This window comes from Neovison vison, chromosome 10 (genome assembly GCF_020171115.1).
Source record: "Neovison vison isolate M4711 chromosome 10, ASM_NN_V1, whole genome shotgun sequence".
Taxonomy (NCBI): Eukaryota; Metazoa; Chordata; class Mammalia; order Carnivora; family Mustelidae; genus Neogale; species Neogale vison.
The window spans coordinates 53,601,485-53,745,663 of record NC_058100.1 but is presented as its reverse complement, the minus strand read 5'-3'; the positions used below and the strand labels follow the sequence as shown (position 1 = coordinate 53,745,663).

At 39.6% G+C, this 144,179-nt stretch overlaps 2 protein-coding genes across 4 annotated transcripts in view; one reads left to right on the top strand and one right to left on the bottom strand.

The window, feature by feature from the left end:
- The window catches only part of NPHS2 (NPHS2 stomatin family member, podocin), a 20,112-nt gene extending 4,379 nt beyond the window's left edge, over window positions 1-15,733 (bottom strand). For both annotated transcript variants that reach the window (XM_044267312.1, XM_044267313.1), the window contains exons 1-5: window positions 15,475-15,733; window positions 11,149-11,252; window positions 6,882-6,954; window positions 5,200-5,282; window positions 1,389-1,592 (exon numbers count right to left, since the gene is read on the bottom strand). In XM_044267312.1, the coding sequence (XP_044123247.1) occupies window positions 1,389-1,592; window positions 5,200-5,282; window positions 6,882-6,954; window positions 11,149-11,252; window positions 15,475-15,733 (723 nt within the window). The remainder of the gene's footprint in view (window positions 1-1,388; window positions 1,593-5,199; window positions 5,283-6,881; window positions 6,955-11,148; window positions 11,253-15,474) is intronic.
- A 10,671-nt stretch (window positions 15,734-26,404) lies between these two features.
- On the top strand, window positions 26,405-118,343 carry TDRD5 (tudor domain containing 5). Of its 2 annotated transcripts, none has more exons than XM_044267311.1 (18): window positions 26,405-26,482; window positions 27,038-27,275; window positions 28,040-28,447; window positions 31,170-31,366; window positions 48,857-48,940; window positions 51,760-51,816; window positions 67,389-67,542; window positions 78,528-78,730; window positions 79,994-80,211; window positions 82,931-83,143; window positions 83,680-83,746; window positions 89,585-89,785; window positions 90,261-90,419; window positions 92,828-92,989; window positions 100,710-100,892; window positions 101,633-101,776; window positions 112,107-112,317; window positions 117,626-118,343. In XM_044267311.1, exons 2-18 carry the CDS (start codon window positions 27,044-27,046, stop codon window positions 117,868-117,870), a joined length of 3,138 nt encoding a protein of 1,045 aa, XP_044123246.1. In that variant the 5' UTR covers window positions 26,405-26,482; window positions 27,038-27,043; the 3' UTR covers window positions 117,871-118,343. The 2 variants fall into 2 exon arrangements, with proteins under 2 accessions (XP_044123246.1, XP_044123245.1); XM_044267310.1 differs by having other exon boundaries at window positions 78,528-78,733.
- The last annotated feature ends 25,836 nt before the right edge of the window (window positions 118,344-144,179 follow it).

Sequence of the window (144,179 nt, the reverse complement as noted above, 5' to 3'; positions counted from 1 at the left end):
ACCTTGAAGATGGGATTAAGTTTAAAGGATCTTAAAATGGGGGCGATTACCTAGGATCTTCCCTGTGGGGTCCAAAAGCAGTCACAAGTGTCCTTTTAAGAGGGAACAGAAGGAGATGTGACTATGGAAGAGGAGAAGGTAATGTGATTCTGGGGGCAGAATTTGTTGGGATAGGAAGGAAGGGGCCAGGAAGCTGGGGAAATGGGCGGCCGCTAGAAACTGGAAAAGGCAAGAAAATGAATTTTCCTCTTGGAACCTCCAGAAGGAAGCAGCCCTGTTGCTATCTTGACTTTGGCCCCAGTGGGACTGCTTTTGGACTCCTGGCCTTCAAAACCTTAAGAGATCAAACTGACATCATTGTAAGTCACCAAATGTGTGGTAATTTGTTACAGAAGCAATGGGAAACCAATACAGACGGTGAACTTGTTAAATCTGTTTGAAGATGCATTATTAGAGAACCAGAGTCTAGGCTCTCCCAAATGGTTTCATTTAGAGGTGCTTCCTTCCTGCTGGTGGCACCAATTTACCGCACTTCCCTGTCCCAGAAGGCAGAAGACAATGAATTGTGGGCTCTGGAAAGGTGGGGCAGGGCATGGCGTACCCAATGGGCACACATACTCTTTTCCGATTCACTAGTTTCTGAGGATTTCTGTGGCTAGACAGCTAGCTAGTGACTAATCTGGGGGGGTAGTGATGAGAGGGCGTGTTGAAAAAACCTCATGTAAGCGGTGGCATCTTAAAAGACAAATAGGATTTTGCCTGTGGGGAAAAGCAAAGCATTCCTTGCAGAGGCACTGGGGAGCAGGAAGTGCTGAAGGCCAGAGAAACACTGGCCTTCAGTGTGGGGTGGGGGAGGAGGGTTGGAGGGTTAGAACATGGTGGGGGGTGAGGGGAGATGGCAAGGGATGGGGCTACAACAGCTGGCTCATTTGTTCACTCATCTGGAGAACATTGTCTGACTGCTGTGTGACAAGCCCTGTGCCGGGTGCTATGAACAAAGAGATGGGTAAAATATGACCCCTGCCATTGTGGAGTCCATAATCTGGGAAGACACATGTGGACATACATAAATTATAATCCAGTGTAACAAAGGCAAGCTTGGGTGTCCAGCCTCCGGACCTTGTCTTGCATCCTTTAGAAGGAGTGATGAACAGGAAGAGAGGCTGAGGGGCCAAGGGGAAGTGCACATAGGTGGGATGAAGGGCAGAACCAGTGGCAATGACTTTCAACTTCTCACTCAGCTGTCAGCTCCTTGAAGGATGGCACCTTCAACAGTGAATGCCTGCCAGATGCTTCCATTGCATGTGCATCAATAAATGACCAGGGAAGAGATGAATAAAAGAGAAGGAGGTATTTCAACATATTCAATGACAAACATATCGAAGTACCTTTATATCTTGGGCAATGCTCTTCCTCTCTAGAAGAATTTCAGTGAGGGATCGATGTGCTAGGAGACGTTTCATGGTGGTCTGCACAAGAAATTGAACTGCTCTGGGCACGTGAGCAAGACTGTTTAGGAGGAGAGAGGCATTTTCCATTCGGTAGTAGCAGATGGCATCTATCTCCATTATAAACATGTCTTTGGTCACAACCTGGGCAGAAAAAAAGAGTTTGGAGAATAGACCTTATTTTAGGTCTCTTTTCCCAGGTGAGGATAATGAAGCTAAATGTGTTCAAGGGAAATTTTCTCAGTATGATTACAGGGGGGGGAAAAAAAGAGTCTTTGGCCCACCCTTTTATTCAAAATAGATGTGTTTTTGGAGATTATGGAGTTTTTTTTTTTTTTAGATTATGGAGTTTTTATGAAATATACTAAACAACTTACTATTTAAAGGATCCTGTTGTAAATAGTTTTAAAATTTTATTTATTTTTATTAATAATTATTTGCTTCAGGGGTATAGGTCTGTGAATCATCAGTCTTACACAATTCACAGCACATACCCTCCCCAATGTCCATCACCCAGCCACCCTCCACTCCAGCAACTCCCGATTTGTTTCCTATGATTAAGAGTCTCTTATGGTTTGTCTCCCTCTCTGGTTTCATCTTGATTTATTTTTCCCATCCTTCCTCTATGCTCCTTTGTTTTTTTCTCAGATTCCACATATGAATGAAATCACATGATGATTGTCTTTCACTGATTAACTTATTTCACTTAGCATAATCCCCTCTAGTTCCATCCATGTCATTGCAAAGGGCAAGATTTCAGTTTTTGATGGCTGCATTGTGTATGTATGTGTGTGTGTGTGTGTGTGTATACTTATCACATCTTCTTTATCCATTTATCTGTCACTGGACACCTGGGCTCTTTCCATAGTTTGGCTATTGTGGACATTCGGGTACAGGTGCCCTTTTGGATCACTACATTTGTATCTTCGGGGTAAATAAGCAATAGTGCAATTGCTGGATTATAGGGTAGCTCTTTTTTCAACTTTTTGAGGAACCTCCATACTGTTTTCCAGAATGGCTGCACCAGCTTGCATTCCCACAAACACTGTAGGAGGGTTCCCCTTTCTCCACAACCTTGCCAACACCTGTTGTTTCCTGACTTGTTCATTTTAGCCATTCTGACCAGTGTGAGGTGGTATCTCACTGTGATTTTGATTAGTATTTCCCTGATGCTGAGTGACGTGGAGCACTTTTTCATGTGTCTGTTGGCCATTTGGATGTCTTCTTTGCAGAAATGTCTGTTCATGTCTTCTGCCCATTTCTTGATTGGATTATTTGTTCTTTGGCTGTTAAGTTTGATAAGATCTTTATAGATTTTGGATACTAGCCCTTTATCTGATATATTATTTGCAAATATCTTCTCCTATCCTGTCAGTTGTCTTTGGTTTTGTTGAGTTTTTTTCTTTGCTGTGCAAAAGCTTTTGATCTTGATGAAGTCCCAGTAGTTCATTTTTGCCCTGGCTTCCTTTGCCTTTGGTGATGTTTCTAGGAAGAAGTTGCTGTGGCTGAGGCTGAAGAGGTTGCTGCCTGTGTTCTCCTTAAGGTTTTTGAAGGATTCCTATCTCACATTAGGTCTTTCACCCATTTTGAGTCTATTTTTGTGTGTGGTATAAGGAATGGTTCAGTTTCATTCTTCTGTATGTGTTTGTCCAATTTTCCCAGCACCATTTGTTGAAGAGACTGTCTTTTTTTCCATCAGACATTCTTTCTCGCTTTGTTGAAGATGAGTTGATCATAGAGTTGAGGGTCCATTTCTGGGTTCTCTATTCTGTTCCATTGATCTGTGTGTCTGTTTTTGTGCCAGTGTCATACCATCTTGATGATTACAGTTTTGTAATAGAGCTTGAAGTCCAGAATTGTGATGCCACAAGCTTTTCTTTTCTTTTTCTTTTTTTCAAGATTTTATTTATTTATTTGACAGAGAGAGAGAGTGAGTGATAGAAGGAAAACAAGCATGGGGAGTGGGAGAGGGAAGAGGAGGCTTCCCGCTGAGCAGGGAACTGGGTGCGGGACTTGATCCCAGGACTCTGGGATCATAACCTGAGCCCAAAGGCAGAAGCTAAACGACTGAGCTGCCCAGGCACCCCTGCTTTTGTTTTTCAACACTCCCCTGGCTATTCAGGGTCTTTTCCGGTTCCATATAAATTTTAGGATTATTTGTTCCAGCTCTGCGAAAAAAGCTGACGGTACTTTGATATGGATTGCATTAAATGTGTAGATTGCTTTAGGTAGCAGACATTTTCACAATATTTGTTCTTCCAACCCATGAGCATGGAACATTTTTCCATTTCTTTTGTCTTCCTCAATATATTTTGTGTATATTCTATAGTATTCTGAGTACAGATTCTTTGCCTCTTTGGTTAGATTTATTCCTAGGTATCTTATGGTTTTGAGTACAATTGAAAATGGGATTGACTCCTTAATTTCTCTTTCTTTTGTCTTAGTGTATAGAAATGCAACTGATTTTTATGCATTGATTTTATATCCTGACACTTTACTGAATTCCTGTATGAGTTCTAGCAGTTTTGGGGTGGCTTTGGGTTTTCCACATAATGTAAATATCAGGAATAATTTTTCTTAGATGAAAGCATTCAGATAATTGTTTTAACCTGATGCCAAAAAAAAAATGTGCTAAAAGGAAAGCATGTTCTAGGAAACAAGTGCTCTGATATGTTGTTTGCTGAGTATATACTAGGCAGCAGACAGGTGCTACATACCCAGAGCCTAAAAAGCTGCTCCTTCTCAGTATTTCCATTTTTAGACACTTATAACAAGGACATAGTTTAAGGATTTAGCTACAAGGATGTCATTCATAGTGTTGTTTATTATAATGAAAAATTAAAAATAAAAAATATGTTAATATTCACAATAGGGAATTGTGAATTGTGGTACATTCATACAGTGAAATGCTATGTGACCATTTAAAACAAAGGGCAGGGGCGCCTGGGTGGCTCAGTGGGTTAAAGCCTCTGCCTTCAGCTCAGGTTATGATCCCAGGGTCCTGGGATTGAGCCCCGCATCAGGCTCTCTGCTTGGCAGGGAGCCTGCTTCCTCCTCTCTCTCTGCCTGCCTCTCTGCCTACTTGTGATCTCTGTCAAATAAATAAATAAAAAATCTTAAAAACAAAGGGCGCCTGGGTAGCTCAGTGGGAAGAGCATGAGACTCTTGATCTTGGGGTTGTGAGTTCAAGCCCCACGTTGGGTCTAGATATTACTTAAAAATAAAATCTTGAAGAAAATAAGACAAAGGGATAGAAACATAGCTTGAAAACATGCTCCAACTCTAGTTGGATCATGGAGTGTTGAGTGGAAAAAGGCATATTATAAAATAGTATATGTAACCTGTCTGTAAATACAGCCACATACATAGAAAGATTTGAAAGGATAGACTCCAATAAAAGGGGAACTTAGTTTAGCCAAGCTGACCCATAAAATTAACCATCACAAAGTCCTTTGCCCATTTTTAAGTGAGTTGTTTGCTTTCTTGTCGATCTGTAAGATTTCTTTATACATTCTGGGTATTAAACCTTATCAGAAGCATTATTTGCAAATATTTTCTTCCACTCCCATAGGTTAACTGTTCATTCATTTGATCGTGTTTTTAATTTTGATATAGGAGTTTTTAATTTTGATATAGCCCATATCTCTACTTTCCTACTTTTGAGCTTAAATAGTCATTTTGCCTTGGACCAGAATTGGTAGCTCAGCCATATGAAATGTAGAGAGAAAGCAAAATCCATCATTTGACTTACCTCATGAAAGGGTATCTCCAAAGTTTGGAGACGAAGGTCAACCTTGTGATAGGTATCCAGGCAGGGCAAAAAGAAGAAAAGGCCTAGAAGAGGGGGGCGGGGAGATTGACAGGTGAATGATTAGTATGGAGATTGTCTGGGCTTTACCTCTTTGAGGTCAGGTTGCATATTGCATTGCTTTCCTTAGCCTCCAACTACAGACCGATTGGGTAATCCCTCTCTACCCCTATCGTGAGTTTGTGGTTGCTAAGTTACCATGTAATTTTTTGTTCAATCTAGGACACTTTTGAGGGTGAAAGGAGAGCATTGTTACAACTTACTCTAGGAGAACAGATATAAACAGGGATTAACCCCAGCAAAATGGGCTGTGTGGTCTCCTTGGTTATGGTGCAGACCCCTCCAGATCTTTTATTTTTTTTTTTTTTTAGATTTTATTTATTTATTTGACAGAGATCACAAGTAGGCAGAAAGGCAGGCAGAAAGAGAGAGGAGGGAAGCAGGCTTCCTGCTGAGCAGAGAGCCCCATGCAGGGCTTGATCCCAGAACCCTGGGATCACGACCTGAGCCGAAGGCAGAGGCCTTAACCCACTGAGCCACCCAGGCGCCCCAACCCCTCCAGATCTTGAGTAACATGTCTGTCTTCTTCACTAAATTTAACTCTCTAACAAGAGTGTCTTATGAACATCTATTAGTCTTAGTGCCTTTAAGGGACTCTGTAAAATTATTTTTGAATCCATGCATGTACCATTATGAACAACTTTAGAGCTGGCAAACTCCGGAGTCCAGGACCTCTCAGAGGAGCAGACTAGCTACTCGCCCTTTCTAGTTGCAGTAAAGGAGGACGCTGAAAACTAGAACCAGAACAAATGCTCCCTGTCCTAGACCACAGGCTCTGGTTCTACTTTTGTGTGGATCCATCTGCTTGTTCTGCATTGTCAAACTCAGATTTGTGTCTTCTAGTCTAGTCTAGTCTCTATTCTCTACTTGTTTCTATAGAGCTGGCTTGACTCTTGGATGCTTTCTAATATATGCACCTGGGACTTCACTCCTTCCCATGCCTTTCTGGCTGGCGGGGATCTGCAAACCCCAACTACTAGACTTTGTGGACTAACTATACTTCTGTCTGTGCTTGGATCTCTGGACATCTCTGCTAGACTTTAAGGTCCTAGAGATCAGAAACCACGTCTCATGTATCCATCTTTGCCTCCTGGGCAGTTAGACATTGTCTAAACCACAGGAAGTGCTCAGTCTATGTTTTCTAAATTCCTTGAACTGAAGGCCAATTTGTCACTCAGATGCTGGACTTTGCCTATCTCTGGTTTGTTCTGACAGCCACCCGCACCCCCCCGCCCCAAAAACAAATTCTGAACTAGCTCACAGCACTCTAACCAAAACATGTTCTGCTCAAAACAGTGCCTAGCCATGGGTCTTAGGCCTACTTGCTACTCCAACCAGCCCAGCCCCGGCACTTGACTCTCTATGCCCATCCTCTCTCTTGGCCATTTTGACAGGATAGTAATGCTCTCTGAAGACTCTTTCATAACCTGTGTTACAAGTAACAGATTAGTCAATGCAGATATCACGAACCAGGTGACTTTATATAATCTGAGGTCCATATTACAAATATGCACGGACTGAAGAAATTGGCAAGTCTATGGCAGGGGTAGAAGGGTGTTTCATACCAGGGCCTTTGGCTCTTCCAGGAAGCAGATGTCCCAGTCGGAATATTAATACTCTCTCATACTCCTGTGCAACCTAAAGGGAAAAATAATACTTTCGAAACACTCCAAGAAAGAAAAAGTCTTCAAAAGGCCTTGGCACATGAGAATGATCCTAGATATCAGAAAACTAGTTTTGAGAACTAAGAAAAAATTTCTATTAACATTTACGTTTCCAGAATGTACACTTAGTAAAGGTAGAACTTCAGAAACCAGTGCAAGTATATTGGCCTTGTTAATTTTTGAGCCCATGAACAGAATTTTGATTAAAGAGTCATGATGATCTAAAAAATAATGCTTCTACGATGTCCAACATACAGAAATCAGGAAAATCACAGTGTGTTTAATCTTGTAGTTTGCTGTAACTTCTCCATTATTAGCTTTTGCTATTTAATGGAAAGAGGGAGTATATTTTAATACCCCTTGTGATAATTGTTTCAAACTGCAATTTCTTCTGAGGTCGATTCACAATGATTCAACTAGATCTCAATTTACCAATTGCCATTGGTGATCGTGTCTAGAAAAATGAAAATTGTGTAGCATTTTTAAATGACACAAAGGAAGATTCTCTTTGTGTAGAAATATCTGTATGTTAGAAGAGAAACAGGGAAATTAACACATACTACTTCAAAAATAAACTTCATTTTTTCTGGCCCAGTATCAAAATCTGGGTTCTACTGTTTGCTTATCGTTAGTTTATTTGGTCTGTTGATTTGTATATGTGCCCCACCTGTGAACTCTTGTTGAATGAACAAATGAATTATTTGTGACTGTAGACATGCTTTCCTTCTTCATCCTTCCTCCACTTTAGAAAGCTCCACTGAATAATAATTAGTCAAATATGAAAAGGCAGTAAAGAGACAAAAAGTAACACATTTTGAAGTGTGATTCCTAAGGGAAGAGCTCCGCGCCCCCCCCACCCCGCCAAAGTCCCTTGGGACATGACTTGTTGATCTTTCTGAGGTTTATAAGTCCTGTACCTGAATCCTGCCTTTCTTTTTTTTTTTTCTTTTTTTTTTTTTCCCGCCCCCTGAATCCTGCCTTTCTTGTTGAAACAATGAATGAGAAGGAATACCTACCTAGATTTGTCTCCTAGAGCAGGGCCCCGGCATCTCTGATTTCCTGGTCCCCTGGCATTACTTATTTATTTTCTGCCTTTACTGGAAGAAACAAATTCTTCCTAGAGATGCAGAGGAGACTTACTTCTTTGAGACCTTGCTCAAATGTTACACAATATTCTGCTTCTGTATCCGCTACCTAATTGACTTTAAGGTTTACCATTCCCCGCCCCCAAAAGGTTTATTTAATTATTTTAGAGAGGGAGAGTGTGTGCACGTGTGCATGTACCGGCAGGGGCCGAGGGAGAGGGAGAGAGAATCCTTAAGCAGGCTCCCTGCTGAGCACACAGCCCAATCTGGGCTTGATCCCAGGACCCTGAGATCGTAACCTAAGCCAAAATCAAGGGTCGTGTGCTTAACCCACTGAGTCACCCTAGGCACCCAAGACAAAATGGAATTGAAAACAAACACACAAAAATGTGCTATTGATAAAGACGGACACTGTATAACAATAAAAGGGTCAGTGTGTTGGGAAAGTATAACAATGATAAACATATATGTACCTAAAAATAGAGATCTAAAATATAAGAATCAAAAATCAAAAGAACTAAAGGGAGAAACAGACAATTCAAGCAACAATAATAATTGGAAAATTTAATATTCCACTTTCAATCATGGAGAGAACAACTAGGCAGAAGATAAACAAGGAAATAAGATTTGAATAACACTATACACAAAATAGACCAAACAGATACCTACACACAACACCCAACAACAGCAAAATACACTTTCTTCTCAAGAGCACATGAAACATTGGGGTGCCTCTGTGCTTGGTCGATTAAGCGTCTACCTTCAGCTCAGGTCATGATACCAGAGTACCAGGATTGAACCCTGTATTGGGCTCCCAACTCAGTGGGGAGTCTGCTTCTCCCTCTGACTCTCACCCCTCTGGTGTCCTCTGTCTCACACTCTCACTCTCTCAAATATATAAGTAAAAATTTCAAAAAAAGGAAAAAAGAACACATGAAACATCTGTAGGATAGATCAAACGTTAGCCATAAAACAAACCTCAATAAATTTAAAGCTATTGAAATTACACAAAGTATGTTATCTGATTACAATGGAATGAAATTGGAAATCACTAACAAGGAAATTTAGGGAATTCAGAAATATATAAAAACTGAATGACACACTCTAAAATAACAAATGGGTCGGGGTGCCTGGGTGGCTCAGTGGATTAAAGCCTTTGCCTTCAGCTCAGGTCATGATCCCAGGGTCCTGGGATCAAGCCCCACATCGGGCTCTCTGCTCAGCAGGGAGCCTGCCTCCTCCTCTCTCTCTCTCTCTCTCTGCCTGCCTCTCTGCCTACTTGTGATCTCTGTCAAATAAATAAATAAAGTCTTTAAAATAAAATAAGTCTTAAAAATAAATCTTATTTAAAATAAATATAATAAATAAATATATAAAATAAATAAATAAAAAGATAAATATAATAATATACAATATATAATATATATAAATAAAATAAAAAATAAATATAATAAAATATATCTTATTTAAAATAAATCTTAAAAATAAAATAACCAATGGATCAAAGAAGCAATCAAAAGAGAAATTAGAAAATAGTTTGAGTTGAATGAAAACAAAAACTTAGATACCAAAACATGAGGAATACAACTAAAGCAGTGCTTAAGAGGAAAATTTATAGTGTAGATGCCTATGATAAAAGATAAAAAATAAAACCCCAGTTGTCTACCGTAAGATGCTGGAAATAGAAGAGCAAACTAACTCTAAAGCAAACAGAAAGAAGAAATTAATGAAGATTAGAGTGGAAATAAATGAAATAGAAAATAGAAAAACAAAAGAAAAATCAACCAGAATTTGGTTCTTTGAAAAGATCAACAAAATTGACAAATATTTAGTTAACTGGACCAGGGAGAAAAAAAGAAGACTCAGATTTCCAAAATCAGGAATGAAAAAAGGAATTACAGGAACATCACTACTGTCCTTACAGGGGGAAAATTTAAAAAAAGATAATAAAAGAAAATACTATGAACATCTATATGCCTCAAATTAGATATAACTTAGGTGAAATGGACAAATCCCAGTATAGATGCAAGTACTAAACTGACCTGAGAAAAAAACAAACTGAAAAGACCCAGAAGTAAAAGACTGATTAGCAGTTTTGAAATTTCGCACAGAGAAAAGTCCAAGACCAGATGGTTTCACTGGTGAATCGTGCCAAACATTTAACAAGCAAGTAATACCAGTTCTTCACAAATTCAGAAAGAGAAGAACAGAGAAATCTGTCCAACCGCTTCTCTGAGACCAGTATTTCCTGATGCCAAAACAAGAGATCTACATCACAAGGAAACTACAGACCAATACGTCTTATGAATAAAGATGTAAAACCCTCCACAAACTACCAGCTGCCTGAACCTGGGAACATAAAAAGAGGATTAGACGCCATAACCAAGTGGGATTTATAACTAGGAACACACAGTTGGTTTAACATCCAAAATTCAATGAATGTGATACACCATCTCAATAGAATAAAGGGCAAATAGCACGTGATTATCTCAATGGATGCAGAAAAGGCACTGGACAAAATCCAATACCCTTCTGTGAAAGAGGATGGCTGGGGGTGGGATGGGCGCTGGGGGCAGAGGAAGAAGAGGAGGAGGGTAGAGGGGGAGGGGCGTGCATGAGAAGTGCCATCAGCAATGGTCCCAGCACCTCCTGTAGCCCCGTAGCCTTCCAGTCAAGGACCTGATCTTCCCCGGCAGCTCCGCCAATGACAGCAATGGCAGGGGTACTCAGGCCTGGCCATTTCTGCCCATCACGGAACTCCTTTTTGAAGCAGACTTTGCTCTGGAGTTTCCCCTCAGGCTGGCCAACACTACACCCCAGTCTGAGGCTCTTTCTGTCCCATCCTTCCTTCACTTCTCATAGCGCAGGTGTCAGACCTGCATCATTGTCTGACGGCTCTCTCTGCCTACCCTTACTCTCTCTTCCTTAATCTTTCACAGACAATGCCTCCCAATGACTCCCAGAGGAGTGGGGGTGAGGCCATTCCATGCAGAGCAGACAGCACTTACCAAGTCACAGAGGACTGGACCTGGGGTCAGTGAGAGGCACCAAGAAATTCCTTTCTGGGTCTCATGGAATCTTACCTTTATGCAGAACCAGATGGAAAAAGGGAAGGTCACGATGATGAAGAGCAGGGATGTGAGGACAAGGAGCCATTCACAGACCCCTAAACCTGAAGACTTGGTACCTAAAACAAAACAAAAAAAAAGGGGGGGGGAGGAATACTTATACTGGAAATGTTACCATATTCACTGACCAGTACTTGTTCATCCAATTCTTGGTAGGAGGGTCAGAGCAATGTGTAGACTTTGCTAGAAATTTAGAGGGAGCTGGATATCAGTGGTCAGTTCACATGATGGGACATTGTCTGGGCAGGGCTCTGTAGGGCTGTGGAAGGTGGAACAGACTTCTGGAAAGGCCATAGTGGGGTACCTGGAAAAAGCACAGAATCTCGGCAGAAGGTCTGGATCCCGTTCTGACTCCACCATTTTCTGTCCAGTGAACTTAAGCAAAGCACATGACCTCTTCAAACCTGTTTCGCTGGGGTACCTGGGTGGCTCAGTTGGTTAAATGTCTGCCTTCGGCTCAAGTCATGATCCCTGGGTCCTGGGATCAAGCTCTACATCAGGCTCCTTGCTCAGGGGGGAGTCTGCTTATCTGTCTCCCTCTGCCCCTGATTGTGTGCTCTCTCTCTCTCTCTCTCTCTCACTTTGTCTCTCAAATAAATAAATAAAATCTTAAACCAAAAAAAACCAAAAACCAAAAACCAAAACCCAAAACCTGTTTCCCCATCTATACGGTGGGGATGTTAACTAGCTCATAATAACTATCTCATAACTCTCTCATGAGATAGTTTTTATAGCATTGATATAAATAGGAAATTTCATATTTACATAAAAATCACTTAAGTGTACTTATTGGGTATCAAGTATTAATTCTTATGTTTCAAACCACATAGGTGCCGAGACTCATCTTCCCGGAAATGACTTCCCCGTCTACTGCCTGCCCCAAATGTCTCAAATTCCTCCATTAGAGTCTCTTCTTTGGATTAGGGTGTGGATCTCCAGACAGTCTTTGAAAAAATCATCCCTATGGGGTAATATCAGCCTTGTAGCATCTATAAATTAAAGTAATGAGGTACTGGACTGCAGAACTCCAGATTGCTTGAATAATAAAGGAAAATGTTTCAGGAAAAGCTAATCTCAAGAATACAAGCCTCCTGGGTTATTTACATTGTATCCCCATGGGCCTAGAATAGTGCCTGACCCAATATAGGTGCTCGATAAATAGTTGTTGACTTGTAAGGATGAAAGAGAAGTAGATAGAGAAAATTATTTAAATGTATTAGTTATGGAAACCTCAAGAATTTTAATCTCCAGGTCCTGGGAAGCTGGCCAAAGGGATGCTGTTTCTGAGTTTAAAAACATCATGGATGACCAGAAGTTGCCTATTTTCAAGGAATGGGGGGGGAAAAAAAGAGGAAAACTAGTTGGTAGCCTTGAATATTTGATTTCTGTGACTAGAAAATAATTGGAAAGGTCATCACCAAATCAATCACTTGCTACACAAGCATCAGCCCAAAATTAACATCAGCACTAAATGCTGAAGTATGGTAGTTCCTAAAGTGTGTCTCATCAAACACTAGTCGCTCAGCGTGCTCCACAAAACAGGAGTTCCCTCTCCAAACAAGTTTAGGAAATCCTGTGTTCCCTGTCCTACTTCTAGAGCTCCCCTGTTCATATGCATATTGAGGCAGGAGAATCCCTGCAGTAAAGAAGCATTCTTAGCTTTGTTTAACCTAAGATTTCCCAAACATTTGACCAGGCTGTGTTTTCTCCAAGGAAATTCATGTCCCATAATATTTATTTCTCACACAATCTATTTTGGGAAATGCTGCTTTATCAAAATCATGTTGGTTTTTTACAATATTCTTCCTTAAGGACAATAAGGGTGGTATTGCCATGTTTAATTAGTTTATAAACGTATTTCAATTGCCAGTGGTGACCTTGGCAAGTAAAAAGAAATAAATACACCTACGGACAAAATAGCATTTTATAAGGGAAGAAAATCCTCAAAATGCCTTCACAGAGGAGTTAGAGATGTGAACAAAAAACCTGATATTTAATACCCCAAATCTAACGTACAGCTTTACTCACAAAGTATTGTTCTCTTGGAATGAGTTCCTTGAATAGTCAGTTTGTTTGGTTTAAGTGAATAGTGAAATATTAAATGTTAAGAGAGAGAGAGTATTAGATAGGCCATAGTCTAAGAAGCTCCAACATTGTGGTAAGGTGAAGCTCTTTTCATCTCTCCCTATTTTTTTTGAAAGATTTTATTTATTTATTTGACAGAGAGAGATCACAAGTAGGCAGAGAGGCAGGCAGAGAGAGAGAGAGAGAGAGGAGGAAGCAGGCTCTCTGCTGAGCAGAGAGCCCGATGTGGGACTCGATCCCAGGACCCTGGGATTATGACCTGAGCTGAAGGCAGCGGCTTAACCCACTGAGCCACCCAGGTGCCCTATTTTTTTTTTTTTTTTAAGATTTTATTTATTTGACAGAGATCACAAGTAGGCAGAAAGGCCGGCAGAGAGAGCGGGGGTGGGGGTGGGTGGGGGAATGGGGGGGGAAGCAGGCTCCCTGCTAAGCAGAGAGCTTGATGCAGGGCTGGATCCCAGGACCCTGGGATCATGACCCGAGCTAAGGCAGAGGCTTCACCCACTGAACCACCCAGGCGCTCCCATTTCTCCCAAGTCTTAAGGAGCCTGGCTGAGGGAGCATGGTGCTAGGTGAGCAGGAGGAGGGGCTGTTGCTCCTCTCCCTCCCAGGACCCTTGGAAGCCACAGAAACTTCCCAGACAAGGACTCAGCAAGGCCACCTCATCCTCAATGGGACTATTGCTTAGGGTCTTGGGCTCCATTCACTTTATAGCTGGAGAGACTGAGGAAGGTCGCAAATTCCTTGCCTGAGGCCACACAGCTGGTAGCGGTGCTAGGACCCTGAGGAGGAAGCAGGGGCAGCACCATGCAAGGAGGGGCGGGGTCTGGAACACCCCCCCACCCCCCCACCCCCCCCCACCCCCCCACCCCCCCCACCCCCGCTTCCAGCTGTAGGTCTTTGGCAAGGCACTTAATTTCCCTGCAAGTTTCCCTATCAGCCATGTGGGAACAATAATAAAACTCAGTAAAACACCGAGTGTGTGCCTGGCAGATATTAAAGGGGGGCTCCGTTCCTTGCTTACCCCAACCGATGTGGTCTGAAGCACGATGCCTACAAGACAGCTCACCTCAGCAATACTGCAGCATTGAACCAAACAAACCTTTAAAGACCTGAAGTCTCTGACGGATGAAAAGGCATCAGTTGGGCCAAACAGCATTAAGATGATCCATATAAACTGCACCAACTGCACGAATCTTTGTCAAATCATACCTTTCAATGCTCCCACATATACTGCATTGCTGGTAACCAGGAAATGATGTTAAAATTTCATAGCCCGCAGAAAGCAAAATAACACACGCTTCCTTACCGACTTTCCGTTAGACCTCTGCCATTCTACACTAAAGGTGTAAGGCATTTTTTTCTTCCATTTACTCTAAAAAGGATTGGGAACAGATAAATTTGTATCTAAGAGTTGCTCCACCCACAGAAGCCAAAAAGACATCTTTTCCCCGTGAGTCCTTCCTTTGGTCTAACCTTCCTCTATTTTAGCTTGCAAGGATTCTGTTCAAATTGGGTCTCTTCTTTGCTCCCAGCTCTGTGCAAAGTGCTTTGAGTGCCACATCTCCTTTTATCCTCACACCTGCCCTCCCAGGTAGTACAGTTGTTATCCCTCTGGCATAGCTGGTCAAGGCCGCGCCTCTGATCCCATGGCTAGCTAGCTGAGGTTTAAATTCAGGTCTAGCTCTTCTCCACTTGGCTCTGCTGCCAAATGATCACCCCGAAGAAAGGTTAAAGTACTTTTAGGTAAGATGGAGGGATGGGGATGCGGGGAAAAGAATAAGCTGCTTATTCGCCCAGAACCACCAGTTCTTGAATGTCTGCACTTAGATTAGGTGCCCATATACTCTTCCTTGGCCACAACAACCCCTGCAAGATTCCTTTGCCAGAAGTGCTCGTTGGTCCCCAACCTGGACTACTCTCCCTCCCACCTGTCATCCAAGGCTAGCCTCTGAGACCAACAGTATTTTGTTGATGTCATCTGTATTTCTTCTGATGTATTTGGGTCCCCATCACTGGGAAGGAGGATGGCGGGTCCTAACTCAGGCCTTTCATTTTCTGGGAATCTGAGCAGGTCCAGCAGGCTGCTCTGGCCTCGGTGGCTCTCAGCGCCGTGACTCGTTCTCCTCGACCTGCCGTCCCTTGGGTACCACGCGGAAAGGCCACCCCATCTCCCGCATCTCGGACCTGCTATACCTTCCTCGGGCCGCTCGCTCTCCAGCAGCGCCACCACCTCGGTGCCCTCCTCACCGGAGCCCCGGACCTCATCCACGTCCACCACGGTGGCTGCGGGCGCGGGGGACTCCCCCCGGCTCCCCGCCTGCTCGCGCCCCGCGTCCCGGCGCCTACGGCTTCCACCGCCCCTCTCGGCCCTCGCCCTCTTGTTCTCCTTGTGGGGGGACCTGCCGCTTCTCCCGTGGGCCTCTCTGGAGGAGCTCCGAGCCCTCCTTTCCATCGCTGGGAGCCAGCCCCGGAGCGCCGTCGGGGCGGAGTGACCCTCAGGCACGACCGGGGAAGGTAATGACCGCGGGCGGGGCGCAGGGCGGGGCGCGGGGCGGGGCGCGGGACGGGGCGGAGGCTCTGCTCGCCGGGAGGCAGGACGGCGGGTCCTACCAGTCCCCAGTCTCCGGGGATCTCCCGCGACGCGTTTGCATGAAGGCCGTGTGCCCCTTCGTGGTGTTTGAACGCGGGTTTCTACAGACGGCGATCTGAGCCATGCAGCAGGTTCAGTGGTCCTGAGCCACCGCCGAGGCCCGCAAACCGCCGAAGGGGCGGGGGGATCCGCGCGGGGTTCGTGGACACTGGAGGGACTAGGGGATGTGGTCCTCGTGCAGCGCCAGGCAGCTGGAGGGGAGAGAATAGGTCGACGAATTAGGTCTTTTTTTTTTTTTTTTAGATTAACCAAAGAATATTTTTTTTTTAAAGATTTTATTTATCTATTTGACAGAGAGAAATCACAAGTAGGCAGAGAGGCAGGCAGAGAGAGAGAGAGAGGAGGAAGCAGGCTCCCTGCTGAGCAGAGAGCCCGATATGGGACTCGATCCCAGGACCCTGAGATCATGACCCGAGCCGTTGGCAGCGGCCTAACCCACCGAGCCACCCAGGCGCCCACGAATTAGGTCTTTAAGGAAACGTTAGAAACTTCTCCCCAAGCGGCCCCCTCGCCCTCCCGGAGGCTTGCCGAGGACGCCTTTCCCCTCCGCCTCACTTTTTTTTTTTTTTCTTTTTATTTATTTATTAAAAAAAATTTTTTCCCAGCATAACAGTATTCATTATTTTTGCACCACACCCAGTGCTCCATGCAATCCGTGCCCTCTCTAATACCCACCACCTGGTTCCCCCAACCTCCCACCCCCTGCTTTATATCCTGGCTCTACTCTTTGCTTTACCAGCGCTGTGGGTTGGGCGACAGTATTTACATTTCAAAGGTTGCTGGGGGGGGGTGGGAAAACTCTTCTAGGCCCTTTTCCTCTCTTTCACATGCACACACTCTTTTACTTGCATTTATATTTATTTTTATTAGCTTACGATTGTGCTTACTAATGTTTAAGCCTGTTGCTGATGTCATCCTTCTTGAAGAATCATAGAAGGGAAGGGATCTGCTTTAACTTTTGTTTTTAGGAAGGGGATGCTTTTGCTCTTGGCTATTCCTTGTTCGCCTGCCTGCTTGATGAAGGCCTGACTTGGACTTTGTCAAGGTTCGTTGGCCACTCCATCCAGCAGCGAACTGGGGGAGCTGCCCCACTTGCTTCTGAGGAGCTTGAAACATGAAATACATTTATTTACCCTTTACCCTCTGTTAACCACTTGTCTCTCACTGAATGGGTAACCCTTCAAATTCAAGATTTATGAGTCTATTCCAAGCTCAGATCAGGATGGCAGAAATAAGGTTCATTTATTTGTATTTTTCAATATTTACTGAGTTCACACAGGTGTTCCTCTCAAAAACCTTATTAAAGAAAGAGGACCGAAGTAACTTATGTGACTCTGGAAAAACCATTGCACTACTTTCTTCCATCTATTCCAAGTTAGGCCACTGGGGATAGAATAATTATAAGATTGGTAATAGAGTAATTTAAATAGATTTGTTTTTACTCTCCAAACCTGATTATTGTGTGCGTGATGTAAGGGAGGCAAATGTTTCCTTAGAGCTCCTGTCTCAATTAATAGTTCCTGCCTAGAGCATGACATTGAGAAAAATTCAGAAGCTGCGTTTGGCCCGCAGAGGGAAAAGTATTGTGATTACTTACTTACTCACCAAATGAGCTGTTGCAATTAAACATAGTTTATCATCCTGTAAAGATTTCCCTGTTCAGAGAAGCATGAAACTGATTGTAGCATTTATTATTTTTTTCTCAGCCTTTGATTCACTTGCGAATTAATTTGATCCAGGGTTGTAGCTGTACATTCCTAAAATAAACTTGCACCTCAATTTTTACTCTGAGAATTGGCCAGATGATAATCTCAAAACTGTACTGTGTCTGCCAATAAGATAGAGGGATTTCTTGCAAGAGAAAAACTGATGAGAAAAAAGTCTAACTTGGCATTAGAGTGCATATTGGGTGCTTCTTCTCAATCTCCTTTGCTGTGGGACCATGGATAAGTGACATAATCTGTACTTCATTTTCTATATCCACGCATAACAGTAATGCAAGCACCTACTTATAACACAAGGCTGTCGGGGTTATGGATGGCAATGATGATATCTGAAAAAAAGTGTGACATTCCATGGAAAAGAGGTCAATCCAGCATCTCTGAAAGGTGGAGGGGTTGGGGAATGCTGAGGTAGCAGAATGAGCCCCTAGCTGGCTGTACTTACAATGATGTTGCTGTTTTCTTTTTAGATTCCTTTTTAATTGAAAGTATTCTCAGCCCTTTGTTGAAAGTGTATGTACACATTTTTGTGCTCTTAATACTTTCCTCCTTGTTTGGATTTGTTATGAGACTGGCATCTGTGAGGAGGTTACTGGGAAGGGAAGACCAATTACAGTTGTTGACTTTTGAGTTTGTTTCCAAGACAAAAGGCCATGGATGGTTTCAATGCCTTCTAAATTATAATTATTTCTGTTCAGTGTTTTGAAATTTTATATCCATATGGGTAAATGGAAGGAGTATTGACATGAATTATTTGACCGAAAATCTGGAATTCATTGTCACTAGATAAAATTGCAAATCTTATCATTTTACAGCTGGAAGAAACTACAGGGACTTAATTTGACTTTCTCAACTTGTAGATGGCAGAGAGGCCAAGGGAGATGGCACAAAAGAGTGGTGCTCACGGGAGCTGGCCATGGGCTTTGGGGATGGCAATGGCCAGGGAGCTATTTCTTAGGTAGAGAATCAAAAGAGAATTTGGTGACCATGTGGGTTAATGAGAGAGGTGGTGAGGCGATAGAAGGCATGAGAAAGGTGGCTATTTTGACCTTTATGGGCCAAGAAGTTGGTCAAAACTGTAGGTATCTCTGCCAGACCCACTTCCCTTTATTATACTGATTTTGCACATATGTGTTCTCACCTTCTTCTCCTGGAGGAAGAAGCTGCTGTTGTCAGCTTGTTAGCCACAGTGATGAGATAAGACTGACTTGACTTTTCTCTCATTAATTCACTTCACAGAAACTTAGTGAGCATCTACTGTGTATTTAGCCCTGCTCATCTCTGAGGATGTAAAGGTAAGATAAGGTATCTGCCCTTGAGGAATTTATAGTGTAACAGAGAGATACAAATGTGCAGTCAGGTGTGACTAAGTGAAACTCTCAGTTTCAATGACCAAAAATGTCTCCAGACATTGCCAAGTATCCAATAGAGACAAAATTGCTTCTGGTAGAGTACTTCTGATCTATATGGTACCATGAGGACACAGAGGAGGGAGTAATTCTGTTTGGGTGGAATCAGAAGGGACCCAGTTTAAGCCATATCCGGAGATGGGCATGTGGATCCTCAGGTGGGTTTCAAGAACTGAACTTTCCACTGGAGAAGGCTGTACAGAAGGTAGAACTTCATATATGTCCAGTTGTTGATGAATTGGCAAAGGAGGAGACCAGAGACATAGGCAGCCCAAGAAATGAAAAGCCTTTAACACCATAGGAGAAAATTTGGATTTTATCTTATAGCAAAAGAAGCTATCAAAGCTTTATAAGCAAAGTGTAATATGGTCATATTGGCAATTTTGAAAAGTGAGTTTGTAGGCAAGATTGAAGGTGAATTGAAATGGGCAAAGGATGGAGGTAAGAGACCCAATAATCCAGGTGAGAGGGGATATGGAGTTATGTTTTGATGAAAATGTGATGACTCTTAATATTGTCTGGTCAAAGTGATTGGGTGAGTGGGGCTGATGTCCAACTGAGGGGACACAAGGGGATCCATTTCAGGACTCTGAGATCATAACCTGAGCCAAAGTCAGGAGTCAGATGGTCAACCAAATGAACCACCCAGGTGTCCCAAGTGCACTTTATTTTTTAAAAAGGTTTATTGATTTTTAGAGAGTGGAGGGGAAGGGGCAGAGGGAGAGGGAAAGAGAGTCTCAAACAGACTCCCTTCAGAGCACAGAGCTGGATGCAGGGTTCGATCTCAAAACGGTGAGATCATGACCTGAGTAGAAACCAAGAGTTCATTGTCTAATCAACTGAACCACCCAGGTGCCCTAAAGTACACTTTATTTAATTATTTAAAATTTTTATTTATTTGAAAGAGAAAGAGAGCCCAAGAGCAGGATGAGGGGCAGAGGGAGAAGCAGACACCCCACCAAGCAGGGAGTTGGACATGGAGCTCAATCCTGGGACTCTGGGACCATGACTGAGCTGAAGGCAGATGCCCAACTGACTGAGCCATCCAGGAGCACCCTGCCCCCAAGTACACATTAAATGAGAAAAAAGAAGCACAAGCTTGCTTCCACAAATATAAAATGTTTGAAATAGTCACATAAAATTTCTTTCTTTTTTTAAAATATTTTTTATTTATTTATTTGACAGAGAGAGATCACAAATAGGCAGAGAGGCAGGCAGAGAGAGAGAGAGAGGAGGAAGCAGGCTCCCCGCTGAGCAGAGAGCCCGATGCGGGACTCGATCCCAGAACCCTGAGATCATGACCCGAGCCGAAGGCAGCGGCTTAACCCACTGAGCCACCCAGGCGCCCCATAAACTTTTAAATTAGCTTTTAAAACTTTTGTTACCATTGGTGAGAAATGTGTTCGTGCAATTTTTAAAAAAAGATTTATTTGAGGGTGTGGAAAGAGCGAGCTTATGCTCCCCATGAGTGGGGGAGGAGCAGAGGGAGAGAATCTTTTGGCGGGCTCCCTGCTGAGCTCGGAGTTTGAGGTGGTAGCCTTCATCCCATGATCCATGAACTCAAGACCTGAGCCAAAACCAAGAATCCGCCGCTTGACTAACAGAGCCACCCAGGCATCCCGTGTTCACACAATTTTAAGTTTTTATTTTCCAACCTTGAGGAGTAATTGACAAATATTATATCTATTTAAGGTGGACAATGCAATAATTCAAAATACATTGTGAAATGCTTAAAAAGTTTTTAAAGCTATTTTTGCAAACACTTGAAAATTTATGCAAGTTAAAGAATCATGTATTTTTTCTTTAATCAACAAATGTAATTCTGACATTCCTCGTGATGATGCAAGTGGATTTCAAATCCAGTCAGACTTTGTCGTATGTAATCTATCAAAAATGAAACTCTGAGGAGCCTCTGAGGAGCGGAAAGCACGACTAGAGTGGAAGCTGCCGGAAGTGCAGGGCGAAGGGGGCGGGCCCAGCAGGAGCCACGCCCCTGCCCGGGCCTTCTTTCCCACAGCGCAGGCTGTTTTGCGTCCCTGTAGGGGGGACCTTTGTCCGCAGCTGCAGAGGCGGCCCTGAAGCAGTAGGTCGTTCTGCGCCCAGCTCCTCGAGCCGAGCAGTGAGTGTTGAATGACCCTTACGTTAATACCTGGGGGCCCTGCTTGGTTGCCTCAGAAAAGGCTGGGTGGAGGCTACTTTGGGGTGGTGGGCCCCGGGCACCTGCTCTTCCCCCGGCCCTGAAGCTGCCCCGGTGGGGCGGGACAATCAGTATGAGGCTTCACATCTGTCATGTGTCCATGGTACGTGAGGTGGGAGACTGCTCTACAGTGGCGGTTCTCGCTTAAGCACGCATCAGAATCACCTGGAGGCCTTTTTTTTAACACGTCGCTGGACTCTCCCCCCCCTGCCCGGCGACCCTTTCTGATTCCGCAGGATCTCCGGGCTGGGGCCCGAGAATCGGCACAGCTCACAAGTTCTCAGGTTCTGCTGCTGCTGCTCTGGAATCACACCTCGAGAACCACTGTCCTAGAGGTTAAACAAAAGTGTTTCCTAAATACAGCAGCCCCTTTTCACTCCCTTACCCTGGTTTATTTTTCTCAAGAGCGATGATCATTACTTAATGTTACATATTTGTCTGCTTTTGCTTGTCTGTGGTAAGATTCAGGAGAACGGGCACTTTGTTTTGCTGTTTTAGTCCCATCTTCTAGAATAGTGCCTGGAACATAGGAGGAGCTGAAAGATAACATGCTTTTTTGGAAGGCAGCCGCCAAAGCTGAGACCGTGAGAGTGAAAAAGGTTACTCAGGAAGAGGGTAAACAGTAAAAAGGAAAAGGGCCAAGGACAGACCCTGTGGTATGTGGGCATTTAATACCAGAAATAGGAAATGAAGCAGAAAACTGGGAGCAAAGCCTGGTGCAGCAGCATAGAAACCCACTGAGGAGAGATTTTCACAAAAGGAGGGACCACCAAGAATAAACATCAGAGATCATCTGAAATGGGAAGACTGAAAAGTCCTTAAAATTTGTGAATTACAAGATTTGTCATTGATGATTTTGGTAAAAGTAACTTAAGAAAGCTGTGTAGAGTGGCAGGCTCTTTGCTTAGTGATGGTGGATGAAGAAGTGGGAAAAAATGAGTGTGGACAGTTTATTCAAGGTTTTAGCCACGCTGAAATGGTTACAGAGGTATACAGGTCAAAAGAGTGTGTTTCTGTCTCCCATTCCCTGTGTCTGTGTTGTTGAAGATAAAAAGGTTTAGAGCATAATTTTACATTACAGGAAAGGGATCTGTAAGGAGATATTGAATATACAAGACTGGGTAATCATAGCCAAAGGTCATGGTCCTAGAGGAGGTGGGGGGATAGACTCAGGAGTGGGATGGACGGGCCCTCACCCGCTGAGCCCAGGAGCAAAGATGTGAGCGGGGCTGGTGTAGATGCCGGGGTTGAAAGTTGAGGAGGTTCATACATGAGAGCCTCCATTTTCCCTGGGAGTCCGAGCAGTCTTTTCTAGTGGTGAGGCAGGAGCAGGTAAAAAGTGTAGGAGGGGTGGCAAAGGTTGGAGTAATTGCTGTGGGAACTAGAATTGAACCGTGACATCAAATGGTCCCGAATCAGAAGTAATGTTAAAAACAAACAAACAAACAAAAAACCAACTTTGGGAGGCAGGAATGCTATATTGGTTCTCTAATGAGCTTCAACTCACCCACTCCCTCTCTGTTTATCTACAGATCCTCTCCTTTCCTGTCATGAGGCACATATTAAAGCTGCAGAAGCTTAGCAAAACACAAAAACTCTTTACTGGCTGTTTTCTAAGGCAGCAGTGCTGTAGGAGCAGCTGCAGTTGAAACACACTCCCAGATGCAGGCCCGGCTGGGAGGAGGCCAGCTGGAGGCAGCTAATTAGCAGAATTAACACTGATCGTCACCATAGACAGCAGGGTGGAAAACACGTTGGTCTAACTACAGAACTCTCTGGTTGTGCTCCATTAATGGCAGGATCCCAAGGAATGAACTCAACGATAACCCACTAAGTCTTTATCGTTTGTGTGACAGTAAAAGCAAACAAAGCAACAAAACACAACTCCAGGGGCGCCAGGGTCCTGGGTGGCTCAGTGGGTTAAGCCGCTACCTGCGGCTCTGGTCATGATCTCAGGGTCCTAGGATCGAGTCCCGCATCGGGCTCTCTGCTCGGCGGGGCGTCTGCTTCCCTCTCTCTCTCTTTCTGCCTGCCTCTCCGTCTGCTTGTGATTTCTCTTTGTCAAATAAATAAATAAAATCTTTGAAAAAAAAAAAAACAAAAAAACAAACCACAACTCCAGGTCTGGGAAACAAAGGTATCTCATGAGTGAGAGATGGGGCTTATCACTCTATTCCCAGAGCTAAATTAATCCCAGACCCAGAGCCTGTTGAATGTAGTCCAAATATTCTTTCTTTTTTTTTTTTTTTAAAAGATTTTATTTACTTATTTGACAGAGATTACAAGTAGGCAGAGAGGCAGGCTGAGAGAGAGGGGGGAAGCAGGCTCCCCGCTGAGCAGAGAGCCTGATACGGGGCTTGATCTCAGAACCTAAGCTGAAGGCAGAGGCTTAACCCACTGAACCACCCAAGTGCCCCCCAGCCCAAATATTCTTAAGGATGGTACTGAAATGCTATTCCCAAGCCCTGCAAACCTTTGTCTCCCAGCTTTCCCCCAAAGGCTTTGTGATCCTTTTAGGATAACTACTCTGAAGAAAAGGAAGTACCTATATTTTTCAGTGACTATAATTTATTAATTCTAAACTAACATTAATTTCTGGGACCCCAAATGTCCCGGTTTGCTATCAACATTCTGAGCTTACAGGGGTTCGGTGATAAATGAATTGACTTCTGGCCCAAGTTTACCTTTTGGATAGGGCTGGTGGGACTGTGAGTCCATCCTGTGGTTATATATGCTACTTGCCCAATGAAGAGCTGGAACGGGAATCCCAGTAACTGCACTGGCACATTCACTCATTGAGCAAGGGCTATTCTGGTAGGAAATGCCAAGCTGAGGGCCAAATAATACATCAAAAGCATTACCACATACCGGGAGAACTGGAGGTGAGTGGCACCATCAAACGTATTCCCACGTCATTCCCTTTCACTTCCCAGGTTAGCTACCACAGAAGACAGTGCATTATTGGAAACCCAAGCAAGTGATGACTCCAACTGTAACTACTCTTCCAAAGGGGTCTCCTTGCCCAAGTAACTCCAACAGCCCTTGACCCTTGGTGTGCAGGTATTGATCTGGGATTTAGCTCCAGAATATCTTTTTAAAGCTCTCCTTTTTCTCATTATGCACCGATACCTTTCTAGATTCAGTTATTATGTTTTATGTTTTTATTGCCAATCTTTCTTTGTTCCATTTTCATTCATGTCTGTGTATCAGTTTCTTCACTTTGAAGTGGGAATCATAATTCTGTCTCAAGTAACTGGGAGGAAATTGGATAAACGTTGAGAAGAGCATTGAGTCAGTGCTCAGGATGTGGTAGTTAGCTGTTGAGATACTCTTTTTTCAATTCATTATTCATTTTGCAGGAGTCATTCCCAAGTTACTTAGTGAGTTGATAAACTTTTTGAATCTTATATGTCTGACAGTGTCTTTTCTTTTCCTGCACATAATGCTGATTTGGCTGGGTAAAGGATTCCAGTTTCAGCTTTGAAGGTACCTCTCCACTGAGAAATCCAATGGCAATCTGATTTTCATTGCTTTATAGGTAACCTCTTTCTGTATAAAATCTCTTTATTTCCTTTCTCCTAGGCTTTGTCTAGGATGGAATCTTTTTCGTAAGTTATTTTAAGGACTCAGTGGGCCCTTTTTAATCTGAAAATGCGTTTTCCTTCACATCTGGGATATTTTCCTTCTTTTTAAACTCCCAAACCTCACCTCCATTCTTTCTTTTGCTTTTATAACATTTGTCATTCAGATGTCTGAATGTCTGGATTCATTTTTCACGTCTAAGCATTTTCCTTTTTGTTGCCTTGTCCATTCTGCTATAAACCCATACATCTTCTTTATGATCTTTCAGGGATTCCTCAATATAACTGGCTCACTGATGGAACATTTTGTTCCCAGAGCTTTTTTGGATTTTACACATCATGGAATTTTAGATGGAAAATAAAGTACAGGTGTGCGCACATGTTTTCTTAATTCAAATTTATGTTTTGGTTTGTCGTGTTCTTTTTTTTTAAAGATTTTATTTATTTATTTGACAGAGAGAGATCACAAGTAGGCAGAGAGGCAGGCAGAGAGAGGGGGAAGGGAAGCAGGCTCCCTGCTGAGCAGAGAGCCCGATGCGGGACTCGATCCCAGGACCCTGAGATCATGACCTGAGCCAAAGGCAGCGGCTTAACCCACTGAGCCACCCAGGCGCCCGGTTTGTCGTGTTCTTTTAATCAGACTGTACATTCTGAGGTCTTTATACTGTGCCTCTCTATTTGGTACCTCTTAAACTGTTTTCTGGTTTTCAAGGACTTTAGAAAACTGGCTCATTCTACCTATCCAGTAAATACATCCCCAGGTTATTTCTTCAAAATACATTCTCTTCTTTAGTTTCCCAGCTCGTTTGTCTCCAGTGGCACTTAGAAGATTCTTAATACTCATTCAAGAAGCTCTCCGCGCCCCCCCTCCCTCCCCGCTCTCTTCTGGAGCCCAAGCTGCGTCCGGCTCTGCCCTGATTCTCCACCAAGCTTCAGGATCGCCTGTAATTTTACTCCAACCGCGTTAAACCTGCTGAATCAGAATCTCTGACGACCAGACCTGGGTATCTATCATTCCCTTCCCCCTCCCGCCCCCGCTCCCGCTCCCAAATTCAGTAAGCTCCACAGGTGATTCTGAGGCACACCCAAGTTCGGAACCTCGAGGTCCCCTCCCCCTCCCGTCTGCGCAGGGTTGGGGCGGGACGGCCCACCTGTTCTCGCCCCTGCCGGGCCGGGGAGGTGATCCGAGACGTTCTGGAACCGCAGTTGTCCCGGCCACGTCGGAGAAGGTAGCGCCGGCGATCCCCCGAGGGAGCCAGCGCTGCCCTAGGGCCCGGCCTGGCGGCCCCCGGCCCCGACTCCCTAGCGGGCGGCCCTGCCCAACCGTCCCACCGGCCGCGCGCCCCCTGCCCTCGGGCACTGGTGCGCAGGCGCGCGGGCGCCTTGGCGCGGCTATTTTGTCGGCCGCTGGGCGGGAAAAGCCCTTTGACTCTCCTGGCCCCGCAACGGCAGCGCCAGCGCTGTGGGCGCCACGGGTGAGAGGCGGTGCTCCACCTGCCTGGGTCCCGCCGGCCTTCCACTGCGGCCTGGGCTGTGTTTGGGGTCGCGGGAAGGGGAGCTACTCACACCGCCTGGGGCGGGGAGAGACGTTGGGGCCGCGGAGGGGACCCCCTCACTCCGGCAGAACAGAGGTCGTTGACTTGGTAAGAGGAAGCGGGTGCCCTCCCGTGGGTCTGGGCCGGCGCAGGTATGCTGGTGCGGGGACTTCACCGGGAGCCCTCTCCCTCGAGCGCTGGGGAAGGCGGCATTGCGTTTGCCTCCCTCCCGGGCCTTTCCCCAGCGTTGGCGAGGGATGTCGGAGGCCAGGTTTTCGGTGTAGACTTAAGGTCCCAAACAAACCTTTGTTAAAGCTTCAAGCAAAACAACAACGACAACAAAACAAAAAACCAAAAACAAAATAAAAACAAGCCTGGAACTGGGGATTTAACGCCCATTAGCCAGGGGCAGTGATTTTCCTCGAGGGGTGTGCAGGTTAATCACAGCATAAGATTTCGAGTTTGAGGTATGTGAGTGATTTGTGAAATGCAGCGTTTCAGAGAACCCTCACGGTTTTGCTCCTGCTTCATCACCTTTAGAACTCGCTTCTTGGTTGTTTATATTCCACGATTGATCCTTTTAAAGCCGTGTCCCCCCTCCGGCCCCCAACTTGGGTTTGTCTGCCTGTCTCATGAGCCACGTTACTATCTTAAATCCCGTAGAGTGCAATGTCTGAACAGGAGCGTGTACAGGAATGCCTGAGGAAAGAAATAAGGTCACTTCTCATTTCCGCCAAAGATGGTTTGACCCCCCAGCAATTGGAAAAGGAATACCTTTTGATGGTTGGCAGCCATTTGCCACTCCGAATCCTTGGCTATCGGTCAACTATGGAGCTGGTGTTGGACATGCCTGATGTTGTCGCTGTCTGCCCCTGTGGGGATGGTACTGTAATACTGAAAGGTAAGCTTAGGTTTTAAGATCTATAAGCTAAGCAGTAATTATTACTTGGTAAGGAATTATTCTAGCAAATAAATAGGTGATGGGGATTATGGAGTGCACTTGTGATCAGCAATGGGTGATGCATGGAGGTGTTGAATCATTGTATTGTACCTCTGAAACTAACACTGTAGCTTTAACTGGAATTAAAATAAAAACTTAAAAGGAATTGTTATAGCAGTTATCCCGCATATAGCAATTACCCTGTATTCCAGGGAGGGGATTTTAACATTTTGAGAGGAAGAGGGTTCATGGTTACCTTTGAGATTGTGGGAAGAGTGAAAGCTTTAACAAAATGAAGAAATCTTTCCCCGGAAAAAGGTGCATTCACAAAAACTACATTTTGCATCTGATTTCAGATTGCACCTTAAATTGGGGGAAGCATAACAATGGGACTTTTAAATTATGAACTCATGTTTTAAATTTCATGAAACATAAACATTACAAGTAAGTTTATTCATCTTGAGAGTTTCAGATGTTTCACCAGTCAGTGGTAATGCTAAATAGTAGGATTTATCTTTCTGTCTTCATCCTCTGGTAGAGGAGTTAACAAGTGGTCATCTGTAATGTACAAGAAATGGAGGAACCAAAGGTTCACTTTTATAATGCCACCTAGATACACAGCTCCTTGGAGAGTTAAAAATTGTCTCTATAACGACAGATGCACAGGATAAAAAAAGGAGTTAAATTTTCATTTAAAGATGATTTCTTTTTCCAAACCTCCCTAGCCATTCCAGATGAATCCACCAAAGGAATAGCAAGTTTGGTTGCAAAACAGAGAAGCAGCCATAAGGTTCGAAACTCCGTGCAGAAGGGAAGGGCCAGTGTTTGCTCTGGGCCAAGCTCATGTCGGCGAGTACCTTACCGAGGAAGGGTGCCCCCCATTCTTCCAGCTTTTGTGAAGAGTGAGTTGAAAGACCTCTTGGCGTTATCTCCCGTTCTCCTTTCTGATTTTGAGAAGGCATTTGTCAGACGATTTGGACGTTCTTTCCAGTACGTGCAGTATGGATTCCTCTCTATGTTTGAAGTGCTTAATGCTGCTTCGGATGTCATTTCTGTAGAGCAGACCAGAGCAGGTTCTTTGTTGATGCTAAAGAAGAGTGTATCAGAGAAAAAGCAGAGAGGATGGCCAGCAGGTAAGCATGTGTGCATTAGTCACTGTATTGTGGGGTAGCAGAATTTGGAGTAGTAGTGGCAGCTATGGAGATGTGCAATGTCTCAGCTCCCAGAGTGTGTTGAAAGTTGTATCCTGGCGCTCCCACTTGCTGGCTGAATGATGTCGAGCAAGTTACTTAAAATGTCCAAGCCATAGTTACCCCTCTCTAGAATAGGAATAATAATAATTGCTTCTTGGAGCTGTGCTGAGGATTAAATGAGATGAGCTCTGAAAAGTGCGTGGCATTTAGTAAGCTTGTAGTAAGTGGTAGCTATTACTATAAAAACACAAGATCTGCTTTCTCTGGGACACTGTAAGTGAACATGAGTCATTTGTGTTCATGTAAAGATATAATGTGGAAAATGAGTTTATTTTTTTTCTAGTTGTTTATTTTTAAAAAAGATTTATCTATTTATTTGACAGAGAGAGACAGCAAGAGAGGGAACACAATCAGGGGAAGTGGGAGAGGGAAAGGCAGGCTTCCCGCTGACCAGGGAGCCCGATGTGGGGCTCGATCCCAGGACCCAGGGATCATGACCCGAGCCAAAGGCAAAAGCTTAATGACTTAGCCCACCCAGATGCCCTGAAAATGAGAGTTTAAAAAACAATAGTAGTCAGTAGCATTTACCATCTGATTTTTTTTTTTAAGATTTTATTTGTCAGAGACAGCACAGGCAGGGGGAGTGGCAGGCAGAGGGAGAACCAGGCTCCCCTGAGGCAGGACTCCATCCCAGAGCCCTGGGATCATGACCTGAGCTGATAGCAGACACTTAATAGGCTGAGCCACCCAGGCATCCCATGCCATTTGATTTTTGCTGGCACAGTTCTTTGATATCCTAGCAGGCACTGCAGTAATTTATGTAGTGTAATGATAACCACCGTATTTAGCATTTTACCTTGGATTCTCATTGCCACATACATAGAAGGGTGAATAATCCAGTTTTAGAGATAAGGAAAAGAAAGCTCAGGAAAGTTAATTGACTTTTCCAAAGTTGCATGACTAGGAAAGTGTTACAGCCAAGGTTTGATGCTGTTCAGTGCTTTTCTTTCCCAATACTTGTCCCTCTTGTTTGTTTGTATTTTTTTTAAGTACATATATATGTGTGTGTGTGTATATATATATATATATACTGTTCAGTGCTTTTCTTTCCCAATACTTGTCCCTCTTGTTTGTATTTTTTTAAGTATATATATATGTGTGTGTATATATATATATTTAAGTATAGTTGACATAAAATCCATTAATTTCATGTGTACAACACAGTGATTTGACAACTTTGAATATATTTTATGTTCACCACAGTGTAGCTACATTATTATAATACAATTGACTGTATTCCATATGCTGTACCTTTCATCCCTGAATCACTGTCTCAAAGTCTCAGAAGACCAATGTGATCATTTGTATGGTGCCTCTCTAGACCCTTGACAGTACAGAATCTAGACATTGAGCCTATCTGGAGAATTTCTATGGCTAGTTCCATGATTTTTCTTTTTCTTTAAAATCTGTAATTAGATTAATGTAGGTGAAACCATGAGAAGGTTCCAGGTGTAGAAACCAATACTTAAACTATGATAGGAAGTATAATTTGATGAAAATTATAGGGTGTTTCCATGCTCTGGTCTGGGAAGACTGCAGGGGCCATTGAGTGTTTTTTGAGTGTAACCCTGAACCATCAATAGTATCAGTATTCTTGAGTTGTTCAGACTTAGGGAGACAAACTGATCATGGTGTTAAACTTACAAGAGGTTGACTTGTATAAAGCAGTTTGCCAACTTATTGAATGAGGGGAGCGATATTCCTTCCCAGTGATTGGATTGTTTATGTTACCCATCTGTGGACCCTTCTTCCACAGGATATATTGGAAACTGTGTGTGTGTGTGTGTGTGTGTGTGTGTGTGTGCGCGCCCGCGCGCCCACATGTGTGCTTGATCTTACGGTAAAGAGTTAGGCTATAATGAAGTCTAGTGATAAGTTTTCATGCTGTACCTCAACATTTATCTTTCCAGTGGTATTTCCCTCCCTTCAAATGCTGAAGAAAAAAAAAATGTGTACTCTAGAATATTCTTTTTTTTTTTTTTTTAAAGATTTTATTTACTTGACGGAGAGAGAGGAATCACAAGTAGGCAGAGAGGCAGGCAGAGAGAGAGAGGGAAGGAAGCAGGCTTCCCGCGGAGCAGAGAGCCCGATGCGGGGCTCGATCCCAGGCCCCTGGGATCATGACCTGAGCCGAAGGCAGCGGCTTTAACCCACTGAGCCACCCAGGCGCCCCTAGAATATTCTTAATTATGTAGCTTTTTATTGCCTTTCCTTGTTCCCATACTACTAGGTGATTGTCGGGTTTGAGAAACATAGTTTTAAGCAGACTCCTTACTTGGAGACTTTGACCTCCTATTGAAATCTGCTTCTATTTATATTCAGGTGGCCTTAAGTGGAGTTTTTAGGTAGCCCCAACCTTCTCAGTATCACACTTAATGATCTCTTGGTTTTCTTCTATAGATGATAGATCTTTTCCATTGTATGTAAATGGAAAATGTAAAAGTGGAAAAATGAAATGTAAAAGTTTTCCATTGTATGTAACTTTTTAAAATTGTTATTTCAAAGTTGAGGGCAGTTAGGTTATATCCTCTATAGATAACCACCAGAAAATAAAGTAGAAATTGTTATTGACAACTTTTCTCTGTTCTTTTATTCACAAAAGGAGGTAAAATGTTTACCCAGCCTTTTAGAATGAAACCACACGGATCGTACTCTGCAGGTTTCCCAGTTGTAAAGTCTCGCTTTTCACAACCTGCTTCAAACATGGAATCGCCGAAGCAAATACTGAACATGGAAAAGACTTTTAAGTCAAATGTAGTAGAGACTTCAAGGCTGAATCACACTGAAAAATTAAATCAGGTAAGATATGTAAGATATCTGATTTTACAGATATAAATACACTAAAAATGCATTTAAATTAACTGTTTATTGCTTAGATCTGATGGAAGAGCTTACTTTTAAAAATTCAAGTCATTTCAGATTTAACTTGAGCATTTTCTATGGTTGTGTGGATTATTAGCTAGTAAGAGGTGGCAGTGAGAAAACAGTACAATTTTATTAGTTCCTCTGGTTTCTCCAACAGGTTTCCCCTGCTGTTTGTAAGTAGAGTGTTCCTATGAAACCTTTCTTGGCTTGAACTGATATAAAGCAAGGAGACAATTACCATTAATTTATATGGAAAATATTTTGAACATTCCCAGACTCTCAAACTAATCTCTAGTGGGCATTTCTGATATTTTACAATATATCTTGCTAATGGTTTTTCTGATACCTTAGGACATATCTTGGTAATTGATACACAAAATAAATAAACGGAGATAAAGTACAGCCTCAAGCCACCATAGCTTGATGCTGAATGAAGTTCTTGGTGAAGGAGGCGGGCAGTGCCCCTCCGACTGCTCAGAGCAGCCCCTGTGACCACTCACTGCAGAACGAATGCTGGATACTGTTTTCACTTCTAGCATTTTTTGGTAAAAGTGAAAAATCCTCTTTCAATTTCTTTGAGTTAGCCAAGTTTTTTTTTTTTTTTTTAAGACTTTATTTATTTATTTGACAGATCACAAGTAGGCAGAGAGGCAGGCAGAGATTGGGGTGGGGGAAGCAGGCTCCCTGCTGAGCAGAGAGCCCGATGCGGGGCTCCATCCCAGGACCCTGAGATCATGACCTGAGCTGAAGGCAGAGGCTTAACCCACTGAGCCACCCAGATGCCCTGCTTTAGTTAGCCAAATAGCCAAAGCAAGAACTAACCCTACCCAGATCCTTTATAAAAGCAAAGTGGCATAATGTGAACTTTTGAAAAGTGAGGCATACATGTGCTTTCTGCAGATGACTCTCAGATCTCTCTCTAGTTCCAGCTTCTCACCAAAGTCGTAGAAATATATTTGCAACTTGCCTCATGGATATCTTCACTCGAATGACTGGCCTGAACACTGTGGTGCTGGTAGTTTTTTGGCTATATATACACTGAAGGATTTTTTTTTAAGAGTTTATTTATTCATTTGATAGAGATCACAAGCAGGCAGAGAGAGAGAAAGGGAAGCAGGCTCCCTGCTGAGCAGAGAGCCTGACACGGGGCTCGATTCTAGGACCCTGAGATCATGACTTGAGCTGAAGGCAGAGGCTTTTAACCCACTGAGCCACCCACGTGCCCCACAAAGTCATGACAACCAAGAAAAGCCTGCTTAAATTAGCAAGATAACAGCCTTTTTTTTTTTTGCATTTTAAAAAATTAAATTTTATTTAAATTCAATTAACATAGTGTATTATTAGTTTGAGGTAGAGATCAGTGATTCATTAGTTGTGAACAGCCAGTGTTTATTATATTCTGTGCCCTCCTTAATGCCCATCACCCAGTTAACCCATCCCCCGAAACTACTACCCTCCAGCAACCCTCAGTTTGTTTCCTATGGTTAAGAGTCTCTTAAAAAAAAAAAAAAAAAAAAAAAAGAGTCTCTTATGGTTTGCCTCCTTCTCTGATTTCTTTTTATTTTTCCTTCCCTTCCCCTATGTTAATCAGTTTTGCTTCTCAGATTCCAGATATCAGTGAGATTATATGATAATTGTCTTTCTCTGACTGATTTTGATTAGCATAATACCCTTCAGTTCCATCCATCTCCTGGCAAATGCAAGATTTCTTTTTTGATGGCTGCATAGTATTCCATTGTTTGTATATGTGTGTGTGTGTGTGTGTGTATATACACCCACCACATCTTTATCCATTCATCTATCGATGGACATCTGGGCTCTTTCCATAGTTTGGCTATTGTGGGCATTGCTGCTATAAACATTCGGGTGCATGTGTTCCTTCAGATCACTACATTTGTATCTTTAGGGTAAATACCTAAAAGATATTTTACCCTAAATTTTACCCTGATGGAAGAGCTTACTTTTAAAAATTCAAGTAGTGCAATTGTTGGGTCATAGGGTAGCTCTATTTTCAACTTTTTGAGGAACCTCCATACTGTTTTCTAGAGTGGCTGCACCAGCTTGCATTCCCACGAGAAGTGTGAGAGGGTTCCCCCTTTTCCACATCTTTGCCAACTTCTGTCGTTTCCTGACTTACTAATTTCAGCCATTTTGACTGGTGTGAGGTGGTATCTCATTGTTGTTTTGATTAGTATTTCCTTGATGCCAAGTGATGTTGAGCAGTTTTTCATGTCTCTGTTGGCCATTTGTGTGTCTTCTTTGGTGAAGTGTCCATTTCTTAACTGGATTATTTTTGGGGTGTTGAGTTTTGTTAAGTTCTTTATAGATTTTGGATACTAGTCTTTCATTTGATAAAACATTTGCAAATATCTTCTCCCATTCTGTCAGTTGTTTTTTGTTTTTGTTGACTCTTTCCTTTGCAGGGCAAAAGTTTATCTTGATGAAGTTCCAATAGTTCATTTTTTTTTTAAAAGATTTTCTTTATTTATTTGTCAGAGAGAGAGGGAGAGAGAGCGAGCACAGGCAGACAGAGAGGCAGGCAGAGGCAGAGGGAGAAGCAGGCTCCCTGCCGAGCAAGGAGCCCGAAGTGGGACTTGATCCCAGGACGCCGGGATCATGATCCGAGCCGAAGGCAGCTGCTTAACCAACTGAGCCACCCAGTTTTGTCCTTTTTTCCCTTGCCTTTGGAGACCTGTCTAGCCAGAAGTTGCTGTTGCTGAGGTCACAGAGATTGTTGCCTGTGTTCTTTTCTAGGATTTTGATATATTCCTGTCTCACATCTAGGTCTTTCATCCATTTTCAGACTATTTTTGTGTTTGGTGTAAGAAGATGGTTCAGTTTCATTCTTCTGCATGTGGCTGTCCAGTTTTCCCAACACCATTTGTTGAAGAGACAGTATTTTTTCCATTGGACATTCTTTCCTACTTTGTTGACTATTAGTTGACCATAGACTTGAGGGTCCATTTCTCGGTTCTCTATTCTGTTGCACTGATCTATGTGTCTGTTGTTGTGCCAGTACCACGCTGTCTTGATGATGACAGCTTTGTAGTAGAGCTTGAAGTCTGGAATTATGATGCTACCAGCTTTGCTTTTCTTTTTCAACATTTCTTTGGCTATTTGGGGTCTTTTCTGGTTTCATACCAATTTTAGGATTATTTGTTCCAGCTCTGTAAAAAAAGTTGATGGTAACTTTGATAGGGATTGTATTGAATGTATAGATTGCTCTAGGTAGCATAGACATTTTCACAATATTTATTCTTCCATTTCATAAGCATAGAATGCTTTCCCATTTCTTTGTGTCTTCCTCAATTTCTTTCATGAGTGTTCTATAGTTTTCCAAGTACAGATCCTTTGCCTCTTTTTTTTTTTTAAAGATTTTTATTTATTTATTTGACAGAGAGAGATCACAAGTAGGCAGAGAGGCAGGTAGAGAGAGAAGGAGGAGGAAGCAGGCTCCCCGCTGAGCAGAGAGCCCGATGCGGGACTCGATCCCAGGACCCCAAGATCATGACCTGAGCCGAAGGCAGCGGCTTAACCCACTGAGCCACCCAGGCGCCCTATATCTTCACTTTAAATCTGGAGGTATCTTTGGATCTAAAATGAGTCCCTTCCACATAGCGAGAGACTTTTTTTAATCTAATCTGATACCTCGTGTCTTTTGATTGGAGCATTTAGCCCATTTACATTCAGAGTGACAATTGAAAGATGTTAATTTAGTGCCATTATATTACCTGTTAAGTCATTATTTCTGTATATTGTCTCTGTTACTTTCTCATATAAGTTATTTTTGGGTTTTCTCTTTTCTTAAAGGATCCCCTTTGATATTTCTTGCAGAGCTGGTTTAGCGACCACAAATTCTTTTAGTTTCTCTTTATCCTTGGGGATTTTTATCTGTCCTTCTATGCTGAATGATAGCCTTGCTGGATGAAGTATTCTTGGCTATGTGTTTTCTCATTTAGCACCCTGAGTGTATCATGCCAATCCTTTCTGGCCTGCCTGGTCTCTGTGGCTAGGTCTGCTTTCAGCCTTATGTTTTTTCCTTTGTAGGTTACGGATGTTTTGTCCTGAGCTGCTGTCAGGACTTTTTCTTTGTCTCTGAGACTTATAAGCTTCACTATTATATGTTGAGGTGTTGACCTATTTTTATTGATTTTGAAAGAGATTCTCTCTGTCTCCAGGACTGAAAGCCCGTTTCCTTCTCCGGATTAGGGAAATTCTCAGTTATAATTTGCTCCAGTATTCCTTTTTTCCCCCCTCCCCTTTCTCCGCTTCCTCTGGTACCCCAATTATTCTAATACTGTTTTGCTTTATGGTATCCCTTATCTTTGAATTGTCCCCTCATGATCCAGTAGCTGTTTATCTCTATTTTTCTCAATTTCTTTACTCTCCTTCGTTTTATCTTCTATATCACCAGTTCTCTCTTCTGCCTCATTTATCCTAGCATTTAGAGCCTCCATTTCTTACTGCATCTCACTAATAGCCTTTTTTATTTCAACTTGATTAGATTTTAGTTCTTTTATTTCTTCAGAAAGGGATTCCCTGTGTCTTCTATGCTTTATTCAAGCCCAGGTAGTATCTTTATAATTGTTATTCTGAATTCTAGGCCCAGCAGCTTATATCCATATTGATTAATTCCTTGGCAGTTAATACTGCCATTTGTTTTCTTTTTTGGGGTGCATTTTTCCATCTTGTCATTCTGTCTAGAGAAGAATAAATAAACAAGAGAATAAATACAAATATAGCGACCATCCCCATCAAAATATATACTAAAAAATCAGAAGAGATCAGAAACCAAAAAAAAAAAAAAAAAGAGAGAGAGAGAGAGAGAGAATATAATCCAACAGGTCAATTGAACAGAGCAGTGTACTCAGTCCTGGGTGTATTTTGGTCTGTTAGAAGAATCTAGATCCCAAAATTATAAGGAAAGAAATATATATATATAAAGAAAGCCAAAAATAAAGAATATATATATAAATGTAAATATAAAAATGAAAATTAAAAAAGATTTAAAGAGCTCATAAAATAAGAAACTAGTTGAAAAGGAAAAAAAAAATTGAAACCGAAGACTAAAGAATCATAAGAGACTCCAAATCTACATACTATTTTATCCTAGTGCAGTTAGGTGTGATCACAGATGTTCCTGCTGGTCTCCTGGGGCGGGGGCTGTTGCACTGATTCTCAGGTGTCTTTGACTTCAGGCACTGCCCTTGCTAGGGGGCCAGGTTCAATGTAGCTGCTTTGCATTGCTCTACGTTACTTTTGTTTCTGAAGGTTTTCTGCCCCACTTTGGGGATGGAAATGAAAATGGAAATGGTGATGTCCTGATCTCCAGTCCCTGGAGCTAAAAGTTTGTGCCCCCAGTCTTTAGTGCACCCTTGGGGAGAAGGGGTCAATCAGTCTTGTCTCCCTGATTTCTGTTCATACTCTGTGTTCACCCAGACTGTGACCAAGTGTTTTTATCTCAGGCACGTGATCCTGCGTTGAGTCTCCAAACTTAACAAGCTCCTGCCATGTATACTACGACTGCTCCTCCCATGGAAGGGATGAGGTTTCCCTGTGGTTCTGCCTCTTGCTGGGCCCCTGCTTGGAGAGCCGTCACCCTGTTATACCCTCATTTACGGTTTATGGCAGCATCGAACTGCAAGCCCACTCCTGGGATCAGTGATAGCAGCTGGCTTCCCTGCTCTGATGCTTGGGAACTCTGTTGCACTCAGGCATGCCTGATCTTTCTGTGACTCGAGGGATCTTGAGACCACACTGCCCCACCTAGGATTCTGCCCATTTGGCCACCTGAGCACCTTTCAGGCAGGGACGTCCCTCATTGGAGCAGATGGCTTGAAGTTCCAATTTCGTGCTCTGCAGCTTTATCACCTTCTGGTAGCTGACTCCCTCCCTCCGGGGTTTATCTTCTGATACATCTCCACACCTCCTACCTTGCAAAAAGTGGTCATTTTTCTATTAATTGTAGCAATTAATTCTTTCCTTAGATCTCCAGTTGAGTTTGCAGGTGTTCAGAATGATTTGATAGCTAGCTAGCTGAATTCCAGGAACCAAATGAAATTAGGGTCCCCTCTTCCCCCACCATCTTCCTTCTCAGTCCACACAAGATGGCAGCTTAAATCGAGTTCAGAGTAAGCACATGGAAATTAAATTCAAGATATAAAAGTGCCTTACCTGTATAAGTTAAAAAAAATTAGCTTTAGTAAAAATTTACGTACAATAAAATTTACCCATTTAAAATGGTACAGTTTGGGGCGCCTGGGTGGCTCAGTGGGTTAAAGCCTCTGCCTTCGGCTCAAGTCATGATCCCAGGGTCCTGGGATCGAGCCCCGCATCGGGCTCTCTGCTCCGCAGAGAGCCTGCATCCCCCTTTCTCTCTCTGCCTGCCTCTCTGCCTGCTTGTGATCTCTGTCAAATAAATAAATAAAATCTTAAAAAAAAAATAGAATGGTACAGTTTGAGTTTTGACAATATAACCAGTCATGTAATCACCATCAAAATTAAGAAACTATTTCCATCATTTTTTAAAAAGTTTCATTATGCTGCTTTGTAATTGACCTCTTTTCCCAGCTATAGCCACAGATATAAAAACCATTGCTTTCTATGAGTTTGACTTTTCAAGAGTTTCACCTACATGGAATTAAATAGTGTCTGGCCTTTGTGTCTAGCTTCTTAGCATGATGCTTTTGTTACTTTTTTTGATTGCATATCATTCCACTCTATTGATATACTTCAACTTGTTATCTACCCCCATTAGATGATATTTGGGTTGTTTCCTTTTTGGGATATTTATATATAAAGCTACTATGAACCTTTGCATATACTTGTATGACTGTGGACTTCAGTTCTCTTGGGTTACCTAGCAGTAGGATTGTTGGGTCATTCAGTTAGTATGTTTCACTTCATAAGAAGTTGCCAAACTGTTTTCTAAAGTGGCTCTATGATTTTACACTCCCCTGAGCTACAAAAGAGAGTTCTAGTTGCATCTTTGTTAACATTTGGTATTGTTAATTTAAAAAATATTAATCATTTGAATGGATATGTGGTGATATTTCATTGTGGTTTTAATTGGAATTTCTCTAACAGTGAATAATTTTGGGCATCTTTTCATATGCACATTTCCTTTTGTACATCTTCTTTACAGGGTATCTTCACATCCTTTGCTCATTCTTAAAAATTGAGATTTGTGTTGAGTTGGAAGAATTATATATGAATGTGCGTGTACAAGTCCTTTACCAGAGACATGTTTTGCAAATGCTTTCTTTTGGTCTGTGCTTACCTCATTTCCTTAGTTCTTCTTAAGTTTATTTTCCATCTCAAGTTAATTTTTTTTTAATATTTTATTCATTTATTTGACACAGAGAGAGAGAGAGAGAGGGATCACCAGTAGGCAGAGAGGCAGGCAGAGAGAGAGGGGGAAGCAGGCTCCCTGCCGAGCAGAGAGCCTCATGTGGGGCTCCATCCCAGGACCTTGAGATGATGACCTGAGCTGAAGGCAGAGGCTTAACCACTGAGCCACCCAGGCACCCCTCAAGTTAATTTTTATATAAGGTACCAATATGGATGAAAGTTTTTTTGCAATGGATAGCTAATTCCTCTAGCACTATTTTTTGTAAAATACTGTTTTCCTCGCTGAACTGCCTTATTACTTTGGCACCTCTATCAAATCTTTTAACCTCTTGTATGTGTAGGTTTTAGGATTCTTTATTCTGTGCATTGATTTACATGTTCTTTTGCCAATACCACACTATCTTGATTATTCTAGTTTTTTAACATCTTGAAATTACATAGTTAAGTCCTACAGCTTTCTTTTTCAAATTGTTTTTGCTACTCTAGGTTCTTTGCATTTTCAGATAAACTTAGTTTGATATAAACCAGCTTGTTAATTTCCACCAAAAATAAATATTGCCTCTTGTGATTTTCATTAGAATTACATTGGGTCTATAGGTAAGTTTGGGGAGAATTCACATCTTAACAGTATTGATTCATGAGCATAGTATGGTTTTCCATTTGGGTCTTTAAGTTTTCAGTACTCTTTTATAGTTTAAGTACCCAAGGCTTGCATATATTTTGTTAAGTTTTACTCTTGCATTTTTCATATTTTTGATACCATAAAGGATATTTTCAATTTATTTTCTAGTTAATTGTTGCTGGTATATAGAAAATTAATTGGACTTTTTTGTATATTGACCTTGAATCTTGTGACCTTGAATCAAGGTACCTGATAAACTCATTTCTGTAGCTCAGATCATTCTAGTAGCTCTTTTATAGAGTTGGGATTTAAAAAAAAGATTTATGTATTAGCGAGAGAGAGAGAGAGAGAGACAGGAAGAGAGAAGGGGAGGAGGAGCGGGGCACAGGAAGAGGGAGAAGGAAAGAAATCCTCAAGCAGACTCCTGACCCTGAGCCTGGAACCTGATGTGATTTGGGGGGGAGGTGGTTGATCCCAGGACCCTGAGCTCATGACCTGAGCCAAATCAAGAGTCAGACGCTTTACCGACTGAGCCACTGTGGTGCCCCAGAATTGAGATTCTCTGCATAGATCATTATATTGTCTGGGAGTAGACATTTTTACTTCCTTTTCAATCTATATGGCTTTTTCTTTCTTCTTAGGCTCTCTGGTATAATAATGCATAGAAGTTGTAAGAGTGGAAATTCTTGGCTTTTTCCTGACTGTAGGGGAAAAACATTAGTTTTTCATCATTAACTATGGTTTTAACTGTACCATTTTTATAAATGCCATAAACCAGGTTGAGGAAATTCCTTTCTGTTACTAGATTCTGAGATTTTTCCCATGGATGTATGTAGAAATGTTCTCCATCCATTAAGATGATTATAGGATGTGATATTGTGATTTATTATATAAAATTACATTTTTTTCCTCTTTTCTGGCACAGAGCTCCTAAAACCTTGCAATTTTTAAAGAGATAAAAGCTACAAAGGTGTCTTTTATTGTTAATGACGTGACTTTTGGAAAGCACCTAAGAATGGGGGCTAGTTGCCAGTTTGAGCCAACAATGTGACTAGAGGGTTAGAACTTTTTAGTTCTACCTCCAATCTCCTGAGAGAGGAAAGGGGCTGGAGATTGAATTCATTCACTAGAGGCCAGTGAATCAATCAGTTATGGTGTTGGAACAAAGCCTCCTAAAAAATCCTAATGTGTTGGATTTGGAGAGTTTCCAGGCTAATGAAGAGTAGAGATCTGGGGGGAGAGTGACATGTCTGGTGACAGTGTGGAGGTCTGTGCCTCTTCCTACATACCTGACTGTATGTATCTCCATCTGTTTCTGAGTTATATCTTTTAAAAGAATTTTTATTGATTTAAAAAAATTGAGATATCACTGATATTAGTTTCAGATATTCAACATGATGCTTTGGTATGTTTATAATATGAAATGATCATAGCAGGTCTACTTAACATCCATCATCACATATATTTACAAATTATTTTTTCTTATGGTGAGAACTTTTAAGATCTAGTCTCTTAGAAATTTTCAATTATACAATATAGTGTTATTAACACTGTGTTAACTATTATATGTTACATAATTATATAATTTATATTATTATGTAATGTCTATTATTCTATATTATTATTACATACAGTATTAAATATAGTTGCCGTGCTGTAGTACATTACATCCCCAGGATTTTTTTTTTAAATTTATTTTTTCTTTATTTTCAGCATAACAATATTCATTATTTTTGCACCACACCCAGTGCTCCATGCAATCTGTGCCCTCTATAATACCCTCCACCTGGTACTCCGACCTCCTACCCCCCCCCCTTCAAAACCCTCAGATTGTTTTCCAGAGTCTATAGTCTCTCAAGGTTCACCTCCCCTTCCAGTTTTCCCCAACTCCCTTCTCCTCTCTAACTCCCCATGTGCTCCATGCTATTTGTTAGGCTCCTCTGCTTGTTTCTTAGGGAAGAGCGTCTCATCGTTTTTCTCTCTCTCTGGTGGCTTCCCATTCAGTTTTTCCCTCCCTTCCCCTGTGATTATCAAATGGCTTCATGCATAGGTGGAACTTAAGACCCAGGGCAGGGGATCCCAGTGGGCTTTCTTTCAGTGAGGTTATTGTGTACCTTTCCATGTTTGACCGCATTTCGCTTTTCCAGGGAAATGACCCATTCCAGTGATGTGTCCATTGTGTCTGGAGGGACGGGGGTTCTTCATTCTTGCTCAGGGAGTTGGGATCCCCAGGATTTTTTTTTTTTAAGATTAAAAAAAACCCTGATTTAACAGAGGTAGGGGTAGTGGCAGAGGGAGAGGGAGAAACAGGCTTCCCGCTGAGCAGAGAGCCTGACTTGATTCCAGGACCCTGGGATCATGACCTGAGCTGAAGGCAGATGTTTAGTCAGCTGAGCCACCCAGAGCACCCATCCCAGGACTTTTTATTACTGGAAATTTGTACCTCTTGACTTTCTCCACTTATTTCACCCATTCCTATACTCTTGCCTCCGAATACCATCAATGTGTTCTATATCTATGAGCTCAAGTTTTTTTGTTTTGTTTTGTTTTTTAGATTCTACATGTAAGTGAGATCATACAGTGGTTGTCTTTCTCTGACTTATTTCCCTTAGCGTAATGCCCTCAGGGTCCATCCATGTTGTCACAAATGGCAGGATTTCTTTGCTGAATAATATTCCTATGTGTGTGTGTGTGTATGTATGTGTGTGTATATTGTACTCACCCTCTGACCTCATCACAAAAAACATCACACTGAGGGTTAGGGCTTCAACATAGGAATTTTAGGAAACACAGTTCAGTCAGTATAGTACTAACAAAGCAAAACTCAAAATGATTGAGTCCAAATAAATTAACTGTGTAAAACTCAACAATGAAGGATTAGTTTGCTTTGTATTTTCCGGTGTTTGAAGTTCTTCTATCTTCCAAATTTATTGTACTGACTAAAAATTCCAGAAAAAATATTAATGATAGTACATATTTCTTTTTCAAAGACTTTAAACTCCATAAAATGGAGTGGGGAGACTCTGCCTGTAACCATCAGAACAAGGCACTATTTAGCGCACTGTTTAGGACCTTTGCTCCTGGCATGGCCCCAATGAGAGGGTGAGAGGGAAGCACAGACACTTTTTCTCTAACTGTTTTCCTTTAAGTTTCATGCAGCTCCAAGAATTCCTCATATATGCAGTCTAGCAACCAACCACATTTCATGGCCAGTTGAAGTTTTTGCCATGGGAGCTGTTTGAATCTTGTTCCAAAGTGTGGGTTCTAATTTCTAAACTATGTACTTTAATTTGCTAGCAGGACAGACTCCATGTAATTACCAGATCCTATGTAATCCTATTTGTAAATGTACAACTTGCCATTTCTTCAGAATTATAGATCTAACAGTTTACTATGTGGTCCTACTCAGAATTCTAAAGTATATATATTAGTGTAGAAAAATAACATGTATAACACACTTAAATTATAAATTTACAGACTTTTTTATACTGTATTTTATGTTTTCCACAGTGAACATATACTGTTTTGTAGTAAGAAAAACATGTTATTAACAAGAAGAAAAATAAATTTCTCCTTGGTAAAATGATTATTAGTATTTGTTCATCTTTTACCTCTAAGAGGAACAGCCAGGCGTGGTCTTTGGTATAACACCCTTTGCCCATTGCCATGCTTTGTTTCACAAAGCAAATGGTTAGAACAATTTAAACTCTGTTTTGCAAGATAGGAATAAACTTTTTACCACATTCTATTACATTTCCTTTATACTGGCTGAGAGGAAGTTTACATGGGGAATGACAGTGTGAGTGGTTGAGCATGGATTAGCCATATTTTCTAGAAATGAAGCCTCAGATGCTCTGTCTGTGTGTAGTCCCAGATCACAGCCAACCATAGTGTTCCTTTGCTCCATTGATAGGTCATTGCCTGTGAGAATGTTTGGTCAAGGAGCAGGGATCTGGCATTTCTGGGTTCTCTAGCCTTCATACCATCTGGAGTGCCCCCATGCTACTCTGCTCCCATCTTCCACATTAGAAAACTTCATTGTAACGTACAGTGTGAGGTTTAAAGTAGGTGAACATGGAGTTATAAAAGAAGCTCTGGTCTTAAATGAATTAAAAATCAGGGCTGGGTGTTAGTTTGCACTGAACTTTTAATTTGCGACCAAGGAGTTGATCATTTTTATGTGAATTAGGTGGTGTGCTTGGTGTTGCATGTAAGAAAAAGATGCTTTTTGCTTTTTTATTTTCCTTGATGACCTGGCCCAGCTGTCTTTTTAAGAGTATCGTGGACAAGCAAGCAACTGGATATATTAAACAGTTACTCTCAGCAGGAGCTGTTTGTTGGGTTCATTAATGCAGTTTTGGAAGTTGTGTTCCCTGGCCAACTAAAAGGAGCTGTTCCCTATCTGTTCTTGTGAGTTTGGATGAAATTTTTAGTATGGCAAGGCACATTCCATAGTGTCTGGTTTCTTGTCAGATGAGGTACCTAACAAGTATTTCAGCAGTTGAAGACTTTGCTTCTATGTGTGTCAGTGCCAGTTTTGTGATCTTGATCACAAGTGTATTTATGTTTTACCATATGGTCGAAGGACTGCAGAATATTCCTCTAAGATGTCATTTCTGTTCCTTTCTGCTTTTAGCTTCATGCCTCTTCTTTCCAAAATGCTCCCACCCTCATGTTTCCAAATATCACCCAGGTGTCTGTTTTTAAAATTGTTTCTTATTACAAAGTAATAAAGATTGATTGGAGAAGATTTGAAATATAGGAAAGCACAGAAGAAAATAAAAATCACCTATAATTTATCACTCAGCAAAGTTAACTTTTTCTTTGAAAATTTTTATTTAAATTCCAGTGAACATGCAGTAGTATATTAGTTTCAGGGGGTACAGTGTAGTGGTTCGGCACTTTGTATGTCACCCGGAGCTTGTCACAAGTGCACGCCTTCATCTCTATCCCCCGTTTTTCCCATCCTACCATTCCTTCCCCTCTGGTGACCATCAGTTTGTTCTCTACAGTTAAGTCTGTTTCTTGGTTTTTCTCTCTCTCTTTTCCCCCCACTTTGCTCATTGGTTTTGTTTCTTACATTGCACAAAGGACTAAAATCATATATTTGTCTTTCTGACGGACTGATTTTGAAAGGCATACATGCACCCTAGTGTTTATAGCAGTATTAGCTACAATAGCCAAACTATGGAAACAGCATCGATCAACTGATAATGGATAAAGAAGATATGGATAAAGAAGATATGGTGTATATATATACACAGTGTAATATTGCTCAACCGTAGAAAAGAAGGAAATCTTGCCATTTGCAATGACATAGATGGAGCTAAAGAGTATTATGCTAAGCGGCGCTCTCTTTCTTTCTTTCTTTTTCTTTTTAAATAAAATTAGAATCATTCTGGCCCAGGTTTGTGACCTGCTTTTTTTTTTAGTCCTAACTGTAAGTTGTGAACATCCCACATTAAGTATTGTAATGCAACATAATTTTTATTGGTAGTAGGATGCACGGTAATTTAACTTGTAACCTTGATTAGGCATTAAGCCTGTTTCTAGTGTTTGTTATTAAAAATAGCCTTGTGATGAAAATCATTACTTCACAGGATAAGTTTCTGGAGCAACAATCACTGCATCAAAAAAAAATTGTATTTTTAGGGGCGCCTGGGTGGCTCAGTGGGTTAAGCCTCTGCCTTCAGCTCAGGTCATGATCTCAGGGTCCTGGGATCGAGTCCCGCATCGAGCTCTCTGCTCGGCGGGGAGCCTGCTTCCTCCTCTCTCTCTCTGCTTGCCTCTCCACCTACTTATGATCTCTGTCTGTCAAATAAATAAATAAAATCTTTTAAAAAATGTATTTTTATGTGGTTAGGTTGTCTTTCATAAAAGTTGTTTTAGTTAACACTTAGATAAGGTGTGTGTATGGAGAGTGCTTCTTTTTTTGTACCTTTGCTAGTACCCAGCATAGATGACCTCTCCCTCCCCACCAACCCAGGCTATTAGATCTCCCGTTGCTTTCCTAATGCTTTTAAGGATATTACCCTTTCATGACACTCTGTGAGTCTTTTCATGATATTTATCATAATTGCAATTATATATTTATGATTATTTCATGTTTGTCTCCCCATACTAGACCACCAGGTTCCAGAACGGCAGTGACCATTTCTAATTTATTTACCCTGTATATCCACTGTGGAGCACATAGTATGTGTTCAGAACATTTTTGTTGAATGAATAAGTGTGCATTATTGTAAAAATAATTTTCCACTTTGATAGGCAAGTAACTATATCTGACTAGTGTCTCTTTCTTAGAGGTTAAGCTTCATGCTTTTATTGCCTAATGTTACTATTTATCAATTGCCTATTTATGTTTTTGTCCATTTTTTTGAGGAGTACCATTTTCTGACTCAAAGTTCTTCTGTCTCTTCTCTAATCCTAGAGACTCCTATTTGAATATGGTATTTTTTTCTCCTGTCACTTTCCATCTTTATTTATGCCCCTGTAATATAATTTTTGTTTGATTGATTTATTATCCATTCTTTGTGTTTGCTAGGTAGGCATCTGAGACTGAATATTATCGAAATCAGTGTTGCCTCAGATTATTTCCTTGTGTCAATCACTGATTACCTTCCTTTCTCACTGCCCTTAGCCCTGTAACTTCTACCCTCCAAGTATAGATATCCCCAAGATTAGCTGCACTTTAAGAAATCTTCCCTATCCCATTCAGCTTAAAGTCATCTTAATTTAGTGATCTAGCTTGAGGCAAAAACCATTTTTTTTCTTCTTGAGAAGCATTCTGTTCCTAGCTAAGAACCTATCATTTTGACATCTTAAGCCCAGGCCTGGTGACTGTTTTCTTTAAAGGGCCACATGGTAAATATGGCCCAGATCCAAATGGTCTCTTTTGTAAACACTCAACTCTGCCCTTGTAGTGTGACACACAGTCATGTAGGTAATGTGTAAATGAGTGAGTGTGGCATGTTCCAGTAAGATTTTATTTATGAATACTGAAATTTGAGTGTCATATAATTTTCATGTGTCACAATATATTCATTTTATGTTTTTCCCCCTACTACTTAAAAATATTGAGACTATTCCAAGCTTATGGGCAGTACAAACATAGATGGCAAAGGCCAGGTTTGGCGCCTGGGCTGTCCTTTCCTGACCCTGTCCCAAGCCATGCTCCAGAGAGAAAAATCACATTTGTAATTTTCATCCTGTCATTACCTCTCAGTTTCCTGAACTTTTGGAATTTGTTAAAAAAACAGCAAAAACCTACATCTGTGTTCCAGGGTCCTTTAGCTTTCCTCCTAAAACTTGCAGTCTTAGAGCCTTTTTCCCTGGGCCTCCTATTATTCATCCCTATTGAATCAGCAGTTCCCTTACCTGCACTGGAATCTTTCCTAATTTCTGCAGATTCCACGTTCCACCTTATAATGTCCCCTCATCTTAGCGACCCGGTGAAGACTCCCTTCCAGAGAGTTGCAGTGGATTTCCTGTTGGTTGTCCACCCCTCTTATATCATTTTCTGCTGACACATTAAAATTCTGATTATGTCTCTCCCTTGCTGAAAATCTCAAGTTTTTTTTTTTTTTAATATAACCAAGTAAAACTCCTTTGTTTGTAGGTATTCTGTAGTCCTTCCTTCTCTGTTCTTCATTATTATCTCCCACTACTTAGTGCCTTCAGGCGAGTTATTTTTTCCCCCTTTTCACCTGTGCTCATTAAGTTCCTTATGGCTTCCTTGCCATCTCTACCACCCTTCAAGGCCCTTCAGAAAGGAGGCTTTCCTTGTATTTATAACCTAATGTGATAATAGATCCTTCTGCATTTCTGTCCCTCTTCAGTGATGCTCTGAGGCGGCCTTAGGTTATAGCAGTTTATGCTTTTATCTCCTTTCCCTACTTAATTTTAAGTGGCTTGAGAGGAATGACACTGATGTGTCCCTTTTTTTTTGGTCCCTTGCAACACCTAGCACAGTAATAATATAAGAAGTCGTTATACTGACTCTTCTCATGGGGGGGAGCGTGTCGGGATGTGAGGAATCCGTTCCCTTTAGATTTTCTTAGCTGTTCCCTGGGAGAGCTTTGGCGAGTTCCCTGATGGCAGATACAGAAGAATCATGAAGAACACAAGCCCAGGGCTGAGGCTTTTTGTGAAAGCTAGTGATACAATCCTAAGAATCTAGTCTCCACCCCCATCCCCTTTTCCTGTTAATCTTACAAGATACTGAAACTGTCTTCATTTTCCAGATGAAGAAACTGACACCTGAGAGGTTATACAGTTTGTAAGTAATGACAGGCCAAGTGACAACAAGAAAGATGAAAAAATAGAAAGTTTAGAAGGAAAAAATAATAATGATTCTATGTGGTAGGATTTTAGGGTAGTGTGTTTTTCATTATACCTTTGTGTCTTTTCTAGCATCTATTTTTCCCGCTTACTTTAAATATGTATATTTAAACATACATGCTTTAAATAAACATGTTTAAACATTACTATCTTTAAACATACATTATGAATCTTCTGCTTTAAATCATCCCATCTCAGATGTTGTGGTTTTACTGGGAGAAATGTGAATCCATGGTCTTTGATTCACTTAGGTCTCCCCTGCCATGGCTGTTTACTGGGTGGGAATATCTTCATAGGTGCCATGCTTCCCTGACTGTGACTGCCTGTGTTTCTGGATTATTTTTCCATATAGTCCTGTATATCATCTTCTATCTTACTGGGACCTCTATACCTTTGGTTTGTCTCAGCAAACATCCTTAGACCCCTGTTGTCTTAGCTCATGCCTCTCCTGTCTTTATTCCCTGCCTATCGCATTTGGATAGTCCTCCATCACTTCCTCACCTTATTTTTCTGCTTTCTCAACTCCCTGAACTGTCTCCCCTTTCCCTCCAACTCTAAGGACTGGGCCTTGCTGCAGAACTCTGAATACTGAAGCCATCAGATAGTTACTCCACCTTCTGACCCACGTTCTGTATCCCGCCTGGTTCTTTCTCTTCTTTCCTGTTAGAACAGAAGAGCTTTCCCTCCCTGCCCTGGCTCACATTCTTTCCTGCCTCCCAGGACCTTCTGCCATTCAGTCCCTTCCTTGCATTTGGCATTCACTAGGCATGTATTTAACAAACACCGAACTTTAATAAACAGAAAAAAATTAACAAAAATCCTTTCTGGGTAAGAGTAGGAGATTGAGTAGGAGTTTGAAAAATGGAACACTCTAGAATCTGATTGTTTCAGAGAATGTTAATTACCCTGGAAACTTGCAGAGTGTTTAGTTTTATAGATTTCATCTACTCTAAATATATTTTATATGGTATGAAATGTAACAATGCCTCTTAAGAATTTACCCATTTGATTGAAAGACATTTCCTGTGGTAGGTGTTTCCTTTTACATATTGTTCAGATTTATCTTTGATCTTTTTCTTTTTGGATTATAACTTGAACTTTTTTTTTCATAGCTGGAGAACACATTCAAATCAGTTATTGCACAGATTGGACCTGGCGGGACTATCAATCCAGAACTAAAACATAAGATACAATTTGTAAGTATTTTCTGTTTCTGGGAAATGAATAGGAATAATCAATTACACATTTAGATCTCATTTGTGGTTAAATTTTCTTTGCCTGTGAGTATTTATTTTATACTTAATATCTGATCTTTTTAAATGTATTGCAAATGGAATGGCTATTCCTTTAAGATCAGAAAAAAATTACTCCTAATAATTTTTAATGTTCTCGAAATTATTTAGCAAATGGAATTCTTCCATGCTGTCTTCTTTTTTTTCTTCCTCTTACCCCCATAAATCATTGTTAGCAAACAGTTCAAGGTATTTCCAGTATCAGTTTCATATATATGGATGTCAAATATTATTCTAAACATTACATGGCATTCCACTCTGCCAGTGCACTATCTTTCATTTATGAGATCTGGGGTTGATTATGTTGCGGTTTCTAGCTTTGGCTATTAAAAAAATGTTACAGTTAATGTCCTTGAACATGTGTCTGGAAGCAGACTTGTCAAAGGCATTGAATAATTTAGTTTTGGTCATTAATACTTAATCTCCCTCTAAAAGATCTGAACAGATTTGTATTCCCATTGATGGTGAAATGTTACTATCCAATAATGTTTAATTTATACCTCTTGATTTTTATATTGAGCATCTTTTCATATGCTTAGTAGCCATTTGTATTTATTTATTTTTTAAGATTTTATTTATTTACTTGAGAGAGAGAGCACAAGAAGGGAGAGGGTGAGAGGGAGAAGCAGACTCCCTGCTGAGCAGGGAGTCCCATGCAGGACTCAGTCCTGGGATTCCAGGATCATGACCTGAGCAGAAGGCAGTTGCTTAACCAACTGAGCCACCCAGGCACCCCTCCATTTATATTTCTTATGTGAATTACCTGTTCATGTCTTTGGCCTAATTTGTTGTTTTTCCTTTTTAATTTGTGAAAGCTCTTTGGCTGTTAATGAATCAAACTAAAGGTTATGTACACTTAAAATTTGGTGGAAGCTATTCTTATCTGAATGATCAGAGTGCCTTTACGACTCTTACTCCTTTATATTTATTCCATTTCAGATGTCGTGGTTTTATTGGGCGAAATGCAAAAACCCTATTTTTTCATTCAAACCCTATTTTTTTGTTTGGACGTTTGGCCATGTACCCAATGATTATTTATTTAAGGATATTCAATATGATTTTTTTACAATAACAAAAAATTAAAGAAAAGTTAAACGTTCATTGGTAAAGGATTGGTTAGATTAATTACCCAAACTACACAGTATCATGAGGCTTATAAGAAAATTTTTGTATATTTTAGTTAATTTACATGGCAGTATCTTCTTGACATATTAAAACAGATTTTATAGAATAGCATGTTTAGTATTGTCCTTTCAAGTAAAATCATGTATAATGTGTGTGTCTACATGAAGAGGTTCTTAAAGGATGATTTATGAAAAGCAGCAATAACTATCTCTGGTCATAGGATTTTGGAACCATTTTTATATTTTTCTGAAGCTTGATTTAGAATTTTTATTGAAACATGTAATATTTGGAAAAATCTGGATGACACAAAGCTTTTTATACTTTGAGATAGAGTAATTTAGGAATTTTTCCTAAAAAATAGTTGGACAAGTGTGCAATATGCAAATATGAAAATAATTATAATTGTGACAATAAAACACAGGACACAGCCATAAATAGAGGATCAAGTAAGTAAATTTAGGTATATCAAATAATCTGAAAACTCTATAGCTAGTAAACATGTTGATCCATATTTACTGACATGTAGAGTTGCTTATGGTATGATAATAAAAAAAACTTGTTATATGGGATGCCTGGGTGGCTCAGTTGGTTAAGCAGCTGCCTTCGGCTCAGGTCATGATCCCAGGGTCCTGGGATGGAGTCCCACATCAGGCTCCTTGCTCGGCAGGGAGCCTGCTTCTCCCTCTGACTCTGCCTGCCTCTCTGTCTGCCTGTGCTCACTCGCTCTCTCCCTCTGTCTCTGACAAATAAATAAATAAAATCTTTAAAAAAAAAAAAAACTTGTTATAGAAATGGTGACTTTATTTTTATATTAAAGACCGGTATTTTTATTTGCATATGGGCAACAAAAACTATGATAACTTTTTCTTTTCTTTTCTTTTCTTTTTTTTTAAAGATTTTATTTATTTATTAGACAGAGAGAGATCACAAGCAGGCAGAGAGGCAGGCAGAGAGAGAGAGAAGGAAGCGGGCTCCCGGCTGAGCAGAGAGCCCGATGCGGGGCTCGATCCCAGGACCCTGGGATCATGACCTGAGCCGAAGGCAGCGGCTTAACCCACTGAGCCACCCAGGCACCCCTATGATAACTTTTTCTTTGCTTAACTGAATTTTTCAAAGTTTTCTATAGTATTCATTTTCTTTTCTACCATTTAAAATGTTTGAGAGGTGCCTGGCTGACTCACTCAGTAGAGCATGTGACTCTCGATCTCGGGGTTGTGAGTTCGATCCCCACACTAAGTGTTATGGTTACTTAAATATAAAATATTTAAAATAAAATGCTTGAAATTATGCTTTAGAATATTTACTTTATGTAAGCTAAAGCTAACTATGTTTTCTAAAGAATTGTAGGAATTTCTGGAGAGCTGTGGCATTGCAGTACTGTGCAAGAATGATTTCTCAACTCTGGAAATGTTGGAAGCCTTTTTTTTGTTATTGTTTTTTAAAAACTGATTTTAAAAGTATTGTGACTTTTAATTCATTCACTCACTAATCTTATTTTTTTCTTTGTTACTATTTAAGTTTATAGTGTTTTTATTTTGATATTTTGTTAGCCAGAATCCTAATAATGTCTATTTATATTGTATTGTATTTTCTGTTAGGTAGTATCCAAGTTTCCGGAGGGTTTGCTTATTTCTAAACTGCTCAGAGAGTTTGAGGTGAGTATTTTATTTTTCATCAGCCATGTTTATTTTTTTATTTCTTAGGTTTCTTTGATGTGTAGAAATTTTGTGTCTACTCCTTGGATCCTCCAGGTCTATGTGGTACTTCAACATTTTGTTTTGCATTTTACTATCATTTTCTTTACTAAAAGAGTTAAGAATATGGTACTTTATAAGTACCTCATTATACATAGGATATCTTTACCATTTAATGTTATGATAATAGAATAAAAGTTGATTTATTTTTAAGGTCTGGCAATGCCAGGTGTCAGTGGGGATTTGGAAAAACAGAATATGTCATCCATTTCTTGTGAGACAAAACCCCTTTGGAGTTTTGACAGTATGAGAGTTGAAGATAAGCACCCCCAGTGGTCCAGCGTTTCCACTTCTACCTACATACTATAGAGAAACTCTTACGTGTGTGCGCGTGGAGACCTGCATAAGGCATGTGCATCTGGCAGCAGAGACAAAAATTGGAAACAGATTAAATGACTGTCAGTAGGAGAATGGATAAATAGAGACTGACATTTATGTGATGGAATAATACATTGTAGATAAAATAAGCTAGGTTTATTCTGCAACATGGATCATCATCTGTTTAGTGAAAAAATCAAGTTGCGGAATGGTAATTTAGACCCTGTCACATAGCCAGTTTAAAAAAATGGTAAGATCTGGGTACATACTAGCTCTATGCTGGGCTCTGTTCTGAATGCTTTTCATATTGTAGTTCATTTGATTTTTCACAACAGACAGAAGCACAAGAAGTAACTTGCCTAAGGGGCAGGTAGTAACAGATGGAGTCAGGATTTGAATCCCAGGTTTTGAATCCTGAATCTTAACTTCTATGCCATGGAAACTGTCATATATATAAACAGATATAAACAGGTTTTGTGAGATACTACAGCATAATGGTTAAATACATTAGCTTCTATGTGCTGGTTTATAAATGATATCTAAAGTCAGGATAACTAACTTAGAGAGTTTTGCCAAGTTTCAATGGCTTAAAAATGAAATACTTAGAACAGTGCCTGCCACATAGTAATTGTTCAATAAATATTAACTCTTAGAAGAAAGAAAAGATTGAAAAGATAGGCATCATCCCTTGGAAATGATGGAGAAGACTTAAGTTCCCATTGTTTTAAAAATTGGAATCTTTTTGTGCCACAAAATTTTAGACTTAAAACAAAGGGTCTTGGTGACGAACCAGCAAATTAACTTACCTTATAAGGAAATTCCAGAATAAAGTCTGTAAGAGAATATGACTTATCACAGAATTTATGGGTAAAATCAGTCTCCTATGCCAGAGTCACAGCTGAAAGTGAAGAGTTTTATACCACAGTCAAATGTAGCTTGTAATAACAGTTTAAGGTGTTAAGCTTGCAAGTCAGCAATCTTGGAGAAGTTAAAACCTTTTAATGTTATAGCGAAGCTCTTTGCTTTTCTTAGTAAACAGGCAGAAATTCAGCTTCATGATTAGAAGTATACAGTAAGTACAGATTTATTTTAACTTTTGTTCTAACTTATAAAAACATTTGCTTAACCCTTTATTTATCCAGTGTGATAAAAAAGCTACCTGTTTGATTTGCCCTCTTGAACTACCTGTTTGGTAGTCTGTGTTCAAAATGGCTCGTTCAGTTGTTAATTGAAGGGAAAATATTGTAGTGGCAGCATAGTTTTTGGCTTTTCCTGAGGCTCCACATAAAGACAGAGAAACTAGATAGCAAAACTAAAAGTCCACTGATAATATCTACAACAAAATTGGGTAATATATTTTCTAAGAACAGTTTTGTGGAGAGTAATTACCAGCAGCTACAAGGAAGGTCTTCATGATACCAGTGTCTGTGTCAGGAGAAAATAGAAGGAGATAAGGGAGCCGATTTCTGATGGGTCTGGGAATAAAAAATTACAAAGTAACTGTAAGATAATTAACTAGACAGTATAGCAAGCCATTTAAAAAATGGCAGCTGAAAGTGGATAATACTTTACTATATCTAATAGCAGAGAGTGTTTCATGGTAAGGCTTGAATCAGGCTGGAGCATTGTAGCCTCTGTGAATTCTTGAAATGGACAGGCCAGAGTTCCCTTCCAGATAGGACCAGACATGAGAGAAAAATTGAGCAGGATAGGGACCATATTTTTAATTTGAGTGTCGTTGACCATGTTATACTTGTTTGAAGTGTACTTCATGGCAACTCAACAAGTTTAAATATGATGCTATTCTCACCACTATTGTAGCTGCCATCTGTCACCATACAGCACAACACGAGTACATCATTGACTATATTCCTTATGCTATGCCTTTAATTACATCATTGACTATATTCTTTATGCTATGCCTTTATTCCTGTGACTTACTCATTCCATAACTGGAACCTGCATCTCGCACTCCCTTTGACCAGTTTCCCATCCTCCCCATCCACTGCCTTCTGGCAACCATCAGTTCTCCGTGTTTACAGGTCTGATTCTTTTTTTTTTTTTTTAATATTCCAACTATGAGTGAAGTCGTGTGGTATGTCTTTCTCAGTCTGACTTATTTCACTTAGCATTGTACCCTCTAGGCCCATCCATGTTGTTGCAGATGACAAGATCCTCTCCTTTTCTATGGCTGTGTAATACTCCTGTGTGTACACCACATCTTCCTTATCCATTCATCTATTGATGGACTCTTGGGTTGGTTCCATTATTTTGGGTGTTGTAAATAATATTGCAAGAAACATAGGGGTACATAGATTAAATTAATGTTTTCATTTTCTTTGGGTAAATCCCTAATAGTAAAATTATTGGATCATACGGTATTTTTATTTTTAATTTTTTGAGGAACTTTTGTGGCTGTACTAAGGTACTATATTTCTTAACAGTATATGAGAATAGTAGAAGGAGGTCTGAAGCAGAAAAGCAGTCCAGGATGTTATACAAATTAGGAAAATGAATTTCACCTAAAATATGCAACAGAAGAGGATCAGAACCAAACATCTTCACTATGTTAAGAAAAAAAGAGAATAAGGAGAAGAGTAATTTATCTATAGATAGTGAAAGCATGTCAGAAATGCATGCCCTTAATACAGATAAAAACTGAAGCCTACTTTTTCAAAAAGATACATTAAGATACATAAGATACATTAAGAAGTATTGTTCTTTCATGAACAATATAAATCTGAAGTATATGAATTTGAAAATAAGGTGATAATAGACTGGGCAGAATTAGAAAGAAAAGAAAAAAATCATTTCTAAAATGAAGACTAAACTGCAAAGATGATAAGAGCAAAATTATGACAGATAATGCCCTCAGGAAAAAAGAAAACAGGTAAGTATGAGGAACATTTTGAAAATTCAGAGGAAATGAAGGAGGCTCTGGGTATCTAGGCATAAAAAGTCTCTGTAATGTTTTTGAAATCTAGTGAGAAACTCAGGCATGCAAATAAATTAAGATGATATGTATGAGTAGCTTATATTGGAATAATCTTGAAGATAAGTATTATAAATTCTGGACAAAGTTTAAAAAAACCACTGTCTGAAGGTAGTACTAAATCAATATCTAAAAGTAGGCAGAGGTGCACCTGGGCGGCTCAGTGGGGTAAAGCCTCTGCCTTTGGCTCAGGTCGTGATCTCAGGGTCCTGGGATTGAGCCCTACATCAGGCTCTCTGCTTGACAGGGAGCCTGCCTCCCCCTTTCGCTCTGCCTGTCTCTCTGCCTACTTGTGATCTCTGTCTGTCAAATAAATAAATAAAATCTTTAAGAAAAATATAAAGTAAAAGTAGGCAGAAACTGGACAGGATTCACCATCTGGAAGAGGGAATGACACCTTTTTTATTTGTCTAGATTTTGGCCTGATGGCAGGCCTCATCCAATGTTTGGAATTTTGGATTTGGACAAAAACCAGAAGTATATACTGGCTTGAAGAACCAGAGGACAGTGTTTAGAGCTGTGTAAGCAGCTGAAAGATGAAGGGAGAAATTTTAGGATAGAGAGAGCTACAGAGGAGGAACAACAAATTCTGCACATAAATTCTGCCCAAATCTCTGGTTGATAGTTGAACTATGCATAGTTGCAGCAGGGTCAAAGTAGTCTAGTAAGTCTAAAAGAATTAACTATATTTCAGCTGTTGACCATCACAGAGAGGCAGAATTTAAGTTCGGCCAAATTCATGGCCTGCTTAAACAAAGCAAAAAGCAGTTGGCTTAAAAGGAATAAGAACAATTCCAGAGTTTTTTTGGTATATCATTCATCATGTCCAGGATACAAACCAATTTACTAAATCAGAAACAAAATATAATTAAGAAACAAAATATGATCCTTAGTGAAGAGAAAGAGTAATCAATGGAAATATTGGTGATGCAGATGTTGAAGTTAGAAAAAGGGTTTTAAAGAGCTTTTATAGTCCTGTTAAGGGATATAAAGAAATATGTGTTCATACTGGATGAACAGGTAACATGCCTTACTGGAGAAAAACTATAAAAAAAAAAGATTTTCTAAAAGTTAAAAAAAAATTCACTGAAGTTATCTTAACAAATTAGAAGTGGCAGAAGAAAGCCCTGGTGAACTTCAAGACAGATCAATAGAAATGGTTCAATCTGAAGAATAGAGAAAATAAATGGAAAGATTAAAAAAAGCAGAGTCAAAAAATAAAAAATAAAAAGCAGAGTCTGGGGGCGCCTGGGTGGCTCAGGGGGTTAAGGCCTCTGCCTTCAGCTCAGGTCATGATCCCAGGGTCCTGGGATCGAGCCCCGCATCGGGCTCCCTGCTCAGCGGGGACCCTGCTTCCTCCTCTCTCTCTGCCCACTTGTGATCTCTGTCAAATAAATAAATAGATAAATAAATAAAATCTTAAAAAAAAAAAAAAGCAGAGTCTGAGAGACTGGTGGGACAATATCAGGTGGTCTAACATAGATATAATTGGTGATGAGTGAAAGAAAGGAGAGAAAATAGGAAAATATTTGAAAAAATAATGGCTGAAAATATTCCAAATTTTTGTGAAAGAAGTTTACAGATTTAAGAAGCCCAGATAAATTTACACAGTGAATATAAAGAACACTTCACACAGGCACATCAAACTGCAGAAAACCAGAGATAATTAGAAAATTCTGAAAGCACCCAGAGAAAAATGATTTTCAGAGAAGATCCTGAAAGCAGTGAAATGTATACAGAGGAATAATGACACAAATGATGGCTGACTTCTCATTAGAAACAATAAAGACTAAAAACAAGTGGAGGGACATCTTTAAAGTGCTCATAGGAAAAATAATGTTAGGCCAAAATTTTATACCTATTGATAGTAGTGTTCAAGAATGAAGGTAAAATAAAGACATTTTCAAATAATCAAAAATTTCAAATTAATAGTAAGCAGCCCTGCACTATAAGAAATTCTAAAGAACATTCTTCAGGCTGAACAAAATGATGCTAGATTGCACTTAAATCCACAGGGAGAATTGAAGAGCATGGGAAATGGTAAGTGGTCTTTTATATATAAGACTCTTCTTTCATCACTTAAATATATGACTGCTTTAAGCAAAAATTATAACATTGTGTAACTGGGTTTATAGCATGTAGATGATGTGGATGTAATGCACATGAAAACCAGAGCATAACTGAAGTACATTGAGCTATGAGGTTCTTTATATTTTATGTGAGGTAGTACAGTGATATCGAAAATTAAGGGTGTAAAAAATAGCCATAAAAATGCAGAGTTGCAGCTATAAAAACAGTAGATAAATTAAAATGGAATTATACAGAGCTACTCAGTGAACCCAAAGGAAGATGGGGTTTATTGTTCAGCTGTCTTGCTTGAAAGACAACAATGGAACAAAGTTTGAGAGGAACGGAATACAGATGGAATCAGAAGAAATTAAATAGAAAAATGTTGGGGCATCTGGGTGGCTTAGTCAGTTATACATCTGACTCTTGATTTTAGCTCAGGTCTTGATCTCGGGGTTGTGAGTTCGAGCCCCATATTGGGCTCTACAGTGGACATGGAGCTTACTTAAAAAAATAGCAAAATAGTAGCTATAAATCCAATTATATTAATTTCATAAATGTAAGTGGGTGAAATATTAGAATTAATGAAATTGTGAGAGGATGTAAAGATGCAACTAGCTAACATTAACAAGAAACACTGTAAATATAAAGACAGAGACTAAAAGTGAAAGATGGATAAGACATACATGAAATAAGCAAAAAATAACTGAATTGATTTTTAAAATTGAGATAAAGCAGAGTTCAAGGCAATATGTATTATCAGAGGGCCATTATATAAGGATAGAGGATCGATTCTTTTTTTTTTTTAGTTTAGTTTTGTTTTTTTGAATTTATTTAATTTTTTTAATAAACATATAATGTATTTTTATCCCCAGGGGTACAGGTCTGTGAATCGCCAGGTTTACACACTTCACAGCACTCACCATAGCACATACCCTCCCCAATGTCCATAACCCTACCACCCTCTCCCTTCCCCACTCCCCCCAGCAACCCTCAGTTTGTTTTGTGAGATTAAGAGTCACTTATGGTTTGTCTCCCTCCCGATCCCGTCTTGTTTCATTTTTTTCCTTCCCTACCCCCCAAGCCCCCCATGTTGCATCTCCACTTCCTCCTATCAGGGAGATCATATGATAGTTGTCTTTCTCCACTTGACTTATTTCACTAAGCATAATACCCTCTAGTTCCATCCATGTTGTCGCAAATGGCAAGATTTCATTTCTTTTGATGGCTGCATAGTATTCCATTATGTATATATACCACATCTTCTTTATCCATTCATCTGTTGGTGGACATCTAGGTTCTTTCCATAGTTTGGTTATTGTAGACATTGCTGCTATAAACATTCGGGTGCACGTGCCCCTTTGGATCACTACGTTTGTATCTTTAGGGTAAATACCCAGTAGTGCAATTGCTGGGTCATAGCATAGCTCTATTTTCAACTTTCTGAGGAACCTCCATGCTGTTTTCCAGAGTGGTTGCACCAGCTTGCATTCCCACCAACAGTGTAGGAAGGTTCCCCTTTCTCCACATCCTCCCCAGCATCTGTCGTTTCCTGACTTGTTAATTTTAGCCATTCTGACTGGTGTGAGGTGATATCTCATTGTGGTTTTGATTTGTATTTCCCTGATGCCGAGTGATGTGGAGCACTTTTTCATGTGCCTGTTGGCCACCTGGATGTCTTCTTTGCAGAAATGTCTGTTCCTGTCCTCTGCCCATTTCTTGATTGGATTATTTGTTCTTTGGGTGTTGAGTTTGCTAAGTTCTTTATAGATTTTGGACACTAGCCCTTTATCTGATATGTCTTTTGCAAATATCTTCTCTCATTCTGTCAGTTATCTTTTGGTTTTGTTAACTGTTTCCTTTGCTGTGCAAAAGCTTTTGATCTGATGAAATCCCAAAAGTTCATTTTTGCCCTTGCTTCCCTTGCCTTTGGCGATGTTCCTTGGAAGAAGTTGTTGCGGCTGAGGTCGAAGAGGTTGCTGCCTGTGTTCTCTTCAAGGATTTGGATGGATTCCTTTCTCACATTGAGGTCCTTCATCCAATTTCAGTCTATTTTCGTGTGTGGTGTAAGGAAATGGTCCAATTTCATTTTTCTGCATGTGGCTGTCCAGTTTTCCCAACACCATTTATTGAAGAGGCTGTCTTTTTTTCCATTGGACATTCTTTCCTGCTTTGTCAAAGATTAGTTGACCATAGAGTTGAGGGTCTATTTCTGGGCTCTCTATTCCGTTCCATTGATCTATATGTCTGTTTTTGTGTCAGTACCATACTGTCTTGATGATGACAGCTTTGTAATAGAGCTTGAATTCTGGAATTGTGATGCTACCAACTTTGGCTTTCTTTTTCAATATTCCTTTGGCTATTCAAGGTCTTTTCTGGTTTCATATAAATTTTAGGGTTATTTGTTCCAGTTCTTTGGAAAAAAATGGGGGGATTTTGATAGGGATTGAATTAAATGTGTAGATTGCTTTAGATAGATAGGCATTTTCACAATATTTGTTCTTCCAATCCCGGAGCATGGAACATTTTTCCATTTCTTTGTGTCTTCCTCAATTTCTTTCATGAGTACTTTATAGTTTTCTGAGTACAGATATTTAGTCTCTTTGGTTAGGTTTATTCCTAGGTATCTTATAGTTTGAGGATCAATTCTTTAGGAAGACACAACATTTAAATATGTATTTACCTAATATTTTAAAATAAATGATCCAAAAATTGACAAAATAATGAATTCTACAAATACATTTTCTTTTTCCAGCAATTGATAGAATAGTAAAAAAATGTATAAGGATGTAGAAAATCTGAGCCACCCTCTTTACCATCTTGGTCCATTTTTTAGAATAAGAGACTCAACAGTGCAGAATATACTTTCAATTCAAGTGCATATGAGATATTTGCCAAGATAGAACATTAGTTGGCTTATAGAATTAAGTTCTAACAAATTTCAAAATACCGAAATCTTAAGAGTATGCTTTCTGATTATGAAGGGATTAAATTACAAGTCAAACAACAGATTATTTAAGAATTTAACCTTTCAAATAATTTGAAAGTTAAACACCATTTTCTAAATCATTATTAGGGAAATTAGAAAATATTTCCAACTGAATGATAATGAAAATACAGCATATCAAAATCTGTGAGATGTAGCCAAAGCAGCCCTCACAGGAGAATTGATAGTTCTGAAATGTCTAAATTAGAAAAGAAGAAAATGATAAAATCATCATTGATCTAGGGGTCTACATTAGGCAGGCTAGAAAAAGAGGGGCAAAGTAAACTCAGAACAAGTAGAAGGAACAAAGTGATGAAGCTAAGGATAGAAACCAATAAATTTGCACTTAAAAGAAAATTAAGCCAAATGTTGATTCTTTGGAAGTTCACCAAAATTGGTGAACCACTGGAAACTTAAAAAGAAAAAAATGACACATTATAGTATTATGAAAGAGAGAGACTTTGTCATTATAGATCCTACAGATATAAAATGACAAGGGAATATTTTTTTTTTAAGATTTTTTTTCTATTTATTTATTTGACAGAGAGAAATCACAAGTAGACGGAGAGGCAGAGAGAGAGAGAGAGAGAGAGAGAAGCAGGCTCTCTGCTGAGCAGAGAGCCCGATGCGGGACTCGATCCCAGGACCCTGAGATCATGACCTGAGCTGAAGGCAGCAGCTTAACCCACTGAGCCACCCAGGCTCCCAGACAAGGGAATATTATAAACAACTGTGCGAGTCATTTGATAGCTTAGAAGAAATTAACAAATCCCTTAAAAGATACAAATTGAACCTGAAGAGGAGAATAAAATTGTCTGTATTTGCAGGAAATATGTTTATCTAGGTAGAATATATTCAGGAATCCATGAAAAAACTACTAGAACTAACAAGATACGGTTAATATTTGAAAAACCAGTTACATTTCTATATAATGGCAGAAAACAAATAGAAATTTAGAAATTTCTGTTAAACTTAAGTAACTTGAAAATAAGATTAACAAAGAAATATGAGACATCTACACTGAAAACTACTAAACATTGCTGAGAGAAATGCAAGAGGTAACACATTCATGGCTGAGAAGTCTCAGTATTGTTGTTATGCTTTAGATTCATTATATTCTTCATCACAATTCCTGAAGGCTATTTGTAAACATTGAAAAACCCATGAATTTGTCATATAGGAGCATACATGAAGAGATCCATTCATATGTGCTCAAGTGATTTTTCACAGAGTTGCCAAAGGAATTAAATGGGGAAAGGAATATCTGTTCAGAAAATGGTGCTGGAACAACTGAATATCCATAAAGGAGAAAAATGAACCTCAACCTCATACTGTGTACAAAAGTTAATGTGAGAGATATTATAGACTCAAATGAAAAGGTTGAAAATTAAAGCATCTTGAAGAAAACACGTATTCATAACCTGGGGGTAGATAAAGAGTTTCTTAGGACATAGAAAGCAATAATCGTTTAAAGGAAAATTGATAATGAGATTTTATTAAAATTATATTTAGGAGACTACTTAAAAATTAATAGGCAGATCACAGACTGGGGAGAAATATTTACAATCATACTTCTAAAAAAAGGCTTAAATCCAGAATACATAAAGAACCTTTTGTAGCTCTGTTACAGAAAGCCAGACAATATATTTTAAAAATTGCAAAAAATGAACAGTTTGCAAATGCAGATATGTGCATGCATGATAGTAAATTCTCATACATTTTTAATGCAAGTATAAAATGGTACAACTACTTTCAAAATTGTTCTGTTTCTTATAAAATAACCATATATTTACCCCCTTGACCCAGATGTTTCCCAAGAAAAATCAAAGCCTGTGTCCCTTCACCAAAAGACTTGAACGTATTATTCATAACAGCTTTATACTAAATAGCCCAAACTGAAAACAACCCTATTGTTCACCAGTGGGAAAATGAATAAAGAAATTGTGGTATATTTTTACAGTCAAATACTTATTCACCTTTAAGAAGACATAAACTAATACATGAAACAACATGGATGAATCTGAGAAGCACTTGCTGGTGAACAAAGCCTTATGCAGAATAGTACTGTAGGAGGTTTTCCTACTAGAATAGCTATATGAACACATAAATAAACTCTGTGGTGGAAAAGACTTATTTGTCTCTAGGCAAGGGAGGACTTGCTGAGCTGATGGAAGTGTTCTATGTATGGAACAGGGGTTTGGGTTATACAGTTTAGCTTTTATCAAAGCTATTGAATGGTCACCTGAAGTTTTGAAGTGTTTCAGTGTATGTCAGGTTTTTTTTTTTTTTTTTTTTTTTTTTTTTAGTGTATGTCAGTTTTACCTTAAAAAAAGCTAACGTATTGAAACCAATTAATTATGTGCATGCTAACTTACTTTGGGGTTACGGTTATTGATGTTTGGAGGTTACTCTAAAATGTATAAAAGGATAACATGATTGGTAGGTGGATGGGTAGATAATAAAGCAAATATAGGAGAATACTAATAATTATATCACTGAGCCTGGTAGGTGTTCACTGTCCCAAGTTTTTCACCTCCTGCCATGTTTTACTTTTTTTTTTTTTTAAAGATTTTAATTATTTGAGAGAGAGAGGCAGTGAGAGAGGGAACACAAGCAGGGGGAGTGGGAGAGGGAGAAGCAGACGCTTTGCTGGGCAGGGAGCCTGATGCGGAGCTCGATCCCAGGAACCTGAGATCATGACCTGAGCTGAAGGCAGACACTTGACAACTGAGCCATCCAGGCGCCTCATGTTTGAAATTTTTTATAAGAATATGTGAGAGGGCGCCTGGGTGGCTCAGTGGGTTAGGCCGCTGCCTTCAGCTCAGGTCATGATCTCAGGGTCCTGGGATCGAGTCCCGCATCGGGCTCTCTGCTCAGCAGGGAGCCTGCTTCCTCCTCTCTCTCTCTGCCTACTTGTGATCTCTCTCTCTGTCAAATAAATAAATAAAAATTTTAAAAAAAATATGTGAGAAAAGGGCGCCTGGGTGGCTCAGTGGGTTAAGCCGCTGCCTTCGGCTTGGGTCATGATCTCAGGGTCCTGGGATCGAGTTCCGCATCGGGCTCTCTGCTCAGCAGGGAGCCTGCTTCCCTTCCTCTCTCTCTGCCTGCCTCTCTGCCTACTTGTGATCTCTCTCTCTGTCAAATAAATAAATAAAAATTTAAAAAAAAATATGTGAGAAAAGGGCGCCTGGGTGGCTCAGTGGGTTAAGCCGCTGCCTTCGGCTTGGGTCATGATCTCAGGGTCCTGGGATCGATTTCCCCGTCGGGCTCTCTGCTCAGCAGGGAGCCTGCTTCCCTTCCTCTCTCTCTGCCTGCCTCTCTGCCTACTTGTGATTGCTCTCTGTCAAATAAATAAATAAAATCTTTAAAAAAAAAAGAATATGTGAGAAAAAATGAACAAAGGTAAAGACGTAAGAGAAAGTAACAGATTTTGAAAACATGCAGAGAAGAGCCAACATATAAATAATAAAACCAAAGAGTGAAACAGAACAAATACTGAAAACTATAGTTTGAGTGAACTTTACTAAAATGGAAGATTTGAAGCTGTGTTTTGAAAGAACACATGACATGCTTGGGAATGTTCACCAGAAAGACCCACATCAAATTATTGGACTTAAAGGAAAAGAACAGTCCTTTGGACATCTAAACTAAAAGAGCAAGTGATTTATAAGGGAGACAATTAGGTTATGGTTATTTTCACAGCAGTATTTTATGCTAGAAGAAAAGGGCATAACATATTTCATATACTCAAGGAAAAAAAATGTAGGCTAAGGATTTTATAGCTAGCAAAATTAACCTTCAAGTATAGAGCACCAGAGAAGCTGTCATCACCATGCGAGAATTCAAGAACTGTTGTTCTCATGAGTCCTTCTCAAGGAGTCTGCTGTTGAATGAACTTAAGAAAACTGGAACTGTTGAGAGGTAACAACAAAAGAACTGACAGTGACCGCTCCTTGTAAAAGTAAGAGCAAATGAAGGTTAGAAGGAGATAATATAGTACATGATGGCTATATAGTCTGATAATGTAGATGAAGAACAATTCCACAAAATAACAGAGAAGTAGTCAGCATAGGCATAAAAGTTTAATTGCTTTTATTATATTGATGGTCCTAGTGTTAGTCCTGTTACTCAATTTGGAGATTGTTGTATAATGTGGTATAGAGCATAGTAATAATTATGGGATAGATGAAAGCAATTACAGGATAATTTTAATTGTGTGTATAAACATATTATAGTTGCATAAACAGAACCTGGAGTATCTTTTCATTCCAGACTAATAAGGAACCTATTAAAAACTAGGTTCACATCAGAAGGGCTTAGGAATCCACTTGAAGACTTATTTTGGGAATCATCAGTAAGGTTAATACATGCAGTGGTTTGAAGCCCATCAAATGTTTAATTCTTTGAGTTTCTATGATATTAAAAACTAACTGGTCATCATGGAGGATGATAGAGAACCGATTTATTTTCTTGAAAAATAATAAAGAGAAAGCCAATCACTTATCCTGGCTTTCCTAAATGAACTGGTATGACTGGGTAGCGGATGAGGGGAGCATATCCATAAAATGTTCCAACTAAGTAACAAAAAAGAATTGATAGAATTTCACTATGTTAAAACCCTTAATAAAATAGCAGATCTAGGTATGGACCAGGAATGGCACCACCAAAAAAAGAGACACCACCAAAAAAGAGACAACCAGACATTATATGCCCCTTTATAAATTATTTAGCATCACTTCAATCACAGAGCATGAGTCAGACCAAGCCTTTGATCCAGAAAACAGAAAATAGTTTTTGCACTGGAATGTCATCTTGCAAAATCCACACAGTGAAGAAATAAATCACGTAATAGGATATATTCATATATTTGAGGGCACAAATATAAACTCTAAGTTGAATTGGAAGAGAGAAGTGCTTATGGTTGGGAGTCTGTAAAGCTGGAGACGGAACAAAGAAATTAAGGGAAAAATGTCCTTACATATCCATCAATGGACAGAAACAACTTAGTAATACTAATTCTCCATCTACAAAGCAGAACTCAACTATGTCATTTACTGATAGGGGATTATCTCTGTATTAACTGAAACATGTACAATAGACATAATCTATTATGCCGAAATATGATGTGTGTTCAGATTTTGACAGTTTCTAGAAAGTCACTCAAGAAACTGAAGATGAGGGTTTATGCAAAAACGTGGAGTAATTGGTTACCTCCAGGGAAGAGATCTCCTGTGCCACTGAAAGATGGGATTGGGTCAGAGACTTAGTTTTGCCATATACTTTTTTGAGACTCCTAAATGACATGTATTAAAAAATTAATGAAATCCTTCCCAGATTAGTCATGTGCTTGACTGGCCTGCGTATTCATCATACTAGGCACTTTACAGAGAAGATAAACCAATAAAGAGACTAATGAACATAAAAGGGAAAGAAGCCATAATATATAATGTGCTAAGAAGGAGAGATTCAAGTCTCATTCACCATCATCCTTCCCCTTTCTTCTACCAGACTTTTCTCTCTTGGGATATTCATGACTAGCTATAGATGTATATTAGCGACCCTTTAAAACAATGACTTGGCTGATGCTGGGCCTCTGTTTTTCAAGTGTCTATGGAGAAGTCATAAAGAGTTGAGTTGGGTCCCGTACTGTCCATGAACAAGAAGGTATACAGCAGTCCTATCCTCTGTCAGGAGTTAGTTCTTTTAGAGTGTTCGTGTCAGTTTTCCCCAGGGTGATGAAGTCAGAGTAATTGTTTATTTCCTGGTCTAGCTAAAGGAACAGAAAAAGAATTATGATTAGTTCAGTGGCTTTACCATGTTTAGGAGACAGAGGTTTAGGAATTTGAACATTTTAATGGGGGATCTCACTAACAAGGGCAAACTTCCAATTCATTGTGCAGTTTAAACCAAACGTATTTTGTATATATCCCATATATATTTTTCTATATTTGGTATAATTTTTCTTTTGCAAGTCCAGAAAATCGAGCAGATACACTGACAACTGCTTATTTTTTTATAAGAACTCTTTTTTTTTAAGATTTTATTTATTTATTTGACAGACAGAGATTACAAGTAGGCAGAGAAGCAGGCAGAGAGAGAGGAAGGGAAGCAGGCCCCCTGCTGAGCAGAGAGCCTGATGTGGGACTCGATCCCAGGACCCTGAGATCATGACCTGAGCCGAAGGCAGCGGCTTAACCCACTGAGCCACCCTGGCGCCCCTGACACCTGCTTATTAATCCAAACATCTAGGGTGAAATCATAAAATTTTAAGGAAATATTTTGAAATAGTATTATTACTTTATTACATGTTGTAAGTGGTAGTGAATACTTTATCTGAAAACAAGAAATAGACATGGGGAGATGGAGAGGAGAAGGGAGTTGAGGGAAATTGGAGGGGGAGATGAACCGTGAGAGACTATGGACTCTGAAAAACAATCTGAGGGTTTGAAAGGGAGAGGGTGTGGGAGGTTGGGGGAGCCTGGTGGTGGGTATTATGGAGGGCACATATTGCATGGAGCACTGGGTGTGGTGCATAAACAATGAAATCTGTTACACTGAAAAATTAAATAAATAAAAGAAATAGCCAGTTTTATTATGACTTTTGTATTTTGTGCATCGCCCCCCTCTCTTTTTAAGACTTTTGCTTTATAATCAGACTGTTAAAAATGAGAGGTCAAAAGCCCTCCTAATTTTCACTTCAATTTACCATATACTTTATTTTTTTTTAAGATTTTATTTATTTATTTGACAGAGATCACAAGTAGGCAGAAAGGCAAGCAGAGAGAGAGAGGAGGAAGCAGACTCCCCACCCACCAGAGAGCCCCATGTGGGGCTCGATCCCAGGACCCCGGGATCATGACCCGAGCTGAAGGCAGAGGCTTTAACCTCTGAGCCACCCAGGCGCCCCTTACCATATACTTTAAAAGGAACTTGAAACTGGCCTGGAAATGACTTTAGGTCTCTAGGTTGGTATTACTGGAATACATGAGTTCACTGACTCTTACAAATTTAGTTTGACTAAGTCCAAATTAAGGGGCATTGTTTAAGGGCATATGTTGTATTCCTATTAAGTATGTTTTAAGTTATTTCTGTTTTTTTTTTTTTTGACAGATAATCTTTAAAGAGCAACTTTCACCAAAAAAATTGGGCTTCTTAAATGTGACAGAACTTGTTGGAGCTCTTAGTGACGTTCTCCATGTTGAGTTCAGGGAAGGAGAACAAGACTTACTGGTGTTTGATGCTGATAGGAAGCCACTACCACCTGGTGAGTTGAATCACAATCTGAGGCAAACCCTATTTTAAAAAATTGACATGTAGTTGACATACAATTATATTACTTCTGGGTGTACAACATAGCGATTTGGTAGCTCCCCATACATTCTGCTGTACTTACCATGGTAAGTGTAGTTACATTCTGTCACCATACAGTGTTACTACACTATTATTGACTGTATTTTCCATGCTGTATTTTTCATTCCTGTGACCTGTTTATTTTATAACTGGAGATTGTACCTCTTCATATTCTTCACCTATTTTGCTATCTCCCCTGACTGCCCTCCCTTCTGACAACTGTCAGTTCTCTGTATCTCTGTATTTGTTATTTTTTCCATTTTGTTTTCATTTTTAGATTCCACATAACAGTGAAATCATACGGTATTTGTCTTTCTCTATCTGACTTACTGTACTTAGCAAAATACTCTCTAGGTTTATCCATGTTGTCACAGATGGCAAGATTTCATTTATTTTTATAGTTCACTAATATTCCCTCATGTATACACTAGAGCTTTGTGCATTCATCTGTAGATAGACACTTAGGTTGCTTCTGTAAGTTGGCTATTGTAAATAATACTGCAGTAAATGTAGGGGTGCGTATATCTTTTTGAATTAGTGTTTTCATTTTCTTTGACTAAATACCCAGTAGTGGAATTACTGTATTGTATGCTATCTTTATTTAAAAAAAATTTTTTTTTGAGGGAAACTTTTTTTTTTTTTTAAAGATTTTATTTATTTATTTGACAGAGAGAGCTCACAAGTAGGCAGAGAGGCAGGCAGAGAGAGAGAGAGGAGGAGGAAGCAGGCTCCCTGCTGAGCAGAGAGCCCGATGCGGGACTCGATCCCAGGACCCTGAGATCATGACCTGAGCTGAAGGCAGCGGCTTAACCCACTGAGCCACCCAGGCGCCCAAGGGAAACTTTTTTTTTTTTCAACAGTGGTTGCACAATTTACATTCCCACCAACAGTGCACAAGGGTTCCCTTTTCTCCATCTCCATGTCAACACTTATCTATTTCTTATCTTCATACTAGCCATTCTGATGGGTATAAGGTGATTTCTCACTGTGGTATTGATTTTACTTTCCCTCATGATTAAAAATGTTCGGCTTCTTTTCTGTTGGCCATCTGTTATGGTCTCTTTCAAAAAATGTTTATTCAGATTTTCTGTCCATTTTTATTTGCATTATTTTTAGTGTTGAGTTGTAGAAGTTTTTAATGTATTTTGGATATGAACTCCTTATTGGATATGTCATTTGCAAATATATTCTCCCATTCAGTAAGATGTCTTTTCATTTTGTTTTCCTTTGTTGTGCAAAAGTTCTTTAGTTTGATATGGTCCCAGTAGTTTATTTATGCTTTCATTTCTCCTGCCAGAGGAGACATATCTAGAAAAATGTTACTAAGGCTGATGTCCAAGAGATTACTGCCTTTGTTTTCTTTTAGGAGCATTATGGTTTGATGTCTCAAATTTGGGTCTTTAATCTATTTTGTGTTTGTTGTTTGTTTATTTATTTATTTATTTTAAAGAATTTGTTTATTTGACAGAGATCACAATTAGGCAGAGAGGCAGGCAGAGAGAGAGAGAGGAGGAAGCAGGCTCCCTGCCAAGCAGAGAACCCAATGCGGGACTCCATCTTAGGACCCTGAGATCATGACCTGAGCCGAAGGTAGAGGCTTAACCCACTGAGCCACCCAGGCGCCCTTGAGTTTATTTTTGTGTATAATGTAAGAAAGTGGTCCAGTTAAATTCTTTTGCATGTAACTGCCCAGTTTATTGAAAAAGACTTTCTTTTCCCCATTGTACATTCTTGCCTCCTTTGTTATAGATTAATTGAACATATAAGCATGAGTTTATTTTTGGGCATTCTGTTCAGTTGATCCATGTGTCCATTTTTGTGCCAGTATCATACTATTTTGATTATCATACCTTTGTAGTATGTCTTGAAATCCGGGATTGTGATACCTCTGACTTTGTTCTTTTTCAAGATTTCTTTGGCTGTTCAGGATCTTTTGTGGTTCCACATAAATTTTAGGATTATTTATTTAGTTCTATGAAAAATACTGGTGGTATTGGAGCACCTGGGTGGCAGTCAGTTGAATATCTGACTTTTGGTTTTGGCTTAGGTCATGGTCTCAGGGTCATGAGACTAAGCTGGCATCAGGGTCCATGCTCAATGGGAAGTCTACTTCTCCCTTTCCCTCTGCTATGCCTCCTTTTTTTTTTTCTCTCCTCTCTCTCAAATAAATCTTAAAAAATCACTGTTGATATTTTGATTGGAATTGGATTGAATCTCCAGATTGCTTTGGGTTGTGTCGACATTTTTACAATATTGGTTCTTCTAATGCATGAACATGGTGTATCTTTTCATTTGTGTCATCTTTAATTTCTTTCATTGGTGTTTTATATTTTTCAGAGTACGGGTCTTTCACTTGGTTAAGTTTATTCCTAGGTATTTTGTTCTTTTTGGTGCAATTGTAAATGGGATTGTTTTAATTTCTCTTTCAGTTACTTCATTATTAGTGTACAGAAATGCGACAGAGGGGCATCTGGGTGGCTCAGTGGGTTAAAGCCTCTGCCTTCAGCTCAGGTCATGATTCTAGGGTTCTGGGATCGAGCCCCATATGGGCTCTTTGCTTAGTGGGGAGCCTGCTTCCCCCTCTCTCTCTGCCTGCTTCTCTGCCTACTTGTGATCTCTGTAAAATAAATAAATAAAAACTTAAAAAAAATAAATGCAACAGATTTTTGTATATTAATTTTGTGTCCTGCAACTTTACTGAATTCATTTATTCTAATAGATTATTGATGGAGTTTTTAAGGTGTTCTGTGTATAGTATCGTGTTATTTGCAAATAGTGACAGTTTTAGTTCTTCCTTACTAACTTGGGTACCTTTTATTTCTTTTTCCTTTCTTGATTGAAGTAGCTAGGACCTCTAATACTGTGTTAAATAAAAGTGGCAGCAGTGGACATCCTTGTCTTCCTGAGAGGGAAAAGCTTTCAGTTTTTCACTATGGAGTATGATGTTAGCTGTGGATTTGTCATACATGGCCTTTATTATATTGAATTACGTTCCCTCCGTATCCGCTTTGTTGATATTTATTATGAACAGTTGTCGAATTTTGTCAAAAGCCTTCTCAGTCTATTGAGATGACCATATGGTTTTTAACTTTCATTTTGTTAATGGGATGTATAAAGTTGATTGATTTGTGGATATTGAACCACTCTGGCATTCCTAGAATAAATCCCACTTGGTTGTGATAAATGAGGCTTCCAATGTGTTGTTGAACTTGGTTTGCTAATACTTCGATGAGGATTTTTGTCTTGTATTTTCTTTAGGGATATTAGGAAAACCTATAGTTTTCTTTTTTTGGTAGTGTCTTTGGTTTTGGTGTCAGGGCAATTCTGGCTCATGGAATGAATTTGGAAGCATTCCTTCATCTTTTATTTTTTGGAGTAGTTTGAAAGAGTAGGTATTAAACTCCTTATTTAAATGTTTGGTAGAATTAGCCTGTGAAGCCATCTGGTTCTGCACTTCTATTTCTTGGGGATTTTTTGATTACTGACTCAATTTTGTTACTAGTAATTGGTCTGTTTATATTTTCTATTTCTTCCTGATTCAGTTTTGGGAGATTGTATGTTCTCAGGAATTACCATTTTCTAGGTTGTCCAGTTTGTTGGCATATAATTTTGTGTAGTATTCTATTAGAGTTTTTTTGGTATTTTTGTAGTGTTGGTTTGTTTTGTGTTTCATTTTTGATACTATTTGTTTGAATCCTCTCTTTTTACCTTAATGACTCTGGCTAAAGATATATCACTTTTGTTTATCTTTTCAGAGAACCAGCTCTTGGTTTCATTGATCTTGTCTATTGATTTTAATCTCCATTTCATTTATTTCTATTCTCACATTTATCATTTACTTTCTCCTACTAACTTTAGGATTTGTTCTTCTTTCTCTAGCTCCTTTAGATATAGTCTAAATTGTTTGAGATTTTTCTTGTTTCTTGAGGTAAGGCTGTATCCTTATATACTTCCCTCTTAGAACTGCTTTTGCTGCATCCCAGAGATTTTGGATCATTGTGTTTTCATTTTCATCTGTCTCCATCCATTTTTTCATTTCCTTTTTGGTTTCTTTATTGATTCATTTGTTGCTTAATAGCATGTTGTTTAGCCTCCATATGTTTCTGGTTTTTTTGCAGTTTTGTCTTGTAATTGATTTCTAGCTTCATACTGCTATGTTTGTAAAAGAAGCTTGATATAGTTTCAGTATTCTTAAATTTATTGATTCTTACTTTTGGCTTAACATGATCTATTCTGGACAATGAAAAGAACTTGAAAAGAATGTGTATTCTGCTGTTTTTGGATGGAATGTTACATTAATATTTGTTAAGTCTGTCTGGTCTACTGTGTTGTTCAGAGCCATTGCTTCCTTATTTTCTGTTTGAGTGATCTGTTCATTGATGTAAGTGGGTGTTCAAGTGTAAGTGGGTGTTTAAGTCCCCTACTATTACTGCATCATTATCAGCTTCTCACTTTATGTCTTCTATTATTCATTTAATGTATTTAGGTGTTCCTATGTTGGGTGCATAGATGTTTACAATGATGATATTTTCTTATTGAATAGATCTCTTTATCGTTATGTAATGTCTTTAGTTGTCGCTTGTTACAGTTTTGTTTTAAAGTCTACTTTGTCTGACATATTGCCACCTTGGCTTTTTTCTTTTTTAAAATACTTCCATTTGCATGGTATATTTTTTCCCGCCCTTTACTTTCAGTATGCATGTGTCTTTAGGTCTGAAGTGAGTCTCTTGTAAGGCAGCATGTAGATGTGTCTTAGGGTTTTTTTGTTTGTTTTTTGTTTTTAATCCATTTGTTATCCTGTGTCTTTCGCCCGGAGCTTTTAGTGCATTTACGTTTAAAGTAATTGCTGATATGTATATACTTATTGCCATTTTGTTAATTGTTTACTGGTTTTTTTTATGGTTCTTCTCTGGTCCTTTTTTTTCTCTTTATCTTTGTGATTTAGTATTTTTTTAGTGTTCTGCTTGGATTTCTTTCTTTTTATTTTTTGCATATCTATTATAGGTTTTTGGCTTCTGGTTACCATGAGGTTTATATATAATATCCTATGTATGTAGCAGTCTATTTTATATTTTATGTTGGTGGTTGCTGAAGTTTGAACACATTCTAAAAACATAAAATTTTTTTATCCCCCCTCCAAGTTTCATGTATATAATGTCATATTTTGTATCTTTTTATTTCCTGGACCTTAACTAATTTTTTAGATATAATTGACTTTACTACATTTGTCTTTTACACTTTCATATTAGTTTTATAAGAGATTGATTTACTACCTTTACTCTATGTTTGCTTTTACTCATTAAATTTGTTTCTAATTATTGCCTCTTATTTTCCATTTAAATTATCCCTTTAATATGTCTCATAAGTTTCTTATAGTGGTGATGAAATTCTTTAACTTTTGTTTGTCTGGGAAACTCTTTCTTAAATTCTGAATGATAACTTTGTTGGGTAGAGTATTCTTGGTTATAAGGTTTTTTTCATCACTTTGAATATGTCATACAATTCCTATCAAAGCTTCTACTCCTATGGGGTTTCCTTATATGCAACATGTTGCTTTTCTCTTGCTGATTTTTAGCTTCTCTATCTTTAATTTTTGACATTTTAACTAATTTGTATCCGGGTGTGGAACTCTTTGGATCCATCTTGTTTGGGCTCTTTGTGATTCCTGGACTTGGATGTCTGTTTTCTTACCCAGGTCAGAGAATTTTTCAGCTATTATTTTTTTGAGTTATTTTTCTGCCCTCTTTTCTCACTTTCTGTTTGGGAGCCCTATTATGTGGGTGTTAGAATGCTTGGTATTGTCCCAGAGATCTCTTAACCTATCCTCATATGAAAAAGTACTTTTTTTGTTCAGCACATGTGCTTTCCATTACCTGTTTTCCAGATCATTGATATATTCTTCTATACCTTCTGATCTGCTGCTGATAACCTCTAATGTATTTTGCATTTCAGTTATTGCATTCTTCAGCTGTGATTTTTTAAAATATTATCTATCTCTTTGTTGAAATTTCTCTGAGTTCATGCAGTCTTCTCTGAAGTCAAGTGATCATCTTTATGATTATTATCTTGAACTCTTTATCAGATAGATTGCTTATCTCCATTTGGTTTAGTTCTTTTTTGAGGTTTTGTCTTATTCTTTCATTTGGGGTATATTTCTTTGTCTCCTCATTTTGTTTGACTCTCTGTGTTTGTTTTTGTGAATTAGGTGGAAAACTACTTCTCCTAGACTTGGAGAAATTGCCTTGTCTAGGGGCATTACTATATAGACTATATGTGTCAGGCAGCTGGTTGGCTGGAGCTTTAGTGGGTGCAGGCTGGGTGTCCCAGGGCACCTTGCTCTGGGACCACTCTGGTATGATTACTGGAGCTGAAGTGGATACAGACCAGAGGATTCTGGTGCTCTCTGTGCACAGTATGTCCTGGTGGTACAAGTGGAGCTGAAGTGAATGATTGCTGGGGCTTCTTAGAGTGTTGTGCATAGTGGGTACCCCAGTGAATTATCTATAGCTGAAGTGGGGATGGGCCTAGAGTGTTCTGGAAGATGCAAACCTGATTTTTATTTGTCCCTGAAAGGACAAGGAAAAATAAAGCATTGCTCGTGTAATATTCTTTATTGTAACCACATCAACCACATAGATTACACATTAGCCTCAAAAACACTTTGTATATGATGACCATTCTTTTTGGTGATATTTATTATAGTAAGGTTAACCTGTATCATTAATGAAGACCATCTAAATTTTTTTATTAACATATAATGTATTATTTTTTTCAGGGGTATAGGTCTGTGAATCGTCAGTCTTACACAATTCACAGCACTTACCATAGCACATACCCTCCCCCATATCTATCACCCGCCACCCCATTCCTTCCACCCTCCTCCCCTCCAGCAACCCTCATTTGTTTCCTGAGATTAAGAGTCTCTTATGGTTTGTCTCCTTCCCTGGTCCCATCTTGTTTCATTTTTCCCTCCCTTCCCCCCACAACCCCCCACCCTCCCTCTAAAATTCATCATCATATCAGTGAGATCATATGATAATAGTCTTTCTCTGATTGACTTATTTTGCTTAGCACAATACTGTCTAGTTCCATCCACATTGTTGCAAATGGCAAGATTTCATTTTTTGATGGCTGCATAGTATTCCATTGTGTGTGTGTGTGTGTGTGTGTGTGTGTGTGTGTGTATAGCTTAAAGTCTGGAATTGTGATGTGTGTGTGCGCGTGTGCATGTGCGTGCCACATCTTCTTTATCCATGCTTCTGTTGATGGACATCTAGGGTCTTTCCATAGTTTGGCTTTTGTGGACACTTCTCCTATAAACATTCAGGTGCACATGCCCTCCCAGATCACTACATTTGTATCTTTAGGGTAAATACCAGTAGTGCGATTGCTGGGTCATAGGGTAGCTCTATTTTCAACTTTTTTAGGAACCTCCATACTCTTTTCCAGAGTGGCTACACCAGCTTGCATTCCCACAAACACTGAAGGAGGGTTCCCCTTTCTCCACATCCTTGCCAACACCTGTCGTTTCCTGACTTGTTCATTTTAGCCATTTCTGACTGGTGTGAGGTGGTATCTCACCATGATTTTGGTTAGTATTTCCCTGATGCCGAGTGATATGGAACACTTTTTCATGTGTCTGTTGGCCATTTGGATGTCTTCTTTGCAGAAATGTCTGTTCATGTCCTCTGTCCATTTGTCGATTGGATTATTTGTTCTTTGGGTATGGAGTTTGATAAGTTCTTTATAGATTTTGGACACTAGCCCTTTATCTGATATATTATTTGAAAATATCTTCTCCCATTCTGTCAGTTGTCTTTAGGTTTTGTTGAGTTTTTTCTTTGCTGTGCAAAAGCTTTTGATTTTAATGAAATTCCAATAGTTCATTTTTGCCCTGGCTTCCCTTGCCTTTGGTGATGTTCCTAGGAAGAAGTTGCTGTGGCTGAGGTCGAAGAGGTTGCTGCCTGTGTTCTACTCCAGGATTTTGATGGATTCCTTTCTCACATTGAGGTCCTTCATCCATTTTGAGTTTATTTTTGTGTGTGGTGTAAGGAAATGGTCTAATTTCATTTTTCTGCATGTGGTTGTCCAGTTTTCACAACACCATTTATTGAAGAGGCTGTCTTTTTTCCATTGGATGTTCTTTCCTGCTTTGTCGAAGATTAGTTGACCATAGAGTTGAGGGTCTATTTCTGGGCTCTCTGTTCCATTCCATTGATCTGTATGTCTGTTTTTGTGCCAGTACCATACTGTCTTGATGAAAGACAATTTCATTCTTCTGTATGTGTTTGTCCAGTTTTCCCAACACCATTTGTTGAAGAGACTGTAATCTGTTCCATTAGACATTCTTTATTGCTTTGTCGAAGATGAGTTGACGATAAGAGTTGAGGGTTCATTTCTGGGTTCTCTGTTCTGTTCCATTGAACTATGTGTCTGTTTTCATGCCAGTACCATACTGTTTTGATGGTTAGAGCTTCGTAGTATAGCTTAAAGACTCGAATTGTGATGCTGCCAACTTTGGTTTTCTTTTTCAGCATTCCTCTGGCTATTTGAGGTCTTTTCTGGTTCCATGTAAATTTTAGGATTATTTGTTCCATTTCTTTGAAAAGAAGTTGGACCATCTAAATTTTTTAAAGATTTAAGAGAAGGAGGGAAAGACAGAGTGAACCAGTATGGGGAGAGATAGAGAGAGGGCAAGAGGGAAAGCTGACTCCGAGCTGAGCACAGAGCCTGACTTAGGGCTTGATCCCACAACCCTGAGATCATGACCTGAGCTAAAACCACACGAGTTGGATGCTTACCCAACTGAGCCACCCAGGTGCCCCAATAGACCATCTGAATTTTTAAAATATGCTTTTTTCCTTATCCAAATACTTGGATAACTCTGAAGAAATAAATAGTGATCTGATGGGGAAGCACCAGATCAGTGGTTGTTAACTCTGGCTGTGCATCAAAAGCTCTTTTAGAAATACATGAATACTTGGAATAAATGGGTGTGTATTGGGACCTATCACTTGTATTTATTTTTAAACAAACTTTTTATTTTGGGATAATTTTAGGTTTATAGAAAAGTTGCAGAGATATTAACGAATTCTCATATGCCCTTCATCCATTTCCCCTAATATTAACATTTTATATTGCCATGATATATAAATATACCAAAACTAAGAAATTAACAGACACATTACTATTAATGAAACTCTAAATTTTATTTTGGTATTACCATTTTTCCCACAGTTGTTCTGTCTCTGGATCCATTCCAGGATACCGCATTGCATTTAGGGCACTTGATTTTTGTTTGTTTCTTGTGTTTTTCTTTGACTTCGTTTTTTTATTTCCTTTTGAAATTTTTATTGAGAGTATTACATGTTTATATACATTTATAATGAATGAGTGCAGAGATTCCATGTACTTTCTCCTCTGTTTTCTCAGTGGTCATGCTAAATGATAGTATAATATGGTACTATTGACCCTTGAACAATGTGGGTTTGAACTGGTTAGGTCCACTTAAATATGTATTATTTTTGGTAAAATCAGTACAGTACTGTAAATGTAGTTTCTCTTCCTTGTTTTTTTTTTAGAATTTTTCTTTAGTTTTATAAGAATACAGTATATAACATATGACATACAAAATATATGTTAATCAACAGTTTATATTACAGTAAGGCTTCTGGTCAGTAGTAGACTATTATTATAAAGTTTTGGGGGAGTCAAATATTATATGCAGATTTTTGATGAATGTCTTTCATTTTCGATAAATGTCTTTAACCCCTGCATTATTCAGGGGTCAATTGTACTTATACTTTTATAAGCTTTTAAAAATGATTTTGATGTGTAGCAATTTTTTGTCTAAAATATTAGTGTAGCTTTGCTGATTTTCCTGATTATTCAAATAACTCATGTTCATTTTATAAATTATCACAGGTGAGTGTAAAGTTGGAAGTGAATAATTACCATTATTTTACTTCCCCAAAAGTGCTGTTAGAGTTTTTACATAGTCTTCCAGATTTTTTCAACATATGTGTAAGCTTAGCTAGATTTTTGGAAAACTTATAAAAGCAACATTTGCTTATTTAAACAATTCTAGCAATGTAGAGTGGTAACTAGTAATTTTTTTAATGGGTCCCTTTTGGACCTTTTGTATATAACATAGTTATTTATCATATGTATAATTTTCTTGAATAAAACAGTATTATATAAATGTATATGTTCTTGCTTTTTATACTTCATATATTATGGATATTGTTCTATACCAGCATAAATAAGTTTATTTCATCCTTTTTAACTACATGTAATTCTTTTTTGTGACTATATTCATTTAATCAGTTTCCTATTCACAGGCATGTAGAAAGTATTTTTTTATCATTATAAAAGATACAAATGTAGATACCTACATCTTTGTGTACTTTTATTTGTTTTTCTTTGGAGTCACTATAGTTTTAGGTCTATTTGAAGTCTGTTTTAATGTGTCAACCGCTTACAATCATCATGCATATGTAATTTGAACAAAATATATGATTGATTTGGTAATTCCCTAAAAATTAAGGCTCTGTGTTATGGAATATTAAGTAGTCACATACATTGTACATTAAGCAACAGTGCGCATTCACTGCTAAAGTTGAACAAAAAATAAATTGAAATCAGGATATTGAAAAATAAAACCTTTAGTCAAAGTTACCTTGCCAGACTTACTCTGTCCCTGCCAACATAAATAATTTAAGATTTGTTCCCTTCTAGAACTTCCTTTTATCTCTCCATACTGAAAGTTCTGCAATGACAGGTTCATGTCTCTCTCATTTATCATTATTTGTCCAGTGCCTGGCCCATAGAATGTACTTGGTAACAGTTATACAGATTGTTATAGTAGCTATCCACAATCTCCTCTATTGATCATTTCAGATGGAGACGTTTCATCAGTCAGAAATTCATGTTTAGTTCAATCAGATAAGAAAATAGAAGTCAAAGCTTATGTCTCCAGTCCCCCTAGAAATTCACTGTCTACTGCTGCTGTCAAGGAGACTGCATGGGATTGTCCTAAAAGCCATGAGGAGCCAGAACAGAAGATTTGCAAGAAGCCTAATCTGGTGGTAAAGCCTTTACAGGTGGTAAGATTTAACGACTTTGTATACTGGAGATTCAGCATTATGAACTGAATGAATTTTTCTTTAAACCAAAATTCTATTTTAGAAAATATTTATTTTATAAATATATTATAAAAATATTTATTTCTTGATAGATGATTTCTTAGAGCAAAGATCTGGTCTGAAGTCACCTTATACGGCATTTTTTCTGGTTTTCAGTCTTTGTATGACTAATTTCATTCAGGTCTCATTTTAAAGTTTTCAGATGGCTTTAATGATTTGCCAGTTTTCTCAAGAGGTTACAGCCAGTGCTCAGTCTATGTTTTTTAAAATGTGGGCTGGAAAACCCTTGAGGGCTTCAGAGGGAAGAATCGAGGAGCTTTGTTTTTGCTGTCTGTCTCAGCTGCTGCAGTGGCCGCTGCCCCTGTCCTTAGTTATAGGGTGCTTTTCCTTTTTTCTTTTTCATTTTATGCCCACACAATTCTCCTTTTTTGTGTTCTCCTCTTCTGTTATTTATTTATTGTTAAGGAATTAATTGCTTACTCTTCTTTTCTTCTACCATCTATACCTGGCTTCTTTCATGAAAGGAAAACATTTTGTTTGGAAAGCCTACTGCATATTTTCTAGAGAACAAGAGAAAGGCCTAAAGGAAAATAACATATTTTAGAATAAGAGTGTTTAAGAAACCCTATTTTTGGTTGGAAGACTAGTGTGAAATTTAGCATTCTTTAAAGTTGCCTTTGTTGGTAGGGCTGGGTAAGATGACAGTCTATGTTGCCTCAGTCTGAATATTTTAAGTACCATATTTGCAGTTTTGTATGGGGCAACTGTATAACATACTTTTAATATCATAAGGCAGTAGTTTTCATATATTAATGTAGTAAGGATCACCTAGGGAATTTTTTTTTAAGATTTTATTTATTTATTTATTTGATAAAAAGCACAAGCAGGGGGAGTGGCTAGCAGAGGGAGAGGGAGAAGCAGGCTTCTTGCTGATGTGGGGCTCCATCCCAGAACGCTGGGATCATGTCCTGAACTAAAGGCAGATGCTTAATCCACTGAGCCCCCCAGGCTTCCACCTAGGGAATTTATGAGTGCATAATCGGAGGCCCCACTTCCAGGTACTCTGTTTCAGTCTGTCCTGGCTAATGCCTTAAGAGGCTTCATTTTTATAATTCCCCCGGTGATTCTGATAAAGACTCATGACAAATACTTTGAGAAATGTCACAGTTTGAAATGCCACTTAAATTTTTAGAGCAGTTTCTTTTCTTTTTTAACTTGTAGCAAGTAGAAGTTAAGTCACAGCTCAACCTGGAGATGGCAAATCATGATATCCCACCAGACGCTGTACGGGACAAGCAACTATGTAGACTGCCGCCATTAGATACCAGTACCCTTGTGGGGGTCTTTGTGGAGTATATCATCTCTCCAAGTCAATTCTACATCCGAATCTATAGCAGGGATTCATCAGAGTTACTTGAAGACATGATGATTGAGATGCGGTAGGAGTCCGTTGTTTTAAGTGTATTTTTCATGTATCTCATTCTAAATCAGAAGTTCTCAATATTTTGGTTTTAGGGTGGTTAAAAACTAAGGACTCGAGAACTTCTGTTTATTGATATTTATCTTAGAAATTAAAACTAACATTTACATATTTTTTGTCTAAAAATAATGTTAAGTCCATTTGTGTAAATATGAATAACATAGTTCTGTGAAAAATAACTTTTCCAGAAATCAGAATATTGCCATTTTTCTACATTTTTGTAGATCTCTTTAATATCTGTCTTAATAGAAGAAAGTTTGATTTTAATATCTGCTTTTGTCTTTAATCTCTTGAGGTACATTGTTTTGGTCGATGTATAGGAAAACATCTGTCCTCATACTGATGCATAGTTGGGAAAAGGAGTATTTTAATAGCTTTTCCAGAAAATTGTGAAAATTTTTGATATTTTCAGAAAATTTGATACAGATATCTTTGATATTTTCAGAAAGTTTGTGAACATTCCAAAACCTGGCAAGTGGTAGTTTTTTAAAGATTAGTTGCAATGTGGAATTTGAACTTTTCACAGTCTACTGTGTTAAATCCATTGGTCTTCCTTTGCACCTTGAAAGAATCCAGGATTGGTTATGCAATTGCAGGCTCCAGCGCAGAATTAAAATGCAAGGTGCCAAGTTTAAAAATCATTAAGAATTTCGGGACAATGGCAGAACATTAAAGCAAGCATAAGGCCCCCCCCTTTTTTTAACATAAGACCCTTCTAAGTGTGGACTCAATACAGCTGGCCCTGAAAGGATCTTTTACCCCCATTAATAATTTAAAAACACCATCCATTGGTACTTTGTAAAATACTGGTTTGCTGAGTTATATAGATCTTCCACATTTATTAATATCATCATTGATCTCATCAGATAAGTATTAGGGAGCTGTCGAGCTTTTGGTGGTAGACACAACATTTCCAGAATCCTAATTTTCACTTGAAAGCCTTACATTTTATCAGTGATGACAAATATTCTCAGTGTTTTCCTTGAAGTGACAGGCTCATCTCATTTTTTTGAGAAAATGTGTGTCAGATACCTAAGTCTGAATAAACAAAGTTTGATAATGGTCCTTTCAAGCAAAAATGGTGTTCCATGAGAACAATGGCTAGTTCATTTTCCAAGTAAAATATTGCACAAAAAGAGTAGCTAGTTCAGTTCACAACTCAAATGTATAAGTGCTTTTCTGTAAGACAACTTGAGAAGTGATTTCTGTGTATAGTACTTCCACTTTTGTCACATAGAACATTGAAAAGCTGGTCACTCAGTGGTTGAGATTTAATAAAACTTAATTTTTATTTATCAAGGACATTCTTAAGTGACATTGGTTTCTTTTTTCTTTTATCATGAGTGCGTGGCAGTGACATGTAAATGACAGCTAGTAAAGATGGTGTGTTGCCTTGATTTGGCTAAGGCTCCTTGCTTTTATACCATCACTGCAAATACTAACACAGTGAAAAAGGCAAATTGCTCTTTTCACAATAATATAGAAATATTAAAATAGTCTTTATTTTATGGACTTGGTGAAAGGGCATCAGGGCCCCAGGGTTTTGGAGAACTATTATTCTAAATTAATCTCTTTTCTCTGCTGAAAATGATGCCCTTTCTTAGTAAAAATCATGTAAAATGTGTACATTTCCGATCGCTTTAGATTTATTCAGGAACAACAGTATCATTTTTGCATTGTTGTCACATGTAAGAATAATTTATTATATACGTCACCAAGAGCAGTCCATTTTACCACATTATATACTTCACTGCTCTCTTACCCAAGAACACCTGGCATTATGTAAGTCACATAATAATCACTCAGTACAAATATTATCATATATTCCATTTCAGTATACCTATAAGATTTAGTATGTTTTAAATCACACTTGCTGGCTCTGTGACCTTGAAGTTACTTTAACTCTCTAGGTCCTAGTCTCCTTATCTCTAAAGTAGGGATAGTAATAGTACCTGCCTCACAGAGCTGTGAAGATGAAAGTACTTAGGATGGAGTCTGGCTCAAAAGTTGGCAGCTGTTATTGTTAATACCAAATCTGCTGTGTGCTTGGGATGTTGAGGCATGAGGAGTACGAGGAGAAGACAGACATGGTCTTTGCCTTTGTCAACACCACGATTGTCTGGGAACATAGGGGATGTGTGGGGCATTGCATGAGGTGGTAACTCTGCCTGGGCAGGTAGAAGAGAGTTTCACAAAGGAGGTGCTTGAGCTCTGCTTAAAAAACAAGTAAGAATTTGCCAGTCAAGGAGGTGTGAGTGGGTATGTGCAGACAGTCACTGGCACCAAGGCCAGCGTTGGCATTAACGACGGGAGTAGCACTGTGCTCTGGGAGCAACAAGTAGGGACGTGAAGTCACAACTGTGTGAGGTTGGGTGGACAGTGACCGAAGGTGAAACTGGAATACTAGGGAAGAGCTGGAGTTGGGTTACATTTTGTTCAGAGAGTATGAGCTTAAAGGAATGTGTAGCTTTTTATTTGAAGAAGTTTACTGATGAAGAGAAGGGATTTGGATAAGAAAGAGGAAAATAAAATTAATTAGTATTAATAAGCATTGACAAATCAGAAATCGGAGGGATTCTTTTCCTTTCTGCCAAGACTTACTTGCTCTTGATACATCAGTAAAAACGATCTTGGTCTTTCCTCCCCCGGGTGATTCCCTGTCTTACGGAATTTTGCAGGCGCTGCTACTCCAATCAGCTGGTTTCTGATCGGTACGCCATGCCAGAGTATTTCATCCAACCGGGACATCTCTGTTGTGTAAGGATTTCTGAGGATAAGTGGTGGTATCGTGTCATTATCCATCGAGTCCTTGGGAAGCAGGAAGTTGAAGTATTCTACCCAGACTTTGGAAATATCGGAACTGTTCAGAAGTCCTCCCTGAGATTTCTCAAGTGAGTTAACAAATCTTATTAAATTATTCTTAAGTTTTGAATCCTTGTGCTGAAGCCACGTGGAGTTAGGATCACTCTTTCTTTTCTCTTGCCTTCCTCATTCTATTCTTCCCTCCTTTCCATCCCTCTCTGTTCTTAGTGCAGATGGCCTTGGCATGCAGTTCCTTAGTTTCACAGGGGGATTATAATCTCTTACGTCTTCTTTCACATGACCGTGAATCTGAATGGACCATGAGACTAAATTCCAGTCTCTTATTAAGAAAATGATCTTTTGGGTCATGCGAAGAGTTATATTTATATAGCATGAAGGTTCGTTTGTTCCTATCTATATTTTAATTGCATGACTTTCAAATATTATTATGTTTAAACATTTTATTTCTTAGATTGCTTTGAAGTGTAAGACATTATCTTAAAAATGCATGAATAAAATACTCTGAAGTGGTGTGAATAGCTAAAATCAAGAATGGGTTAGAGATTCTGTGAAATGTATTTAAAAATATGATTCAGTAATTCGTGTATTTGCTTTTCTCTTACAGGTGCTGCTACACAAAGCTTCCAGCTCAGGCTATCCCTTGTTCTTTGGCTTGGGTGAGACCAGTAGAGGTATGTTTGTTCCCCATTTAATCAGCAAACATTTGATGTTGCGAGCAGTTCTAGGATCTCAGGATACAGAAATAAAACATGGAATGAGCCCTACAGTGAGAAGTCACTGTAGATACTCTGGAAGGTAGACGTGGAAATAGAAATCAGGGTGCTGTGTCGTATTTGCTGTAGAGATGTTTCTAGTTTGCGCTAGGGCTGCAGAAGGAGGAGTGCGCTTCTCTCTCGAGGGTAGTCAGGGATGACCCTCCAGTTGAGGTGATATGGAGTAGAATTTCGAAGGAAAACTAGACAAGAAAAGAAGGATGTTCCAGCCAAAGGGAGGGTAACATAAAATACCTCAAATTTGAGAAATGATAAGTGGCTTAGTTTGCTTACATGGCAGCAGAGGAGCTGGTGGATGGCAAGTGATGTGAGAGAAACAGGCCCTGAGTGGGGATGCGTGTCTGTGTTCAGGAGTCTGGACATTGTCCTTCAGATGCTGGGGAGAAACTAGAGGACCTACCTAGGAAACCACTGTACTCAGTTATCTTTTTTTTTTTTATTAAAAGATTTTATTTATTTATTTGACAGAGATCACAAGTAGTAGACTGAGAGACAGGCAGAGAGAGGGGGGAAGCAGGCTCCCTGCTCAGCAGAGAGCCCGATGCGGGGCTCTATCCCAGGACCCTGGGATCATGACCTGAGCTGAAGGCAGAGGCTTTAACCCACTGAGCCACCCAGGCGCCCCTCAGTTATCTTTTTTTAAAGGATTCTTTAGTAACGTAGTTGTGTGAGATGACTGGAGGGGATGAAGCAAGAGGAATTTTCATCCATGTAGATAATACTTTTTTATGTAGTTATCAATATCATGGACCTAACTTCGTGTTTTTCCCTCAGAACTCTTTTATCTTTTTTAAAAGATTTTATTTATTTATTTGACAGAGAGAGACAGAGATCACAAGTAGGCAAAGACGGGGGAGAAAGCAGGCCTCCTGCTGAGCAGAGAGCCTGATGTGGGGCTCGATCCCAGGACCCTGAGATCATGACCTGAGCCAAAGGCAGAGGCTTAACCTACTGAGACACCCAGGCGCCCCTATTTTTTTTAAAGATTTTATTTGAGAGAGAGAGTGCACATGAGCAGTGGGAGCGGCAGGCATATGGAGAGGGAGAAGCAGGCTCCCTCCTCGGGGAATCATGGGATCATGACCTGAGCCAAGGACAGATGATTGACCCATTGAGCCACTCAGTCACCCCAGAACTCTTAACTATATATGCCATACATACTTACTACACTCCATTTGTTTGTTTAACCTTAAGTTACCAGTTGCTTATATACTACACGGGTTATTACTTCAAAAAATTATCTGAGGGGCGCCTAGGTGGCTCAGTCATTAAGCGTCTGCCTTTGGCTCAGATCATGATCCCGGGGTCCTGGGATCCGGGCCTGCATCAGGTGCCTTGCTCAGTGGGGAGCCTGCTTCTCACTCTCCCACTCCCCTTGCTTGTGTTCCCTCTCCCGTTCTCTCTTTCTCTCTCTCTGTCATAAATAAATAAATACAATCTTTAAAAAATTTTTTATCTGAAAACCACAGTACAGAAGAAAGAAAAATAAAGAAAACATTACTTATTATTCTACTTTTCAAACACATTCAATTTATAACTTTGATGTGTGTTTCTTTCAGTTTAATTTATTGAGTGTTGGGGGTCAGTTTTTGTAGGGTTGTCAGGATTACATAAAACTAATATTATTTTATATTCTTAACTCAGCATTATTATAGCATAAATTATTATGTTACCATAGTTCTCAGTTTTAATAGATTCATATTAATCTGTTAGGTAAATTTATATCATAGATTAACTGTCCCTTTATTGTTAGACATTCAATCTGTTCTGATTTTTTAAACGTTTTTTATAAGACTTCATTTATTTATTTGACAGAGATCATAAGTAGGCAGAGAGGCAGGCAGGGGGGCGGTAAGCAGGCTCCCTGCTGAGCAGAGAGCCTGATGTGGGACTTGATCCCAGGACCCTGGGATCATGACCTGAGCTGAAGGCAGAGGCTTAACCCACTGAGCCACCCAGGCACCCCTCTGTTCTGATTTTCAAATATGTAAATCATGTGTGCAGTTACAGTTTTTGTGCAAGTAAGCATTCAGGATTGTGTTTTAGGGTGCATTTTAGCCTTGGTTTCTTTCTTCCATCAGGAGCTCAGGGCTAAATTTGACCCACTTGGAGCCAATGTTCATTACTGGCACATTAGCCAGATGGCTTCCATTTTCCTGTCTCTTTTTGTTTTCTTATTTCCTTCCTGAAGTGATTCTGACCTTAAGGCTTTTGCTCACTCTGTTCCTTGGAATAGCTTGTTCAAAGCGTTCTCATGGTTGGCCCGTTTTTGTCACTCAGATTTAAGTGCAAATATTATTTCCCTAGAAGGACTTCCTTGACCAGCCAATTTAAAGTACACGCTCCTACTTTAGTCGTTCATTGCAGTTTTTTTTTTTATCTTTATAACACTCTATCTGGTATTATCACAATTATTTGTTCACATACATGGTGTAAGCTTCTGAGATGAGGGGCCTTGTCTCTAGTGCCTGGTTCAATGGTCGCGTCATGGTAGGTGCTTAATAAAGATCATCAACTAAACGAATGAATCTCAACTTTTTAATCTTTTTTTCTGGTTTCAAAAATAGTTAATGTGTTTGGTAATGGCAGAGTAACAACAGAGTAGCATGGTGGGACTAATACTCCCATAGGCAAAATCCAAAGCAGGCGGAAAAGCAGAGATCTACCCTTGGGTGTCAAGCTGTAGGTGGTAAGATCAGGAAATTTTCAGCTTGGGTCAATGTTGGGGTCAATTCCCCAGTCTGTAGCCTTGCTGGCTTGAAGAGTTAGAGGACATTATATGGACTGGCAGAAAGCTAGGAGTTATAGGAGGAATACTTGAAGGGAGGGAGCCACAGGATGGCTGTTTCAAAATCAGTGACTGCTGTCTGCCCCTATCCTTAGACAGCTACTAAACTGCAGGCAGTAGACCCCAGTGGCCCGAGTGGAACATCACAGGCTTATCTGTTCTTTCTGTCACCTTGCATGCATTATTTTGAAAAGTTTTTTAATCATTCCGCTACACACTACTATTTTAGGGATTACTCTGGGAAATACAACACATATTGTAAATAGCGATCCAAAGACATTAGAACACTTTCTTTAACCTCCTCTTCTGATCTTTTTTGTTGTCTAATTATTGTTTTAAACCCCTCAAGAGGGGCGCCTGGGTGGCTCAGTGGGTTAAAGCCTCTGACTTAAGCTCAGGTCATGATCCTAGGGTCCTGGGATTGAGCCTCGCATCGGGCTCTCGGCTCAGCAGGAAGCCTGCTTCTTCCTCTCTCTCTGCCTGCGTCTCTGCCTACTTGTGATTTCTGTCAAATAAATAAAATATTTTAAAAAAAAACCCTCAAGAAATGGACCATGTAAAATGGTGTTCATCTAGATTTAGTCATGTGTTTCTCAACTTCTTAGCTCTTTATTCTTGCCGCCCCAACCCCTTGAGAACATTTTCCTTTTATTTGAACTATATCCTTTAAGATTTCATCTTGCGAGGGTTTGCTGATGGCAGACTAAATCATGCGTACCTAGACACAAAGTTTTGCTCTTATTTTTGGCAGATGCATTCACTACAATTTTAGGTTGGCAGGTAATATATTTAGTGCACTGAAGATATCATGACAGTGGCTTCTGGTCTTCCTTACCTTATTGGAGAAGTCAGCTGTCAGGGTGGCAGTGTCCTTTTTGTCTATAACTGTTTCTAACATTTTCCTGTTTATTGCTGGTGTCTTCAGTTTTAGTATGTTTATGTGTGGATTTATGCTTATTTATCCTGCTTTGTGGTTCATTGAACTCCCTTTATCTGCACTTTGTGACTTTTTATTAAATCTGGCAAAGTCCCAGCCACTCTCTCTTCAGTTAGTATTGTCTTTCCCCCATTATTCGTTTTTATATTCCCTCTCTCTCTGTTTCTGCATCTCTTTCTCTGGGACCACAGTTAAAAGTATGTTAAACTTTCTCAAGCTTCCATATTTTTTAAGCTTTGTATTTTATGTATTTCTCTCTTTCCATATTGCATTCTGTTTTTTTTTTTCTTCCCAAATTATCTTCCACTTTACTGATTTACCTTTTAATTCTTTCTAACCTGCTACTGAGTCAGTCTTTTAGGTTTTAAGTTTTGATTATTATATTTTTACTCTCTAAAAGTTCTCTTTGTGCTGCTTTAAACTGCTAGATGAGTTTTTATAGATTGCCGGTCTCTGCAGAAACTTTCAAATTAATCTTTTTTTTTAAAGATTTTATTTGTTTATTTGTTTATTTGGCAGACAGAGATCACAAGTAGACAGAGAGGCAGGCAGAGAGAGAGAGAGAGAGAGAGGGAAGCAGGCTCCCTGCTGAGCAGAGAGCCCGATGTGGGACTCGATCCCAGGACCCTGAGATCATGACCTGAGCCGAAGGCAGCGGCTTAACCCACTGAGCCACCCAGGTGCCCTCAAATTAATCTTTTTTTAAGTGTAGTATGTTTAGTTGCTTTATAATTATCTAAAGTTTTTAAAGGTTTACTTATATTGTTTCTGCTTGTTCTTACTTGTGATTAGTTGATTCTTTGTATGCCTTTTATCTTTGCCCATGTGCTGTTGATTGTTTTTTAAAAATTATTTGTGAGAATGTTTGAATAATATGGGATAAGATTGCCTACCTCTAGAGAGATTTGCATTCACTTCTGCTAGGATGTGAAAGTACCTAGGAATACTCCCTGTCTGGAATCATGTTAATTTGAATGAACAACTTGAGGATTTGTCTACTATCCAGGTGATAATTAAACTGCAAATCACTGTGAAGGCTAGTTTATTTCTTTTCCTTTTTTTTTTAATATTTTATTTATTTATTTGAGAGAGAGAGCACAAGCAGGGAGAGGGAGAAGCAGGCTTCCCACCGAGCAAGGAGCCCGACTCGGGACTCGATACCAGGACTCTGGGATCATGACCTGAGCCGAAGGCAGTCACTTAACCAACTGAGCCACCCTGGTGCCCCTATTGTCCTTTTAAGGCAAATAGTTCCCACTTTTCCTTTAATTCTCTCCTGAGAATCTTTTTTTTTTTAAATTTTTAAATTTTTGAAATAAACATATAATGTGTTTTTATCCCCAGGGGTATAGGTCTGTGACTTGCCAGGTTTACACATTTCACAGTACTCATCATAGCACATACCCTCCCCAACCCCATATCCCCACCACCCTATCCTGTCCCCACTGCCCCCAGCAACCCTCACTCCTGAGAATCTTTTACTCTCTTGACAGTTCTTTGATGCTTTTGGACATATTTAGAAAATATTTTATCTAGAATTTTAGTGGTTTCTGTGGAAGGATTAGTCCAGTAATTTAACTTACTTATTTCTGAAAATGAAAGTGTTTCACCACATAAATAATAAATGTTTTGGGTGCCTGGGTGTCTCAGTGCCTTCGGCTCAGGTCACGATCCCAGGGTGCTGGGATCGAGCCCCACATCGGGCTCTCTGCTCGGTGGGGAGTCTGCTTCTCCCTCTCTCTTTCTGCCTGCCTCTCTGCCTACTTGTGATCTCGGTCTGTCAAATAAATAAATAAAATCTTAAAAAAAAATAAAAATTTTTTCCATAATCACATTTTAAATAATTTTTCCTTTACTCTGACTTTTATCCTGCAGTGTGTAATTCTAGTACTTTTATGGCTTTATTTTTACATGAAAATCTCTAGTTCATCAGGAATTTATTTTTGTATGTGGTTACTATAATTCATGTTTGAATTTGTTGTCTGAATCTCATGTCTTGATTACATTTCAGGAACATTGGACATCCAGAGCTATTTTGCAGTTTCAGAAGTTGTGTGGTTTGAAGCCATTAGTGGGGGTAGTGGATGAATATGTAGACGGAATTCTTAACATTTTCCTGTGTGATACATCGTCAAATGAAGACATCTATTTCCATCATGTCTTGAGAACGGAGGGCCATGCTATTGTATGCCGAGAAAATGTCCCTTCTAAGGTAGAGCAGTCTAGATGTGTTTTGTAATATATTTTATTTACTCTCAATGCTTGAGGGTGTAAGATAATTTAATAAAGAAGGTATTTGATGTATTCTTTAGTCTTAGAGACATCTGTGAGATGCCTGCTTTCTTAATGCAGGGCAGTCTCTTAATTTTCAAATGACCACAAAAAACCACCTTTGGCTGATGAGAGTGTAAATACTTTTAAGTAACTGATTTGAGGATTCTATCTTATCTCAAATAATTTCTTTGAGGCCTTCTTAGAGAAGACAGTGCTCTTGTTTTGCAGATGTTTATGGTGATGTCTGCATCACTGTTAATAATAATTTTTGTGACTTGGAAAAATTATCAATATGGAAAAATTTTTAACTGTTAAATTTTAGAAGATAACATTTCCACATTTGAAAATTATGAAGTGCTAAATTTTTTACTTTTTCTTTAACTGATTAAACCCTTTTTTTTTTTTAATCCCAGGGTTTCAGAGAACTCAACCCTTTAGCTTTATATACTAAATCCAGTTCAGGGCCAGAAGATGTGGTTCTGACAGAACTGGGTTATCCTTCCCAGCAGCACTATTTTAATGAAGACCGAGAGATAAGTCCACAATCAAAAGAGAGTGAATTATATACCCTGGTGAGAGGTTTTTGCAAAAATTATTATAATTCTTTCTTATTATTAACATTTAATTAGTTCTTATTATATGCCAAACACTATGAAAAACAGGGTGAGCATAATATGTAATTTAATCCTCATAGAATGCTTGTGATATAGTTGCTGTAATCATCCTTGCTTTATAGGTGAGGAAACAGGCTTTCCAAACCTAGGAAAGTTCAGGAACTTTATGCAATGATCTTAACAGTACCTTGTCTCTCATTATTTGCTGGTTTAAATCTTTGCTACAGTCATGCTTTCTCCTGTACAATTTCTCACATATATTAAATTCCATTACTGCCTTGGTGCAGTTGTGACTTCACCTACACTAATCTAATTGCTGTTGTTCTCTCTGCATATCTCAGACTTTTCTAGTGTTCTCATTTCTTATTTTTTCTGTAAGTCTTGAAGTGACTCCCACTCACAGTAATAACATTATTATTATTACCACTATTACTATTCCACCCAACAGTAGTAGTAATAAAAATAATTAAAAAAAAAAACAACAGCAACATTTATTGAACTTGAACTACATGGGAGGGGCTGTTCTAAGCACTCTCATGTGCTAATTAATTTTATGATCACTTTACCAGGTTGGTACTTTTGTATCCCTGTTTTAGATAGGAGTAAAATGAAGCACCAAGTAAAGACTTACTTAAGACCTTTGAACAAATAAATGAACATGCCCTCTGAGTCTTGTATTCCTCATGACAACAAGTACTGGGCTAAGAATATAGGATGTGTTTGGGGCGCCTGGGTGGCTCAGTGGGTTAAAGCCTCTGCCTTCAGCTCAGGTCATGGTCCCAGGGTGCTGGGATCGAGCCCCATATTGGGCTCTCTGCACAGCAGGGAGCCTGCTTCCTTCCTTCCTCTCTCTCTCTCTGCCTGCCTCTCTGCCTACTTGTGATCTCTGTCAAATAAATAAGTAAAATCTTAAAAAAAAAAAAAGAATATAGGATGTGTTTGATTGAGCGCTAAAGTGGTTTTGGGCCCAGGAAGGCTTTTTATTTTCACTGAATAAAATATTTTGCCCAAATGTGTTTTACATATCTGACTTGTAAAATAAAATTGTAGAGATGATCTTATGTTTTTAGTAGATATTTGCTAACTATTAGATGAAAAGGGAGGGCCAGTTTGACTACTGGGAGATTAGCCTGTTCTGAAAAATAGGTATGAATGTTTAGTGCTGCATGTTTGAAACAGATAAGAATATTAGATTTCTACTTAATGTTAAAATTAATTAGGCTTATTTGGCCCATAACACTTTCTAAAGCCTGAATTTTTCTTAATAATTATAACTTGATTGGAACAATTATGTTTCCTAATTCTTAAATAGTGATTTGAATACAACCTTTATCATCACTGTGTTAAACTATGTTCCAATAATCATAGTTCAGTCTTGAAAATGAAATAAGGCCATCTTTTCTGCTAAAGAGATAAGAATTAAAATTCTTTTTTTTTTTTAAAGATTTTATTTATTTGTCAGAGAGAGAGGAGCGAGAGTGAGCACAGGCAGACAGAGGCAGAGGGAGAAGCAGGCTTCCCGCCAAGCAAGGAGCCCGATATGGGACTTGATCCCAGGACGCTGGGATCATGACCCGAGCTGAAGGCAGCTGCTCAACCAACTGAGTCACCCAGGCATCCCAAGAATTAAAATTCTTGTATCCCACTCCAGCCTGTATCCAATGGACTTTATACACATACACACACATACTTATCCACCGACTCCCTACCTATGTATACCCCGTTCCCTATAATTGCTACTCTCTTTAAATCCTGTTTGTGTTACCACCTTCATTGCATCTTTTTAAGACATCTTCCTCCCCAACAATATTTTGGTCATATCTCTGCAATGGCTCTACACCGAAGGTTGTACAGCGATTATCTGATTTTGTGTCTTCCTGCTATATTTGGAGTTCCTTTATTTGTTTTTTTTTTTTTAAAGATTTTATTTATTTATTTGACAGACAGAGATTACAAGTAGGCAGAGAGGCAGGCAGGAAGAAGCAGGCTCCCTGCCGAGCAGAGAGCCCGATCTCTGGGGCTCCATCCCAGGACTCTGGGATCATGACCTGAGCCGAAGGCAGAGGCTTAACCCACTGAGCCACCCAGGCGCCCCAGGAGTTCCTTTAGAGCTGCAATCCGCAGTATTCATCTTTACATCCACAGAGCTACCCTACACATATTTCATAATGTATGCTCCGTAAGTGTTTGTTGGCTTGAACTAGTTTAGCAGGATAGGAATGTGTACAGTCATGGATAAAGTTAGAAAATAATGTAGCATCTGTATGAGCCATAGTGAAAAATTCCTCCCAGAATGTATAGGCATGCAGATTTTAGAAACAGCATTAGTATGGAAAATAAAATAATGTCTCTTTCATATCTACTAGCAAGATATTAATGATGAAAAAGCTTTCACTCACCTTAAATCTGAATTAAACGAGCCATTAAAGGATTCTGAATTCGCTTCTATGGAAAACCAAGATAAGTGCTGTGAAGAAGACCCAACGTGGTCCATCCCAGAGCTAAAGGATCTGAAGGAAGAAAATGAGGTAGGAGAAGGAAGGAGTTTTTTGAAAATATAATTCATATACTGAACTCATAAGTGAAGGGGACGGGAATGAGGTTGCTCTTTAAATTCTGCTTTCGGGGGGCGCCTGGGTGGCTCAGTGGGTTAAGCCTCTGCTTTCGGCTCAGGTCATGATCCCAAGGTCCTGGGATCGAGCCCCACATCGGGCTCTCTGCTCAGCAGGGAGCCTGCTTCCTCCTCTCCCCTGCCTGCCTCTCTGCCTACTTGTGATCTGTGTCTGTCAAATAAATAAATAAAATCTTTAAAAAAAAATAAGTTCTGCTTTCGGTGCCATCAGAGCATCTTGCACAGATGAGTTACATTTTCTCTTCAGCAGTCACCAATATGAAAGTTGAAACAACAGAGTCTTGATCACAAAAAAGGAAAGGCATTATCTGTCTTTGATGTGTTAGTTTTTTCTATCTCGTTGCTTTGGGCAGTCTTCAGGAATTTTTTTTTTTTTTTTGGTGATGAACAAACATATCTCTGTATTTTGCCAAATTTCATTTTCTTAATTCCACACATCCCCTAACTACCTCCTTTTTTTTTTTTTCCCAATTTATTTATTTTCAGAAAAACAGTATTCATTATTTTTTCACCACACCCAGTGCTCCATGCAAGCCGTGCCCTCTATAATACCCACCACCTGGTACCCCAACCTCCCACCCCCCCCCGCCACTTCAAACCCCTCAGACTGTTTTTCAGAGTCCATAGTCTCTCATGGTTCACCTCCCCTTCCAATTTACCCAAATTCCCTACTCCTCTCTAACACCCCTTGTCCTCCATGCTATTGGTTATGCTCCACAAATGAGTGAAACCATATGATAATTGACTCTCTCTGCTTGACTGATTTCACTCAGCATAATCTCTTCCAGTCCCGTCCATGTTGTTACAAAAGTTGGATATTCGTCCTTTCTGATGGAGGCATAATACTCCATAGTGTATATGGACCACATCTTCCTTATCCATTCATCCGTTGAAGGGCATCTTGGTTCTTTCCATAGTTTGGCGACTGTGGCCATTGCTGCTATAAACATTGGGGTACAGATGGCCCTTCTTTTCACGACATCTGTATCTTGTCGTGAAAAGAAGGGCCATCTGTACCCCAGTGTTTATAGTCTTCAGGAATTTTGTGGTGATTAGAAATGAGTACTGAGATACAGTATCAGGAGAACACAACAGGAAAAACTTCGACAGCTTTCGAGGATATATTTTATTTTTATTTTAACCTAATATTTACGTACACATAGCTTCGAGGGCCCCATAACCCCTTCCTCTACATTTTGTATTTCACAGAGCAACCATTTTCATCTTTTCCAGCTGCTGCTTTTGGGATTTACCTGTTGCTTATTTACAATGTAGGCATGTAAATAACATGCTTACATTGTTATTTCCTGAGCTTTCAGTTTTACGCCCTTCTGGAAAAGAGGAAGGTTTCCTTCTCTTTTATCCTTTTGCCCCACCACACACAAATGTATCCTTTCTGTCCCCGGTCCCCCATCTTACTGATGTCGTACCACCATTTCCATTAGATCACCGTTCAGTGTTTACATTATTACTGTAAATGCTATTGACAGTCAAGAAGTATGCTGTGGCAACATAACAGATTTTTGTGTAAAGGTAATGAGGAGTGATGTGGTAAGTGTAGGCCAAACTGTTCTAGTTGTTTGTTATCTTGCCAGCACTAGGTCTTATCAGTAATTTTCATTTTTAGCCATTCAAATAGATACATAGTAGTGTCACAGTGTGATTTTAACTTGCATTTCCCTAATGAGTGTTGTTGAACATCTTTATGTGTGCTTACTTGCCATCCATATACATACTTTTTGGGGAAATGGCCAAGCCTTCTGCCCATGTTTTGGTTGGGTTGTTTGTTTTCTTGCTAGTAGATTTCAAGAGTGCTTTAAATCTTCTGAATCCTAGTGCTTTGTCAGATATTTGATTTTCAAATGTATTCTCCTGCTTGTAGCATGTCTATATTCTCTTTATAGTGGTTTTCATACCACAGAATTTTAATTTTAAGAAATTCCAGTTTATAAGGGTTTTTACTCTAGGATTTTGATGGATTCCTGTCTCACATTTAAGTCTTTGATCCATTTTGAATTTATTTTTGTGTGTGGTGTAAGACAGTGGTCCAGTTTCATTCTTTTGTGCATTGTCCAGTTTTACCAGCACCATTTGTTGAAGAGACTCTTTTTTCCATTGGCTATTCTTTCCTGCTTTGTCAAAGATGAGTTGACCATATATTTGTCGGTCCATTTCTGGGTTCTCTATTCTGTTCCATTGATCTATAGGTCTGTTTTTGTGCCAATACCATGCTATCTTGTTGATTACAGCTTTATAATACAGCTCGAAGTCTGGAATTGTGATGCCTCCAGCTTTGTTTTTCTTTTTCAACATTACTTTGACTCTTTGAGGTCTTTTCTGGTTCCATACAAATTTTAGAATTCTTTGTTATAGCTCTGTGAAAAAATGCTGGTGTTACTTTGTTAGGGATTGCATTAAATGTGTAGATTGTTTTGGGTGGCATAGACATTTTAACAGTATTTTTTCTTCCAATTCGTGAGCATGGAATGTTTCTCCATCTGTGTGTGTGTCGGGGGGAGGCTTCAGTTTCTTTCTTAAGTGTTCTGTAGTTTTCAGAGCACAGATCTTTTACCTCTTTGGTTAGTTTTATTGCAAGATATCTTACAGTTTTTGGTGCAGTTGTAAATAGGATCAGTTCCTTGATTTATCTTTCTACTGCTTCATTATTGGTGTGTAGAAATGCAACAGATTTCTGTACGTTGATTTTCTATCCTGCGAATTTGCTGAATTCATATATCAGTTCTGGTAAATTTTTTTGTGGAGTCTTTCAGTTTTTCTAAATAGAGTTATCATGTCATCTGTCAAGAGTGAAATTTTGACTTCTTCTTTGCCAGTTTGGATGCTTTTTATTTCTTTTCATTGTCTGATTGCTAAAGCTAGAACTTCTAGTACTATGTTGAACAACAGTGGTGAGAGTGATATCCCTGTCATGTTTCTGACCTTGAAGAGGATATTAGCTGTGGGTGTTTTGTGTATGACCTTTATGATGTTGAGATATGTTCTTTCTAACCCTACTTTCTGGAGGGGTTTTTTTGTTTTTTGTTTTAATCAGGAAAGGATGCTGTGTTTTGTCAAGTTCTTTTGCTGCATCTATTGACAGGATAATATAATTCTTATCCTTTCTTTTATTAATGTGCTGTATCACATTGATTGATTTGTGGATTTTGAACCACCCTTGCAGCCCAGGAATAAATCCCACTTGGTCATGGTGAATAATCCTTTTGATGTACTGTTGGATTCAATTAGCTAGTATCTTGTTGACAATTTTTGCATCTGTTTATCAGGGATAGTGATCTGTAATTCTCTTTTTTAGTGGGGTCTTTGTCTAGTTTTGGAATCAAGGTAATGCTGGCCTTGTAGAATGAGTTTGGAAGTTTTCCTTCCATTTCTAGTTTTGGAACAGTATCAGAAGAATAGGTATTATCTCTTCTTTTAAATGTTTGGTAGAATTGCCCTGGGAAGCCGTCTGGCCTGGGACTCTTGTTCATTGGAAGATTTTTGGTTACTGCTTCAATTTCCTTGAGGTTATGGGTCTGTTCAGGTTTTCTATTTCTTCCTGGTTCAGTTTTGGTAGTTATATGTTTCTAGGAATTCATCCATTCTGTTTCATTGATTTCTGCTCTAATCTTGATTAATTCTCTTCTCCTGCTGGGTTTTGTAAAGTTAGACTGTGTATATAAGACTTTACTTGTTCCTTGAGAAAGGCTGAATTGCTTACTGTGTACAATAGGACTGCCTTTTGCTGCATCCCAAGTTTTCATTTTCATTTTTTTCTATGAATTTTTAGATTCTTCTTTAATTTCTTGGTTGACCCATTCATTTATTAGTAGGATGCTCTTTAACTTCCACGGATTTGAGTTCTTTTCAACTTTCCTCTTGTGCTTGAGTTCAAGTTTCAAAGCATTGTTGTCTGAAATTATGTAGGGAATGATCCCAATCTTTTGGCACCACTTGAGGCCCACTGTGTTTTCCATTCTGGAGAATGTTCCATGTGCACTCGTGAAGAATGTGTATTCTCTTGCTTCAGGATGGAATGCGCTGAATATACCTGTTAAGTCCATCTGGTCCAGTGTGTTATTCAAAGCCATTGTTTCCTTGTTGATCTTATGTTTAGATGATCTGTCCATTTCAGTGACAGAGGTGTTAGAGTCCCCTACCATTATTGTATTATTATTGATGTGTTTCTTTAATTTTGTTATTGATTGGAATATATAATTGGCCTCTCTCATGTTAGGGGCATAAATATTTACAATTGTTAGATCTTCTTGGATAGACCCTTTGATTATGATATAGTGTCCTTCCTCATCTCTTATTACAGTCTTCGGTTTTAAATCTAATTTATCTGATATATGGGTTGCCACCCTAGCTTTTTTTTTTTTTTTTTTTTTTTGATAACCATTAGCATGATAAATTGTTCTCCACCTCTTCACTTTCAATCTTTGGATCTACAATGAATTTCTTGCAGATAGCATATGAATGGGCCTTACTTTTCTATCCAATCTGATACCCTGTGTCTTCTTTTTTTTAAGGTTTTATTTATTTCAGAGAGAGAGAGACAGAGTGAGAGAGCATGAGAGGGTTGATCAGAGGGAGAAGCAGACTCCCCATGGAGCTGGGAGCCTGATGCAGGACTCGATCCCAGGACTTGGTGATCATGACCTGAGCCGAAGGCAGTCGCCCAACCAACCGAGCCACTTAGGCACCCTACCCTGTGTCTTGATTGGGACATTTAACCCATTTACATTCAGAGTAATTATTGGAAGATAGGAGTTTAGTGCTATTGTATCATCTGTTAAGTCACTTCTTTTATGTTGTCTCTGTTACTTTATGGTCTATATTACTTTTGGGCCCTCTCTTCACTTAAAGTATCCCCTTTACTATTTCTTGTAGGGCTGACTTGTGATCAAAAATTCTTTTAATTTCTCTTTGTTCTGGAAGGTTTTTAATCTCTCCTATTCAGAATGACAGCCTTGCTGGATAAAGTATTCTTGGCTGCATGTTTTTCTCATTTAGCACCTGAATGTATTGTGCCAGTCCTTTCTGGCCTGCCAAGTCTTTGTGGATAGGTCTTTTGCCAGTCTTATTGTTTCTACCTTTGTAGGTAATAGAATTCTTGTCCTGAGCTGCTTTTAGGTTTTTCTCTTTGTGTCTGAGATTTGCAAGTTTCACTATTATATGTTGGGGTATTGACTGATTTTTATTGATTTCGAGGGGGTTTCTCTGTGCCTCCTGGACTCGAATGCTTGTTTTCTTCCCCATGTTGGGGAAGTTCTCTGCTATAATTTGCTCCAGTATACCTTCTGTCCCCTCTCTTTCTTTCCTTGTCAGTTTTTTTCCTCATGTATTTTGGAGTTTTATTGTCAGGTGACATGTATTTAGGATTGCTATGTTTTCTTGATGAACTGACCCTTTCATCATTATGAAATGTCTATCCATAGTTACTTTCTTTGCATTGATGCCTACATTGTCTGATAACAGTATATCCACTCCAGCTTTATTTTTTTAACTGTGACATAATATATCCTTTTCCATCTTTTTACTTCTAACCTACCTATGTCATTATATTTGAGGTAAATTTCTTGAGACAGCATATAGTTCAGTCGTTTCTTTTTTTTTCTTTTTTTTTTTAAAGATTTTATTTATTTATTTGACAGAGAGAAATCACAAGTAGATGGAGAGGCAGGCAGAGAGAGAGAGAGAGAGAGAGAGAAGCAGGCTCCCTGCTGAGCAGAGAGCCCGATGCAGGACTCGATCCCAGGTCCCTGAGATCATGACCTGAGCTGAAGGCAGCAGCTTAACCCACTGAGCCACCCAGGCTCCCTGTTCAGTCGTTTCTTAAATCCATTCTGATGATATGAATTTTAGTTAGTATGTTTATACATTTTACATTTAATATCATTATTGATATATTTTGATTATAGGTCTACTATTATAATATTTTTTTTACCCCAGCTTTTCATTCCTTTGCTTTTCCTTCCTCCGTTTAGTGTTATTCTTTTTTTTTTTTTGTATTTTTCTTACTTAGTATTCTTTTTTAATAGTTCATTTTAGTTTACTTAATTATATTTTTATTATATCTGCCTGTATAGCATTTTGACTGGTTATTCTAGGAATTACAATATACATCTTGGCTTTACATAGTAGATGTAATCTATATGTACTAATTCAAGTGGTATGTAGATATCTTACCACCATTTAGGTATTTTACCCCTTTCCACCTCCTTTATGCTATGTTTATATATAACAAGTATATAGTTTGAGAGTTTATAATGTTAAAGTTTTTGCTTTCTACCTTTAAATATATTGTAAACAATTCAATGAAAGAATAGTCCCATTACACTTCCTCAGATACTGATCATTTCTGTTACTCTTTATTTCTGATATACCAACTTTCCTTCTGGTATCCTCTCCTTTCTATCCAAAGAACTTCCTTTAGCAATTACTTTAGAGTATACCTGTTGACGGTAAATTTTTAAAGTTTTCTTCATTGGGAGTGTATTTATTTTATCTTTATTCTTGAAAGATATTTTTGCTGGATGTAGAATTCTGGGTTGCTGTTTTTTTTCTTTCGGGCCTTTAAAAATTTCCACTTCCTCTGGCTTTCATAATTTCTGATGAAAAATCTGCAGTACTGGAATTGTTGTTCCTTTATAATAACATGTCATTTTTCTTTGTCTACATTTAGGATTGTTTGTCTTATTTTTCTAGAGGTAGATTATAATCTGTTCAGATGTGAATTTCTCTTTGCGGTTTGCTAAGCTTTTTGAATCTGTAGGTTTATGTCTTTCATCAAATTTGTGCCATTTTCAGACACTGCTTCGAATACTTTTTCTGTACTGTACTCTTTCTTTTCTCCTGGTACTCCCATGAAGCAAATACCTTTTGGTATTGTCCTATATGTCCCCAAGGCTCTGTTTTTGCTTTTGTTTTCCCAGTTTTTTCTCTCTCTGTTTAGATTGGATCATTCCTATGGATCTCTCTTCAGGTTCATACATTCTTTACTTTTATTTCTGTCCTGCTATTGAAAACAGACCTAGGGGTCTTGATATTTGGTATAAAAACCGTTGCTGAATTCCCCTGTGTTTATGCTTGCTCCACCCTCCCTTTTACCCTCCAGAAGACCCTCTGGCTTTCCAGCATGAAAAAGAGGTGTGGCTTCCTTTGTATATGGAATAGGGTGGGGTATCTGGAGATTTAATTGCTTCTTACACAGACTTTTTATCAGTGCTTTTCTTTTTGTTCCCACTTTACATTCTCATTTCCAAAAACCTTATAGTAGCAATTTCTGAGCATTTTCCATTATCTGGTATAAATTCAGGTTGCTTCTCAGTTTTTCCTGCTATAAGCTCAGGATTCTACTTTCTCAGGACTTCTTAGGTTATCACTTACCTTCTTTTCTATATCCAGAATGTAGGTTGTGTTTTCTTCTGGTCTAACAGTGAGTTTATATCTAAAATCTGAATATTTTGGTGATGTTTCAGGAGAGAGAGGGAAATCAGTTATGTATTCAAACTGCCATCTTTACCTAGAATCCAGAAAAAAAATCGCAAACCTAAATTTTAAAATATATAGCAACTGTAAGTTAAAGGTTTTCTTTGTCTTCTGATACATTCTAGGATGAGATTCCCACTGGAATGCCATGCCTGGAATCAGTGACTATCGGTGATGATGTTTGGGATGAAAATTGGTTACCTTTGCAGGCTAAAATGGATAAAGGGGACGATGCTGCCTCCCACTTATTTGCCTCAAGCCTTGGTGGAAAGAAACCATACCCATCATGTAAAGAAATGCCGCAAAAGGTTAGATCCCTGGGAAACAACAGATCATTACTTAAAAATGGAAATGTAAATTTCTTCAAGAAATCTATACACTCTGGAATGCAAAAGGATATATCACATGATAATTCAGAAGTATTCATTTTTTTCCCCAAAGATGGTAGTGATAGGGAGGAGGACAAGTTGAAACAGGGAAGAATAAATCATGGACTTATTATCCCATCTAACCTTTTAACCATTATAACTTTTGTTTTATCATTGGAATCTTAGGCCTTGGGATCTATAAAAATGCTGTTTTCACTAATTTTATTTTTATTGTATTAGCATTATAATATAATCTCTGGGACTCTGCATTGAGAATAGTAGCTAATATTGGGTGTAAAATATATTTAAAATATAACTTATTTCCCACTGTTTCTTAGAGGAAATAGCTATACTTAAATTGCTCCTTATTATTTATGCCATTTAAATACTAGATGATCATTTAAAGTCATCTGGCCATGAAAATAGTATTGAAGAAAATACTACAAACCAGAGTTGTATTTATTTTTATGACATCTGTGTGTTCCAAGGAATTCAAGATATCAGATAATGGACCAATCAAACAAGGGAGGGTGGGGAAGCCTCACTGGTACAGGAACTTAATAAACATATTTTCTTATTTAACCAACTTTGCCTCCTTGCCTTTACCTTGTCCATGTTCTTCTCTGTCTGGATCACGTGGCACTATGCCTTGGTTTGTGTTTGCAATTTTTTCTCCGTAGGATTGGTGCTTTTCTGGACCCAAAGATACATGGGATGATTCATGGCAGCCTTCAGGCCTTGTGAATGGAATGAAAGGAGAAGTTCAAAAACAAGAGGCATTAGATGCTCAGGAAAAAAATACTGGCACAACCAGGATTCAAAAGGTAAATGTCTAATGAATGTTACTGACAGATTCTCATGAGAAAGTGCTTTCATTTTTAGAAAGTAAAATTCTGGTTAATGATCCCACTCTAGCATTTGGTAGAATACATATACACAATGTGTAGGTTGATTTTAAAATTAATTTCAGTCAACTTAATTTATTTATCTCTTCAGAAGAAAATCCCAAGCTTAGAATTGAAAGATTGATAAAATCTCTATGTAAGAGATGTAGAAAACAGTTATTTTTATATAATTTAGCCAAAAATAAAAATAATTATTTTTTTCTTTAATGTTACTGTAGCAGAAAGCACTAATCAGGGGCGCCTGGGTGGTTCAGTGGGTTAAAGCCTCTGCCTTTGGCTCGGGTCATGATCTCAGGGTCCTGGGATCGAGCCCCACATCAGGCTCTCTGCTCGGCAGGGAACCTGCTTCCTCCCTCTTCTCTCTCTGCCTGCCTCTCTGCCTACTTGTGATCTCTCTCTGTCAAATAAATAAATAAAAATCTTTAGAAAGCACTAATCATGGACAAAATATATTTGTTTTCTGTTTTTTCAAATATATTATGAGCATGATGAAATAGCAGGACAATTTGTTTGAATCATGAAATCCGGCCACCAGGCCTCTGCACTTTTATTTTCATGTGTCACATTGAAAATAAAGGGCTCAAGACTGGGAGACTTGTTGAAAAGCAGATTTGTGGAAGAGGAGTTTTCTGAATGATATATTTCCTTCAAAATACGGTTATTTTGTATGAGAGCATTGATAAAGTATTTTATATTATATAGGATACTCTGTTCCAGAAACAGAGTGCTTAACAGCACAGATTTAGATTTAGGGTAACACCTCAACCCATCAAAAAAACCCAGTACCCATTAGCAGTCACACCCCTTTCCCATCCTCCCACAGCCTGAGGCAGCTACTAGTCTGCTTTCTGTCTCTATAGATTTGCCTCTTTGGGGCATTTCATATAAATGTCATATAATACGTGGTCATTCGTGATTGTGTTGTTTCTTTTGCCATGCTGAGATTTTTAGTTTCATCTAGTCCCACTTGTTTATTTTTTTGTTTTTGTTGCTTATATTTTTGGTTTGATATCCAATAAGTGATTACCAAAACCAGTGTCCTAAAGCATCCGTTCTGTGTTTTCTTCCAGGAGATTTATAGTTTCAGGTCTTTTGTTTAAGTTTTTAATCCATTTTGAGTTAATGTTTGTGTGTACTGTAAGATAAAGGTCCAGTTTCATTCATTTGTCTGTGGATGTCCAGTTTTCCCAGCAACATGTAGGAAAATTACCCGGGGCAGGCCCAGGCCAAGCAGCCCCAGGGGATGGAAAGTTACTAACAATAAGCTAGAGATAACCAGAAGCCCTACTGGGAGCAAGAGATAACCAGCCGCTTCTGCTTCTGTGAACAGGCTTCCAGCCACAGGCTCCCTGCATTACTGTTCCCGCCTAAAGCAGCCCTGTTCCCTTGTTTTAAACCTGCCTACCAGGAGTCAGCATAGCCCTTGGAACCTGCACTGCCTGCAGTGCCCTATAAAAGCCCTATAACCCTGTTGACCTCGGTCCAGAACTTGGAGCACGATCTCATCCGGGTACACTGGCGTAAAATAAATACGAGTTCTCCTCCTTCTCGGAGTGTCAGTTGGTCTTTCACAGGTCTGATTATTTTTCCACAACACTTTCCCCATTGTGCAGCCTTGGCATCATTACCAAAGATTGGTTGACTGAATATGTGTGTTTTTATTTGGGGGCTCTCAATTTTATTATTTTGGCCTATGTCTACTTTGTGCTAGTCCCATAATGTTTTTATTACTGGAACTTTGTAGTATATTTTGAAATCAGGAAGGGTGATCCCTCCTTCCCCCAACCTTTAAAACTATTTTGGCTATTTGGGGTCCTTTGTGGTTTCATATGAATGTTAGTATTGTTTTTCTGTTTTTGTGGAAAATGCCATTGACATTTTCTGAACCTGTAGATCACTTTAGGTAGTATGGAAATTTTAATAATATTAATTCTTCCAATCTGTGAGTATGGACTATATTCCCATTTATTTATGGCTTCTTCCATCAGTGTTACATAATTTTAACCTCCTATTCTTTTTGGTATTATTGTGAATGTGATTTTTTTTTCTTAATTTCCTTTCCAAGTAATCTTTACACCCAGTGTGGGGCTTGAACTCACATCACACCCTCCGAGATCTTGAGGCAACATGCTCAGCCAGCTGAGCCAGCCAGGCACTCCTTAATTTCCTTTTCAAGTAGTTCATTTAATGAACTAATTTTGTTTGTTGATATATGAGTATTCTCCTAGTCTAGCTAAGGATTTATAAATTTTTTTATAGCTTCAAAAAAAACTAGCTCGGGGGGACGCCTGGGTGGCGCAGTTGGTTGGACGACTGCCTTCGGCTCAGGGCGTGATCCTGGAGTCCCGGGATCGAGTCCCACATCAGGCTCCCAGCTCCATGGGGGAGTCTGCTTCGCTCTCTGACCTTCTCCTCGCTCATTCTCTCTCACTCTCAAATAAATAAAATAAAAAAATCTTTAAAAAAAAAAAAAAACTAGCTCTTATTTTCAGTGATTTTTTTGGTGTGTATTTCACTTATTTTTTACTCTAATTTCTGTTATTTCACGACTTCTGCTAACTTTAGCCTTAGTTCTTTTTTTCATTCCTTAAGGTATAAAGTTGTTTGTGATTCTTCTTCTTCTTCTTTTTTTTTTTCCAAAGATTTTATTTATTTATCAGAGGGAGAGAGAGTGAGCACAGGCAGACAGAATGGCAGGCAGAGGCAGAGGCAGAAGCAGGCTCCCTGCCGAGCAAGGAGCCCGATGTGGGACTCGATCCCAGGACGCTGGGATCATGACCTGAGCCGAAGGCAGCTGCTTAACCAACTGAGCCACCCAGGTGTCCCTGATTCTTCTTCTAATTCTTTTTTTTTTTTTATGTCAACATTTACTGCTATAAACATTCCTCTTCATCTACCTTTGGCTCAGGTTGTGATCCTGGGGTCCTGGGACTGGGCCTTGCACTGGGCTTCCTGCTCAGCTCCCTCTGCCCCTTCCCCCTTTTATGCTCCCCGCCCCCCCCCAAAGAAATAAAGTCTTAAAAAAAAATTCTACTTAGTTCTCATTTTGCTGTATCCCATTGATGAAGTTCTAGAATATAAGTTCGGTTCAGTGGGGTGAGGTCCAGAGCTGATGACCAAGGAAGAATTCTTGGAGACATCTTTGGTGCAAAATGGTGGTTTATTAAAGCACGGGACAGGACCTGTGGGCAGGAAGAGCTGCTGCCCTAGGGTTGTGAGAGATGATAGGTTATGTACCTTGGGGGTGGGAGAAGTAAGGAAAAGGGAGGCTTCAAAGAACTTTCTTACCATGAGAGACTATGGACTCTGAAAAACAATCTGAGGGGTTTGAAGTGGCGGGGGGGTGGGAGGTTGGGGTACCAGGTGGTGGGTATTATAGAGGGCACAGCTTGCATGGAGCACTGGATGTGGTGAAAAAATAATGAATACTGTTTTTCTGAAAATAAATAAATTGGGAAAAAAAAAAGAACTTTCTTTTTTTTTTTTTTTAAAGATTTTATTTATTTATTTGACAGATAGAGATTACAAGTAGGCAGAGAGGTAGTCAGAGAGAAGAGGAAGCAGGCTCCCCGCTGAGCAGAGAGCCCGACGTGGGGCTTGATTCCGAGACCCTGGGATCATGACCCAAGCCCAAGGCAGAGGCTTTAACCCACTGAGCCACCCAGGCGCCCCTTCAAAGAACTTTCATATGCTAAAGAGGACCTACAAAATACCGAGATACCTGATACCAGAGGCCTTGCCATTGCCAAGGTTGTTTTGCCCTGTAGCAAAATATTAACATTAAGATGGGTGGGAGATTCCTAAAGAATGTCATAATATGTCCCACCCAGGAGTGGGGTGGGGGAAGGTTGTAGGGTGTCAGCCTTTGCTTTGTCCTCAGCCAGCCTCTGTTTCCTCATCACCATTAATTTTGGTATGCTGTTTTCATTTGTCTCAGGATATTTCCTAGCTTCTCTTTGATTTCTGTTTTGACCCATTGGCTGTTCAGGAATATATTGTTTAATTTCCCAGGTTTCCAAATTTAATCTTTGTTTTTGGTGGATATTTTCCCTGAGTATTGAATTTTCAGGTGTTACTTTTTTTTCTCAGCCTTTGAAGATGTCCTTCCATTATGTTCTGGCTTCTGTTGAATTGTCAGCTGTCAGGTATCATTGTTCTGTTGATAGTGATGTCTTTTTTCTCTGGCTTCTTTTAAGATTTTTCTGTCTTTTGCTTTAAGCTCTTTGATACTGATATATCTAGATATAATTTCCATTGGGTTTACTCTACTTGTATTTCACTGAGCTTATTGAATAAGAAGATTGATGCCCTTCATCAGTTTTATAAAATAGTGCTTTTCCCTCATTATCACCCTCCTGCTGACTTTCCAGTTATCCGTGTGTTAGCACTTTGGCTGAGTCCCACATGCCTCTTGAGCTCTTTTCTCATGTTTACATTCTTTTTTTTCTTCTCTTTTCTTTTTTCTCAGTTTGGAGATTTTTCTATTGATTCTTCTGGAATACTAGTCCTCTCATCTGCAGATCCATTCTGCTGCTAAACCTACACATTGAATTCTTATTTCAAACCTTTTTCCTTTCAGTTCTATAATGCCAATTTGATTCTCTCTTTTTTTTTAATTTGGATTCTCTGTTTTAATTCTCCATATTTTCATCAATTTTTATGTCACTTCCTCTACATTCTTGATCATGCTAATTGTAGTTATTTTAAAGTTTTTTTCTAGATAATGCCAATATCCGAATCAACTTTGGGTATGTTTTCTCCCCCCTGCCCTCCCATCCTGTTTTTGGCATTGTTGGGGGCAGGGGGTGGAGAAAGTAGGAAGCATTCCTTATGATTTTTTTTAATTAAATATTGGACATTATGGATAAAAAAATTAGAGAGGTTCTGGGTGAGTTCCCTTCCTCCGAGGCTGATTGAGATGTCCCGTGGCTGGCAGGTAGCAGCCAGTCACTATAACACACACACTGAGGTTTGGCTTTAGACTTTGTTAGGACTGCTGTATTTCACTTTTGTCCTTACTCCTTAGGTGTGGCTGTTACTCCTGATGGGGGATCCTTTGGGGATCTCAGCTGAAAACCCTTGGTGGGGCTCAGACTCCATCCCCTGACTCCTCAGCTTTATAATGTGTAATTCATATTCCATATAGTTACCCATCTAAATTATACAGTTTAATGGCTTTAGTATATTCACTAGTCCATTCGCTAATTGAACATTCATCCCACAAGCAGTTGTAAAACGTTTTCCTTATCCCCCCAAAGAAACCCTGCATCTGTTAGCTGACACCGTACCCCATGTCTGCCAGATAACCACTCATCTACTGTCTCTCTCCACTGATTTGCAACATTTCATGTAATTAGGATCAGTACAGTCTGTGACCTTTTGTGTCTGGCTTCCTAACATCATCATCTCAAGGTTGATCGTGTATCAGTATTTATTTCTTTTCATGGCTGAATAATCCATTGTATGGATAGACCACAATTTGTTTATCCATTCATCAGCTGATGGACATTTGAGTTGTTTTGTTTTTTGCTATTATGAATGATGCTGCTGTGACATTCATGTACATGTTTTTATGTAGATGTGTTTTAAATTTTATGAGGGTATATACCTAGGAGTGGAATTGCTGGGTCATATGGTAACTCTTTATTTAATGTTTTGAGGAATTGCCAGACTTTCCTAAATAGACATTCCCACCAGCCATATAAGATTGTCCCAATTTTTCTACATCTTTGCCAGTACTTGTTATTCTATTTTTTTTTTAAATCATAGCCAACCTAATGGGTGTGAAGTTGTATGTTATTGTGGTTTGAGGCTGTGCTTTTGATTATGTATGTTAAACATGTTTCTTGAAAATCTGTCATTTACCTCTAGTTCCATGAGGTGAATTTTCAGATAACTATGACGGAGGCAGTCATTGATAACTACAGAGAACTAAAGCTGGTAGAACAATGCTTCTCAAAGTACAATGTGCCTACACATCCCTTAAGAATCTTGTGAAGCTGCAGGATCTGACTGAGCAAATTTGAGATGCGGACCTAGGTTCTGCATGTCTAGCAAGCCCCAGGTGGTGCTGCTGGTTGGCAAACCCGACTTTGGGTAGCAAGGCTGGAAAACACTCTTTGGAGAAAGAACCTTGATTGTCAAATAAGTGCTCAAGTTGACTTGCAGGCATTTGCTTTCAGAGTGTCTTACAAATTTTGAAAGCATTCACCTGTGTTTGTTTGTTTTCAGAATACGCTATCAGAATGCATTTTAAAAATGCATCTTTCTTCAAAGTCATACTTACAAGGAAAAAAGGATATAGCCTTAAATATTTGTTTCTGATTTAAATTTTTGTTAAACTACTGATGTGTAAAAAACACTTGGTCTGGTTGGTCTGCAGTCTATGGCTTAGCCTCACCGCAGGCTAAAATTTACTAGGTGGGCACAAGGTACATTTTTGGAGCCTGTTTGTCCATCTGCAAAGACCAATTTAGGTAGTGATCTTTCCAGCTCTGAAAGTTTATTGTATTAATATTCATCTACATACCTTTGGAGTTTTATTTAAAGAACTCACCAATGGGGCATCTGGGTGGCTCAGTGGGTTAAGCCTCTGCCTTTGGCTCAGGTCATGATCTCAGGGTCCTGGGATCGAGCCCTGGATCGGGCTCTCTGCTTAGCGGAGAGCCTGCTTTCCCCTCCCTCTGCCTGCCTATCTGCCTACTTGTGATCTCTCTGTCAAATAAATAAAATTAAAAACAAAAAAACTCACTAATGCTTAGCCTCATTCTGAGAATAAATTTACAGGGTAACTAAAGCACACATGAATTGTATAAGCCAAGTAACAATTTGAATCTGGATCTTTAATTTCCTGAAGTAGCATATTGTGTGGCCAATATATCTATCTGGAATGTGAATTTCACTCTTGCTGTCAAAAAAGGCTACACACATATCCCTTTATATATTGCATAATTGTATAACCACATTCATGCCAGCCATATTTGAAAATGAGCAGGGGTTTTTGTTGTTGTTGTGGAACAAAAAAGAAATGGCAACTGATACAAAATGTCTACTATATAGGATCCTGAAGAACAGACAAAGCTACCTTTTCTGTTTGTGTAATTACTGGTTCAGTTCACTCAGGGCAAATCCCAGACTCTCATCCTTATAGGTGGGGTAGGGCTGGCTTTAGTCATATTAATGCCAGTTACCATCACAGAAGATAAATGCTAAGTTACCGTAGATCGTATCTGCTTTAGCAATGACTATATGATAGGATATCGGATCTCATGGTTAAAATTTGATATTCCATTCAGTTAAGTCCAGTTTCGTCTCCATATGGGATGTTCATCTTTTTCTCTAAAATCCTGGTTCTTATTACTCCATTTTGTCTCTTTTAAGGAGCCTTCCTTTATTTTATTTTTTTTAAATGTTTTTTTTTTAATTTTTTAAATTTTTTCAATTTATTTATTTTTAGAAAAACAGTATTCATTATTTTTTCACCACACCCAGTGCTCCATGCAATCCGTGCCCTCTATAATACCCACCACCTGGTACCCCAACCTCCCACCCCCCTGCCACTTCAAACCCCTCAGATTGTTTTTCATAGTCTCTCGTGGTTCACCTCCCCATCCAATTTACCCCAACTCCCTTCTCCTCTCTAACACCCCTTGTTCTCCATGCTATTTGTTATGCTCCACAAATAAGTGAAACCATATGATAATTGACTCTCTCTGCTTGACTTATTTCACTCAGCATAATCTCTTCCAGTCCCGTCCATGTTGCTACAAAAGTTGGGTATTCATCCTTTCTGATGGAGGCATAATACTCCATAGTGTATATGGACCACATCTTCCTTATCCATTCGTCTGTTGAAGGGCAGCTTGGTTCTTTCCATAGTTTGGCGACCATGGCCATTGCTGCTATAAACATTGGGGTACAGATGGCCCTTCGTTTCACGACATCTGTATCTTTGGGGTAAATACCCAGGAGTGCAATTGCAGGGTCATAGGGAAGCTCTATTTTTAATTTCTTGAGGAATCTCCACACAGTTCTCCAAAGAGGCTGCACCAACTTGCATTCCCACCAACAGTGGAAGAGGGTTCCCCTTTCTCCACATCCTCTCCAACACATGTTGTTTCCTGTTTTGTTAATTTTGGCCATTCTAACTGGTGTAAGGTGATATCTCAATGTGGTTTTAATTTGAATCTCCCTGAGGGCTAATGATGATGAGCATTTTTTCATGTGTCTGATAGCCATTTGTATGTCTTGATTGGAGAAGTGTCTGTTCATATCTTCTGCCCATTTTTTGATATGTTTGCCTGTTTCGTGTGTGTTGAGTTTGAGGAGTTCACTATAAATCCTGGATATCAACCTTTTATCTGTACTGTCATTTGCAAATATCTTCTCCCATTCCATGGGTTGCCTCTTTGTTTTTTTGACTGTTTCCTTTGCTGTGCAGAAGCTTTTGATTTTGATGAAGTCCCAGAAGTTTATTTTCGCTTTTGTTTCCTTTGCCTTTGGAGACGTATCTTGAAAGAAGTTGCTGTGGCTGATATCGAAGAGATTACTGCCTATGTTCTCCTCTAGGATTCTGATGGATTCCTGTCTCACGTTGAGGTCTTTTATCCATTTTGAGTTGATCTTTGTGTACGGTGTAAGAGAATGGTCGAGTTTCATTCTTCTACATATAGCTGTCCAGTTTTCCCAGCACCATTTATTGAAGAGACTGTCTTTTTTCCACTGTATATTTTTTCCTGTTTTGTCGAAGATTAATTGACCATAGAGTTGAGGGTCCATATCTGGGCTCTCTACTCTGTTCCACTGGTCTATGCGTCTGTTTTTATGCCAGTACCATGCTGTCTTGGTGATCACAGCTTTGTAATAAAGCTTGAAATCAGGTAACGTGATGCCACCAGCTTTATTTTTGTTTTTCAACATTTCCTTAGTGATTCAGGGTCTCTTCTGATTCCATACAAATTTTAGGATTATTTGCTCCAGCTCTTTGAAGAATGCCGGTGGAATTTTGATCGGAATGGCATTAAAAGTATAGATTGCTCTAGGCAGTATAGACCTTTTTTTTTTTTTTTTTTCAGAGAGAGAGGGAGAGAGAGCGAGCACAGGCAGACAGAGAGGCAGGCAGAGGCAGAGGGAGAAGCAGGCTCCCTGCCGAGCAAGGAGCCCGATGTGGGACTCGATCCCAGGACGCTGAGATCATGACCTGAGCCGAAGGCAGCTGCCTAACCAACTGAGCCACCCAGGCGTCCCAGCAGTATAGACATTTTAACAATGTTTATTCTTCCGCTCCAAGAGCATGGAATGGTCTTCCATCTATTTGTGTCTTCTTCTTCTTTTTTTTTAGAATTTATTTATTTATTTGACAGAGAGAGATCACAAGTAGGCAGAGAGAGAGAGGAGGAAGCAGGCTCCCTGCTGAGCAGAGAGCCCGATGTGGGACTCGATCCCAGGACCCTGAGATCATGACCTGAGCTGAAGGCAGCGGCTTAACCCACTGAGCCACCCAGGCGCCCCTATATTTGTGTCTTCTTCAGTTTCTTTCATGAGTGTTCTGTAGTTCCTCGAGTACAGATCCTTTACCTCTTTAAGGAGCCTTCCTTTAACTACTTTATGTTCTAGTGTGTTCACACTGCGGAATGCGGGAACGCCTCCGTTCATGGCTGGCTGCAGGACCCGCACTGTTTTCCCTTCTGAGGGCTGTGAACTTAGGGACAGGTATCCTGTCTTACTGGGAGATGGTGAGAACATGGACTGGGCTGAGTTACCATCTCTGCTTTGTCACCTGCTGGTTGACACTGGATAACTTCGCCTCTTGTGAAAAGTGTTCTGCTAAGTGAAAGGGCCCCTAGCGAGGACAACAGAACCCCGGAGTTAGAGCGGTCGGTTGTCCCGAGGTTGAAATGAGGAAGCATGTGCAGGGAACCTAGCAGTGTGCCACCTTTGCTCACGTTTCCCGCCACCCTGCTGCAGCTCTGTGCGGCAGCTTTCAGCACCGTGTTTGCTCGTAACGTAGGTCCAGTAAATGCTTCTCGAATTGAGTTGATAGTCATTAAGTTAGAAAAGGACTTGTTTTTTTTTTTGTTTTTTTTTTTTTTTTTTAAGAAAGGAACTAGGTTCTTGAAAGTGAGTAATGGTATTCTATGTGAAAAAAGTATGTCTTGTCTATACAACTAAGGAACTGAAACAGGGTTAATTCTTCTATTATACTAACAACTGCTTTTCATGCTTTTGCCCAACTTTTCTCATACTGCAGCAGCCAAACATAGAGAATTCTTCAAATTCTTCCACATTGCCCAAATTGGAGGAGTTCTACATCTCTCTGATCCAGTCACAGCAGTCAGTAAAAGGGAGCCAGCCCGAGCCCAGCAGCGTTCAGACTCAGGCAACGCCAGTCCAGCTCTCCGTGGCAACCCTCAGTGCAACTCCCATGGCGCTTGATTCTGCAGAAAAAAATTCTGCTTCAGGTAGCTTTACACGTAATTGACAAATACAGTGGTGTGTCATCCTGCTGAAAACCTTCATTTATCTTCTTCGGAACATAACTTGAAAAATTGCTGACTTTAGCATTTGTCTCACGTCCTTACTGGGTTCCGTTGTTCCCTTCTGTTTTGCTACTCCTCTCTCTCTCTCTCTTTTTTTAAAATGCAGTTTGGTTGGGGGGAGTCTGTTTTACAAACAATAGAACTTGCCAGTTTTTAAGTATTCTGTGAGTTTTGACACTTGTGTACAGTCTTATAACCACCACAGTCGTGACATAGAACAACTCCACCAGTTCTTTGGTCCCTCTGCGGTCATTCTCTTCCCTTGCTTCCTGGTTCCCAGCATGTTCCTTTTTTCTTTTCTAGAATTTCATAAGAAGAGAGTCCTGCATTACAGTTTTTAAGTATGACCTTTTTCCCTGAGCATGACGTTTTAGAGATGGATTTTTGTTGTTGCTAGTTTCAAAAGTTTGTTCTTATTTTTTGCTGAGTGGTACCCAGTTGTATGGACATCTGTTCATCAGATGAACAGATTTGGGCCATTATGAATAAAACTGCTGTGAACATTCACACACAGCTCTTTGTGTAGACGTATTCAGTACATACCAAGGAGTAAAATTGTTGAGTCATGTGATCACTGCATGATTAACATTTTAAGAACTGCCAAATGTATATATGTATTTGTGATACATATATCACAAATATTCTCAAGCATGTGACTTCCTTAACAGCATATTTGAAAGAGCAAAAGTTGTCATTTTGGTGACGTCTGATGGATTTTTTTTCTTAATATGAAGTTTGTATTTTTGTGTCCTGTTTAGAAATCTTTCTTTCTTTTTTTTTTTTTTAAAGATTTTATTTATTTATTTGACAGAGAGAGATCACAAGTAGGCAGAGAGGCAGGCAGAGGGAGAGGGGGAAGCAGGCTCCCTGCTGAGCAGAGAGCCCGATGTGGGGCTCGATCCCAGGAGCCTGGGATCATGACCTGAGCCGAAAGCAGAGGCTTTAACCCACTGAGCCACCCAGGCACCCCTAGAAATCTTTCTTAACCCAAGTAACTGATTTGTTCATTTTCTTGTGAAAAGTCCTGTAGTTTTAGTTCTTAAAATTAGGTCTTTGATCCAATTTGTTGATTTTTGAGTTACGGTTTACGTTAATATAATGGTGTGATGTAAGGATCAATGTTTATTTTGATTACATTTAATATTCAGTTGTTCTAGCACAATTTGTTGAAAAGATTAACCTTTTTTAAACTGCCTAGATATAAAAATCTTAAAAAAAAAAAAACCTACCTAGATATCTTTGTCAGAAGTCAGTAGGCTGTATATGTGAGGGTCTATTTCTGGACTTCCTATTATGTTTTAGTGGTTTATGGGGCTTTATACCACTGCCTTGATTAGTGGGGATTTATATATCTTGAAATTATACAATTTTGTTCTTTTTCAGATTGTTTTGGCTGTTTTAGGTCATTTTCCATATGAATTGTAGAATCAACATAAATTTGCACAAAACCTAAAATGTTTACTGGGATTTTTTTCATGCACTGTAATATTAGTTTCAGGTGTACAGTATAGTGGTTCAACAATTCTGTACATCACCCAGTCCTCATCACCACAAGTGCTTCCTTTTTTTTTTTTTTAAAGATTTATTTATTTATTTGACAGAGAGAGATTACAAGCAGGCAGAGAGGCAGGCAGAGAGAGAGAGAGGAGGAAGCAGGCTCCCTGCTGAGCAGAGAGCCCGATGCGGGATTCGATCCCAGGACCCTGAGATCATGACCTGAGCCGAAGGCAGCGGCCCAACCCACTGAGCCACCCAGGCGCCCCGACAAGTGCTTCCTTAATCCCTACCCCCCACTTCCTTAAGCCCCACCCCCTTCAGCCCCTCCTCCCACTTTTGGTAACCAGTTTTTTTTTTTTTTCCAAGTTTTTATTAAATTCCAGTATAGTTAATATACAGTATAATACTAGTTTCAGGTGTACAATTCAGTGATTCAGCACTTCCATACCTCACCCATTGCTCATCACAAGTATATTCCTTAATCCCCATCACATATTTTCACCATCCCCCCACCCATCTCCCCTCTAGTTACCATCAGTTTGTTCTCTATAGTTAAGAGTCTATTTCTTGGTTTGCATCTCTCTTTTCTCTCCCATGCTCATTTGTTTTAATTCTCAAACTTCATATAGGAGTGAAATCGTATGCTGTATGTCTTTCTCCTGCAGACTTATTTTACTTTGCATAATACTCTCAAGCTCCATCTGTGTCATCACAAATGGCAAGCTTTCATTCTTTTTTATGGCTAAGTAGTAGTCCATTGTATATATGTTCCACCTCTTTTTTATCTTTTCATCAGTCTATGGACACTTGGGCTGTTTCCATAATTTGGCTATTGTTGATAATGCTGTTATAAACATCAGGGTGCATGTATCCTTTTGAGTTTGTATTTTTGTATTCTTTGGGTAAATATTTAGTACTATAATTGTTGGATCATAGAGTAGTTCTATTTTTAACTTTTGAAGAACTGCCGTATGGTTTTCTGGAGTGGCTGCCTCAGTTTGCATTCCCACCAATAGTGCAAGAGGGTTCCCCTTTCTCCACATTCTTAACAACACCTGTTGTTTGTGTATTATTGATTTTTGTCATTTTGACAGGTGCAAGATGATATTGCATTGTAATTTTTTTTTAAGATTTTGTTTATTTGACAGAGATCACAAGTAGACAGAGAGGCAGGCAGAGAGAGGAAGGGAAGCAAGCTTCCCATGAGCTGGGAGCCTGATGTGGGACTCGATTCCAAGACCTGGGATCGTGACCTGAGCCGAAGGCAGAGGCTTTAACCCCCTGAGCCACCCAGGCGCCCCAAGCATTATAGTTTTTTTTTTTTTTAGCATTATAGTTTTGATTTACATTTCCTTGATGTTCAGTGATAATTAGCATCTTTTCATGTGTCATCTGTATGTCTTCTTTGGAAAATGTCTATTCATGTCTTCTGCCCATTTTTAAAAAAAAGATTTATTTGACAGACAGTGAGAGAGGGAACACAAGCAGGGGGAGTGGGAAAGGGAGAAGCAGGCTTCCCACTAAGCAGGGATCCTGATGCGGGGCTCGATCCCAGGACCTGAGCAGAAGGTAGATGCTTAAAGATTGAGTTACCCAAACACCCCTTCCCATTTAGATTATCTGTTTTTTGGATGCTGAGTTGTATAAGTTCTTTATATATTTTGGATACTAATCCTTTATCAGAGATGTCATTTGCAAATATCATCTCCCATTCCATAGGTTGCCTTTTAGTTTTGTTGCTTATACCTTTGCTGTGCAGGAGCTTTTTTTTTTTTTTTAATATTTTATTTATTTATTTGACAGAGAGAGATCACAGGTAAGCAGAGAGGCTGGCAGAGAGAGAGGGAAGCAGGCTCCCTGCTGAGCAGAGAGCCCGATGTGGGACTCGATCCCAGGACCCTGAGATCATGACCTGAGCTGAAGGCAGCGGCTTAACCCACTGAGCCACCCAGGCGCCCATGTGCAGGAGCTTTTTATTTTGAAGTCCAATAGTTTATTTTTGCTTTTGTTTCCCTTGCCTGAGGAGACATATCTAGAAAGAAGTTGCTGTGGCTGATCTCAGAGGTTACTACGTGTGTTCTTATCTATGTAGATTTCTAGCTGCCTCTTCTCTGGTACCTTCCTCCCACAAATTCCAGAACCTTGGCCTTTTTTTTTTTTTTAATATTTTATTTATTCACTTGACAGACAGAGATCACAAGTAGGCAGAGAGAGAGGAAGGGAAGAAGGCTCCCCACTGAGCAGAGAGCCCAAAGTGGGGCTCGATCCCAGGACCCTGAGATCATAACCTCAGCTGAAGGCAGATGCTTTAACCACTGAACCGAAGACAGAGGCTTTAACGCACTGAGCCACCCAGGTGCCCCAACCTTGGCCTTCTTGAATTCCAAGCTCAGTCTTTTCAACCCAGTAAGATCTCCAGGCTCAGTTTTGATTCTCCGTTCTTGTACTGAAGCCTAGAAACTATTTCAGCAGGAGCGAAGGCCCTTGTAGAGCTCACTTTGTTTCCTTTCTCTTAGGGATCACTATCTTGCATGCTTATTGTTCAGTATATGAATCTGCTACCGCTTCATACATTTTGTCCAACTCTCCAGTTATTTAAAGCAGGAGAGATTTTTTTCAATCACCATTGACTTAATGTTATAACTGGAAGCAGAAGTTTTGCTACTCTTTTAAATTCTTTGATCATGTGTCCCTGTTTTCATATATTTGTACCTTTTAAAACCTGAGCTCACCAAAACTGTGTAAAACCACTTATTTTATTAGAACTCACCAGCTCTTTTCCTCTCTAGTGGGCATTAATTATAACTTTTGATCAGAGTTTTACCTTTTGGAATACCTGTCAAATTCTCCTTGAATATAATTCATCACAAATGCATAGAACATATGCCACCTGCTGCTATATTAGTTGCTAAAAATGTAAAGATGAATAATGTACTGGATTATGTTGGTGTTTTCTCTAGATTTATAATCAAATCATGATTACTCAAATGTAATCATATTGGTACCAGTCTGTGAAATCTTTGCTTAGATGGGCAACACATTAGCACATTATTTATCTCACCTGGGCTTTTTTTTAAACTAAAGCAGAATTTTCTTGAAAAAAGCAGTGTGTTTTCTTAGATGCTTGCAAAAGCTCCTCTCATTGTAGGCAGGTAATAAAGAGTTCACAGACCAGTCACTTTGGTCACCGTGGTCTAGAGTATATGTATTCCCTTCCTTGGCTATTTGGAATTTTTGGCACTAATTCTAAGGAATTTATTTTATGTCTGATAACTGGTTTTTGGAACTTCTTACAAACATCTTGGTCAGTTTTGTTTTTACACTGATATAGACTCAAACTGAAACCACTTTGGCAATAGGAAACACCTCTGGGACACCATTGTGCTTACTGCTGTAAATAGGGGAGCTTAAGGACTCATCTCTGGAATTAGAATTCTATCCATTTTATTTTTATGACATCCTAGAAAGAAATTTTCCCTTCCCTGTTCATAAGTACATTTTTCCCTCCCCCCACCCCCATTCTGACAAGGATTTATTTCCACTCAGTTCCCCTTTTTCATTTCTTTCTATTTATTGACTGGTTTCTGAGTCTTATCCTCTCTAATTGTAACAGTGGATGTCAGCCTCTATAGAAAATGATTGTCACACACATTAGGAAACATCTAGAATGGGAAAGAGAAGGCAATGAGTGTGAGAACCCCTTGAAAAAACTTGTGTGTTCTTTCTTTTTCAGTGGAGAACTCTTCAGAGAGCTTAAAGAACGATTTCTCTAGTAGCCGTGCTATTACAGTGTTCAAAGACAAGAGTCATGAAGCCATGAACCAGCTCTCTTTGATCTTGTCTCCTGAGCACCAGATTTCCCAGAAGCTCTACATTCCTCGGAGCACAGCCACTGCTGCCTTGGGAGCTGCGGCACGGTTGGCCACCTCCAGGAGCCTCTTACACTGGTACCCCAGTGTGAAAAGAATGGAAGCATGAGGGAGTGAGTAGGGGAGAAAATAATAAGCCAGGTGCGTTAGGGCTTGTGATTTCCCACGGCCAAAACATGGAGGAGGAGGTATTGAGACAAAACACTGTTTTGATGGTTGATGCCTTTGTCTTTCTTTGTGCCCGTATGTTAGCTTTGTTTTGCTATCAGTCTACTTTGTTGTGTAAGTATTGATATTCAATGTTAGTTTTAATTTTTATTGATGATGTTTCTTATTCCACATAGTTTTGTTCACCTTGACATAGTGGTTTAAAGGCATTTTTATTTTTGTTGCTTTTGTGTATGTGTGTTTCTATGTTTTTCTTGTACATATCATGACTGATAAACGAAAGCTGAAAAACTAATGTTTTGTGATCCATATTTAGTAAGACAAAAATTATCTCAGATTCTTATGTCCAGAAAAAGGATGTCTGAATTGTAAGGCTGCTTTTTCTTTCTCATTTGAAGTTTTCTTTATCATAGAGATAATGCAGGGCTCCAGTTCTACCATTATTATTTATTTGAAACGCTAGGATCAGTGAGAAAATACACATTCTGAAGTTGTGGTCATGTAAACACTTCCACATTTAAAAGATTTAAGTTCTCTTTCAGTGCAGGCAGTTTCCTGAAGACCTCTAACAAAATTCCAGAGACTGGTTGCTCAAACTTGGCCGTGCCATCTCTCTCGGCCTCACAGTTCCAGGAGCTTCAGCATTGAAGCATCTGTGGGACATGGTGTTCTCTGAAGTCAGACTGTGTGAGTATGAACCATCAAGTATAAATAGGAGACCGAAAGGTGAAATTAAAGAATATGAATGGTATTAATTTAAATTATTTGTGGTAAAGTACCAGACCTATCCCCAAGTTTTAAAAAATCCAATACAGAAGCATTTCTTGAAGTAAAACCCTAGAAAGAGCTGCAAATTACTGGTGTGCTGAATATAAGTCGATTATCACCTTCTGGGCCCCTCCTCTACCATCTCCTGTTTCAGCATTACATGGCAGAGCTGGCCCTACTTCTTTCTCTCTTTCTACAATAAGGAATTTCTCCTCTTCTCAACTACTTAATCACTCAACTACTTAAAATGTCCGCTGAGGAAGGGAATGAGATGAAATAAATATGAAGTACATTTGAATTTAGACTATTACTGACTGAAACTTCTTTCTTAGAATTAAGAAATCATGAAACAAAGTTAAACCTAAGTCTCTGAATACTGATGGTTTTGGTTTAAAAACTTTAGAGAAAACATGTTTAATGGCAACATAATTTAAAAATCCAGATTCACCTTAAATTCCAATGTATCTGTAAGAACAATATTCTAATTGAGCAAAAATAAAGTAATCTGGAAATATCACTGATAATTGATCCAACAGAAAGAACAGGTTCCCATTTGGGTTTTTGTGAGTTTGTATCAGACATCTTGATTGGAGAAGAGAGAAAGTTACACAGAGGGTTATACGGAGTTATATGGAGAGTTAAATATCATATGACAGTTAAATATCACTTATGATACTCTAATTATGATATGAACTGGAAAAGTTCTGTTTTTCATGTAGGTTTAGGTAATTATCCACAATTTGTTTCTAAAGAAAATTTATTTTGGAATTATGCTACTTACAATCCTTCCTTTAAAGAAGAAACCAAGTTTGAATAATATGCTTCACTTCTCCAGATGGGCAGTCATTGCATTTGGGACAAAGTGAATCTGGTAGTATTTACATATTTAGTAGGTCATCGTATAACTCTGTAATAGCATGAGCTACCAGGACGAACTCTGCCAGTGCTGGGTGACCTGACAGCAAGTAATTTTACACATTGCCAGTTAGATGGGGTTATGGAATCAGTGTGCTAAGGCTCTTTGTAATCCCATCCATTTGCAAATGGCCAGATAGAGAATCATTTTAGACAGAGGCATCTTTCAAACTAATGAGTGTCAATACACTTTGAAAGAAGCTTATTTAGAAATTAATAGTTAACATCCTGAGTGAGCAGAGTGTAGAATGAACCTCTGAGAGGTTTGGACATATTTTGACTACTTGGTTTTGACTAAGATTGCCAATCTGCCAAATTATTTACCTGCCTTCTCCCATAAGGTGGGTTTTGCTTGGCAGTTAACTGAAATAGCCCAAAGCATCATTTAAAAAAAAAAAAAGTACTAGATCATTTGATTCTGAGTAAATAGATTCATGTATATGGGCAGGAATAGCAATAAGAAATGTTAAAAAGATAGGTAGATGTTCTGTGGTTTAGGGTTAAGTTAATTATATCTTATTGTCTAAAGATGGGTTGACATATATTAGAATAGTCCTGCTCACCATACTTTTGTTAAGGATCCATTAGAAGTAATGGAGTTCCCTAAGAAGTGTTGATTGTCAAGTGCGAGCTTCAAGTGCTTGAGAGGGATGGAAATGAGAATGTAAAAGAAAATCCTAGTTATAAACTCTTTAGGGATGGAAGAAGGAGTAGCTTTACTAACAGCCACTGGGGCTTTAAATCTAGTGGCTCAGCCAATACCCATCTCCCATCTAAGAACACACCATGGGGTATCAAAAGAGGGGCCCTTCCAGCTGCAGTCAGCTATGCCTGTACCCACCATCTGCCTCTCACACATCTGAGATGCCAGTTGCCCATTTCAAGGTGTGGGGATAACTAGAAGCTTCTGCCTATAGACAGGCTCCATCCAACCTGAAGACTTAGAATTACAATGTTAATCTAAAGGGGACCTTAGATGAAGAAATTTGAAGACTAGAAAGACTTGACCCATCTATGGTCACATGCCTTAAATTCCCTTCTCTGCTGACTCCTAACTAACTCCGCACCCTTTCCACAGGAAAATACTGCAATTCTGTCTTGAGTAGTTTAAATGATTTGGTGCCAGAAGACATAGTTCGGCAGATAAGTCCAAAAGAATGGTGTTCTGATAGCTGGGCAAACCCCTGGTGTTGGAGGGAAAGAGATTGATTTATAGGATCTTGTATTCTTAAATGTGGCTAGCTTAAATAATAGTGGGCCAATTCCGTGGTTAAAGAATCTGAAATGATGTACGGGGCATGGTAAGGGATGAGAAACCAACATCTTATAGAGCAGTCTTTCTGAAGCTTCCTACTGACATTTATACAGGTGTAGCAAGACTTTTCTAACCAATTTTTTATCTCTTTTCAGAATTAAATTCATCTTATTTATATGTACAGTGTTGTGGACAGCATTATTCATAATTTTGCGGGAGCCATCACTAAGACATTTAAAAATTTTGATTTCCTGGAGCCCATTCTGATCTTGACATTTTCCAAGATGCCAGCAAACATGCATAACAACTCAATCTGCTTATATTCTTCAAACATAGCCCTATTCCTAACAATTAGATGTTATTTGTCTCTTTTAGTCATTCACCAGTCAACCTAGGAAGTTCTTGGTGTAATTAGCTTATTGGATCCAGAATACTTTAAATTCTGCTCTTTTTAACCAGATAGACAAATTATTTTAACTTCTCAGTTAAGGTCTTCTCTAACATTTAGAATCACAATTGATTTGTGTGCCACTTTTCACATGAAATTGAGTGTTGGACCCACTTCAAACCTGAGTGGAGAATTTATTCAGAACTAAAATTTCTTGGTTATAAGCATAGTTTTCAGGAAATGCTTTTAGCTTTCTGTTGAGTATAAACTTTGTTTTATATTTTGGTTAAAATTTAAAAAGTTTTTAATTTATAGAAAAATGTTTATAAGAAATAATGTTTACTTGATTGTTACATCTTTGTGCAATTTAGATAAATAATTTGATGAGGAAACCAAGCTTAGGACTCTTTCTCTGCTCTCTAAACTTTTGTTATGGGACTAATGGGAAGTTATTGGGATCAAAGAATTATGATGGGCCTAATGTTTAGAGTTTGTAACAGTGTTTTATTTTATTTATATAGTGAAGCTGGAATTTGTCAAAAAATGTCAAGGTTTTGTTTGTTTGTTTGTTTTTAAAGATTTTATTTATTTATTTGACAGGGAGAGATCACAAGTAGGCAGAGAGGCAGGCAGAGAGAGGAGGAAGCAGGCTCCCCGCTGAGCAGAGAGCCCGAAGCAGGGCTCGATCCCAGGATCCTGGGATCATGACCTGAGCTGAAGGCAGAGGCTTTAACCCACTGAGCCACCCAGGCGCCCCCAAGGTGTTTTTTTGTAACTAGTTTTTATTGTGATGATTCTGCTGGAAGGAACACTTCGCTTAAGTATGTGACCCAAAGAACTTAGTTGACTAAGTTGTGTAGACAGAGGTTTGACACTCTTCTTGGCTAAAATATTTGTCTTCATTTTTGCCATGACCTTTTTATTCTTGACCTTTGTAAACGTTTGCTCTGTTGTAGGTAAATACTTTATTCCATGAAGTTGGAGTTCACACCAGAGCCATGTCTTAAGTAGCTGACCGCCACATTTTAGACTTGTTTTATTTATCTTGTAATAGCAACTTGTCAAACCCTTCTCAGCCATGTTCCAGTGTCTTAAATTCTCTTCTGAGACTTTCCCCACACAGACTAGCAAGCCTGCTCTCCACTTGCCGCTGTATTTCAGTGTTTTCTCAACAGCTCACTTGATTGTCTGAGTCCCCATTCAGAGCCTTCATTTGCTGTAGTAGCTCTTCTGCCGGGAGCTGAACCTATTTCTAGGCGATTCTCAAACTCCCTTTAGTTGGTTTGGTCAAACTTACCCTTAATCTGTCATTCCACAAGACAGTAAGTAGACAGCAAAGTCAGCTCAGTTCATTTCTTACTGCAACAAATGACTCCCTGACTAAAGTATTCTGTTACTGCAGTTGTCACTCATGTGAAAAATCTCTTCTGATACCATATATAGGAAAATACCCATCAGTTAAGTGAGACTGTGTGTATACCAGGATATCTACTATGAGGCAAAGAGTATCCTCACAGGATGTTCCCTATTTCTTGCCCATGATATGTGTCTTCCCTTTTGTTTGGAAGGATGAAACTTAAACATACATGATATGGGCCAGAATCAAAAGTTTACCCCTTCTTTTCTGAATTTTAAAAATAAGAACATTTCTGTACTGATCTGGAGTAAGAAAGTTAAATTGGGAGTAGGGGGGTGGAACATTTGGCTATAATTAAGTGATAGCATCCTTTCCGCACTTCACGTTTTAGGCAGTGGAGCATCTGTTTAGGATCAGCTAGAATGTGATCTTTCAACACCTTTTCTACAATTGATGTTGATTTATTTTTGTTAAACTTTCTAGATGCAGAAACAGAACTCCACCAACACTTTTTGGTCTTTATGTCGTTTTTGCTTGGAATTGACTTTATCCAGATTCATGAGGCTCAGCAAAGTTGTTGCAAAACCTTAAGAGAAAAATGGCGAGTTTTTCAACAAAAACCAAATCAGGTGTAGCAAACATCAGTGTAGTTAAGTATCCGTAAACCTGCCTTCTGTATTGGCTTTGCTTAGGATCTTTTTGGATTTACAGAGTCATTCAACACTGGGGAGTCAACTTGTATCAAATCTAGAGTTCTGTGGAATTTTTGTTGTTTGGCTAAGTTGAAAGAAATCGGAGCTCACTGATACTACCTTGTCCTTGTACTGGGTCATAAGCATGGAATACTTTTGAACCTTAGCCTTATTAAAGACCATTTGTTTGAACAACTTGGTAGAATCGTCTGTCTGACATGAATATGATTCTGAGAATTTCCAGGTTCTATATGCAGTGGACCGGTAATCCCTGACCTTTTATGGGGTCATTAACGTTATTTTAAATGTCAAATAGTAAGGGCAGTTCTCCTGAGAAAGCACACATTCATACAAAACTGTTTCCTAATTTCTAGGAGTCCATGCCCCCTGGAACCTACCTTACACTTTCTTGAATAGGAGGAGTTTGGAAAGATCACCCTCCTTCACCTCCGCTGTCCCCCCAGCCATCCACTAGTTGCCTTAGATGAAAATCTAGGAACAGAATCATCCTTGACTTCTCCCAGCCCTTCATCTCCGCATTCGATCCATTATCAAATCCTGCCAAATTCTACCTTGTAAGTATCTCAGTAACCCACCTGTTTTTCTGTAAATCTACTGCCATCACCTTAGGCCAAGCCACCTTTATGTCTTTTCTGGCATGGAGTAGATGTTCAGTAAGTTTTATTGAGTGAATAAATGAGTCAACAAGATAGAATAGGATATAAGCAAGGTTCATTGAAATCTTGATCTTTTTTCTACAATGCTGTGTTCTGAGTGTCTGTAAAACAGAAGGCTCTATTGGGAAGAGTCTAACCAAACACGAAGAAACATCCTACTTAAACTGCATAAGGTTGAATAGAGAGCATGTTCTCCACCTAAGAGAACTAAGTAGAAAGACCAAATATTTTGTCTAGGTTATTTTTCTGCACAAACCATACTTGGTTATTTTTTTCTGGTTTGTGAAAGAAAATGGGCAAAAAAAAAAAAAAAAGCAGCTTGATAATTTGCAGCTGAGTTCTCAGCAATCAGCGTCTGCGGCCTCCTTTGAGAAAAGTTTGATTTATCAAATTGGCTCTTTTTAGTTTATCATTCTTTATTCGTGGATTTATACCTCTGACATCCCTGTTCATTTTCCAGAAAATCTTTCAGCACCTCAGACCCAGGTTCAGTGATGAAACAAATAAATTAAAAGTGCTCTTTAGGATTAATATATTAGTTTGGTTGTAAACCGAGTTTTTTGGACTTTCTGGTGGCCTCTCTTGAGTTTGGGGCTAAAATGAATTGTAGTAAGGAGGGTGGGGCAGGCCTGTGGCAGTGCCATACTCTGCCAAATGATGACTTCAGGGGCAAAAGTGAAATGAGGGGCACCCGGGTGGCTTAGTTGGTCAGGCATCTGCCTTCAGCTCAGGTCATGATCCCAGGGTCCTGGGATCAAGTCCCATGTCTGTCCCGGCTCCTTGATCAGTGAGAAGCCTGCTTTTCCCTCTCCCTCAGCCCCTGTCCCTGCTTGTACTCTCTCTCTGATAAATAAAATCTTTAAAAAAAAAAAAATAAGTTAGTGAAAGAAAACAAAGAATCTATTCTGCTTACCAAGAAACCCCTTTGGGGTTTTTTTGGTGACTCTTCTGCCATTCATTCCTTTTAACACCCCCCTCCACACACACACCCTTCCTCTAAACTTTAGAGGGGTGATTCTCAAGGGAGGGGCTAGACCCATGAGATTACTTTTTCAGATGGAGTCAGGCTGCCGTCTCCAGCTGGCCCTCTATCTCCTCCTCTGCCTTTTTGCCTGAGCAAGTGGAGCCAATCATCCACCTGTCCTTCTCTCCCAGGCACCGCGGCGCAGGGAGCCATTGGGACAGACAGACGCTGAGAACTCTTGGGTTGGAAATAGGGTCGTGACAATCTACGGCAACTGACTTTTTAAATTAATTTTAAGAGTGCAGATTTTCAGGAGCACAGGACAGTATTAACTCTAAGCCCTGTGTCGTAAGGCAGCTCTCTAGAACTTACCCGTCTTGCATTATTGAACTTTGAACCCCACCGTTTAGCCACTCCCCATTTCCCACACGCTGATCCGAACTCCGTCATCATGTTCTTTTATATTCCACTAAATACTGGAAGGCTTTAATGTGAGTGGGATTACGTGCTTGACCCATGTGGCGGCCTTTCCCCCCACTCAGTAGGATCAGAGGTGATGGCCACCTGGAAGACGTTGAGGACACGCGCCCTGCGGTGGAGCCAGTGCGACACTCGCTCTTGGGTCGTTTGCTGACCAGACAGCAGCCATTTTATCGGGGAACCAGGACAGGAAAGCTGAGCAAAGCTGAATTTCCTGCCGCCTTTGGAAGGAGTCTGCAGGAGTGTTAGGGTGGTCTGGCGTCCACTCAGGGCTTTAGCTGAGGGCCTGTCGGCCGGGCCGGCCCGGGCTTTCCTCCCAGACAACACACGACTGAGCCTTCAGGAGCAGCTACGGAACAGCTGCTGCAACAGGAAGCGGAAGTAGCGCGTGGAAACCTCGTGGGCGTTTTAATTTAGGGATTATAAACCTAGGATTTCTTTACTTGAATTGCTCCTTAGAGTTGATGAGGGGACCATGTCACCAACGCTGGATTTAAAAACCAAAAACCACTTGTTTTGCTCTTCTCAAAGTGAAGGAAGCCTTCTTTAGAGAGCCGGTTTTGCCCGCTCCTCACTGCCAGGGGGCGCTCTAGGACAGGCGTTCTGTGGCCAAGGCCCGTGGCCGGTCCTTCTCTTGAAATCCTTCCTACTTCCCCCGCCCGGGAGAGCAGCTGAGCTAGAAGGGGAGCTTGGAGCTCACTCCTTTCAACTTCTCTTTTTTTAAAAAACAAGCTGAGTGACATACAGTGAATTTGGGGTGGGGGGGTGGGGGAGTGGGGTGGGGTAATAAGGGTCTTAGAGCAATTTTCTTTTTTTTAAAGATTTTATTTATTTATTTGACAGAGAGAGATCACAAGCAGGCAGAGAGGCAGGCAGAGAGAGAGAAAGAAGGAAGCAGGCTCCCGGCTGAGCAGAAAGCCCGATGCGGGGCTCGATCCGAGGACCCTGGGATCATGACCTGAGCCGAAGGCAGCGGCTTAACCCACTGAGCCACCCGGGCGCCCCTTAGAGCAATTTTCATTGGGTGATCTTTTTGATCTTTCCCAAAGTTGAAATTTCTCCGATTTGACCTTACTCATGTAAGCAGCTTTTTTTTTTTAGAAACTTTTTTTTTTTTTAAGATTTTATTTATTTATTTGTCAGAGAGAGAGGGAGAGAGAGCGAGCACAGGCAGACAGAGAGGCAGGCAGAGGCAGAGGCAGAAGCAGGCTCCCTGCCGAGCAAGGAGCCCGATGTGGGACTCGATCCCAGGATGCTGGGATCATGACCTGAGCCGAAGGCAGCTGCTTAACCAACCGAGCCACCCAGGCGTCCCTGTAAGCAGCTTTTTAACACAACTCAGACTTTACTGCTTTGTTTCTATTTTTTTATTCCTTGAAGGTGGTGGGGATATGCCAACAAGCCTCTACTCATATTCAGAAGCGACAACCACTAATTCTACCTTGTTCCATTGAAAAACTAAGGGAAACACCCCCCCTTCCCCCGTTTTCCACTTTATTTTGGACTTTCCAGGGTAGACAGGTTCTTAACTCCTGTATAAGTTTCTGTTGTAGGGAAAAGAAAGCAAAGTTCATATACTTTAGGCACACTTTGACTCGTAAAGGGATTTTCTTATTCCAGTGCCTTAAGCTTTGTGTACGTGTGTTTTTTCTGGGGGAAGGTTCCCCAGATTTTCAGAAGTGATTAAGAATGCCTACAGGGGGCACCTGGGTGGCTCAGTGGGTTAAAGCCTCTGCCTTCCGCTCAGGTCATGATCCCAGAGTCCTGGGATCGAGCCTCACATCGGGCTTTCTGCTCAGCAGGGAGCCTGCTTTCCTCTCTCTCTCTGCCTACCTCTCTGCCTACTTGTGATCTCCATCTGTCAAATAAAAAAAAAAAAAAAAAGAATGCCTACAGGAGGGGTGCCTGGGTGGCTCAGTGGGTTAAAGCCTTTGCCTTTGGCTCAGGTCATGATCTCAGGTTCTGGGATCGAGCCCCACATCAGGCTCTCGGCTCAGCACCTCCTCTCACTCTCTGCCTGCCTCTCTGCCTACTTGCGATCTCTGTCAAATAAATAAATAAAATCTTAAGAAAAAAAAAAAAAAAGAATGCCTACAGGAATTCTGTATCCTATGTTATAAGACTGAAGGCTCTCCAGGTTCTCCCGGGAGATAGAAAACAACCATTAACCCTTGTGACTTCACTCTCAAGGTTTAACTCATGATGTGGAGAGTGGGTTTACATCACAATGAGATCTTGAGTCTGTTACAGTGTCTGTCACTTGTAGAGGGCCTTCCACATCGCAAAGCAGTGGAGACAGCTGCCATCAAAAGTTGATGAGTTTAGATCACACTATCACAAGGATAGCACTACTCAAGACAGGAAATTGTTTTGTAAGTTCTGCACCCTGTTCACTTCTGGGGAGCACCGCATTTACAAAAGGGGTAGACTAGCATTCCTAAGAGAATTGCTTAGATAGTAAGAGCTTTATTGCATTCATATAATGTGCCACAAACTGTTGGTTCCAAGTGCTTTCTGTAGATTATTTCATTGTTATAACAATACTATGGGGTAGGTACTCTATTACTCCCATTTTACAGATAAGGGAATTAACACAGAAAGGTTAAGTATCTTACTACACTGACAGAAATTAATACTGTGTCATAATGTTAATATCAACTTACTAAATACTTAAAGATATGCTGTACTTTACATAATTTAATATTCACAGCATCCTTATTACTCTTTCTTTTCCACAAGAGGGGAAATTTGTAGCTCAGAAAATGAAGTAATTGACTCAAAGTCACATCTAGTAAGTTGCAGACTAAATATGAGTCCTCCAAAGAGTAACCTATATTGTCTTTTGTTATGCTTCTCCTGTTCCCTCTTAAACCCACTCCAGTTCCACTCAACGGGCTCCTGGTCAGGTATCCAGTGATCTCTGCCGAATTCAGTAGGCAGTCCTCACTGTGCCTGACCTGTATTGGTAGCATTTGACTCTTCTTTCCTTCAGGGACATCACATTCTCTAGGCTTCCCTCCTACTTGTTGGTCAGTCCTCCACACCTCCTTTTCTGGTTCCTCCTCTTTGCCCCGACCTCTTAATGCTGCAGGACAGCAGGCCTTGCTTTTTCACGGAGTTCCTCTAGGTTTATGGCTTTTACTACCATCTACATTGCAAAGATTGGGATTTATATTTGTATCTCTAGCTTTGTGCTCTCTCCTGCCCCATATTCAAATTCCTATATAATCTTTCTATTCAGATACCCAAACGCCATTTCAAACTTAGGAGGTCCAAAATGGCACTCGTGATTTTGGCTCCACCTGCGCCCTCAACCACGCCATCTCCAGAGTCTTCTGTAAGCTAGTAGTTGTAACTCCCAGCACCTAAATACACAGACCAAAATCCTTGGCATTATCGCCGACTCTTCCCAATTTCTCTCATAGCCTGCACCCGCTGAGCCAGGAGATCCTACTGGCCCTACTTCCAGAATGTGTCTGGCCTTGCATCTCTTCCCACTGCCTGCGTTTCTGCCACCTGGTCTGAATCGAGGTGTTTGGCCCCAGTTGCTTCAGCCATTTTATCTCGTTCCCCTGCTTCCTATGGCGCTCTTTCCTCTGATCACAAGACAGCCTGGGAGAAAAGTCAAATTCTAAGTCTACGGGAAGCCCTCTTCTGTTCAAGACCCTCCAAGGGCTCCCAGTCTTCCTCAGAGTCCCTGCAATGGTGCCCAACTGTTGGTATTGGCCAGATAAAACACAGGATGCCCGATTCAATTTGGATTTCAGATAAATAGTACTTTTTTAGTCTTACATATGTCTCATGCAATATTTGGGACATAATCATACTTTTAAAATATTCATTATGAACCTGAAACTCAAAATAACTGGGAATCCGTGTTTTTGTTTTCTAAATCTGCCAACAGTACCCCAAGGCCCAACATGGTGCCCACCCCTCCCCCCACCCCCATTGCCTCTCTGACCTCCTCTCCCACAATCCACCCCCTTGCCCACTCCTTTCCACCCACACTGACCATAATTTCATGAGCACAAGGAGGCAGCTCCCACCTTTGACTTTGGCTGTTCTCCTTCCAGTATCTGCATCTTCTCAAAGAGATCATTTTGAAAATTACGACTTAATCCCCATGCTCCTGATTGCCCCCCGCCCCCGCCACTTGCCCTGCTCTCCTTTTTTCCCCATAGCACCCAACTTCTAACACAGGACCTAACTTTTTATTCTGTGCTGTGTTTGTCAACCGTCATGTAACTTCCCACAAGGCAGGTAACTTTGTCTGCTTTGTTCAGTATCATATCCCGCAAGGCTAAAACAACAGAACATGGGTACATGATAAATATTTGTTGAATAATGGAATGATCTCAAAAGCCTGTGTTCCTTTCCCTTGCATTATATCTCTGTTTCAATTTGCCTTAGGACAAGTATTTGAAGAACCTGAGAGTATAGAGGCTGGAGAGATTATTGGCCGAGGTAGGGAATGCACTTTCATCCCAGCTGCAAGTCTTTTTGTCCCGGGACATCCTGAGTCCGGGCACAGGTCTGTCCACACCTCTCTGCCTGGGCAATTATCTTGCCCCAGGAGCCTCTGCATTGCCCTCTATTCAACAAAAAACTTGCTTCTTTTCTTTTTCTTTCTTTTCTCTTTTTTCAAAACTTGTTTCTTTTCTGTGTGCCAGGACTTATGCAAAACTCCAAGAATCCATATCTGGGCTCTCTACTCTGTTCCACTGGTCTATGTGTCTGTTTTTATGCCAGTGCCATGCTGTCTTGGTGATCACAGCTTTGTAATAAAGCTTGAAATCAGGTAAGGTGATGCCGCCAGCTTTATTTTTGTTTTTCAACATTTCCTTAGCGATTCGGGGTCTCTTCTGATTCCATACAAATTTTAGGATTATTTGCTCCAGCTCTTTGAAGAATGCCGGTGGAATTTTGATCGGAATGGCATTAAAAGTATAGATTGCTCTAGGAAGTATAGACATTTTAACAATGTTTCTTCTTCCGATCCAAGAGCATGGAATGGTCTTCCATCTATTTATGTCTTCTTCAATTTCTTTCATTAGTGTTCTGTAGTTCCTCAAGTACAGATCCTTTACCTCTTTAGTTAGGTTTATTCCCAGGTATCTTATGGTTCTTGGTGCTATAGTAAATGGAATCGATTCAACTCTATGGTCAATTAATCTTTGACAAAACAGGAAAAAATATACAGTGGAAAAAAGACAGTCTCTTCAATAAATGGTGCTGGGAAAACTGGACAGCTATATGTAGAAGAATGAAACTCGACCATTCTCTTACACCGTACACAAAGATCAACTCAAAATGGATAAAAGACCTCAACGTGAGACAGGAATTCATCAGAATCTTAGAGGAGAACATAGGCAGTAATCTCTTCGATATCAGCCACAGCAACTTCTTTCAAGATACGTCTCCAAAGGCAAAGGAAACAAAAGCGAAAATAAACTTCTAGGACTTCATCAAAATCAAAAGCTTCTGCACAGCAAAGGAAACAGTCAAAAAAACAAAGAGGCAACCCACGGAATGGGAGAAGATATTTGCAAATGACAGTACAGACAAAAGGTTGATATCCAGGATCTATAATGAAGTCCTCAAACTCAACCCACACGAAACAGACAAACACATCAAAAAATGGGCAGAAGATATGAACAGACACTTCTCCAATCAAGACATACAAATGGCTATCAGACACATGAAAAAATGCTCATCATCATTAGCCCTCAGGGAGATTCAAATTAAAACCACATTGAGATATCACCTTACACCAGTTAGAATGGCCAAAATTAACAAAACAGGAAACAACATGTGTTGGAGAGGATGTGGAGAAAGGGGAACCCTCTTCCACTGTTGGTGGGAATGCAAGTTGGTGCAGCCTCTTTGGAGAACAGTGTGGAGATTCCTCAAGAAATTAAAAATAGAGCTTCCCTATGACCCTGCAATTGCACTCCTGGGTATTTACCCCAAAGACACAGATGTCGTGAAAAGAAGGGCCATCTGTACCCCAATGTTTATAGCAGCAATGGCCACAGTCGCCAAACTATGGAAAGAACCAAGATGCCCTTCAACGGATGAATGGATAAGGAAGATGTGGTCCATATACACTATGGAGTATGATGCCTCCATCAGAAAGGATGAATACCCAACTTTTGTAGCAACATGGACGGGATTGGAAGAGATTATGCTGAGTGAAATAAGTCAAGCAGAGAGAGTCAATTATCATATGGTTTCACTTATTTGTGGAGCATAACAAATAGCATGGAGGACAAGGGGCGTTAGAGAGGAGTAGGGAATTTGGGTAAATTGGAAGGGGAGGTGAACCATGAGAGACTATGGACTCTGAAAAACAATCTGAGGGGTTTGAAGTGGCAGGGGGGTGGGAGGTTGGGGTACCAGGTGGTGGGTATTATAGCGGGCACGGCTTGCATGGAGCACTGGGTGTGGTGAAAAAAATAATGAATAATGTTTTTCTGAAAATAAATAAATTAAAAAAAAAAAGCCTCCAAGAATCCAAGGATAAACAAGATAACTCCTACTTAGAAGGACCTTACTGTGAGGTTCCTGCCTGTCTGATCAAAGGAAAGGGAATGGGGCCTGATGGGCCTCATTTGCCCCCTTTCCAAAGAAAGCACCACAGCTTTCCTGGTCCCCCTTATATCCTATCTTCTTCCCCTAGCTTTTGTTTTTGTTTTCTTCCTTTGGTAACCCCAAGAGAAAAACCAAGCAGCTAGGAAGCCGGAGCAGTGAGAAGTACGTCTGCTCTACCCTCTCGGTGACCTCGTGCGGTAGTCCGCACAGATCAATTACAACGCACGCAGGAAGCCTGTTGGCGTCAGTCTCCAATGACGCCAACAGGAAGGTGCTGCGGGAGACAGAAGACGGGGCATGGACAAGCAGATTGGCTGCTGAAAATCACTGCCTTCCACCACATCCCAGGAGCAAAAGTCATAACGGGGATAATGATGTCTGCTCAGTGGCTTTATATACGTTTTCAACCCACCCGATTTCTGCACTCTTCTGTTCCTGAATTACTGGATAGAGAAATGACCATCTTAATATGCCGTTGCTTACTAGAAAAATCTGGGGCAGTTTACGGAAGTGTCATGGTCACATGGCTAAAACACTTATATTAGAAAGATGGAGAAAGAAATCTCTTGGGGGGAGAATGGTTTTCTCTTCTCTCTTCCCCCGGCATTCAAGCCGGAACTGCTGCCTCTCTCTGTCCCTAGATGAGAGGGCTGTCATTTTCTAATTCGATGAAAATTTATGATGGGCCTGTTTGACACAGGCTGTGTAACTTCCTGTTTCCATGGTATTAAATTTATTAAAAGAGCTCATCCTTTACTAAAAAGATAGCTTCCTAGTGCAACTGACCAGGCATTCAGGGGGAAGAAAAAACAACAACAAAAAGCAGGCCGTGGGTCAACTATATGCCAGTAGCAAGAACTAGTTCCTTCTTTCTTTCTTGGGGGGGAAAAAAAAAAGACCAGATGCTAGCTAGAACTCAGGACAGCCCAGGGGTGTGGAGGGGAGCCTGGACGGGCAGATCTTGTAAGGCACAGCTGGGCGACACTGGGAATGGCCATTCTCTCATTTTCATGTTCAGCTCTTCCCCCTCTTTGTCCACTGCGCTCCACAACTGGCCATGGGATGCCCTGCCCTGCCCTGTCCCAGTGCAGCTGGGGTCCTAGCTTGTCCCCCTTCCCTGACCCTGGGGGTGCCTCTTACAGTCAGGATCTTGCTGTTCCATTCAAACTTACCCATTGCTCTTAGTAACTCTTAGTGTCTTACAGTCAAATCTATGCCCCTGACTTAATCTCCCCCGCCCCCGCTTTTCTTCCTTGTGATGTATATAAAAAAGGGATAGAATCTCTGCTCTCTGAGCACTTGCTTCAACAACCTGAAGGTTTTCCCATCAGTGTTCATCTTTGGCTTAATATAATGCTTTTCTATTCCTTGGTAATAATGTTCTATGAGGAAATATTTTAAACTTGTTTTGACACTGTACATTTATTATTCCTATTACCTGGGGCAGGTAATTATTATTATTCAATTCAATAAGAATTGAATTGCAAAAAAAAAAAAGCTTTTAAAAAGTGAGATCATTTTACTGGGAAAAAAAATTACACTTTGAGCACCAAATCAAGAATGTTGTTTTCAGTCGGTTTGGTAGATCATGTCACAAGAACAAAATGCTCAGGGTGGGCCCAGCAGACTATCAGTAATGATCTGGAATGTTCAGGCCTGAGGGTCCAGTGCTGTTACTTTTATTTTAAAGGCTGATAAAATTTCCACAGTTACAGGATCCACTTATAACATTATCCCCAGCCCCACACTTCTTTCTATAAAAATTCCCAGAAAACTTGGCTATGTAGCAGGGGAATGTGACAAAACCAAATCAAAAGGTGCACCCATGGCTATGATGGTTTATATAACCCTTTATGGAGTGTCTGCCTTATGAAGAGTCAATGAATGGATAAAGAAAGTGACGTTCTAAGTGTCTGGGACCAAAGAGGTCCTTCTTAGATCTTATGCTTCCAAGTGCCCTCCTTTATCCTCTCACCCACCAACTTCTCTCCAGTAACCATCAGTTTGTTCTTTATTGTTAAGAGTCTGTTTCTTGGTTTGTCTCTCTTTTTCCCCCAGGATCATTTATTTTGTTTCTTAAATTCCACATATGAGTGAGATCATGTGGTATCTCTCTTTCTCTGATTGCCTTCTTTCGCTTAGCACAATACTTTCTATTTCCATCCACATCATTGCAAATGGCAAGATTTCATTCTTTTTTATGAATTGAAGGATTTCAAAGCCCTTTATAAACATCACTTTGACAGCAAATTTGGAAGCATAGACTGAGAGATGAGAGATAGGAAACAGGGTCACTGATTAAGAGATTTTTGCAATATCTATTATTCATGTAGAAGTAATGAAGGCCTAAAGGAGGGCATGGAGGGAGAGAGGATCAGATGACCTCTTTTTGAAACAGAAACAGTTCAAAGAGCTTATCAGAAAAAGCAACTCTTCTCCGTGTCTTGTCTCCACATCTAATTATATGAAATCAAAGAGACAACAACAAAATCCCAAGCAATAATTTTATCTATGTGTCTTGAATCAATATCCATTGACATTTGACCTCTCCAGCTGTATCTAATACTGTATGTGTATTTAAGCACTGAAAGTTCATGGAACTTTCCCCACATTTCTAGGAAGAATGCCCTGAGAAGGATTAGTCTTTTTTTTTTTTTTTAAAGATTTTATTTATTTGTTTGACAGAGAGAGAAAGAAAGAGAGCACAGGCAGGGAGAGCAGCAGACGGAGCGAAATAGGCTCCCCACTGAGCAAAGAGTCCAATGCAGGGCTCCATCTCAGAACCCTGGGATCATGACCTGAGTCGAAGGCAGACACCCAACTGACTGAGCCACCCAGGCAACCCAAGAAGAATTGAACTATAGTTCTCTCTCTCCCAGTTTTTTGGAAACAGAAGTTTCCATTTTCACAATTCCAGTGAATCACTTAGAACTAGTCAAAGCTCCTTTTCTTAAAAAATGCATAGACTGAAAGACAAAAGATAGGAAACAGGGTCACTGATTAAGAGATTTTTTGCAATATCCGTTATTCATGTAGAAGTAATGAAGGCCTAAAGAAGGGCATGGGGGTAGAGAGGATCAGATGACCTCTTTTTGAAACAGAGACAGTTCAAAGAGCTTATCAGAAAAAGAGATTTCTTTTGCTAAATTTGGAATTTTCTTTGACATACAGTGGAAAGGCAGATAAGTTTTTTTAGCCCAGGACCTAAACCCATCCGAGAAAAAAAGCCATGCTTTTTTTTCATAAAAGCAATGAAAACACTGGCAAAATTGTTAATTAGCTTTTTCAAAACTCTGGCTTACAACAATTCAGAGAATGATTATTCAAGAAAAACTTGGTATGAGGAGCAAGCTTTGTGGCATTTACTTGCCCCTCTTTCCATCGCCATTTCCCTAGCATCATAGTACTCTTAAAACCAACAGCCCACACACAGTAAAAACCAGCAGGGTGGCAGTATCACAGGAGGGGTACAACAGAATTGGAGTTCTTTCAAAACTCCAAAGCGGGGAGTCTGCTTCTCTCCCCCCAACCCTGTGCTTTCCCTCTCTTTCTCTCTCTCAAATACATAAAGCCTTTAAAAAAAAAAGAAAAGAAAAGAAACTATTGATGCCAGAAGGTGGTGGTATGACATATTCACAGCACTGAAAGAAAAAGATTGCCAACCAAGAATTCTATATCCAGCAAATATATTCAAGAATGAGCGAGAAATTATGACATTTCAAAATAAATAAAAACAGAGAACTTGTTACTAGCCGTCTTGTTCTGTAAGAAATAATATAGTGAGTCCTTCAGGCTAACACAAAAACAAATTAGACAGGAACTCAAATCCACATGAAGAAATAAAGGGCACTGGTAATGGTGACTACATAGATGAATATGGAAGATGGTAAAAATACACATTTTGATGACTGTTTTTCTTCTACCTTATTTAAAAGACGAATGTGTAAAGTAGTAATTTTAAATTTGTGTTGATGGACACAAAATGTATAAATATGTAATTTATATGAATACTGTAATACAAAGGGGAATGGAAATACATGGGAGCAGAGTTTTTGTATACTGTTTGTATTAGGGTTCTCCATATATATATATATATATATATATATATATATATATATATAATTTTTTTTTTAAAAGACTTGACCTCTGTGATTATGGAGTCTAACAAATTCCCAAATCTGGAGTAAGTCAACAAGATGGAGAACCAGGAGAAGAGCCAGTGGTCCAGTTCATGTCTAAAGGCTAGTAGGCTCAAGACCCAAGAAGAACCAACGTTTTGGCTTCAGTCTGAAAACAAGAAAGAGCTGATGTTTGAGGCAGTTTGAGGCAGTCAGGCAGAAGCAATTCTCTGTTATTTGGGGGAAGGTCACTTCTTTTCTATTCATGCCTTCAGCTGATTGAATGAGGCTGGGAGGTGGGTAGGGAGGAATGGGGGAGGATGGCGGACAGTCTGCTTTATTTAATCTATCAACTTAACAATGTTAATCTCATCAAAAAGTCCTTGCAGAATCACCAAGAATAATGTTTGACCAAGTATCTGGGCACATGTGCCCTAGTTAAGTTGATACATAAAATTAACCATCACACTATTGAAATGAATTTGAAATCAACTTGAAAGTTGATATTAGTCTGAAGTAAATTGTTTAAGTTGCTAATTGTAATCCCTATGGCAACCATTAAGATAATAACTCAATAATATATAAAGTCTTATATATACATGATCATCTCAATAGATTGAGAAAAACATTTGACAAAATGCAACACTCTTTTACTATTGAAACACTCAATGAACTAGAAATAGAAGAGAACTTTCTCAGTTGATAAAGGGCCAACATGAAAAACCCACTGATAATGTTGTTCTTAATGGTTAAGGACTGAAAGCTTTTTCCATGAGATCAGGAACAAGACACAGATGTGCACTCGTGCCTCTTCTATTCAGCATTATACCTGAGGTTCAAGTCAAGACATCCAACAACTAAAAGAAAGAAAAGTCATTCAACTTGGAAAAGAGGAAGAAAATCTATCTCTGTTTGTAGATAACATGGCCTTGTATAAATGAAAATCCCAATATGTACATACATAATCCATTAGAGCTGAGAAATTCAGAAGGTTTCAGGTTACAAGATCCATATGAAGAATCAGTTGTATTTCTAAATACTAGCAATGAATAATCTGAAAATGAAATTAAGAAGATAATTCCAGGAAACAAACTGAGGGTTACAGAAGGGGGGGGTGGCAGGGTGGGGGAGCTGAGTGATGGATATTAAGGAGGACACATGTGATGAGTTCTGCATGTTACATACAACTAATGAACCTGTGACACTACATCAAAAACTAATAATGTACTATATGTTAGCTATTGGAACATAATAATTAAAAAAGATAAAGAAGATAATTCCATTTATAATAGCACCAAAAAGAGTAAATCAAAATAATCAAAAAGAATAAAATACTTAGAAACAAAGTCCAGGATCTATACACTAAAAACTACAAAATGTTGCTGAAAAAATTAAAGAAGACCTAAATAAATAAAAAGACAGTCCATATTGATGGGTTGGAGGACTTAATATTGTTAAGACATCAATATTTCTAAATTGATCAATGCAATTCTTATCAAAGGATGAAGTTTTTTTTTTTTTTTAGAAATTGATAGGCTGATTCTAAAATTCATATGTAAATACATGGGATTTAGAATGGCCAAAACAACCTGGGGGAGGGGGGGAAATTGGAGGATTCACACTTTCAGATTTCAAAACTTACTATAAAGCTACAGTAGTAAAAACTGCATGGTACTTAACACAAGGATAGCCATGTAAGTCAATAGACTAGAGAACAGAATTTATAGTCAAGAAATACACCCATACATCTGTGGTCAGTTGATTTTTGACAAGGGTACTAAGATGCTACATGGAGAAAGGATCATCTTTTCAACAAATGGTGCTGAGACAAATGGATAGCCACATGAAAAAGAATGAAGTTGGACCCTACCTTGCATCATATATAAAATTAACTCAAAGTGGATCAAAGACCTAATTTAAGAGCTGAAACTATAAAACTGTTAAAAGAAAATATAGGCATAAATCTCAGTGATCTTGGATTTAGCAATGATTCCTAGGATATGACACCAAAAACAAAAGCAACAGAGGAAAAAATCAATTGGGTTTCAACAAATTAATTTTTGTGCCTCAAAAAATATATCAGGAAAGACAGTCCAAAGGATGAGAGGAAGTGTTTATAGATGTATATATGATAAGGGACTTGCACCTAAAATATTTAAGAATCTCACACAACTCAATAATAAAAAGACAAATAGCCCAGTTAAGATGGGCAAAGATCTTAACAGATATTGCTTCTAAGAAGATAAACAAATGGCCAACAAGCACAATAAAAAGTGCTAAACATCATTAACAATCAGGGAAATGCAAAGCAGGGTCTCAATATAACACTTCACTCTCATGACATTGGCTCTAATAAAAAGAACAGATAATAACAAGTGTTGGTAAAGGTGCGGAGAAATTGGTATTTCCATATAATATATATAATTAATATATATAATAAATATATATAATAAATACAATAAATATAGGAAAAATCCTATATTTCCAGTGAAAATATGAAATGATGCAGCTGTTTTGTAAAACAGTCTGGCTACACACATGATTACCCTGTGACCTAAAAATTTACCTCCTAGCTACTTACTCAAGAGAAATAAAAATTATGGACATGACTTGGACGTGAATGTTCATAGAAGTATGATTCACAGTAGCCAGTAAAGTAGAAGCAACCCAGTGACTCATGACAACTGAGGAGTGAATAAATAAAACGTGGTCTGTCTATAAAGTGGAATATTACACAGCTACAGTGATGCATGGAGTAGTGACACATCTTACAACACAGATGAGCCTCGAAAACATGCTAAGCAAAAGAAGCCAGACACAAAAGGCTACATACTGTGTGATGCCATTTATATGAAATTTCTAGAATAGACAAATTCATGGATACAGAAAGTAGATTAGTGACTGCCAGTGGTTAGGGGGGAAGGAGGAACCAGGAGCAAATGCTAAAGGGCATGGTGTTTCCTTTTGGGGTGATGGAAATAGTCTGGATTAGGTAATGACAATGGTTTCACAATTTAAAAAATAAACTAAAAACCACTGAATATGTACATATTAATTGTACATATTAATTGTCTTTTTTATTATTGGTTTTTATTATTAAGGGGGTGAATTTTATAGCATATGAATTAAATCTTAGTGAAGAAACTGCTAATAAAAAAAACAGTCTTTTCAGAGGGAGCAAAGCCTATGTCTGTTCAAGCAAGGAGAGGTTGGCTTCACAGACTCCAGAGGAATCTTACGACAAAATGCTGGACAGTGATCGGTCTCAAGTAGACGTAAGAATCACGTATGGAACTTTGAGAAGATACTGACAGCTGGCCCACTTGGGAGTTTTCTGCTTTAGTGGGGCCTCTAGTAAATCTTGAGTGTTTCCATGCCCATACCACCTTGTCTCTAAAGTATGGATAAGATCGAAACTAGGATTTTAGATGTTCCTGGTTTAGATGTTGATGACTGCCCAGTTATTAGAGGACAGCATTAGAACTCAGAATTAGGAAATCCAGATGCTTCTCATTGGAAGTCATCTGGGTTCTATACCAAGGTTTCTGGTCTACAGTCTAAGAGCAATTGCTGTCTACTACTCCTGTTTCATGAGGAATATCTACATAGTATCTTTCTCACTGATACTTCTTTTCTTGAATTCAGGCCAACATCTTAACTATGTCAGGCATGTAGGAGGTGCAAAATAAATGTAATTTATATTGCCTCCTTTATAACAACTTATGTCTGAGACCCTAAATCTTTAGGAATATAGCTTTCCCCTAGAATAGCTTTGAAATTTGGGATAGTGGTTTTTATAATAATATTGGGGGCCTTTTTGGAACAAAAAGCATTTAGATAAGGATTAGTATTGGTTAATCTAAAAGTAAATATATATTCTAGTGAAGATGGAAAATCTCCTTCATTGCCGAATGGCTTTATGTATGTAATTCTGTTGTTCACAATCTGTCTTGGCAAATGGCAGAACACAAATCCTCTAGGGTTGTCCCAAACACAGTGGGTCCCCGAAAAAGAAGAATGACTTGTGACACAAACCCTGCGGAGTCCCTCAATCTGTTTCTGTGATTTATGATTCCCTTACTTCAGTGATGACGCTTACCATTTGGTCCAGACCTACAGAGGCCATGTCTGACATTTTGGCAAAGAGAAGGGCATATACCATCTTGAATCTATCTTGGGCTCACGAATCACCTTTCTTCCCTGCAAAGTTATCAGCTGCTTAATTATGGATGAGAAGTTGACATCTGTGGCCAGAAACCAGGGCCAGGTTTAATAAAACCTGAGCTGGCTCCCAGTTTCCAAGGACAGTCAGCATCAAGGAATCCCACTGCATGCTTTCCCAGGCCTGTAAGGTGGATGAAAAAATGCCAAGTCTTCCCAAGGATAATGTTTTCTCAGATCCTCACATGGCTATTGACGGTGTCAGTCAAGCAGCTGCTAACGCATCTGGATTTGAGTGAGATGGCAAGAAAACCAAGATGGGCTATCAAGGACCTACAAAAATTACTTCCCATCTGTCTCCACTCCTCGTCCTCTAAAACAATATGTAGTGCAGTTTGGTGAGACCCTGTAAAAAGGTAGGGGAGAAGAATGAATGACTTCTGCAGATTCTTCAACTTCCCCTACTGTAAATTCCAGTGTTTGGGAAATTTTGTGCGATGATTATTTTTGTAGCCAATAACATACACATTGTACAAAACTTAAAAGAATTTAAAGGATCTATAGAAAAAGTCTCCCCCCGACCAAATCCATTTCCCTTAATCCCTTTTTTATCCCAGGGCCAATAGCACCGAGCGCCGTTCTAGATCCTGAGGATAGAGCAGTGAATGAAACAGAGTCTCTGTCCTTCCTGGGCTACATTCTAGTGTGGAGAGAGACAAAGCAGTTTTGGGTACTGATAAATCCCATAAGAAAAATAAAACACCCGAAGAAGAACCAGCTTTTGAGGCTCTCCAGGCGAGTATGGTCAGCTCTGTCAAGTGTTGCCAAAAGGTGAAGTATGGAGTAGGATATAGTGATGGTCTCCCAGTGGGAGGGTGGTTGGTGACCTTGACAGTGGGTGAAAGACTGAATGGGAAGTGAGACAGTGGGGACAATGTCAGCTCACTCGAGAGGCTTGCTGTGAGGGGACAGAAAATGGGACAGTGGCTGGAATATTGTTGCATGGGTTAAATCAAGCAGAGCGTAAACTGCGCTGAGCCCAGTGCCTGGTACAGAACAAGCACATCCCTATTCTGAGCGTGTTTCTTACCCCTAGTCTCTGCTGTCTGTTCAGAGTCCTTTTTCTCCTAAAAATGTTTTCAATCTGTGATTGTCTTATATGAGTCCTGAGAAATGCACAGTCACTCAGAGGATTATCCACAGTTACAGCCTCTCTGGATCGAAGACACATTTCCAGGAATTGTAAATGGAGAGGCTTTGTGTTTCAAGTGACCTATCAGGGTGCACTTGGTGCCGGCAGGATGAGGTGCCATGACTGTCTCTTTCAGCCTGGAAGAGGGCTTTGGAGGAGCTGCAAAACACCAGATTTCAGCCAGTAAGTGATCTTTCTCCTCCTGTCCGTGGCTCTGTCTCACGACCACCCGGATCGTAGCGCGGATGTGAGAGCACCCAGAGAATTTGTGGGCTCGAGACAGGTTTTCTGGTATTTCCATATTTTCCTGGGACCGTTTGGAAGAGGTGGCATTGGCGTGTTTGTGGTTGGTTTGCTTTCGGTCTTCTGTTTGCTGTCTGCCAAACAGACATATCCCCAGTTGTCACCATTTATGAACACTCGTATGGCCAAAGATTAGCCACAGGGATAAAAAGGCAAAGCAATCTGGGTAGCCTACAATCAACACAAACCGCTAGCAGAAGGGAAAGAGGGCTGACCGGGCTCCTCCAGAGTCACTGGGATCCTGTCCCTCAAGGCACCAGCTCCTGTTCCAAGCACTAGATCCAAACTGGTTCCCAAACGCGAGCCCACATGCCACACGTCAGTCCTGTTAAAGAACCAGCAAATCCCAGATTTTCAGTAAATGCATCTATTTTGTACCCAGCTGGGTAGCTTTTGTTCTGGGAGGAGGTGAACATTCCTTCTCATCTTCAAGGTGACAGCGTCAGACCCGGACCCTTCTGTTTCTCCACTCGTCAGCTGAAAGGCAGCGTCCTGAAGCCACTCCTCTTGGAGCTGTTGCTTCTTCATGCCGTCCCCGGTGCTTGCTCTAGAACAGTCTCCTTTCCCGAGGACGTGCGGTGTACATTCGTCGTGGAACACCACATAATTGGGACCGTACTCAGCCATCGCCTTGTATCGACATAGTTTCAATGCATTGATCCACAGGGATCTTAGACTTGCAGCAGCCGGGGGAGGCGACAACTTGGTGCCAAAGGACAGGTTGTGTGCTGAGAAGATTAGGGGAGAACACTGGTGAGACTGGGCCAGTCTGCGGAGGCTCTTGCTTGCTCGTCACAGTTGTCACCTGCGCTGACAAAGTCAGAAGTCGCTTTCCAAGCCGGCCTGGTTTTACAAATGGGCCTCCCTAGCAGTACAGCATCGCCACGTCGGTCATGACATCCTTCGCTCTCTGATCTCCCTGCTTCCTCTAAGGAATCGGTTCTGCAGACAAGCTTAGCTCCCGGCCCCTGGAAATCTCACCACAAAATCTATGTCCACCCTCTTTTCCCACTCACTGAAGCCCTTTCATCAGTGTGCTGTTTTTCTTAAGCCTCTGTTTCTCTGCAAAGATTTATCTTATGGTTCAGCTCTCTAAAAAATTAAAAAAAGAAAGAAAGAAAGGGAAGTAAAAGAGCCGAGAGTAGGGGAAACCGGTGGGGAGAGGATGCGGACGCTGTCCTGAACTGCTTTCTGGATGCTGCATTTGGGCTTTTAATCCGGCTGCTGTCAAGCTCCATTAGCAGATTTGAACATCAGCCTCCCACCTTTGGGGCCTGGCCTCCCGTCAGCCCTGACTGGGAGGAGCTCAGTGTTTGAGGTCAGTAGCTAAGACGAGAGACAAGTTGGGTGCTGCAAAGAGCCCTCACTCCCCATCCCCACAGCCCAGTCTCCTTTCATGCCATATGGGGCAAGGGTTGGAGGAGGGGCATTGATTCCCCCACGTGCAAGCCCGATGCACAGTACAATAGGAGACAAGGCTAAGCCTCCAAAACCTTTGCATACCTCTGAAAAGAGATTGCCTCTTTCTGGGAAACACATGCTGGAGGAGGATAGCGTATCCACACCCTCTGAAGTGGTAGAAGTCATTCCAAAGGGTCCTGGGGGTTACCGGGCCACAGATGGGCTAGACAGCCAGCCTTTACCTCTGGCCTCTGATGTGGCTTTGGTGGATCCGAGCAGCATTTGGACTCTTGCCTCAGGGGCCAGGCAGCAAGTTTCTGGGAAGGTAAAGGCCCCTGGCAACATTCTCTTTGCGTTTGATAGAAAGTAGAAACCAGTATCCCAAGAAGAATCTATGGGGAGGGGCGGGTGTTTGTTTCTCAAGCTGAAATGAACACTTTTGTGGTCATCAGGCAGAAAATAATAAGCGCCCAGCTCTGCAAGTTATTACGCAGGATCTGAAACCAGTGTGTGTGTGTGTGTGTGTGTGTGTGTGCGCGCGCACGCCTTTAGTGTAAAAAAGCACGGATTTGCTTTCAGCAACTCTTGAAAATTTTATGAAAAAAACAGATTGAATATAAAACTCAAATCATTGTTGGTAGGGAAAACAAATGGATAGATTCTGTGTTTAACCCTGTGTTGTCCCCACAGTTAATTATTTCAGTAAATGCCTCTTCTTTGAGGAAAGCTCCAAGTTTACGAAGAAGTTTGTTTGCCGAATTGGGTATTGAATTTGGAATTTTAATGTCTTTGTTATTTAATTAGAAATTTTGAAACAAGATGGGATTGGGAGGGAGACAAAACCATAAGTGACTCTTAATCTCACAAAACAAACTAAGGGTTCCTGGGGGGAGGAGAATTGGGAGAAGGGGGGTGGGGTTATGGACATTGGGGAGGGTATGTGCTTTGGTGAGTGCTGTGAAGTGTGTAAACCTGGCGATTCACAGAC

Excerpts from the sequence above, each read along its gene's own strand:
- TDRD5 (XM_044267310.1), top strand. The coding sequence starts at position 27,044 with ATGTCTGAACAGGAGCGTGTACAGGAATGCCTGAGGAAAGAAATAAGG. Across the intron at positions 67,543-78,527 it reads TAGGAAGCCACTACCACCTG|ATGGAGACGTTTCATCAGTC; the intron begins GTGAGTTGAATC and ends TGATCATTTCAG. Across the intron at positions 90,420-92,827 it reads AGAGTGAATTATATACCCTG|CAAGATATTAATGATGAAAA; the intron begins GTGAGAGGTTTT and ends CATATCTACTAG.